This window comes from Carassius carassius, chromosome 3 (genome assembly GCF_963082965.1).
Source record: "Carassius carassius chromosome 3, fCarCar2.1, whole genome shotgun sequence".
Lineage (NCBI taxonomy): Eukaryota > Metazoa > Chordata > Actinopteri > Cypriniformes > Cyprinidae > Carassius > Carassius carassius.
Genome location: NC_081757.1, coordinates 23147530 through 23271006, shown reverse-complemented (window position 1 = coordinate 23271006; position 123477 = coordinate 23147530). Strand labels below are relative to the sequence as shown.

Here is a 123477-nt window from a genome sequence, read left to right as displayed (position 1 = left end):
AGGGGTGATGATTTGTGGTTTCATCCTTTTGCACACTTACATGTGGCCTATCCAAATGAGCAAAAGCCTATCTGAATTTCTGAAGATCTGGAGAAAACTGCATAACTGAATAGAGAATGTATGATACATCTCACACAGGACAGAGTGGCAGCTCCTTTCATGAAAAAAAAAATAAAAAAACATTACATAATAAGTATTTTTTAATTGCATTTTGATTAAAAAAATATGATTTGTAAAATGAGAGAAATGGTCCTGCAGAGCTCTGTGGTGGTTCTTGGTTTGTTGAATGTGATTTTTAAAGGATATAGCCACCTAAGGACCACAAGGCTGCAGCCACAAAGACCACAATCTGTCAACCAAAAGACTCCATAGTGAGAAACGTTGTGTCATCATAATGTTTGGGTCCTTCCTTCACAATGAGCATTCACAAGGGTGTAATAGGTTTTAAAATGTATGAAAGATTTAAGCCCTGCATAGTGCTTAAAAAGTTAAAGAGGGCCAGAGTTCCAGGAATGGAGGACGTATACCTTCTCACCCCTCCGCTCAGTGTGCCCTTCACTGTGTACGTGGAAACTGCCACCAGGCTAAGAATACACATCAGTGCAGCTGCAAACAACGAGCTGAACACATCCTGTGAGAGCAAAACGACATTACCAATAGTTATGTTTGCAAAGCTGCAGTTGCTGGTATTGGTGGTGTTATAGTTCTATGAGAAATAGTGTATTAATTTAGTCAAGCACATTACATTAATGGTCTTACAATAAGCGGCCAGAAGAAGAAAGTTAATATCTTGTTGAGTTTCAGTATGTAGAGTAGAAAAAAAACAAGTGTGATGAAAAACTCTGTGCATGTTGTTGCAGTGTAGGTCAGTCTATGCCACTGTATAACACACAAAATCCACAAAAACACACACCTGAAATAAAAATAAATAAATAAAGATAGTTTTTTAAGGGATTTTAATAAGAATTTTATTAAGATGACCAGATGTTATCAAAACACAGCTTGTGGATCTCAACACATTACTTCCTGAGTAAGTGTTTCTTTTTAGTCTCAGGAAATGACTTTATGCACTTTTTTTGGCAGTTGAACTCAACACAGTTTTAGGCAGTGCAGTCTGATTCTCTGTTCATAGAAGCCTTTACATTCAGCCATTTAACTTGTTAAGAACTCAAATCTGAGGATAATATTTCTGCCTTGCATTGATCATTGAATTGACGACAAATTATAAAGTGATAAACAATAAAATACTTTCTTTAGCATAGCTATGTATATAATGATGATAATAATAATAATGATAGGTAAAAATTGATAGCCTGAATGCACTGTAAGTCGCTTTGGATAAAAGCATCTGCTAAATGCATAAATTTAATTTTAATTTAATTTAATTTGATGTAATATAATACTCTCTTTAGCATAGCTATGTATATTACAGTAGCTGGTATCTGAAGAGCATGATTCTGAATCAGGCTGGTCATGGCCAAAGAGAGCTACTTCGTGAAAATAGTCATGTCAATCAAAATAAAAGTCATTGTCGTGTTTAACTCTTTCACAAAATATTTTACAGTCGATGTAATCTATTATGTTGTGCCAAACAAACAATATGAAGCAATTACACTTCTTGTTTTATTTCGCGCCATTTCATTAATTTGGCCTTTCAAATGAGTTTTGTTATTTGGAGGTCTGAGATCATCATGTTTCGATGAAGAACAAAATACAAACAAACAAGGTCAACTATTAATATAAATATTGCAAGGGAGCCACGTACATGCCTACATCAACAGACGTGTACGTGACTCCCTTATTGCAATATTTACCTTAAAAACGATATAAATTCCACATAGTACAATGAAAAAGCCTTAAGCTGCAATATTTAATACTAATACTTCCCACATTTCTGCATAATAATTAACACGTCTGCAAAATGTTTAAATGTAAATAATAATAATAATAATAATAATAATACAGTCTTATTTTGAAATAATAACATCATTATACATCTTACCAATATTTGAATGACGAGTTAAAAATTGTGGCTTTTATTTTGACATGTTTTTGTCGGTCATTGGTGTTGCACGTAACACTGAAAGCTTTGCGCATTATGATGAGTTCATCACACTTGTATATTTGTATATGTAGAGACTAGACGTCGATGAAACACGCGAGATGGTTATTAACTTCTTAAAAGTGTTTTGTCGTGTTGTCGTACCTCTGTATTCACACAAAGCTTTGTCAACACATGTACTTGTCCGACGACGAGCGCCTTCACTGGGAAAGCGTTTCATCGGACTTTCGCGGAGCAGCACATCTGTGAATCACAGTAAGACATGCACCAGCTTCCGTTCTACACAATAAAACATCGACCACAGCTCTCATTCTTACTTATTTTATTTAAAATGAGCTCAATCAGGTTTACAGTAACAGTTCTGACACGAGTTTAAGCTTGTTGTCCTAGAGATCTGCTGCTGAATCTGAGAAAGGTTTCATGATGCTGTCTTCTTCTTCTCAAGGGAAACTGGTTAGAAACGGCGAGGAGAAGAATTCAGCGGTGAGTTGAACACTACAGCATGTTTTTGGATGAATTACATGGCTGAGAAGACCGTGAACATAATATTGTTAAATATGTGCATGGGTTGTCTTGTTGTTTTGAAATTTGCATTCAATTTTGTTCAGATTTGGATAGAGGGAAATATTGCAAGTGGAAAGACGACATGTCTGGAATACTTCAGCAAAACCAGTGACATTGAGGTAATACAGTAAATATGTAATAAATAATAATATTTCTCACGGTACCTGATATTTCACTCCCACAATTCATATTCATGTATTTAATAGACAGCTGTCTTGTGTTGTAGGTGCTAACAGAGCCTGTGTCTAAATGGAGAAATGTACAAGGATGCAATCCATTGGTAGGGAACAAGTAGCTCATTATTATGGATATATGTTTTTTTCTTTCTGATCCTTCTGAATGTTGTGCATTTTATTTAATATTTGATTATATAAATGTATTTTATTCTTCCACAGGGATTGATGTACCAGGACCCATCCAGATGGGGACTCACTCTTCAGACATATGTCCAACTGACCATGCTGGATCGCCATGTCTTGCCAATGGCATGTATACGTCCTACGGAGCCCCTAAAGGGACATGGTGGTGGAACAAATTGTGGTGGGAGGAAAAAAATATTTTTTTGATTTTTGCGTTCCCTTGCAAAGATATTTGTGTTTTCTCACAAAACCAGTTGAGTTTTGACAAACACTTCCTGTTTACTTTACAGATTGTAGTGGTTCATACAGCTCCATACATTCACAATGGAGCATTTCATAGAGTTGAATTCAGTATACAGTTTATTAATAAATTATACATGAAAGCATGTAAGCCCAGATATGCTATAGAAATTATTACAAATATGTGTACATGCAAGCAGATGAGCCCATATGAGCTGAATTGCATGATGATATTGTTCTTCCCCATAGAAAACCGCACTTAACGTGGCTTAATTTAAGAAGGCAGTGATATAAAAAGCCCAAATTTTATATTTTATTAAAAATATACTACAGGCAATGAACGCAGTAATCCATTAACCTTTTGTGGTGTTCATATTTTTGTTACTGAGCCAGTGTTCGTGGGTCTGGTGGACCCACCACAGTTTAGATTTTTTGATTCAACACAATCAAAAATTATATGTTAAAATACTCAACAAATGTTTACTTCATCTCAATTACAAGCAATATAAACCGCACATACAGTCAAAAATTGCCCTTTACCTTTTTAACAGCATACAAGGGTTAAGCCAGTGGTTCTCGAATCTTTTACAGTTGCGCACCCCTGGGGCATTTAGCCTAACATTCCTACAGTTAGACCACAGTCACACCTTTTCCACTGAGACAATATACAAGAATCAAAAGTGATACTTATAGATTCAAAACTAAAATCGCCAGTAGGTGGCACCAAGTCACTGTCTAATGAACAGAGCATTCATTCATTCATTCAGTTACGAAGCAAATGTTTGCAGTTATGAAAGGGTTGTTAATCAATACTGACTCACCAAACCATTCAAAGTTGCTTGGAGACAGACCAGTTTTGTTGCGGATTTCCTTGGAACTATTATTTCGTTGTAAAATACAAACTATTTACAGTATTATGTTTAAAATGTAGGCTACATTTATACACATATTCAATGCAAACAGTGTGACATGTTCATTATTAAAATTTGACATATAATCACCAATACAGATAAATTTAAATAATCTGTATTATAGTCTGTGCCGCACAGCATGAGCCATGGATTATTGCTATTTTTTTTGTACACAGTCCAGTTTATTTAATAAATAAATGGTTTAGCTTCAAATACATTGCGAACATGGAAACATTTGGATTTGTGCTGAATGAGAGCGGTGCATGAGCCCATACTTTGTTTCGCTTTCAATGTTGTTTGTAGCTATTCTGGGCTTATCTGCTTTCCTGTGCATAATAGGCCATATTTCATTTAATAAACTGTGTACCATATTTTGGTTTTATACCATCTTCATCCATTAGCCTCAAGCATTTTCTATGGGGGAGAAATGTAGCATTATTATCTGCTTTACTGATAGTAATACTTTTAATAAGGTTATTAATATTACAATTTTTATTAGTATTAAAAGCATTTATAAGGTCTAATACCGAATTGGGCCTCAATAAGCATTTGAGAATATCCCAAAACCGTGACTTAAACTATAATCAGCTGAATGTATTTGAACTTGAGTCAGTTTAAAATGAAACTCTATGAGCGCTCCAATACAAACTTACAAGCTGTAAACAGGAAGTGTTTGTCCAAACTCAACTGGTTTTGATAGAGAACGCAAACATTTTTGTAAAATATTCCTCCCACCCTGAATTTTTTCAGTCCTTTTTCACGTCCCTATAGTCAGTTTTATTGAGTTGTTTACATGTATCTGTTTTTGTTCTGCGATACAGAGATGATCTGCCTTCTGTGTACACTGAACAGAGGAAATGTAATGTGAATCATGACTGCAATAACCTGTTGTTTTTCTTTCCGTCGCCACAGTCAGCACCAATCAGAATGATGGAAAGATCTATTTACAGTGCAAAGTACATTTTTGTGGAAAATCTTTATAAAAGGTACATTTTCTTATAAAGCTGAAAGCTCTTTACCTGCCTACTATTGGACATAAAGGGACCCTTTATTTCAGTGTCCTTCTTACACATTAGATGCACTTACTATAGCAATAACAGTAAATTATGCATAATTACATGCAACTAACCCTACAGGTTAATTAATATTGCTCAGTATTGTTTTATTGCACTATATCAAAGAAACCATTAAATAAAGTGTAACCTCAAAGTTTACTGATCATTAAATGTGTACTAATATTAAATGAATATTATTCTATTTGGTTGACAGCGGAAAGATGCCCGAGGTGGACTTTGCTGTTTTAAGTGAATGGTTTGAGTGGATCATAAAGAATATTGCTATTCCTGTGGATCTTATTGGTATGGCAAATGTTTCTATATTGCATTGCAACAATGCACATTGCTTGTTAAAGGTAATAATGTCAAGTAAGTGTTGTTGTGTAATGTTACTAACCCATTTCCTGCATCTGCTCATTGGGTTTTATAGTTTACCTGCAGACTTCTCCACAGACCTGTTACGAGAGACTAAAGCAGAGGTGCAGAGAGGAAGAGAAGGTTATTCCACTGGTGAGCTGTTGTTGAGTTATAGTGAACCTCTGTGCATGGAAAACTACTGAAATGCAACAAATCTGAAACAACCCAAAATAGATTCTGTAACTCTGCTGAGCAAATGGCAGCCACAACCTACGTTTTAGCTTAGAGATGACTTCACTTTTCATATTATCAGAAGGCTAGATTACAATCATTACTTATTTTTGTTGTATATTTTGAAAGAGGTTACATTTTTCGTGATGTTTACCCTTTAGAAATACCTAGAATCAATCCATAACCTCTATGAGGACTGGCTCATTCATCACAAGTCGTTTGAGGTTCCTGCTCCAGTTTTGGTGAGTTTCTGCCAATAGTCATGGGTTTTAAAAGCCTGCATCATATGATATCTATTGTGATGTTCTATAATCACCCAAGCACTATCTGTGAGTAATTTGTGCCTTCACTTGGTGGGCAGGTAATCCCAGCAGATCATGATCTTAAGAAGATGCTGCATCAGTATGAGGAGAACAGAGAGAAGATACTTATGGCACATTGTTGAGTAAATGATCAGAGACAACGATGATCATATCAAGCCATAAATATCTCAGCACTCAAAACAAAACAATTCGAAACTGGGTTTACAAACATTCCTCCTGCACTGGACAGTTGATTTACATAGTAGGATTGGTATATTAGTTCATATGAAAGGTATTTTATTGTATTTTATTGAAATAATTTTTTTATTTGTATTTGCAGTCTTTGTAAATTTGTTTGAGCACTTAACAAGAGAAATAGTCTTTTTATTTTTAGTCTTGTTTATGGAATCATTCCATATCAGCTAAAACTACTGCACTTTGAAACATTTCCATTTTTTCTTTCCATTTTGTTTTGTCTGTAGACATTTTAAATTCATAATGTCAATTCCAGACCGTGCGAATATACTGGATGTGATTGTCTTGTTTTTTACAGTGAAGTCATCATTCTAGGGTCTCCGTGCGATTCTTGTCAGACAGTGTCACGATCAAATACAGGTACTGTGGTCAGTTTGTGTTACTGAAGGTGTTACTGTGACCAGTGTAATTTATAATGCATAAGGCATTGTTTTAAATAAACTGAAAAAATGATTAAAAAATAGTGATTTTATTACATTGTAATTTACAGTCACATAACACTGTAACATCAGTAATATGGCACGAAAAGACTGAAAAAAGATTTTTAAAAATTGTTTGCACCATATTCCTTTAAATTAACTGGCAGTATAATCTAGATGCACCAGGGGGCTCATTTATAAAATGTGTAAAAACCTACATTTGATCTAAGATTATTTCTCAAATGTGCGTACATGTGATTCATAGAACTGACTGTACACACAAAAAGCATGCGCACACCTCTCACAGATGTGAACCTATAAATAATATAAGATCTTGAATTTAGTTCTCTGTATTGTAAACGACCCTTAATGTCATTCGCATATTAAAGTGCACCAATCAACGTCCAAATTCTTTACTTGAGGATGATCAGCGACGACCATTTTTTGATTTCCAAATATCTGCATTACTCAGTACACCTTCTTATAACCTGGCATGGCACAAAGCACTTTTCCACATCAAAGACCATTTTTATAAATCTTAACGTTGGCATGAATTTTGGCTCTAAGATCAAATCACGTTGACCAAATCTGTGCATATGCACATTTTATAAATGAAGCCCGCAACACTATTTTGTAGCACTTGTATAACCCCATTAATCCTAGGTTAGACACCCCAGCAGAACAAATGGTCCATTAAGACGGGTGCACATTTATCTGTCTCTACATTTCATAAGGCACAGTACCTAGAAAATCAAGCTCTAATAATCATTTTGACCCAAGCAGATTCATGAAAATTATAGCAGCAAGAAACCTTCCTTCACTTAAAAAAAACAAAACAATAATAATAAAAAGACAAAGAGCACAGACATTCCTCCTGTCACCTTCATAATCACTCTTTACATACCAAAGCTCATCCATTAACAAGAAACTCTCTATCAATGAAAATGCTTTGCACATAATGACTGGCACAAAGACATTTTGGTGCACTACCACACTTTAGAACACTTTAAAATCTCTGCCAGGGATAAGGAAGAAACAGGAATGCTTCATGTCTCTAAATCACCACATATGTTTGGACTAGGTCGTCTTCTGGTTGCGGAGGTGTGGGACTCTTGCATCTATTTGAGCCCTCATCGGCAGTCTGACTGTGGTCAGTCGGTGGTCCAAACACTGGTGTACACGCGCTCAGTGGACTATGGACGTAGACTGACTGAGGAGGCTCTCTAACATGGTTGTCCTGTGCATGAATGCCATCAGACCCAGGACAGCTCCCACAACCTGTGATGTTGCAGACAGGCTCCTGGGATGGGCTGCACAGGATGGGCAGGCTCATGCCATCTGGTGATTTTGTGGGTGGAGCTGTGATGACGTCACTGGGTCCACTGCATGGCTGGGCCTGTGTGGTCTCCTCAATGGGGTATTTAAGAGGTCCATCTGCACTGAGTCCCTTCATGTGCATTTTCCCCATTTGCTCAGTGAGCTCAGCCAGGCAGTCTTCTGTCGAGCCTTCACGGCTGCGTCCTTGCAGCAGCTTCCCGACTTGAAGAACCAATGGTTTGTCATCTGAGGGCTGGGCTTCTACAGGAGCATTTGCGATGTGTAGTTTTCTTTGGCCTGGCAAGGTCTCAGTATGTATGGCTATCGATTGGGGGCCACTCATGTCAGCACTGGCCTCGTGGAACAGGCCCGCATTGTGGCCCCGGGATCCAGCCCACTCCTGGGCCTTGAGAGGCTGCACAGATCTTTGAGACTTTCGGAAAATGGGCTTTTGTCGGATGGCCAGGTCTGGGTAGTTCTCCCGCATCTCTAAGATAGACTTGTCATCAGTCATAAATGAGTTGGACGGCCTTTCGACGTCAGAGATGGAAGCATCTTGAGACTTGTCGACTTCCTGATCAAGAGGGTCATGACTTTTAAGTGACTCCTGTTGCTCCTCTTCCTCTGGGTTTACCAGAGAGCCACCTTCAACGTGCCCATCATCCTTAAAGACATCCTCGTTTAGATTACAGGTGCCATTGATCGGTTCTGAAACGACTTCTCCACCGCTGAAGGTCAGAGGAGCAGCTCTCATTCGGATGATCTCCAGACATTCCACATGTGATCTCTGGTTCATGAGCTCCAGAAGATAATCGCACTCTAACCTGGCAAGGAAAAGGTCGAATCCCATGCTCTTGGCCTGGTCAGGATCAAAACTGTCTGACAGTCTATACTCAGTGTCTGTTTCCATGCTGTATCCAATCATCTGAAGAATACTTCTGGCAAAAGGCAATACTGGCTTGATGTAATATACAAAGTGTCCTGTAAATGTCTGAGAGAACAGGAGAAAAAACGGTCCTGATTAATTGTTTATTAGATTAAACTGTATAGTATTTTAGAATATGTCAGGTTTCTTTTTTCACTTTTGAAATAATGAAACCTTGTGCCCTATTAATGTGGTACTATACTGCAACCAGTTATTACAGCATTCACACTCTGCTGAGCTTAAAGAATCTTAGCAAAGTTATATATATTGAACTAGCTGATGTCAAATCTGGTCTAAACAATTGATAATTACTCAAAATCCTTCAAAAAAAAAAAAAAAAAAAACAGATCAGGCTAAACCGCTTACACTTTTTTAGCATAATCAGCTCATCAAAATCGTTTTGTATTAACTTTATAGTTGTTAAAAATTATGTGGTCATCAAAGTGCCCAGGGTCTCTCAAACCTCAAACAGAATATGATAATTCAAGGAAATCCGTGATAATTAATTAACATAAATGAGTTTGCTGTTTTTATTATGCCTTCCAGTGTCTTGTTGATGCTCTAATTCTCACAGCTGGTCTGAACAAATGAAAAGTTCCCCAAACTCTTCTGAAACCATAAAACAGAGCGGTCTGACCAGGGCAGGAGACCAAATGAGGCCGGTTTAACTTCTCATCAATTATCATCAGCTGGACAGACCTATTGACAGCGGCTTTTATTTACCTTTAAGGTTTTAATCTCTTTCTTCCATGGAAACAAAAAGAGGTTGACACAGAACATCTCCAGTAACTCGGCAGCTTTTTTGAAGTCGTGGACCCGTCTGTGGCCGTCTCTGTACTGCGCGCACTTGTAGAGAGTCTCGTAGAAGCGCTGCGCGTCGAGTCTCTTCCGTGGCTCGTCCTCCGCCAGCAGCAGCACGCGCCTGGCTTCATCCGTCACACGCGTCTCCGAGCACACGCTCACACTGCCTTCACAACTTACTTCGTCGTAGTATTGTAGATACTTAACCAACACGTCTTTTCGCGAAACAGGTGTTTGATCGTCGACGCTGTTGGTCATGGTTGTGACAGAAAGTGATCAAGTTGATCAACTCCCGTATGAGGAAGCGAAAGTAGACAGTATGCAAATGGAGAGCGATGATGATGATGAATATGCAGGTATCGCAAACGACGCAAATACGGAAGAACATCGAATATACACTTATTCTTATCGTAGTTTAATAACTGACTGGGATTACGTTAATAAAAGGCTTACATTTCCATAGATGTCCATGACCAACAAGCGAAACGGTCCTGTAGGCATCAGCGACGTAATATCGATATCATTATCATTCATCTCAGCCTCAAGAGACACCTGAAATATATATACATTTATAAGTACACTACATTATACCATGGGTATTTGTCAATGATTTGTCTGATAAACGGTTGCTGGCTACCTATATTTCACCATTGTTATTCTTCCTTTGAAAGAAGGAAACGTTACTGACCTCTAGCGCTGAAAATAAGTATGTTAATGATCATAAGTGTCCAGAAGAGGGCGACGTAATCACAAAAAAAATGATGCTTATGCACGTCAAACACGTTTTGGAGTGATGTCAGAAAGGGAAATACCTCTAGGGAAATATCTCTGAATTGCGTATCCCTAAGGGAAATCCAGCTTTTAAACTAGAAAATGTTTGTTGTGGAATATTTTAAGTATTATTGTGTAAATACGTGGCATATGAAATTGTAAACATTATGTTCAATAATATCAAAATATCTTACAATCTGATAACAGATTATATTAAACCGTACAACTCTTTTCAGCACTGAGCATTATTAGAAATTTTTCTTGAGCACCAAATCAGCATTAGAATGATTTCTGAAGGATCATGTGACACTAAGACTGGAGCTATAGCTGCTGAAAATCAAGCTGTGCCATCATGAACATGACATTTATAAACCAGTGCCAGTAACATTATGTTCGGAACAGGGATGGATTGGGAGTGAAAATTTGGCCCTGGATTTTCTCCCATATAGGCCCACCACCTACAAACAGTCGCTACTATTTCACAATATTACAGCATTCCTGTCACATTTATGGCAGATAACATCACAAAATCTATGGTGACCCTGCTGACAAAAACAATAGAAACCATCACAGAAATTCTAATGATTTCCACTACAAATACCACTACAAACCATCAACCATTAAAACTATTAAATAATGGTTTCCTGTAGTGCGTTTTGGGACATATTACATTACGATTTAGTGGTTTTAACAAAAGCCACCAACAGAAGGCGACCAATTAACAGTAGAGACCAACAGGCACCATTACAGTTACCATTAAAACAAATACAATTTCATTATAACTAGTAAAACCATTACAAATAATATTTTTTTTCAGTAGGGGATTGAAATAAATGTATTATTGTATGAACTAAAATACTTGAAATCTATAGAAAGAGCAGAACGCAAAATGTATAATATGACAATAATAAGCATATAATAATAAGCCTATAATCTAGAAACCTGAAACAACAGAATTCTTCAATTGAGTATTCACATCTCTCTCTCTCTCTCTCTCTCTCTCTCTCTCTCTCTCTGCGTGTGTGTGTGTGTAATATTAATCAGACTTATCACCTTATAGGCAATTTCATGAACTCTTCAAACTCAATAGGCCTAGATCATAAAACTATATCGAATCGCTGCTGTCTCTTTATGAATGAATGGAATATTCATGTCAGAGAATGCCAGGTATAGCAGTGAATGTTTGGACTAGGGTTGTCCTGGGGTTTTAATATAGTGCTCATAGGCTGCATGCTCTATAGCAGGGATGGGCAACTTTGATAGTGACGAGGGCCTTTATATAAGGGGGCAGATTACTAATCCACGTTCACGCACTTTTAACATTGTCTTACTCAATTTCTTTTTTATTGAAGGAAATTAAAGTAGGCTATATTTAATGTAATTTGTTTTTAAAGATTGTATTAACTATAGAACGTGTGCAGTTAAGATAATTGCTATAGCGACCTCTCCTGGTTGGAGATAGTATTAACATTATAAACTGAAAGCAATCTTTACGTGACATTTTAAATATTTAAAAATTGATCACCCGAGTGTAAAATGATCCAGCGGGACGTCCTAAAGACATTGCGGGCCGTATACAGCAGTTTCGGTTTCTTATAAACAAAAATAGATTGCATTAGCTCCCGGTTTTATCGACTTTAAACGTCACTTTATCTGACACTTTCTCTTTGATGATGAACCAGCAGGCCGACGGCCAGTCCGCTCCTGGGCAGGAACAGAACAATATCAACATTGAACTCAGTGTAACATGACACATGGCAATTAACCTAATGTATCCAAATGTATCCTACAAACTATACAGTAGGCTATATATATATTCATATTACAGGTTCATAAAATACACAAAATTTAATAAGCACTTAGGTCACAAAATAAAGAGTTGCTGGTTCTAGAAAATAACAGGAACTATTCAATGTAAAATCGGAGGAATCTCTTTTCACTTATTTTACCTTATCTGACCTGAAAATAGTCAGATGGTGAAATTCACATTAATAAGAAGTGTCTCATTCATGTGTAAACTAACCTTAAATGGTTTCAAATTGTTGGACTTGTACTTCTGTAAGGTATTTAGTGTGTGTATCAGCATGCGTGTCAGCTCTGGATGAAATGAGCATTCCTCTGGTATAGTTTAATAGAAGAGGAGCTCTGGGATAAGAGGCTAATTAAGGGCAGAGCTATGGCACAGGCCATCTGTTCAGGATGCTTTCTTTGAGCCCACCATGTAAACAGACAGGAGAGAGATGAATATCCATATCAGTGTTAGCGAAAGGCTCACAATGCATTATGAATGACAGGAGTCAATGAGCAAAATGGTTCAGGAAATATTCTGTCCATCTGGAAGCCTTTACTGTACAATTAACATCTGTTACTAGCAGCACAACATTCTCTGCAACTTGGCAGCAGTAAAACAAAATCTGCTATCAGTCTGTTTTTCGAAACGTATTATTTAAGAATTCTCCCAGAAAGGATTAAAAGATGGACATCTTGATAGATAGAAGCCTTGTGTTATTTATTATTTATTCAGAGGATACAGTGGTAAAGGAATAAAGACTCTAATACAAAACATACATCAGTATCTGCAGCTATATGAAACAGCATTATCACTTTGGACAACCGACCACAACAATTGAACAGAGATTTCAGACACATTTGCCATGTTTTCATTAAGTGTAAGTCAACATATACAATGGGCTTCAATGCTATGGTGCTGTTCTCTTGCGAGAGACATATCCGTGTGGTTTAAAGAAACTGGCGAAATAGTTTAGCACACAAATGTAAGCCAGTTAAAAGTGAATTTCCTGAATATCAACTCACTAGATGCAGCTAAAATTCACAAAACCCAGAAAAATAAATATTATGTGACCAATGGGAAAAAGATCTTCTTTGAGAATTTGGCAATATTCCTCTAAATCTGTAATGCATGTGTTTATTTTAACTTTATTTTATCTTTACGAACAAAGAGTGGTGACAGTCTTGCTAGCAAGTGTGAATAAGAGAAATAGTTTATCCTAAAATGAAAAACTACTGAAAATATTCTCAAATTCACCTAGGATGGCCTGAGGATGTTACTGTATCAGAAAAGATTTGAAGAAATTCAGCATCAACACAACTCCAGTTGATCAACCCTGTGAAGCAAAAAGCTGCGCTTGTAATAAACAAATCCTTATAAAAAAAATTTTTTTCTTTACTTCAGACTCTTGCTTCTGACTAAAATATGACTCCTCTATCTATAATATTGCTTTCAGTGAAAAAAGAAGTCATGTCTGTAAATGAACCAAAACAGTTTTTAACAAGTATGTCAGTGGATTTTGATGTAAAATGACTTTTTCAGTATTATTATGGAATCTAAATTGTTTTGGACAGATGCGACAGTTTAAAGTTACAATGCCTTGATGAAATTCCTACAATTGCGCAGCTTTTTACATCACAATACAGTTATTTTATGGACTGGAGTCATGTTGATTACTTGTGGATTATTGTGATGTTTTAATCAGCTGTTTGGACTCTGATTCTGACGGCACCCATTCATTGGTAAGCAAGTGATGTAATGCTAAATTTCTCCATATCTGTTCCGATGAAGAAACAAACTCTATCTACATCTTGGATGGTGTAAGGGTACATTCTCTGCAAATGTTCATATTTGGGTGAACTACTCCATTAGACTCAAGGGTTTACAGATACGGTATTATTATTATTATTATTATTAGAGTGTGGTGGCAGCAGCTAACACACCTCTACTCATTACATCATAGAACATCTGGACCATTTCTTCATCTAAGGTGTTGACCGATACAGCTCACATCTTTACAGAGCTATATGAGCAGAACGAGACAGACTCAACATCTACAAAATGACCTTGTAATGCTACTTCAGATGTGTTATTACAGGAAAAGTAACCTTTCTTCCTAATGTGATGAGTATAATCTTTTTAACTAAACATTGGTGGAAGTCAAAAATACTGTAATATGAGAGTCCAAAGTTGACATCCATTCAAAGTACAATAAATAAATAATAGTTGGCCATTAAATATTCATTTCTGCTTTGTGCTGCTTTTCACTACAAAAGAAACACATTCATGCATCAAATTCAATTTAAAAATCCCTTATAGACCCTCTTTTCTGTAAGTATGTACTTTCGTGCTGAGAGAAAGTGGCGAATAGAATAGAGGTGAGGAGTCATGCAGTGTCACTTCTGGGCAGCTTTTAAATATATAAATAAATATACACTCACCTAAAGGATTATTAGGAACACCATACTAATACTGTGTTTGACCCCCTTTCGCCTTCAGAACTGCCTTAATTCTACGTGGCATTGATTCAACAAGGTGCTGAAAGCATTCTTTAGAAATGTTGGCCCATATTGATAGGATAGCATCTTGCAGTTGATGGAGATTTTCTGGAATGAACATCCAGGGCATGAAGCTCCTGTTCCAGCACATCCCAAACATGCTCTATTGGGTTGAGATCTGGTGACTGTGGGGGCCATTTTAGTACAGTGAACTCATTGTCATGTTCAAGAAACCAATTTGAAATGATTCGAGCTTTGTGACATGGTGCATTATCCTGCTGGAAGTAGCCCTCAGAGGATGGGTACACAGTGGTCATAAAGGGATGGACATGGTCAAAAACAATGCTCAGGTTGGCCGTGGCATTAAAACAATGCCCAATTGGCACTAAGGGGCCTAAAGTGTGCCAAGAAAACATCCCCCACATCATTACACCACCACCACCAGCCTGAACAGTGGTAACAAGACATAATGGATCCATGTTCTCATTCTGTTTACACCCAAATTCTGACTCTACCATCTGAATGTCTCAACAGAAATTGAGACTCATCAGACCAGGCAACATTTTTCCAGTCTTCAACTGTCCAATTTTGGTGAGCTCGTGCAAATTGTAGCCTCTTTTTCCTATTTGTAGTGGAGATGATTGGTACCTGGTGGGATTTTCTGCTGTTGTAGCCCATCTGCCTCAAGGTTGTGCGTGTTGTGGCTTTACAAATGCTTTGCTGAATACCTCGGTTGTAACGAGTGGTTATTTCAGTCAAATTTGCTCTTCTATCAGCTTGAATCAGTCGGCCCATTCTCCTCTGACTTCTAGCATCAGCAAGGCATTTTCGCCCACAGGACTGCCGCATACTGGATGCTTTTCCCTTTTCACACCATTCTTTGTAAAGAAAAGGTTGTGTGTGAAAATCCCAGTAACTGAGCAGATTGTGAAATACTCAGACCGGCCCGTCTGGCACCAACAACCATGCCACGCTCAAAATTGCTTAAATCACCTTTCTTTCCCATTCTGACATTCAGTTTGGAGTTCAGGAGATTGTCTTGACCAGGACCACACCCTCAAATGCATTGAAGCAATTGCCATGTGATTGGTTGATTAGATAATCGCATTAATGAGAAATTGAACAGGTGTTCCTAATAATCCTTTAGTTGAGTGTATGTATATATGTGTTTTGGAATGAAATTTTCTTCACTTTAGCATGTTAATCTAACAGTCATGGATTAATAGGCACATTATATATTAGAAACATGCATGTGGCGAAGCCATTGTGTTACAATGAATAAAGTGGGCAATGTTCGACCAAAAACAGAAACAAATCTAATACATAAATGTTTTGGAAGCACAGCATGTGTCCAGCAAGAACTATCTTATGTTTTATTTCATATTGACGTCAATGCTACAATGGCTTTGCAGTTGAGCTACTTGGTTACCAGTCTCAGCTCTTATGTTCTAATGTACACAGCATCAATGCAGTTTAGGAGAACAGTTGTTTTACACCCTTTGGCGAAATGTTCCCTAAAGCCCTTTCTAACTATAGTTTGTATTGTCGATTCTATTAAGCTTGATATCACTTATTATCACACATCTACTGTTCTCCTAATAAGATTTTCAGGTGCATTTGAGACTTGAGGAAAACAGTAGTCTCTGCAAACAGAAGGAAATCCAAATAAATCACAGTGATCTATGAAATAGATGTAAAACAGTGGTTCTCAACCTTTTTGGCTCTCCTTTGTCCAAGACAATATTTACAAGATGTTAACTGATGGCCTGGAGTCACATTGATTACTTGTGGATTATTGTGATGTTTTTATCAGCTGTTTGGACTCTCATTCTGGCGGCACCCATTCACTGTAGAGGATCCTTGGTGAACAAGTGATGTGATGCTAAATTTCTCAAAACCGTTCAGATGAAGACAAAAACTCATCTACATTTTGGATGTTCTGAGGGTTTGTCATTTTTAAGCAAATTTATTTTTTTTGAGAAATATTCCTTCAAGATGATGTTAATATAACAAAATTTAAATCATATTAAGACATATCATGAAGGTTGGTGTGGGCCCTGGCCCTCTGGTTGAGAACCACTGATGTGAAGGAGAAAATAAATGAAAAGTATGGATTAAAAGCATATTGATTTTCTGATGACATTCAAATTTCTATTAAAGGTAATAATTTCTCCTCTTTGCTAGTTATTCTAGTTATTAAATTTACAAAATATCATCTTAAAAAAACGTTCAGTTTACAAAACGTAAATATAGTAGTCAACATTTGAAGTGGATCGAAAAGTTTAATCAAAGCTATTCTAAGACAAGAAAGCATTTTGGTTTTAGGTTTTAAGACAACTTTGACAAAAGGTTTTGATCCACTTCAAATGTTTACTAGTGTAGTTAAAACCAACCCAAAGTTTGAAAGAAAGAAAACAGAAAAAAAAAACAGGAAAGTTGTAACAGAAATACTGTTGGAAATACACAGTCACTCATGCAGGAACACACATTTTAACACTAAAAAGAAAGACAAATGTCTATTACTATGTAAATATTAGCGCTGTCAAATGATTAATCACGATTAGTCGCATCCAAAATAAAAGTTTTTGTTTACATAATATATGCATGTGTACTGTGTATATTTATTATGTATATACTGTATAAATACACACACATTCATGTTTATATTTCAGAAAAATATGTTTTGTTTAAAAATTAAATATTTTTATAATATAAATAATATAAATATATAGACATGTAAATATTTTTCTAAATATATACTGTATGTGTGTGTATTATATATATATATATATATATATATATATATATATATATATATATATATATATATATATATATATACATAATAAATATACACAGAACACACACATATATTATGCAAACAAAAATGTTTATTTTGGATGCGATGAATCATTTGACAGCACTAGTAGATTTCTCTGTTACGGCCCCAGGTTTACTGAGAGGCTTTCTGTTCTTTTCTGACATCCAGAAGGGCACACTTCAATGGATGCTGAAATTGGCGCTTGTGAAATTGAAATCATCTATCAGTCTACCAGTAAAAGAAGACACATATTGACATCTAATTACACTATAAGCAAAAGACAAGGTGAGGTTTCACACAAAAAAGTGGTCGATAGCCCTGTGCTCTCATGGCAGCTCCCTCTGTGTCACAGAAAACATGAGGTGCAGTGTCTGTGTCGGCCGAAGTGAGAGGTAATTGTGGGCTCCTGCAGGTGTCAGTTTCAGCTCTCGATTCAGAAGGCCCCAGCCACACAACAGAGTCCCTCATGTAGCTGGTTTGGTACCGTGACATATGAGTGTACAGGAGAGTCCCGCATTACAGGATCGTGTGGGAAACACTGTCCTGTGGACTGCTGTCTGCTGTAGTGTGTTTGAGCAGATCCAGGGGCATCAGAGGAAGATGGTGGTTTTGTTCACTCACTACTGCCTCGTATGGGGGCGCCTCATCTAAAGGTAAGGCTGACAAAGAGATGGAGGTGATTGGCTGGAGCCTGAAGACCTGTGGTCTGCTTGGGTAATGGGAAGAGCCACTTGCTGACACCCAGGATGCACCAGCGAGCAGATCCACCATCTCTCTGTGACGGTGTGTGGCAGGATGCTCCAGGCACGGGTCTGTGAGGGAGTAGGGGGGCGGATCGTCCGCAGGAACATATATCTGTGTCCCTTGTCCCACACACTCATCATAACTGAAAGAAAAGACAGTTGTGAAATATATATTTATTATATATGCATCTGATTTCAAATAACATTTCAACAATATTATGCAATTGATGCATTTATCAATATTCTATACTACAGTTTAAAATTTGCAGGTCTTCCTTTAGGGTAGCACATACGTCATGGTATGTCATGGTAGGTTACATTTTATAGCCACTAGAGGGCAGAATATTTATTTATGCTAAGAACCCTTAAATATGATTATCTCCTTACTAAATATCTATATTCTGTATGGGAAAACAATATAGTTAGATATTATAAAGAACGTGGTGTTTCCAGAATTAAATAATTGACTTTTATACTGTCATTATAAAACATACACAAAAATTATTAAAATATTATAAGAAAAATATTAAATGTAAAATATACTGTAGTATATTTTATTCATATATATATATATATATATATATATATATATATATATATATACAAGATTAAATCATCATGTTGTACATATTTAATATTTAACACCTTTGAAAGCTTAAGTAAAATATTTAGATTTTCTTGGACCCCAGCCACCCAGTCTCAAGGGGGTTAGGGGTCTCTATTAAAAAAATCCCTTTTAAAGTTGCTTAAGTTGAGAAAAAACAAATGTAGCTAAGACAAATAATAATTTGAAGCCATTTTAGACTTCACTTCTACAATGTTACACTTCAAGTTCCCAAGATTTTACCAGAAGTGTCAGATTTATGATAGTATTGTAATTTTTAATGACTATTATGAATGAGGTTTCTAAATCCAGTATATTTACATAGTTAGAATATTTTTGGTATGCTGTTATCACAGCTGAATGCCAGACCCCCAGTATTACTGACATTTGATTCTCTTTTTGTTCCTTCCCACAACACTAAATTGCCAATTTCAGTTTCTCTGTGCGATATCCTGCTGCACGGCAAACAAAGCTCCAGTGAGGCACATCAGATTTAAAGCCTGATGTGTCCATCCAAGAGAAAAGCAAACAAAAAGAGAGACAAAGAGACTGAAATGGCCTCCTTGTTTGTGTGAAGGTGAGTTTTGTGTGTGTGTGTGTGAGGTGAACTACATCATGGGCACTTCCAGTAAAGTGAGTTTTGTGTGTGTGTATGTGTGTGTGTGTGTGTGTGTGTGTGTGTGTGTGAGGTGAACTACATTAACCAGGTTCATGGGCACTTCCAGTAAAGTGAAGCAGTCTTATGTCTCTGACCTCAGTGTGTGAAGAGCACAGAGTGTAAGAGCCAATAGCAGCAGGGTAATTGGATCTGGGTCTGGTTAACCATATCAGGCTGTCAGTGAGAGCGGAAACGAAACTAGAATTAGTTTTAGGCTGCCACCTTAGGCTTACACAAGAGAGATGGGCACGGTGGGCACAAAGATCTCTATTATAGACACATCTATTTTTTTGTCTACATAGTGCAGATAAGTAAGATGAAAAAAAAATCAATACTGTTATTTAGCAAGGATGGATCAAATGGATTTAAATGGATCAAAACATACAGTAAATACATTTGTAATGATAAAAAAGATTTAGGTTTCAAATAAATGCGATTTCATTGATTCATTCATTAAAGAATCCTGAAAAAGCTGTTTTCTAAATCATGGTTTCGCAGTGAAGTAGTGTGAATTAGACTAATGAACTGCTATAAAATAATTTTGAATTGTAGTTTGTAGTATATATATTATAATAAACTGATCTATCAGCAGCAGCTGCATCAAAAGGTCTTCCATATACTCAGAGATCCACTCCCTCTGCTCCTCCGTCAGGCTTCAGTGAGGTGATGAGGGCTAATTAACACACCACCTGCTCAACTGGAAGAGGTGATGATACCAGGGAAAATGGCTAAGCATGACTAAGAGCCATTAAAGGAGAGAGTAAACACCAAAAAAGTGGTTCAGATGAAATCAATGTAGTTTCATTCTCCTAAAACTTCTCTGTCTTCTCTTGTCATGATGGTAATCATACCACATCATGAACACGAGAAACGCCTCTTCATGTGGACTCTGAATAACATCTGTGGTGCTTGAGGGTCATTCTTTATTTTTGCCTCTGCATCTCTAGTTGGCTGAGATTAGAGACTGCTGATACATCAAGCAGCTGAAGTTATCAACCAAAAATAGATTTAAAAAGATACATTTGTGTAAATGTTACATTTATTATTGGTGCATAATAGCAAAATAATAATAATAATAATAATAATAAAAGTCAAGGGTAATTTCTTTTTAATAATATATAAAGTAAATAAAAGTAAATGCATGTCAGTGTAGCAGATTGCAATTAATCTAGTTAATTTAGAGTCACAAAATGTTTGAAAATTGAAATTATATTTTGGAATTGTTTTATATACAGTAAGATTTAAAGGTTTTTTTTTTTTTTTTTTTTTTTTTTTAAGAATTCTCTTCTGCTCACCAAGTCTGTATTTATTTGATCCAAAATAAAGCAAAAGCAGTAACACTGTGAACTATTTTTTTATTTTAAATTTTCAGCCTTATTTCTCCAGTCTTCAGTGTCACATGATCCTTCAGAAATCATTCCAATATGCTAAATTGCTGTTCAATAAACATTAATTATTAATTATTATTATTATTATCAATATTTAAAACAGCTGAGTAATTGTTTTTGTGATTTTGAGTTGTTTTCAACCAGGTATCATTGTTTCTTTCACAGAAAAACAAACTGGACAATAACCAGTCCGGTTAAACTGAGACTGCGCTACTGTCAGTCATGGAATTCAACATCCAGTTAAATTTTTCTATAATTACCTCATCAACTTCAGTCAGAAATCTTGGTGTAACCTTTGATGACCAGCTGACCTTCAAAAACCACATTGCAAAGACTGCTCGCTCTTGCAGGTTAGCATTGCACAACATCAGAAAGATTAGGCCCTTTCTACCGGAGCATGCTGCACAGCTTCATGTCCAGGCCCTTGTCATTTCTAGGCTGGAGTGGACAACTGCAATGCTCTTCTGGCTGGACTTCCATCAAGCACAATCGAACCTCTACAAATGATTCAGAATGCAACAGCACGACTGTTCATCAACGAGCCCAAAAGCCTATAGCCTATGTTATACCTCTCTTTATCTTCTTGCACTGGCTACCGGTTGCAGCTCGCATCAAGTTCAAGACATTGATGCTTGCATATAGAACAGCCACAGGCTCAGCACCCACCTATTTCCACTCAATATTACGAATCTACATCCCCTCCAGAAGTCGGAGATCTGCTAGTGAGCGACGCGCATGTGTTACCATCACAGAGAGGCTCAAAATCTCTTTCCAGAACATTCTCTTTCACCATTCCTGGCTGGTGGAATGGTGGAAGCGACAGCTGAAAACTCATTTCTTTTGACGCTAATTGACTTCTTTCTCTTTGTTTATTCCTTCCCTTTCTAGCTTGTACTTATTTGAACAAATGCCTAAAACTTGTTAAAATGAGCACTTCCTGTGTCTGTTTGCCTCTTTGAGAAAAATTGCAGTATGTATTTCCCAACTGTAAGCTTTAGTATTTTTATATTTCTATACTTAAAATGATTTGAGGTTTTAAACAACTTCTGACATTTAAATTAGTATTAAGAATATTAATTTTCATAATGTTTTGTGAGTGCAAGAACATGTACCTGTTAACAAACACTCAACATACCAACATAACTCAACATACCAATCCAGATATTAGCACAGGTGGAGACCACAGCAAACAGGACTCCATGCCTGGACACTTCACACCGCCACCACAAGCAGGTCAACCTGTATTGACAGCTTGGCTGAATGCTCATAACCCCACAATGCTCCAGCACACATCCCTGAGAATACTGCACTCAGATATACTGTGGCGCCACTATGTCTAAGAATTACACACTTCAGCACTCTGTGCTTGTAAACTTGGCAATGATGGACAATGACTACATCCTTTGTACTGTATACAAATGCATTATGCCTACGTTTACTTTACTATATTACAATCAAATCTAATCTAATTGGAAAGGTTGGAAAGGTCTAAGACTCCCAAATATATATTTTACCAATGTTTTTGGTAAAAAAATATGTAGGAAAAGTAATAGATCAATTTATGACAAGAGTGCACCCTCAAAAAGCTACATTATAACAGGAGTTCTGACCTTTGTTTAAAAAGAAGACTTCTTCGTTGCCTTTTTCTCTATCACATTTTAGAAAAAGTTATATATCAACTGAAAACTTAAAATCTCAAAATTCATCCTTTAAAACCCATTTTAAAATCAGACATTGCATTACCATGTAAATCAAAATGTTTTCAGTCATGAATTATAAAAATTTAGGTTTGTATCATGCACATTCAAGTCTATCTTCAAAAACGTGACAGTTAAGAGGTTAAAGATAAAGTCTATTTGAAAATTTGCTTCGCATTTTCAGAGATGTGAGCTCCAGGGTGTCAGCGGCCATTCAGCGATCATAAACCCCCGGAGAGAGCTCCTTACTTCGGCCAGATCTTCTGGAATTTGCCGCTGGCTCTGATGTCTCTATGGTGGTTAAGCATGAGATATTTTTTCGTTTTGGGTTAATTTCGCAGGTAGTCTTTGGTCTCATTAATCTATTATTCGTTCCAGAGCAAATAGTTTTGGCTGATGACAAAACCTCATCACGTTTGTGTAACTTCAATGCTGTATATCAGAGTGCCACCTTTGTACTTTTGACTGAACTGCATAGCAACCTTTATGATGGATGCGGTTGTTGTTTATTAAATATTATTATTCAATAAATAATATTATATATAAATAATAGTAGTACTTAATATTAGTATTTAGTTTTGGGAAACGGTGTGTGTGTTTGTAATGGTGATTTTTGTTACATTTTTCCACCATTAGATGGCTACAAGAGACAGTTTTTATGAGCAAGTCAGCACTAGACTTTTACAGTTGCAATAAATTAGAATGTTGTGAAAAAGTTCATTTGTTTCAGTAATTCAACTCAACTTGTGAAACTTGTGTATAAATTCAGTACACTCACACTGAAGTAGTTTAAGTCTTTCTTTCTTTTAATTGTGATGATTTTGGCTCACATTTAACAAAACCCCTCTAATTCACTATCTCAACAAATTAGAATACTTCATAAGACCAATTAAAAAAAAGTATGTTCATTTACTGTACATGTACTCAATACTTGGTAGGGGCCCCTTTTGCTTTAATTACTGCCTCAATTCGACGTGGCATGGATGTGATCAGTTTGTGGCACTGCTGAGGTGGTATGGAAGCCCAGGTTTCTTTGACAGTGGCCTTCAGCTCATCTGCATTTTTGGGTCTCTTGTTTCTTATTTTTCTCTTGACAATACCCCATAGATTCTCTCTGGGGTTCAGGTCTGGTGAGTTTGCTGGCCAGTCAAGAACACCAAACATCATGGTCATTTAACCAACTTTTGGTGTTTTTGTCAGTGTGGGCAGGTGCCAAATCCTGCTGTAAAATTAAATCAGCATCTTCAAACAGCTGGTCAGCAGAAGGAAGCATGACTTACTCCAAAATTTCTTTGATAAACGGGTACAGTGACTTTGGTTTTCAAAAAAACACAATGGACCAAAACCAGCAGATGACATTGCACCCTAAATCATCACAGACTGTGGAAACTTAACACTGGACTTCAAGCAACTAGGGCTATGAACTTCTCCACCCTTCCTCCAGACTCTAAGACCTTGGTTTCCAAATAAAATACAAAACTTGCTCTCATCTGAAAAGAGGACTTTGGACCACTGGGCAACAGTCCAGTTCTTCTTCTCCTTTGCCCAGGTAAGATGCCCCTGACGTTGCCTGTGGTTCAGGAGTCGCATAACAAGAGGAATACAACAACTGTAGCCAAATTCCTTGACACGTCTGTATGCCTTGACCCCAGCCTCAGTCCATTCCTTGTGAAGTTCACTCAAATTCTTGAATCGATTTTGTTTGACAATCATCATTAGGTTGCCGTTCTCTTGGTTGGTTGTGCACCTTTTTCTTCCACACTTTTTCATTCCACTCAACTTTCTGTAAACATGCTTAGATACAGCACTCTGTGAACAGCCAGCTTCTTTGGCAATGAATGTTTTTTGCTTACCCTCCTTGTGAAGGGTGTCAATGATTGTCTTCTGGACAACTGTCAGATCAGAAGTCTTCCCAATGATTGTGTAGCCTAGTGAACCAAACTGAGAGACCATTTTGAAGGCTCAGGAAACCTTTGCCGGTGTTTTGAGCTGATTAGCTGATTGGCATGTCACTATATTCTAATTTGTTGAGATTAAATGTGAGCCAAAATCATCACAATTAAAAGAACCAAAGACTTAAACTACTTCAGTCTATGTGCAATTAATTTAATACACAAGTTTCACAATCTGAGTTGAATTACTGAAATGAATAAACTTTTCCATGGCATTCTAATTTTTACTTTCAACAACATCTTGTAAAATGCTGCCAAAATATTAAACTAATGTTTTATTGTGAATTGGAGTTTAAAGCCCAGCTCACACTGCATTTTTGGCCATGATTTGATAGTCTGAGACAAATTCTGAAAATCCTATAATATGATCCTAGGCTAAAATGAGAAGTCTTTGATCGCTGGTTTGATGTTCACCAACAGCTGATTAATGGCTGTTGCGATCAAATTTTACATCCAATGAAATTCTGGCAGTCAGAAGATTTGGCGCACAGTCTTGTAGTGTTACTTCTTCCATGATGAACATCAAACTGTCTCCGTTTTTCAAGACAAGCCATTAACAAAAACGGTAGAGAATTCTTTTAACCACCATAAACTGTCCATAAACCCCTGTCCTCCACTTACGGAATTGTTTTAATGTGGGTGTATTGTGCTGCTTACACTATTCTTCTTAAATACGCCGCTATTGCCACTATTCATATACTTTTCATAATAAAGTTTCAGCACCACGTGAAATGCAGCTCAGAATTTGTATGGGTTGATAATGTAAAACTCTGGACAAGTGTTCTTGCAGGGACCCATTTTTAATGCGTCTTGACTGTTGTACAGTCTGACATTAATGACAACTGAGATCCCACAGTGTGACATGATCATCATGTTTGTACAGTCTAACAAGCATAAATCGTAAAGTAATACTGAAAATCGCACTGAAAAGCCCGAAGCCCGAAGAATTATGCACGTTTTATTTATTAACTATCTAATGTTTGTTACATAGCTCAGATTGGGGTTTTTAATAAGTGAAATATAATATTTATTAAAATTTATTTTTAACATTTTAGTTCTACTTTGTTTTTGGTTGTTTTTTGCACTACTTCATCTTTTAATTAAATCACAGCAACATAAAACTACATACTGTGCACCAGGAAGATTTCTTAATCTTACAATTGTGATTTAATAAAGCTAGCAGAGCTTGGCTCTATGCATCAGCTGTTGATTGGATGGAGGCAGATCTGAATGTAGCTAAGCTTGCACTCTCGACTGTAAGAAAACATGCAGTGTTTTAGAAAACTAAATGATTGAAAAAAGTCTTAAGATGTTACCAGAGAGAAATCTTTTTTAAATTTGACAAAAACCAATGCACGGGTGAACTGTTCACAATAAGATCAATAACAAGCATTTAAAAAGAAAAACAGGACAAGGTGGATTTTACCTCAATGCTGACTTGAAAAAGGACTGTTTGATTTTGACAGGTCATGCTGGATCAGGTCTAAGGGTTTGATTTATAGACCAGGTTCAGGGATTCAGCTTTCATTTCCATATAGACCTTTACTCTACAGCCTGATACAGTTGAGCTCATTTAAAGGTTCACAACACCTGCTGTGTCACCTGTAATCAATATGAATAAGACCTTTGTTGTTACCCTGGTTACCCTCAGCGGTGTGTTCCCCTGCTCCTCATACATAAATAATGACTCTCATCGAGAATCCTCCATGTGTGAGTGTGTGCATGAGGTGCTATCAAGATAAAAGAACATTCAAAATGTCGACGCCTGCCTTGCGCTGAATCACAGGAAAAGGTATGAAAGCTAATTTGGCTTTTTCTGGATGATAAGAATGTATAGCAAAGAGATCTGTTAGGGCTTTCTATATCCATCCCTGTGAGTGTTACATAAAGCTGTTCTCTCTCTACAGAACAAGGTGAGAACTGTTTTGCACCATCCTGCTTCCTCTGTTAAGGAGCCAGGCTCCTCAGGGACCCCTCCACACACACTTACTGATATGCCACCTCAACTGACAATTATTCACTAATTAGGCTATGCAAATGTCACAGCCCAGTCATGACTGTGACTCTCATCTCATCTATTCATATCCATAAATAATAAACAGCCTGCATTTGCTTTAATGGGTTTTTGTTGTTCCCAAGAACAAATATGAGCATCAGTTGTTTTTTGCACCTTGGGATAATGAAGACAGCTCCCACTTCCCCAGAGAGTATGAAGAACAACACCTGCAGAAGACAGGAATACAGTGTACAGTATCTGTCATTCCACACCCGATCTTTAAAATAAATTTGTATAAAAAAAATGCTAAAATTTAAATGCAAAAATAATATTATGCGTTATATTAACACTAATAAATGCAATGAATTAATTATATTTACTAATAAAATTATATTATTTTAAATTATATTTAAATGTAATTTAAAAATTTAACTTATTCCTTTGATGCCATTTCTTTAAGCGTCAGTGTCCCAAGATCCTTCAGATATCATTTTAATATGCTGATTTGGTGCTCAATAATAATCCATTATAATTGGTTGCCAATTATTAATAATGGTTCTTATTATTAATGTTGAAAACTACTTTTAAAAAATTGTCTGCTTAAAACATTCAATTTTTCATTATACTTGATCAACCGAAAGATCAATTAACAAGATTTATTTGAAATATATTTGAAATATGTAACATTATAAATTACTTTATTGTCACTTTTGATCAAATTTCTGCATCGTTATATGTTTAACTTTTTTTTTCTTATATCTTACTCATAATAAACTTTTGAATGACTGTATCATGGTTTCTGAAAAATTATTATGCAGCAGAACTGTTTTCAATATTGAACATAATAAATTTGTCTTTAGCACCAAATCATCATCATATTAGAATGACTTCTGAAGAATAAAGTGACTGAAGTCTGGAGTAACAGCTGCTGAAAATTCAGCTTTGTCATCATAGGAATAAATTACAACCATTTAAAATATATTAAAATACAAAACAGTTATTTTAAATTGTAATAACGTTTCACAATACTAGTTTTTTTTTTTTTACTGTATTTTTGATCAAATAAATGCAGCCTTGGCCATTTAGGACTTCTTTCAAAATAATTTTTGAAAACAGTACACACAACATATGCATATTTGGCTGTAACGGTACACACATTCGTATGGAAAAAGTTTGGTATGGGTCTAGGTTTGAAATGCATGTGAACCGGACAAATCGTTCCATTTCTACAGGAAATTCAGACAATAAATGCCGTTTTTGACACTTTTTGAAGTGGCATGACAGATCACTGTATACTAACGCCTCAGTTCTAACAGCATCACCCCTTCCTTTTTATTACTAGTTTTAACTTTTAATGCAAAATATACAATATCTATATTTGTCTACCGTGCTGCTGAGTAGTTTGTTATTGTAACTCTGTATATCTTTAACATTCATTAGCTGGTCAGCTTCTCATTAGCATTTCCATCTTTGTTTCTATTCAGGTCTATTACCGTTTAAATTTTTCTCTCACTCTGTTTCTTTTCAATTCTATTGTATGGAATGTGAAAATAGAGACACCAGCCACCGTAGTCCAATGTTTACTGGAAGCCAGAGCACCTGCTATCTTTTAAAAGTGCTGGCTTATGCTAAACATAAAATCAGATCAAGATTGTTATCCATGCTGGCACTTTTTGTAAATTATATGATCACTGATCATAACCTAGATGTGCTCTGTTTGACCAAAACCTGATAATTACGTTATTTTAAATAAGTCTTCCCACCAAGATTACTATTATAAACATGAGCCAAGTCCAAAAGGTAAATGGAGAGGTGTTGCTACAATTTATAACAATATTTTCAATATTTCTCAGATGGTGGGCTTCAAGCATAATTCGTTTGATGTAATGGTGCTTTGTATAACATTATCCAGAGAAACAAGCGTTAATGATACATTCCCTATAATGTTTGTTCTGGCTACTGTATACAGGCCACCAGGGCACCATACAGACTTTATTTTAAAAAATTGCTGATTTTCTATCTGGTTTTCTATCTACTGCTGGCTGCACATAAAGTTTTAATTGTTGGTGATTTTAATATCCATGTTGATAATGAGACAGATGAAATGGGATCAGCATTCATGGATATTCTGAACTCTTTTGGGGTTAGACAACACGTGTCAGGACCTACTCATTGTCAAACTCATACTCTAGATTTAATACTGTCACATGGAATTGATGTTAATGGTGTTGAAATACTGAAGCAAATCAATGATATCTCAGATTATTATCTAGTCTTGTACAAACTACATACAGCGAAAAGTGTAAATTCTACTCCTTGTTACAAGTATGTCACAAAAGATTGCTTTGTAACTAATCTTCATGATCAATTTTAATTCCTCAGCATATCCAATAGCTCAGAACAACATGATGATGTAACACAAACTATGGACTCTCTCTTTTATAGAATTTTAGATACAGTTGCTCCTTTACGCTTAAGGAAGTGACATTGTGGTATAATGAGCACACTTGCACCATAAAAAGATTAGGCTGGAAAATGGAGCACAGCCGGAAGAAAACAAAACTAGAGGTATTTCGTACTGCATGGCGGGAAAGTACCCTATCCTACAGAAATGCATTAAAAACTGCTAGATATGATTACTTTTCGTTTCCTTTAGAAGAAGAAAAACATAACCCAATGTTCAAAACAGTAGCTAAAATAATGAAAAATAATGCATCAACAAGTGTTGGCATTTCCCAACAGCACAGCAGTAATGAATTTATGAACTACTTTACATTCAAGCTCAATACTATTAAAGGATAAAATTGTAACCATGCAGCTATCAGCTACAGTATCGCACCAGATAGTGTGCTATAGATCCACTGAGGAACAATTCCACTCATTCTTTACTATAGGAGGGGAAGAATTGTATAAACTTGTTAAATAATCTAAACCAACAATATGTATGTTAGACACTATTCCATCTAAGTGCCTAAAAGAGGTGCTTCCAGAAGTCATAGATCCTCTTGTGACTATTATTAATTTGTTATTGTCATTAGGATATGTCCCCAAAACCTTCAAACTGGCTGTTATTAAGCCTCTCATTAAAAAACCACAACTTGACCCCAAAGAACTAGTTAATTACTGACTGATCAATTCACAGCAGTGAATGAAGAGGTATCCTATCGATCACAAGTGCAGTATGGAGTACCTCAAGGCTCAGTATTAGGGTCATTACTTTTCACTTTACATGTTACCCTTGGGAGATATCATCAGGAAACATGGTGTTATCTTTCACTGTTATGCTGATGACACTCAAGTCTTTATTTATTTGCTGCCCTGTGAAACATACCAATTTGAACAACTAACAGAATGCACGTAGTTAATATAGAAAACTGAATGACAAGTAATTTCTTTACCTACTAAATGCTGAAAAAAACAAGAAAAAACAAACAAACAGAGGTGTTAATTATTGGACATAAATCCCCTGCATGTAATGACCTAGAACACCATCTAACGCTTGATGGCTGTTCTGTCAATTCTTCATCATCAGTTAGAAACGTAGGTATGCTATTTGATAGCGATCTTTCCTTTAAAAGCCACATATCTAGCATTTGTAAAACTGCATTTTTCCATCCCAAAAATATATCTAAATTATGACCTATGCTCTCAATGTCAAATGCAGAAACGTTAATTCATGCATTCATGACCTCAAGGTAGACTATTGTAATGCTTTATTGCATGGTTGTTCTGCACGCTTAATAAACAAACTCCAGCTAGTGCAGAGTTCCAGCAGCAGCTAGAGTTCTTACTTAATGCAGCAGCTCTTTCTTACTAGAAATAGGAGGTATGCACTGGCTCCCAATTAAACATCCTACATATTTTAAAATCTTAATAATTACTTATAAAGCCCTGAATGGTTTAGCACCTCAGTATTTGAGTAAGCTCGTATTGCATTACAGTCCTCCACGTCTGCTGTGTTCTCAAAACTCTGGCAATTTGATAATACCGAGAATATCAAAATCAACTGTGGGCAACAGATCCTTTTCCTATTTAGCACCCGAAATCTGGAATAATCTCTCGAACATTGTTTGGGAGGCAGACACAATTTGTCAGTTTAAATCTACATTAAAGACCCATCTCTTTAACCTGGCTTACACATAACACAGTAACACATTTTTAATATTCAAATCTATTAAAGGATTGTTCGGATGCATTAATTAGGTCAGCCGGAACCGGGAACACTTCCCATAACACACGATGTACTTATTACATCGATAGAAGAATGGCATCTACACTAATATTAGTCTGTTTCTTTCTTATTCCAGGATCAGATGGTTACTGCAGTCACCAGGATCCAGAACGTATCCAAGCCAGATGGTGGATCAGTACCTAGAGATGACCTCGACAGCCCTGAATGTCAGCGGAGTCCAGGACAACTAGATGAGCCCCAGGGACACATCCCCAGTGAAGACCTTGTCTCCTAGACAGCCATCGGGACAAGACATCCAGATAAGTCCTCCACACAATCTGACTTTGTTGGAACAACCTGCTGGTTCAACTGGCCAAAGGAAAACTTGAAAACAGCTTGTAAACAAAATATTACATAGCATTTACCTCAGACAAGTCATCAGTGTCCACAGCTCGTTATTTGCTAGAGAAATAAAGTATAGTGAAGAGCATTTTGCTAAATATTATACTATACTTAATTTTACTTTACCTGTTAGTGATGTCTCAATTATGTAATGAATGTTTAAAATAAACATTTTATGAAACAACTTATGACTCTGTAAATTGTTATTTCAACAACAAATAGAAATTGTATAGTTTAGAAATTGATTTAAAAATAATTTACATGTTTGCATACAATTTTTTTAATTTGAGTTTTAATTACCATAGTTACTATTATTATACTATTATTACTATTATTATTAAACTATCATTGTAGTTTAGGCTCTGTTGTTAATTTTAACCCTATAGTAAAATAAAAGAGCTCACTATAGTTTAGAGCAGAAGCTGAGGTAGATTATTATCCGTAAGAAAACTATAATAATAATTATAAAATTATAATTATTGTTAAATAAAAATAAAAAAAGCTATTTATGTTAAGTTTTTTTTCCTCCTGCTGTACCGAAACCATACTGAACCATGACGTCAAACCATCATGTTTGTGTACCCTTACACCCCTAATACACACACACACATTGCAGAGTGTGTGTGTTTCTGGGATCTGCCTAGCTTTCTCCCGCTCTGCGGAAGTGGCACTTCACAGGCTCCACAGGTGAACAGCTCATATACATGCCCTGAGCACTAAGTTCCCAGGTGCCATCTGTGGCCATAGCAGCCCTGGCATGAGTCACATGCCACAGCCCCTCCCTGCCAGTCCCACAGAGACACAAGCACAGCCATACAAGCACACAGCCATTCTGTAGCAATGGGCTTGCACTTACACCCACTGCGCTGATAACTCCTCATTCCAAAGTCCTGAAGACATCAAAGAACAGCATAGCAGTGGACTCCATGTTAGTGTCCACATATGTGCATGTAGAATAAAGTGGCAGGTTCCCAAACGTGGCATGTGGAAATGCCTAGGTAGCCCAGTGCCTCCACAGCATAATGGACCTATGCCAGTCCACCAATACACACAGACAATTTGTTCCTCTATGCACATACATATATATATATTTAGCTCTGTTGCTTTAACTGTGACGACAAAAAATAACTGAGTTTGTAATAGGGCGGGTTGCAATGTGCCAGTGGTGATAAATGCACATTATGATGTGACTGGAGCCTCGTCTCCTCTGATCTGAAGAGTGATTCCGCTCCTGCTCATTTTTGGCACAGATGAATGAAGGCCAGCAGAGAGGCAGGCAGTGATGGAGAGCTCCGTTCAGCTTCACTGCCTTAGCAGCTGCAACACCTCTTCTCTCAAAACACTTCACAAGATAACATACAAAACACTGAAGAACATAAAACACGGGAACTGAGGTCTTATAATGAAAGAAGCCACCTTCATAAAAGTAGCTAAATAATATTTTTAAGCAAAGAAATATCACACAAGGATGCTGTTGTTCCAAATATCAGTGTGGCTGTAATTCAGACACAGGTAATCACATCCATGTTAAAGAGATACTCCACCCCAAAATGAAAATTTTGTCATTAATCACTTACCCCCATGTTGTTCCAAACCCGTAAAAGCTTTGTTCATCATCGGAACACAATTTAAGATTTTTTGGATGAAAACTGGGAGGCTTGAGACTGTCCCATAGACTGCCAAGTAAAATACACTGTCAAGGTCCAGAAAAGTTTGAAAAGCATCATCAGAATAGTCCATCTTCCATCAGTGATTCAACCGCAACGTTATGAAGGGACAATAATACTTTTTGTACACAAAAAAATAAAAATAACTTTATTCAACAATTTCTTTGTCAACAGTCTCCTCTGTGTCTCTACATATCACAGTACTGTATGCTGCATATGCTCTTCTGTTTCAGACGCGTATTTGTAAAGGTATTCTCGTCGCGAACAACATGGGTATAAGTGATTATTGACAAAATGTTCATTTTGGGGTGGAGTCACCCTTTAATGTGTGATAAATTGTATAACAATTTATCAATAAACAAGTTCAATAAATCATCATGCCATTTCAAATGTATATGACTTTCTTGTTCAGTTGAAGACTAACAAAGATTTTTTTTTTTAAATAATCAATTTCTGTGAGTTTATAGAGTGCAAGTAGATGGAACCCTGAAAGTTGATGCTTTAAAAACCAAATGAAGCAGACCACAGTAATCTATACAAACCCAGTTCATGAATCAGTGTCTTCTGAAGTCAGTGGCAGGTGCAAAGATTATGCCTTTATGATGTTATGTTGTTTCTACATTATTTGAAGATTGCGGGATTGGGAAATTAGGTGGGATTAATCATGGAATTAATAAAAAAAAAAAATCTGATTAATTAGTTAATGGGTCAACATGAGGGTGAGTTAATGATGAGTGTATTTTTCAGTGGAGTATCCCTTTAACCACTTTTCTCTGTGAGCAACACACAGTAGCTGTGTATCTGAATGAATTGTTGTTGAACTAATGAGCTGAACGGCTGATTCAATGACTCATTCATTTAGGGTCCCTTGTTTCAATCATGAATGAATCAGTGTTGTTAAACAAACTCATTGAATGAATGATTATTTACTCACTTATATAAGATGACATTTTTTTTCTGAAAGAATCAGCATCGATTAACTAATCAGTTGAACAATTGATTCAATGACTTGGTCAACAAAATGGCTAAATGAATGATTTAATGGCGTTACTAGTGAGAGTTACTGAAAAATCCCCAATGCTAACACATAAACTGACACAGCATCTGGAATGTACAAATACAGACAAACAAACAAATTATAATCCTGAAACACTGCATGGCCAATCAGATTGGAGGACTGGAACTTACTGCATAACAGGGTCACAGGAAGATGTTTTGGTTGTGGGTACTAAAGTGGCTTATGTACGACATTACATACAATGTCAAAAGTGTATAGAATAGTGATAAATCTGATATACTTTGTACTTTCATACTTCGAGACTGCTGGTCTCAAATTAAATTGAGTATCTGGACTGAGGGTCATCTCTCTCAAACAGAATTACACACTATTCAGTAATTCTTAATAAGCCTCCAGGCCAGCACTAATATTCTATATCAGTCATAATTAGCTTTTTAATAGGAGGAGGCACTGCTCTTTCAGGTAGCTCTTGCTCCAGGGGAGACATAATTTCACCCTATTCAAAAGCCCCTTTACAGAGCTTCACCAGAGGGCTCTGCCAGTCTAATGGAACTGTCATAGAGATGTAAATAAAATTGGCACTCTGTGAAACAAGCCATGAAGGGCAGGCAAGCTGAGCACAAACATGACCCTAACTAAACCTCTCCTCTCTGATATTAAACACACATAGGATATGCACACACACACACACACACACACACACACAAACTGACAGCAACGTGCTTAACAATTTAGATATTTGTTATGCAACCAAGGAAACACTTGATTATTGAGAAAGTGATAAATAACTTAACTAGACAGAGTCACATTGAGAGAAGATTAACTGACTCAACTGCCAATCACAGGTCAATCAGAAGTGACTGTTCTGCACAAAGTCACAAGTCAACATCTTTGACAGCAGCATGAAACATGCACTGCATTCAGCAAAGTTTAAAGGATATATCCGGGCAGTGTTTTAAATTTAAAGGCGGATAAGAGTGCAAGATGGGTGGGTTAATGAATATTAATGAGCTCATGCTTACATCACAAGGAAGTGTTCAGTCATATAACCTAATATTCATGAGCTGAGCCTTCACCTTGTTACCATTCATAATTGGTTCATATATGCTTGATTTGAATGAACTTGTAGCTGTCCCACATGTCAAACAGATCACCTTTACTGTACCTTTGCTCAGATATTTCAACACAAACTTAACTGATTTTGATAAATCGTCAATCGTCATGATGGGCTAATCTGGTCTGTAGCTCATATATGATACTTACAGTATAAAAAATGAAATGTAGACTTTAAATCCAGTCTCCTTACATTTGTGTAAGCATTGATTCTTTTCTCTCACCTATTGCTCTTTCCAGAAACCTGAACTCAAATGAAAGGTTTCTTTGGCATGTTAAATGAATGTAGGTGTAGCAGTGCATGTTTTTACTAAATTTCCCATCTACTAAACACTGCCAGTGTGCACTGTCATGTGTGAACACTTTCATTCAGATCATAAATGAAGACAGACTAAATCCAGATGAACTGCGGCAATGTATCCAAGATGCTTCAAGAGACATACCTGCAAAGCTATAGTACTGTTCAAAGTTTTAGAAACTTGAGTAAAAATGCTGTAAAATGAGGATGCTTTCAAAAATAGACTGATGATAAAGAGATCAGATCTCTGTGTGGACCACTGGCTGCTGTCAAACATAAATGTCCCTGGATTATTAGAATTAATGACAAAATGTATGTTTGGAAATGTAAACCAATATTTCCTACTGACACACTACAGCAAAAGATAGAAATAACTGACTTAAAAAAAATAGCTAGTGAAAATACTAGTGTTCTAATAATTTTGGCCACCACTGTATCTTTGGTTGAGCAGGCTAAAGGTGAGAGTTCACGCAATACATCCCACAATCACAATAACCTCATAAGGGGTATTTGATTTCTAATATAATTGACTTTATTAAGAAATTCATTACTTCTCCATCAGAAGCTACACATTCCAAAATCACTATGCCCACATCATTTAAGAATGTTCCTAATATGGTCATAATAATTTTAGCTTATACACTTCTATTATGAAGTCATAAACATATCAGCATATAAAGCCTATCCCCAAGGAGGTTATAACGGTTTTGAAGTTTGCTTAAAATAAGATAATAGAATTCATAAATCCCAAATGGCTAGATTATAGTTATTTGATACAGAGGATAGTTATAATGACTCCAGGATGCACAGATATCCCTGAGGTCATAATCATTTTGAAATGTATCGCCTCAGCTAATGATTTGGTATTGATTTTGTAATGCATTACAAGGTTATGAAGTTCCTTAGTTTATGCAATCAAATTGCTTTTGCAGTGCTCTTATGAGTAATAAATGCTTAAAACAGCAATGGCCATTTGAGCTGCTTCCAAAATGTTAGAATCTGGTTTTGACACCAACCCTAAAATCATAATGTTGGAATGAGATCTTATAAACAATAAGCCTTTCTTGCTCTGAGACATGTCCTCTACCTGAGGAGTATTTTATGGGTCGCTGTGTGAAGGCAGGCAGGCTAAATGGCAAGGAAGGGAACTGACAGATTCTTTGAAGATGCCAATTAGACAAGCTGCCATTTAGATCAAACACACCAAGCCTTTTTCAGTGCAAAGCCATGGCATTTATCAGCAATTCCTGCTTGTTAGGAGAACTGAAAAGTTAAAGGTGTCCAACCTTCCTATCAGGATAAGGGAGGACTGCGAAAGGTGAAAACGTCTGAGCAGTGACAGAAGAAAAGGACTGAGAGCTGAGAAGAGTGAATACAACTGGTCAATCTGTTTCCCTGCAAACACTTTCTATTTTTGACCATTTATTTCTCTTATTCCTAATTTTTCCCACAATAGAAAAAAATAACAGAGTCAAACTCTGGTTTTAGCTAACAAATATACATAAAGTTTGCGTCAACAAAGAGTAATTCTGGTTTTCCCAGACCCCAGAACTAATCTAACTAGAACAGGTTTCATTATTTTCAAACAGACCCTTCAAGAATGAATGTCTGAATCTGATAAGAGTTACACTTCATGTCAGGTTGAGAGAGAAACGAGTTAAATATAGTTGAAATATGGCAAATTATTCTAGACTATTTCTATTTTTAGCATCTCTAACTGGCTTTTAACATGGTTATCAGCTCATGCTACGCTGAGGCCTTTGAAGACTGTAAGAAGGACGACGGAATGGAATCTTTTAAAGAGGAAGTGTGCCTTCTCTGTCACAGTGATCTCATTACTTATTACACACGCACATGTTCCCACCTCTACCCCACACTGTACATACAATATATATTAACACAGACTCAATCCAGAGGTAAAATATGACTCACTGAGGTGGGGAGTCTGGGTACGCGACGTTGACTTGTGATACTGTCTCCACGTAAGAGTCAAAATCAAACGCAGGGGGAAAGTCCTCAACACAAGTGGACCTCAGCTCTCCAATGGAGCCACCATATGAGAGGCCATCTGGAGCTGTAGAAACAACAGCAACAAAACGTGATCATTTCTGTTTCTTCTATCATTTCATGTTCTGAGAATGTTATTGAGAGTGGTACTTTCATATATTGCATATTATTTTAGTTCATAAATGGATTTTAATTAACAAAAATTCGAATTCTGTGATCATTTACTCATGTCTTCAAACCCTTTAAGACTTTTGTTTCTTCACAACACAGATTTAATGATGAAAAATATATTTTTAATGAAACCTAAGATATTTTGGTCCATCCACTGGAGATTCATTTGCTTGCTTGACACATAAGAACACCGTATGTTTCGCACATTTGATCTTCTGTATACCATATTTAAAGAGTTCTATGAATGTGCGTTGATCATTAATAAAATTGGTTCATCGTATAAAGTTATCATGTCTCTTTATAAGGCCTAAACCACTATGGATTACCTTTATTCCTATAATCTGCTCTCATACCTCTTTCTGAACTTTCTGAACCTTGGAACTTCATTTGTGTTTCAAATATGAACTCTTGTGTTTGGAACAACATGTGCATGAGTAAATTATGACAGAGTGAACTATTCCTTCAAATTGTTGTGCTAATACAATTAAATGTGTTTAAAAGTTTTATTATGACATAAAAAAAATATTATTTGCTTAAAATACAATAAAATGTGTTTAAAAGCTTGATTACATTACATTACAAGTTTGATGACATTAAAAAAAAATCCTTAATGCCCAATACATGTAAATACATAAATGATCTGATCTGTAAAGATCAGACTGAAATGATCAGGGATAAAAAAATAAATATAAAGAAGATACATTGTTTTCATAGTACAATGCCCTAAATGTAAAAAAACAAAAAAAAAACAAATTCATTATATGACCTCATTACAAATGTATAAATGTCACTGCATAAAACAAAAAAAAGAAAATCAAACTAAGTGACATTTAAAGAAAGATGGCACAAACTGAACAAAAAAGGTTCAAAACTATAAAACACAGTTAAACATGACCATGGTTCATGATAAAAAAAAACTCCAGTGGTTACTCTGCAAGGACACACAAAGTTCAAAGTAAACCTAAAACTTCATATTTTTGCAATTTATAATACATTTAATGCCATATTGTAGAGAGAGGGTCATGTTGACCATATCACTAACTACAAGGCTACCTTGGACCAGGCTTACAGATAGAAGCAGTAGGGCTGTGCAAGGATTGGCCTTCATTCCCTGAACTCCCAAACAAAGGCTTAATGCGTGGAAGGGCTGATTCCTCTCAACTTTTTGAAAACGAAACAACTTCATTATGGCACACAGAAACTACAAACAAAGCCATGGTGAGTTTTGTGGAGCCCATGAAGTTAGACCACTGACCGTAGCTGGCATGCAGGTGGGGGTTGCGCAGGCGGCTGTCTTTGCGCAGACTGCCCACAATGATGGTGACGCAGGAGAGGAAGAGCACCAGGCCGATGACGATGCCAGCCACCACCAGAGGGGACACCAGCAGGCTGGTTTCATTACCCCCTTCTTGGCAGTCTGGGTACTCATGAGCATGACTGCTCAGGTTTGAGCTCGCTGTATGGAGGAGATGGTAGATGTGTTGAAGTTTGATAGAAGATAGGAAGATGGAAAGATAAGAAGGGAAATAGGAGACAAAGATGAGACGGATGGTCAGTTTTTAAAGCACTTTCAATAATTTACAGAAGAAGGTGTTACATAATACACAAAAGAGACATTTTCTTCTTTCCCACACAGACAGAGAGATCATACTGGTGTGGGATTATGTCATTTAATATATAATAGCCCTGCTCTGAGGACTACCTCTCTGAGGACCGCAGATCAGGAATGCTCCCCAGACTTTCATCCCTCAGTGGATTAGATTTTCAAGTCTGCGGTGTTTCAATTTTAAACCTGACCTGTTTGAATTTTTTTTATATTTAGGGTGGAAGACTTTAGTGTCAGCTTGCGAGAAGCCCAACTCCAGCCATTAGCTCCTCTCTGGTTTCTTCCACCCTTTCCATTAGGACCAGAGAAAAAAACAAAATCAGCCGCACATACTCTCACACATACGTGCATAGGCCACAGAGACACAGACAGATTCAATAAAGCCTATTCGTTCCCTTGGAATTATAAGGTTCTATCTGACATTTTTGTCAAAATTGAGTTATTCACATATTCTAATTCTGTGTCAACGTATTTAAATTATGTGATAGATTTTTTAATGTTGTATACATTATGGGACTTTTTATTTAAAAAACAATAAGCTTCTATCTGCACAGTCGACTGGAACACAAAACTTTTGAAGCTCATTATCTCAAAACTACTTGGAATGCAGATAGAACCTTATAATTCCAAGGGGACGTATTGGGAAAGATGATGATATTAACACTCTGTGGGCTTGATGCCTTCAGCCCTTCCTGGAGTTAAACAAGATAGAAATCAAATCAGTGTATCTCAAGAACGTGCTTCAATTGTATCCATGTTAATTCTGAGGACAAATGAAACATCAGGAAGTGTTTAATGTGATGTGATAATTTTCTTAAAGGGGTCATATGATGCGATTTAAAATTCTCCTTTCTCTTTGGAGTGTTACAAGCTCTTGGTGAATAAAGAAGATCTGTAAAGTTGCAAAGACTAAAGTCTCAAATCCAAAGAGATATTCTTTATAAGAGTTAATAGTCAACCACGCCCCCCTAAAACGGCTCGTTCTAACACACTCCCACATGTCTATGTAACTATGTGGGAAGTTTAGCATAATCCTGCCCAAATGTACAGTACATGCAAAGAAAGAAGGCGTACCTTTTATTCTCACTGTTAACTCCATGTCGTAGAATCTCTGTGTTTCGTTGTGAAAGCAAAACTACTTTGTTTGGCCTACCAAAAGAGGACACAACTAGAAATCAGTGGTTAAGTTGTATTTCAACCCTCTTCCAGAACAGTCCAACCCAAATATTCAGATGTGTGCTGCGCATTTTATGGGGGATGAGGACTGTTTCCTTAACCAGTACCCTGCAATGCATCTGTGGCACATCGGCTGTTTCTATAATGCTGGGCAGTTCAGACATTGCAAGGACAGTCTGGCACTTCTGACTCACAGCCTGTAAGTACATGATTTATATTTAAAAAATTTGCCAATGATGATTCAAACGTGAGTTTTGAGCAGTGTAGAGTAGGCTTGTTTGTTGTTTATCAGATCACAAATGCAGACATAGTTTTATGTTTACGCTGCGTGAAACGCAACGCAACGCGTAAAAAAAACAGTATAAGTCATTATAATCAGTAATTATGTCCCCACTGGATGCAACAAATGCCTCGTTTGTAATGGGTTTTATTGGTTTTGTTTTTCTATTCAACCGGATCTTCTTAGTGAACCGGTCGAACCAGTTAACCAAATCAAACTGAATCGTTTGAAAAGGTTTGCGTCTCCAGTATGCTCTAATCCACAAATTACTTACATTACATTTACATTTATTCATTTAACAGATGCTTTTATCCAAAGCGACTTACAAATGAGGACAGTGGAAGCAATCAAAAATCAGCTGCATTGACGCTGCTGATGTACGACGCTGCAGACATGTTATCTTTGTTATTGGGTGCACCAGAAAACACGTCAGCAGCATCTTACGTCAGCAGGGTCGTGAACACATGGACTATTTTGAAGATGTTTTTATTACCTTTCTGGACATCGACAGTATACTGTAGGGCTGCACGATATTGGGAAAAAATGACATTGCGATATTTTATTTTTCTGCGATAAATATTGCGATATGAAATCTAATCAAATTCTTTCTTACAAACAAAAATGGGGTGAGCACACTTACATTCTCATTTTAAATGATTTAAAACATCGACACCATCGTGTCAATTGATTAATATGCGCGAGGGAGAGAGAGCAAGACAGCGCTCGTGTTGTTTGAAGACGGTGAGCCAATTTTTGTGAAAATCGGACTAACCGTCTAGGACGAGTTCGAAAAAGTATGTTTTACGAACAATAAAATATAGCAAAAAAACTAAACCTTGCGATTTTTGAATTTTGGTGTTCATTCGACATAAGCCAAGGATTCAGAGGAAAAATAATTGTACTTTTGTGGCTTACGGTTCAAAAGTTATTAGCATAGAAACTTTTAATCTTTGGACAAGTGATGGCGCTAGAGAGTTGGAGTCAGAGTCTCTAAACATGCTGTGGTTAATGTTGATATTGTCCTCTATCAGTGTGCCAAATTGCACAACTTTCCCACAAGCGGTTCTATGGGCTGCCATAGACTTGCGGCGGAAGAAGAAGCAGAATAATAATAAGAATCCTAACGGATACAATAGGTGCCTACGCACCTTCTGTGCTTTTGCATACCACAGCGACGAATTTGAGGCACAATGCCAAAATGACACTTGAGGCTGTATCTCTGCAATGCTTTGGCATATTGACACCAAACTTTGTGTGTGTCATTGACAATTCACACAGAGTACACCAAATTGATTTGATAACAGCGCTCCTATTGGTCAAACTTGATAAGCCAAGTAATCATGCTAGTAGTGATTGTATTTATGTTTTTTTAGCCATTTCAATTACAATCATCCTTAAATTGCTTTAATTGCTCATTTTTGCACTTCGTGTGATGCTCCATGCCATGCTTAGCTCCTCAATTTTCTGCTGGAGTGCTTGGCCCCGTAATTGCTGCTTGCAGCTATATTTATTATTATTATCTTTTATATATACATATTTTTTATTGCACTCAGAGAATATCAGCTGTGCTGTGAAGCACATATTTGGCAACAAAACTGAGGTGCTAAATGTTGGCCTGTTGTTAAGCTTTGAAGGTGGAATATAGAAATACACTGTTGTTAAAATACCTCAATGCTCTTGTGACTCTTTAGAAATATGCCATGAAAAACCTGTTTGTGTAACAGACTCCATTAATTATTATCAGTTCACAAACCTCACAATTAATTAAGCAAAGGAATACAGAAATTAATTAGTGCTGTCAGTCAAGTAGTCATTAAAATGCAAAATCAAAGACGTATTAAGAAAATTACACAACCATTAAAAAGTTTGAGGTCAGTAAGAATATACAAAATATTTTCAAGCAAGGTTGCTCAATGTTGGTCAAAACTGATAATTTAAAAATAATAATTATAATAATAAGTTTAAACATTTAAAACATTTGTAATGTTACAAAAGATTTATGTTTCAAATAACTGCTGTTATTTTTAACTGTTCATCAAAGAATGCAGTTTTTCACAAGAATATTAAGCAGTTTTCAACACTGAGAATAAACATTTCTTGAGCATATTAAAATGACTTCTGAAGGACACTGAAGAATGATGCCGAAATTTCGTCCATCACAGGAATACATTACATTTTAAAACATATTAAAATAGAAAACAGTTATTTTAAATTGTAAAAAAATATTCATAGTGAATATTGAAAGTGAAAGTGATTGTGACGTGGCCAAGTTTTGGTAACCCATATTTGGAATTAGTGCTTTGCATTTATCCCATCCTACGTGCACACAGACAGCAGTGAACACACACCTGGTAATAATATTTCACAATATTATTTTTTTAATGCATTTTTGATCAAATAAATGCAGCCTTGTTAAGCATAAAATAAATCTTAACTCATTACAGGGGTCATATGATGTTGCTAAAAAGAACATCATTTTGTGTATTTGGTGTAATGCGATGTGTTTATGTGGTTTAAGGTTCAAAAAACATTTTATTTTCCACATGATGTACATTATTGTTGCTCCTCTATGCTCCACCTTTCTGAAATGCATTGATTTTTACAAAGCTCATCGGTCTGTAAAGCTAGGTGTGTGCTGATTGGCCAGCTATCCAGTGCGTTGTGATTGGCTGAATGCCTAAATCGTGTGACGGAAATGTTACGCCCCTTACCACAGCGGTTCCCAATCCCAGTCCCTGTATCCCCCTGCTCTGCATGCTTTGCACCTCTCTCTTAGTTAACACACCTGATTCATATAACCAGCTCGTTACAAGAGAGCTATGTACATGAACTGCGTTCTGATTGATATGATCCCTGCACAGAGTTCATTGTTCCCTACATACGTTGAAGTTTACTTCACTTCCAAACATTCATTAATGGATTTGCGCCAGGTGTGACAAGACAAAAACAATATAACCCATTATAAACAAAGCATTTGTTGCATCCAGTGGGGACATAATTACTGATTATGACTCATACTGTTATTTTACTTGTTGTGTCGCGTATCGCGCTGTGTAAACATAAAACCATGTTTGCATTTGTGATCGGAGAAACGACCAACAACAAGCGTTATTCTACACTGCTTAAAACTGGCGTTTAAATCATCAGTGGCAAATTCTTTAAGCATGTAAACATACTTACAGGCTGTGAGTCAGAAGCGCCAGACTGTCCTTACAAAGTTGGAACTGACCCACTCTATAGAAACAAAAACCGGCATTGTATGCTACTGTCAGAGGAAACAGTCCTCATCCTCCGTAAAATGCGCTGCATACATCTGAATATTTGGGTTAAATACAACAGTGTTATAAATACAACTTAACCACTGATTTCTAGTTGTGTCCACTCTTGGAAAGCCAAACAAAGTAGTTTTGCTTTCACAATGAAACACAGCGTCTCCACAACAATTCGCTGGCGGCAACAGTGAGAATAAAAGTTATGCCTTCTTTCTTTGCGTGACCATTTGAGCGGTGTTATGCAAATCTTCCCACATAGTGATGTAGACAAGTGGGGGCGTGTTAAAATAAGGTGTTTTAGAAGGACATGGACAAGTCTGAACTTTTATAAAAATATCTCTTTGGATTTGAGACTTTAGTCTTTTCAACTTTTACAGATCATTTTTTTTATGCACCAAGAGCTTGTAACACTCCAAAGAGAAAGGAAAATTTGAAATCGCATCATATGACCCCTTTAAAAAGGTTTATTAACCCCTCCAACTTTTGAATGGTAATGTGCATTCATTACAGACTTAAACCTAACCCTAAAAGTATGTTTGTAGAAGTGAATATATAATTAATTTTGTGTGTTATAAATTTTTTTAAGAACAAGCCCAACACCCCCCCCCCCATGTTTAGCATTTGCATTCAACTCATTATTTCATCTATGCATTTAGATCTGATTTATTAGCATTACTGTATTAGCATTCAGTGCTGGGGTTGGCAGTGAGGTCTCTAAAAACCGCATCTCCAGGACTACGGCAGCATGGTAACCTCCAGGCATCCAGATGGAGTATGCTAACATGTCCGCTGTGCCCTCTCCCTCGAAATGTGTGATATTATGAGCTGAATGCAACTGAGATTGCATTTGGGAGATCAGTTCACTCCAGTTAGACTGAATTCAGCAACTTGCTTGTGCAAGTTGTCATGTCCTTCTACTCTCCTTCCCTCTAGCCCTTGCATCCTTTCCTGTCTAAGAAAAAAAAAAAAACACATGGCTTTGTGCTGAAGGTCACAGCAGACCAACATACAACTCTATTGCATAATCATAACAACTTATGCTTTTTCTGCCCTCCTTCAGCCTCTGCTTCACACACACACACACACACACACACACACACACACACACACACACACACACACACACACACACACAACATTCATAAATTCACCATTAATCTTCTCTCCTTTCTCTTGTCATTCAATCCAATTCTGTGCCACAGATTACTATAAGCCCACGTTTTGTGTTCAACATTAGACACTTTTCACTCCCATTTTCAGTTTTACACTGACAAAATACTACTATTAAACTGTACTGCATGTTTGTTTTTTTGCATGTTTAAAGTACATTCAGCAACACTTTAGCAACTATTTAGTATAAGGATCAATCCTCACTATTTACTGGTTGCTTTTTAGCATGCCTATATTAACACATTGTTCTAAAATTATTTTATTCTGATATCAGAAACACATATTTGCATCCTGATGGCAAAGCTTCTGTGTATTAATCTAAGCCTACATGAATAAAAACAGAAACCCCAGACTAGCTATAAACTGCCCAAATAATCCAGCATTATATGGGAGTCTTCATTGCAAAATACAACAGGCTCTTCTAGCAGTTACAATAATACGCTCAGTGCTGAAACTGTACTTGGACCTGCTCTCCTGCTACTCAGCACCACTTTGCTCATGTGGGCAGTGTGAATAACCTGTTCATATGGACACAGAAATAAATACACACTGCTTAATGTATGTGCAGCTTTTCAGTGCAGTGTGAAAAATGTTAAAGGGTCAAAGAGCGGGTGGAAAATGTTTATATAAAAAAAGCTTTTTATACAGGTCAATACTGTATTCACAATACAGCAAGCCTTGAGTACTTGGTTACCGCACAATACAAATATTAAAAGCAATATAAGCCTAGAACCAAACAAAAATGTTCCCTTTACTCAAACACATACAGTATCTATAAACAGTAAAACCAGAGAAAGTGATAATTTTGGAGTGGTCTCTTCATTTTTTCCAGAGCTGTAGAAACCGAGACTCAGTATGAGAAAATGTTTGTTTTCCATCTTTTAAACCAGACCAAATTCAAAATGCCTACTAAGAATAAAGTGTGGGCTTCTACACATGCCCACATCAATGTATCCCCCATAAGAGAAGACTTCTCTAAAGATTTTTCTGTCATTTAGACATATCACATAACAAGAAACCAATGATCATATTTCAGATCATCAGACAAAATTTCAACAATTTACTCTGTGTGAACAAGGTAAATTATAAATAAAGTACACCAGCTAGAAGATTTTTCTAGTGGGCATTTCAGTACTAGGCTCATCTGCACTGGGAGCTCCAGAGACAAAGACAGCAGGAATAGAATAATACAGGGATGGTGCTCTGTTCACAGTAGAATGTCTGGGATATGACTGTATTTATGTAACATTATGGTCCTTTCAAAAGACTTGCATTAGAACACAAACCCTGCTTTGGGCACCACATAAAAGACAGCACTGCAGACAGCATCATGTTAGGGTAAAATGAGGTTGCTAGGAATCAAGAAAGAAATAGGTATACACAGTTACACAAGTATTTGAGATTGGCTGATTATTGGAGTCTCAAAATCTTGCTCTTGCTGAATTAATATTAGTTTAGGAATTTCTCAACTTCTTCTCAGTGTGATTACTGTACACATTTATAAACAGCATTTGCAGCAGCATTTACAGAAACACAAGAACTTCATTTAGATCTCTCAGCAACAAGGATGAAAAGTGTGTGAAGAGAAGGTCATTCCTACCCACACATCCAGCAGCACGCAAGACACACACACACACAAATACACAGAGAAGCACTTCTAGGGAGCTGATTCTAATAATCACAAGCCCTGATTTGTTTTACTGAATATTTCATGACTTCCAAGAAGAGCACAAATGGTTCTATGAATCAAGTGTGATGAATCTAAATTTGACTTTCTAATGATTCTCTGATGATTCTCACAACCACAGCTCAATATTAGAATAAGAAAATATACAGTACATACAGTGGGGTTCAAAAGTCTGTTCTAGGTTTATCCATTTAACCAATGTTTATGTTTATGAAAAAAAGAAAGTTATAATGTACAATGAATAAGGGATTCTACATACTGTATCTGCTGACAGTGAGCATGTGAACTCTTTGTACAGACGGTCAGATGTTCTCGCTTCCATTAAAGCTCAAGACACTCTTTGGATCATCTTAAATCAAGATGAACACGATCATCAGGATTAACACAAACTTGTGAAGTTCATGCAGTTTGAGTTCTGCTGTCATTACACTAAAATGAAGACAAACCGAATACTAACACATCCTGATTATTTTCTTTCAATTCAACTTGATTCATAATGTAGATAATACACTTTTTAATTAAAAACGTTCTATTAAGTTACATTTTTCAGACTTTGTACCCCTAATACAAATATTCTGTAATCTGTAACTTAGTGTTATTGCTTCAAATACATGGATTACATATACTTGCAGGAAGAATATAAGTTTAATAGATAATGCAGTCCTGTATATGTAATGCTACTGTTATGGAGCAAAACACAGAGAAACTGTCAGGATATCTTGGTCAAAACATCTGCAAATTTCATTGTGATAATTTGGCCTTCTAACAGTATATGTTTCTGTTATAATATGACTTGCTGGGTTGCCACTCTCTGCAATGATGTGAGGGGACAGATTTTAGAGACTAAAAATATCAGAGAAATGAGTAAGCAATCTCATACGCTAGCTGTCTATCCATCAAAGAATCCTAATAAATGATTATGGTTTCCAATATAAACCTATATTATGCAGTACAAATGTTACACTGAGGACTGCTGCTGAAAATTCAGCTTTGAAATCATAGGAATAAATTACATTTTGAAATATAGCTGCAAGCAGCAATCACACATCTGACCAACTACAGCAAAGAGTAATTGAAGCCAAGTGAAGATGATTTTAGTGAAAAATGGCTAAGAAATCATAAAAACAGTTACTAATAATATGATTTAATGGCATATGACTTTTGACCAAATTGATGTGGCGTGGTCAGGTGGAGGTGACAATGGCAATATGTCAATGTCAAAGCTTTGCAGAGATATAGCCTCAGATGCAGTTTGGCATTATTCCAGCAAGTTTGTTGATGTGTTAAAGGAAAACTAATTTTAAAGTCAAATTAAAGTCAAACCGAAAAAATTAGGTTTTCAAAATAAATTAAAATGACGGACAAAAAAGTTTGACTGACTATGGCAAAATTGGTATCTATGTTCTCGGCATGACCCAAATAATATATTTTAAATATAATATAATCCTAATATATTTTAGTTACAATACGTAGACATTGAATCTTTAGCATTTCTCAACTTTTAGCCACAAGATGGTGCTGCCCCCTGTCAGTCCTGAGTCCTGTCAGGACATGGGGCCGAAGACACATACCAAGATTCATAATGATACAGTAATGCGTTCGTAAAATATTGCATTTTATGTCAAAATTCAAAATGGCCAATGCCCAAAATGGCTAACATGGGAAAACTGGGTATGGTTCGACTCGGTATGCTGCACCGAATCTTAAGAAACCAATGATTTTTGGGCAAACCATTCAGAAGTTATAAGCAAAAATAGCAATTTTTCTCCTAAACCAGTAGGTGGGCGCTGTGCAGTAGTCTCAGGTCACAGTTGTTATAACACACACTAAGTTTGCTCTCAATATGCCAAACCACTGCGGAGATATAGTGTCACATCCGTTTTTGCGTCCTCTTCATCAAATTCGTTCACACGATATTCGAGAATGTTTTGAATAGTCAACTTGAATTTGCCAGCATGGTCTACAGATGATCTGAGATAATATTGGTTAAAATGAGACAAACCTTCTCTGACGAGTTAAAAAAGTAGGGTTTTGAACTATTAAAAAATGTGAATTAGTGAAATATCAGAATTTTCCTTCTATATCTTATGGTTCAAAAGTTATACGCATAAACATGAGTGAAATTTTGTACTAGTGATGGTGCTAGATAGTTTGAGTTAGAGTTGAGTTAAAACTTTTTGGTTTTGGTTAATGTTGAGAGTGTCCTCTATCTGTGTGCCAAATTTCATAACTTTCCAGCAAGTGGTTCTATGTGTTGCCATAGACTCAAGAGCGGAAGAAGAAACAATGATCACTCAAATGTGGTGATCAAACACTTATAATGACGTGAAAAAGGTAGTGGAGGCAGGGAACATTGAGAAACATAGTGGTAAGAGAAACACAAAATGTGCAGAGTGGGGGGTTATGAGGAACAGGATTAAGAACATCTTATTAATAGCATTGGGTTACACCAACTATGTGACAATGTAGCGCTAAATTACCATTCAACACACTTTAAGCCACCAACCCAAATTAGTTAGCAACATTAAAATAGTATTCCATACACCTAAATGGTTAGCTCACCCAAAAATTAGTCCATAAATTACTCACACTCAAGTCATCCTTGGAATATATGACTTTTTTCTTTCATATAAATCCAGTTGGCAGTTATATTAAAAATTGTCTGATGGTCAACGTTGCACCTCATACATCATCCACCTGGAAGTGCTTCCGTTTACAACAGTGAGCGCAAGTTAGATTAAATTGATTATTACGTTTTGAAATAAGTTTTTTTATTTATTTTTTTACAAAAATACATTGATTCACAGGACGCCTTTGTTCACCCCTCGGAGCCGTGTGAGAAACTTTTTTAATGGATGGGCGCTTTTTTATTTAACTTAAAATTTTGGACTGATGCACTGCAACAGCTGCTGAGTGCCATTAAAAAGCTTGAAAAATCTAAGACAATTTTTTAAAAAATAACTCTGACTGGATTAATCTGAAAGAAGAAAGGATGAAGAAAGGACACCTAGGATGACTTGAAGGTGAGTAATTTATGGGCTAATTTAAATTTTGGGGTGAACTAACCCTTTAAGCTTTAGAGCATTTCATCCAGATTCCCAGTAGCAAACTATGGAGTGCACTCTGCTAGACAAACGTAATTACACAATTTACAAGCATTTACAAGCAACTACTAAATATACTGTAGAAACTTAATTTCTGTGAAGCCGCTTTGCAATTATTTGTATTGTGAAAAATGCTATAAAAATAAACTTGAATTGAAAAATCGATCTTATCTGCATTTTATGCTTTGTTAAAAAATGTTCATATCAATGTCATGGCCGATACCGATATATCTGCGACAGGCTCTTATTGCCTGATAAAATCATCAAAACAGTATATCGGTCGGGCTCTACTATTTTGATAAAACAAATGCAATCTTTTTTACCTATAAAATGTTTTAATGATTTAAAAAAAACAGAAGCATATACCAATCCAGAGGAAGCTAACCCCTGTGAAATGCCATCTATATATGGACAAGTACCTCATAAGTAGGGATGGGAACCGAAACCCGGTTCTTATTCAGAACCAGTTTTGTTCTTTGAAAACGACCGGAACCTTGAGCAATTTTTGCAATCGTTTCGGTTCCGAAAACGGTTCTGGTGCAACACGTGACCAAGCGCTGTGAGCAGCCCTGCGCCGGTGTTCTGAATATTCGGCGTTTCCCGTAAACGCAGCGGTTCTCAATTCCAGTCCTCGCACCCCACTGCTCTGCATATTTTGCATGTTTTTCTTTGTTAATACACCTGATTCAGATAATCATAAATAATCATAAATAAATTAACTCCGTGCATGAACTGTGTTCCAATTGTTCATTGCTCCCTACTCCCTGAGCAGGGGAAATCTGTTGAAGTTTACCTCACATCGAAACATTCATTCACTGATTTGTGCTGTGCAGCATCTTTAAACATGGACAACTGTGACATCATATACCTCTGTAAATCAATACAATTTAAATTCATGTCTTGCACACTTCAATGCACTTTGATTGAAACAGCTACGTTCGTTTCGAACTGGAATCATGGCTGAATATCCTGTGATGTCCACTTCGCAGGGCACTTATGTTCGAATAGAACAAATGTCTGAAGCGCTAAGAGAAACGTTCAAAATGTGCAGAGCATTGTGGCAATTGAGAACTGCTGCGGCGTAAAGGATGTCACGAACCGAATAACAGACACGCCTCCCTGCCTCTTTAATTACTGAGCACATTGATTCCAATGACGCACATTCCACAGACTCGTTGCACTGTCCCGTCTTTAATTGCCGAACACATTGTTTCCCACGACTGTATGTGCACTTGCGCCTTTGATAACTGCACATCGTTTTGTCTGACTGTACATCTAATGTCAGCGCGCTGCACCTGCCGCCACTAAATTACATTATATTTGTCCCATATTGTCATTTATATACATACTGGCTTCAACTTGGACCACTAAATAAATAGACTGCTATTGTTATACAAGTATGAGGGTTAGATTATTTAGTGTACAGGTCATTTCAAGAGTGATAAACAAAGTGATAGAAAATATTTATTTTAATGCATTTTAAATGTTTAAAAATGTGGAAACCATTCATTGCATCACACCATCTCCTGACTGCATTATTATTTGTAAAATAGGGACTTTATGGAGAGTGTGTATACATGTTTAAGTTTAACCGTTAATATTCCATTAATTAAGGGAAATTAACAAGTGTCTCAGCCCTCAAGGGACTATTTGTCCTACAAGCTTATTCCTGCTTGAAAAGCAAAACGTTATTGATAGTGTAAAAAACATCAACTTTGAAACACATGCTGATTGATGGACTAGCATTACTCAACATTACTTACTACCTTCCTGCAATGCTACATTCAGTGAAGGTAAAATAGTAAAAAACATAGTTCATTTAAATGAAACCAGAAGCCGAACCAGAACATTTCTAAAAATACCCCACACTACTTATGAAGATCTGTACACTGTAATATATGTTGCAATTTGACATTGCCAACCTTTAAATTAAGTTGACAGTAATTAATAAACAGTATTGAGCATTGAGTAGTTGAGTATTGTGCAGTTTTCCTTACCACTATTTCTTAATAATTGTTTAATGATTTTAATGGAACCGGAATCAGAACCGGAACCATTAGGTGGAACCGGAACCGGAATCGGAACCGGAAATTTTCTAACGATTCCCAACCCTACTCATAAGTATACTTGTAAATGTGCTTCACACCTACAAGACAAACTTTGCCTCATACAAGCTTCTCCTGAGCCTCATGAGAAATGCCATCTGTTAGAGTCGTTAAAAGTTGACATAACCTTTTACTCATTTCCACTTCTAGTTCCTGGGAGATCCAGCTGGGAAGGACGTGACAGATCCTTCAATCTCTCCAGTTGACCCAGATAACACAGACCACGAGTTGCACTGATTCTAAATGATAGTAATGTAAAGTAATGTGAAAAAAAAACAAAGAAAAAAACTATTAGATAATTATAGCTCACTTCTGCACTCTAGCCAGTTACTTTCAGCTAGCTTGGGTAGAAATACTATTTATTATTGTCACATTTACTAAAACATTTAGTGGAAATGCAGTATAGAATTAGTTTATAATTAGAATAGTAGAATAGTCAAGCTTTTAGGGAATGAAATGGCAAGAAAGGAGTTCAAAAATGTCTTTCTAACATCACAGATCTTCTCCACAGCAGGCAAAGGTCTGATGTGATAAGACACAGAAAAGAGCCCTTAGTGACAAGGTCACATCATGGACAGATGTGTTGTCAAGAGCACACAATCCATTCTCATAAAGCTGGAGAGGACTGCTCCAATGAACAGCTATTGATCCAGGATTTTGGCATTTTGTTTCCTTTTAAATAAAGAGGACTTAGTGCTTTCTTCTTTCTAGCAACCCATTTAAAATGAGACAAGCACTTGTACTTAAATAATCAAGGATTAAAATAATAAAGATTATTCACCCTAACTGTTGATATTACTGCTGTAATTAATATATGGGATGATAATTATCATGATGCTTATGAAGTGCACTGAAATAACCAACTGAGAAATCAAATCAAGCTGTAATAATAATAATAAAATAAAATAAATTAGTGCTGGGTAATGATTGATCGCGATTAATCGCATCCAAAATAAAAGTTTTTGTTCAAATAATGTTTGTGTGTACTGTGTATATTTATTATGTATATATGAAGACGCTCTAATGCATTATATATTTTGAAAATATTAACATATTTCCATTACATAAAATAAAAATATTACACCAAATATATTTAATATATAAAAATGTTTTTAAATATATACATGCATTTGTGTGTATTTATATATATATATATATATTTATGAACAGACATATATTATGTACACAAAAACTTTTAATTTGGATGTGATTAAGTACAATTAATCCTTTCAAACCCATCACTATATATATTTTGTCACAGTTACTGTTCTGCTGTTCTTTTTGAGTTTCCTTATTTGGTCATGTTCCTTTTCTTGTTTAGTTAATTGATTACTCCCCACCTGTTTCTATTCTCTCTGATTACATTCCATGTGTTTATAAACCCTGTCTGTTTAGTCCTTGTTTGTCGGTCATTAAAGTTATGTATGTGTTTGTTCTTTGCTGTTGTTATAATTAAAACCTAACTTCTTTTGGTTTTTCGTGTTGGTACCCTCTCCTTGAATACATGTACTGTTACAGAAGGACCGACCCAAGTAAGTAAGTTTCCACAAGTATTTTTGGTGGGGGGGCAGTAGGGATCCAGCCGTAGAGGCCGAGGCGGGGGCCAGGGCTGCGGCCTCGGAGGCTGCTCCGCCATGGGCCCCTGAGTCTCCAGATCCGCCAGGGCAGTGCCAAAGCTTCATGATTTGCCCTGGAGATCCTCCTTGACTCCTCCCTGTTCCTGTCCTGCACCAACCTCCAGAGTGCCCGCCATTATTCATATATGTATATACATATATATATATATATATATATATATATAATAAATTAGTAAAAATGCACCCAATTATGTGATAATGGTATAATGAGGCAAACATTTTAGGGCAAATTAACGCAATGGATAAGTTAGTCTCTCGTGCATATTAATGTCTTTTTGTTCTCTATATATCTGAATAAATCGCATTAACAACAAGTTTATTTCCCCCACAAGGACAGTAACCTCTAACCCCAACTGTTCAGAGGCCTTTGGGACGTTTGCAGAAGCAGCAGTGCTGAACTGTCACTCTGCTTAATTCAGGACGTCACAGTGTTGATTTAGCTGGGCAGTGCAGCTTCCGAATATTGAGCAAATGTCAGCTCTGATCCAAGATCAGCACTGTGGAAAGCATTAAGCAGTCATGTCAAATGAGCAACTGAGCGAGGGGAAGCAAGGAAAGCCATCAACACAAAAACCTCCTGTTCCCTTATGCCAAGGACAAGTCTGGACACAGACTTGAGAATTAAGGAAAACGAAAATTTGTTCATTATTGGTTCATAATTTTGTCAAAATCTAAAAAAAAAGTTAAGAAAATTCTCTTAAATACTACTTTCATTTACAAAAATACACCATAAACTATAAGTGAAGTCATATAATAGCTTTGTGTGATGGATCAGAATTGTGTCGTCATTAACATGAAAATAAATTCCCTCTCTTGGTGTTTTCAAATGCTATTTTCCTTCAAACTGGAACCATACGCTTAGCTGTGACACATAAACCATTGGGATTTTGAATTAATGGAAAACCTGCTGCCTAGACTGCGGGCTGATTTGTGAAATGCAGTTGAGAGAAAAATGCTCCCTTCATAAAGCGATGTGGTTTCAGAAGACTTGTAATACAGTACATCAGTCGTATTCCCCATGCATGCATACTATTTTGTTCATGCTTAATATATTTTCTCAAAACTTTCTGACCCTAATGTCATTCTAATACTGTATAACTTTCCTCTGCATAAAATTCTGACCTTTTAATATTAAAAATGTTATGCTCTACAAACATCTTAAAACAACATTTAGATAATCATGATTAATTGCATATTAATATGAGGTTTAATTACAGAAAAAAGTGTGATTTTAATTGGTTAACATTTTTAATCGATTGACCACACTAATAACAACCAATCATAGCTATCGGTGTCTAAGTTTATGTAGCCGATCTGACCCGAATCAGACAAATTAAAGAGTCGATCAGAACTGTGGTTGAAACACGAGCCGAATTTCCTCAGGAAGGCAAACGTAGGTCATAAATCAGTTCTAGTGCCACAAGTCAGAAACAAGTTAACCAACCAACCAACTCTTTCACAGAACAGCTTTCAACATTAACACCACTAGAACAATTATTGACAATTTCAATTCGGAGAAGAGATTGTCAAATTTGGGGCAAGTAATTGAGAGGCAACGCCGGACATCACATGTAAACCCATGAGAGTTCTACACAATATCCTTAAACACGTCCCCCACCAAGCAGAACCCGACTGAAATTCCTAAGGGGGGGCCTTTTAACCTCTGGTCTCCACAGAAATCTTTGTCAGATAATGACATAGAAACTGTCTTTTTTTTACATATATATGGACCAAAATTAACTCAAAAAGACTTATAAATGAATATCAGTCCATCGCTTCGCTCCATATTCATTTATATGTAACCCACACATTTGACTATCATGTTATAATTACTTATTGTGTATGTATTCTAATAACTATTGGATAGCTTGTTTCATATGTATTTGCATGAATCTGCTTGCTTGAAACAGTCCTGACCATCAGTTATTTGTCAAATGTATCATATTCTTGTTATAGGAATCATGTCCAAAATTAGACCCTGCAAGAGCGGGAAAATTCGGACCACATGCTTGATAAGATAACATGATTTATGATACCCCCGAGCCAAGACAATATCTGATTGGTCAAGACAACATTTGAGGTGTGGCCAACAGGCCAGTTTAAATACTTAGGACACCATTAAATATGGCTTTTAGTTTTAGCTTTGCTTTTGCTATCAGTCATGCCAGCTTTTAGTATGCTTTTAGTTTGCTTTTAGCTTGTAGCTTTGCTTCCTAGCTTTAGCTTTTAGCCATGCTTTTAGTCATCACTGTTAGCTGTTCTTTGAGCGCGGTTCCAGCGTGCTTCGGCCTGCAAGCCTGCACGCCTGCTGCTACTTAGTCACGATGAGAAGAAACACCACCTAGTCTCATCAAACTTTACTTTTCTTTTCCGTTTGAGAGTTTCGTGTTCTGAGTTAAGTTTTGTAACGCCGTGTGTGACCTCGAGTGCCCGTTCAACTTCAACCAGCACACACAACTCTGCATCGTCAGCCAACGCCCAACCACGGGCTTCCCAAGACGTCACTTCAGCAACTACTGAACTTCCAGCCAATCAGCGACATCTGGAAACCCCTTTCAACGACAACAAAGGGGACACCCTTTTCACAGGAGACGCAAGTAACTTTACCTCCAGACTCTGACCTTTACTGGTGTATCTAATATAATTTTAACCTCATTGAGGAACTCAATGCGAGGGCTAATTAAGTGATTGATGGTTGTTCATGTCTATGCAATTTAACATATTGCTGTAAACTTGGGATTCCACATTTCCATTCTCTTGAACTCATCTTTCCCTAACTTTTGATCTTCCTGCAACTTGTATGAATGTGTGAATGCATGCGTTCATGTGTTAGATTAGTTTATATGTCTTAGATTTATCTAATAAAGCCTTATTCATATTGAAAAGAGAAGTATCTTGTGTTTTGTGCTTACAAGTTAATGCCTTAAACTGCCGATCTTTTTACTGTGCTAATTGATAGTGTTTTCACTATACTTTGGATATTAATATCCAGCGCAGATTTGATGTTAAACGGCTCATTCAGTGAATCGCAGGGTGTCTCAGTGATCAGCCGTGAAACAGTGATTCTGTTCAAATTCCCTTTAAAATTTTAAATGATTCCCTTTGAGCTAAATTGACCTGTTTCCCTTACATTTACATACAACCAAATAATCAATTTGTAATAGGACTGATGGCTCAGACTGAAAAGCCATCATGTAAACCCCTTAATTGATCAGATTGAGCTCTATTGGAATGAAACTTCGATAGGATTAAAAGGAGTGGTTTATTCCTCTTCTAATACGATTGAGATTGCGTGTAAACACTCGGTCAGACTGAACCATAAAACTGAAAGGACTGCGCATGTGCAATGACACAGAAACACCGTAATGATGCATGAGGGAAGAGCAGCTCTTCCTTTTGAATAAAGTGATGTATAAATGCATGTCCTGTCATTATAAAACTCTCCTTTCACTCGGCAACTGTGAAGTGGAGCAGGACAACCTTGTTTTGGATACTCATCCACAAAGATTTCTGACCTTGGCCGTTGGTCTACTGTACAAGCATATAAAAAAAATAGGCTTAAACTGCGACATGAAAAACTAGAAATCGTACAAAAAGTAGGATATTAACTTGGAATGTTTAGATTACATTTAAGGATGTGTGCATTATGACATGAAAAATAACACTATTGAAAAGGTGGCGTATTGTTGAGTGTTATAGGCTAGGCCTAGTTCTAACACATATTTTGGCATTATAATTACATTAATGTCACGAATTATGAAAGGCTTGAAACTTACATTTAATAATTTGCTTATTTCAGCAGGTCACACATTTATTCGTTATCTTGACTTTTTTTTAACACATTTTATTCCCATATACAGAACCTATGACATTCGAAAATCATGTCCATGAATTAAGAAATGTATCACTTTTTATCGTTTCTTTATATTAATTATAACGTGTTTAAATAATAAATAATCTGTATAAAATAAATAAATAATACGGTTTCGTATATAGAGTTGGGCCATGCGGGAGATTGGGGGAAGGCATAAAATGTAAATAATAAAATGTATAATAATAAATAAATTAGTCAACACAACACAACATAAGAATTTTGTCATTTAATTACAAAACAATCGCTGATTCACAACATTCGTTTTCAAACACAGAAATCATGTAGAGCCATGAACGGGCCTCAAACCTATAGCAGCCCTCAGACTTATCAGTATCCTCGGCCCGAGTCCAATTGGAGCCTGTGTTTCTTTTCTGTCTCGCCATTAAAATAGTTCAAAATAGTTTTTGTTTTTAATTGAAATGTTATATATCTTATTGTTTCATTATTAATTAATCTAGGAAAATGTTTGGAACTTTTTTTTTTTTTTTTGTTTGTTTTGTTAAATTATTATTATTTGTAAGAGATGACCAAGCGGATAGCGTCAGACAGCAGAGTTGATGACGCTTGATCAATTTAACCTTCTCAAATCATCAAGACTTGTTTAAAATAAAGTCTGTAGATATGTAACACTTACAATGTTAGTTTAAACATTTAAAAGTGGACTATTAGGCTTATATCTATATATATATATATATATATATATATATATATTGCAGAGAGTGTAAGTTAAAAGGTGCAATAGGAGATTGTCTTCAGAAACATTTTTTTATGCTGGTTGAAAGTCTCTTCACATCCCTATAAAAATCATTAAGTTAAGTGGTTTAAATGTATTTATATATTCTGTGGAAGGCGTAGGACCAAGAAATATACATCCAATCAAAACGCTTGCACCGAGTGTTTTAAATGGCTTTCCTACCTGCCTGTCATTGTATGTCTCTGCATTCCTCTGCACACCCTGTTTGCGCAGACAGGATATGTAATCTGCGCATTCACACATGCTGTGCAGACAAGAGCTAGAATGGCAGACAAACTCAGTCTTCATTCTTGGAATTGTAGTACTTAAGTTTTCTTGCTGGTTAATGACACATGATGTAGCCGAGTGGTTCCCAATTCCAGTGCTCGTGCACATATTTTGCATGTCTCGCTTAGTTAACAACTGATTCAGATGACAAACTCGTTAGAAGTGAGTTATGTGAATGAACTGTTTTCCGATCAATATGATCCCTACACCGTGTTCATTGCTCCCTACTCCCTGAGCAGGGGTTTACTTCAGCTTTGGAACAAAGGCTGGAATTGGGAACCGCTGATGTAGCCTATTGTAGTAATGTTATCTCTGGTATTCTGGTCTGTGAGCATGAATGCGTTCAGTGGCCGTGGCTTTGGACGGCGATTGCAAGGAGTTTGGGACGTTCGCTTTCAGTGCTATCAGGCTAATTTTAGCATTTTCCAAGATCTCCTATTGCACCTATAATGCACAGAGGAGCCAGTGTGATCACTTCATTCTGTTCTTCATAACAGTGGAAACAAGTTGAAGTACGCCATCATTTTTGATCATACAGATAAGACAATTTCATTCGGAACTGTAAATGGTGTACACCCTTATTTTTGTGTAGACTCACATGAATATAAAAAAAACAGTGCTTCTGTAAAATATAGACAATAAACCGGACGCGCTTTCTGCCATCTCTATCTGAGTGAACATGTCGAGCTCGGGCTGAAATGCAAAGCTTCAAAAGCAGGTGCAGTTTAGCTTTGCCGTGTCCAAAACTGATGTTTATATTCACAATATGCTACATATAATACATATAAGATGTATTAATAATGAATTATTATTACAGCAAAAATTAGTTTTTGTTCCAACAATCATTTTTAAGGTTTTGCTGGCTATTCATCAAAAGCAGCATCAAAAAGCAGAGTGCCCACTGGCAATCCAATTCATACAAAATATAAAATAAATAATAATGATTATATATATATATATATATATATATAAAGAAATTATTTGGCCCGCCTCAGCCCACCCCGCAAATAAAGTAAAATTTCTTTACCCGCCCCGCCCCGACCTGCAGGGACATCACGCAAGTAACTTTGCTACATCGACCTTTGTACTGTAACCTTATCAAAGAACCTAATAAAATATTTGTGACGAGTGGGGCGGGGCCGAGAGCCGTGGGAACGAGGCGAAGCCGGTGGAGTGATTTGAGATGAGTGACACCTGCTCGACCCACCGGTCTCGAGTCCCAGGGAGGAGATGGAAGGATATAAAACTGGAGCGACGACATTGAAGGACGAGAGAGGACCAGTCCTGGGTTTTAGTTGTGTTTTGTTTTTATTTTGTCATTAAAATGTTATTTGATTGTCCGCCGGTTCCCGCATCCTTCTTCCCGATGGATATGAAGTTTGTACTCCTTTACAGTAGTGCCGAAGCCCGGGAGAAGGAGGGACGCGCTGCTGAAGAACCCTTGCCGCTGTGGTGAATCCGCGGGCCATCGAGCAGGCGAGGGTGTGTGCTGCCATGGACGCTCAAGGCGGTGGGCTGGAGTGAGTTGCCGGGGACGGGCGAGCTCGCTGCCGGCCGCCCGTGATGTGGAGAGGTGGCTGCCGTCCGTGAGGGAGCGGAGGAGTCGGCGCCGTTCGCCAGGGGGCCGGAGCCTGCTGCCATCCGCCAAGAATGGGGAGGAGCACGGGTAAGTCCGCGGGTTATGAGACGAATCGCGCATCACTAGCGCACATCAACCCGATCACTTTATTTAACGTTCATGTAAACACTACTAATCAGATTCATCAATTTGAATTTATTCAGTCTGATTGAACCAAACTTTTTGCATGTAAACGTAGCCACTGTTGTTCCTACTTGTATGAATCATATAATTTACAATGCTGAATTAATAGTATTTATATGGTATTAGCATCCTAACAAGCATATTATTCATACTCAACAACACCTAGCAAAACCTAAAATAACCAACATTACAACTTCACAATCTTTTGATCGATGTTCATAACACTGCTGTATTTCCTCTAAACTGTGCACACACCCACACAATGGTTTGGATGAGCTGTTCAAGCACAGCTGGCATAATGCATTCATAATATTTCCCCTGCAGGGCCTTTAATGTGAGTGTGTGTGCATGTGTGCGGCTAAACAGAAGAGTCAGCGGTGATCCTGCGGGCCTGTAACGGATGCTGACTGTTTGTTCTGTGACGGATGGGGGATAATGGATCTGATTGTGGCAATGATGTTTGCTCCCATCTGCAGCCTGTGCTGAAGGCGGTCTCTGGGAACACTGTGTCACTGTCAGGCCCTGTTTGATGAGGTTTGTTACTGGGCAGTCTGTCTGTCAGCACACTGAGCTCACTCTAACCACCCCAAATTGACCAAACAGAATTGTGGGCTTCATCAGCTCAGGGTCAATCTGTACCCAGTGCCATCTGACTCGGACTGGACAACAGCTGCTGACCGGGAAGCAAGAAACTATACAGCAGAGGGGCAGCAAACACGCACACATAAATACAGTACTGCAAAATATGAATCACATTGATGCAATGCATGAACACATTAGGATAAAAACAAGTGGGAGGAGACTGGGGTATCGCTGCAACACTTGAGTCTGACTGTTGACATCTCTAGGAGTTCTGGTCATAAATCTGTAAAAATAAAACTTTAAAAGCAGATTTCAGGAAATGCTGTTAAATAAAATTCTTTTAATACCAGAGATTTCACCAGAGACAATTTTTACACTGCACTGTGAAACTGTGAAGAAGAGACTGTTTTATCTTTACCTTCATAGTCCAAAAAGTGCATTCAGAAAAATTTGATAATACAATACATAATATACAATATAATTGGCAAAATATAATGCAGTGCTAGAGCATTTATGTAAACAAATTGAATTTTGCATTCATAATCCAGTGGTTCTAGGGGTGTAACAGTACGTGTATTCGTACCGGACTGTTTCGGTACAGGGCTTTCGGTACGGTGCACGTGTGTACCGAATGACGGAATGCAATATTTTGTCTGCGGAACATAATTACATTTTCGTGTTTCCAAACGAACATATTAAGCGGCAGAAGTCTCCGCATTCAGCGCAAATCCCGCCCTGCAGCTGATTCTAAGGCCGGTGACACACTGTCTGCGTGGCGTGAGCGTGGCGTTTCTGTGTCAGTTTCGTGAAGGCTGCTTCGCGTTTTCTGTGTCTTTACACACCAGAATCGTGCCTGACGCGGTGTTGGCGCACTGCTCCTTTTGTAGGTGACATAGAGGGAGGCCGCCAACAGACCAGGATCTTGTCTTCACTACAACAATATCTATACTTCATGTTGAGCATAAATATAAAGCCTACTGATAAAGGACACCGTCAACAGTATTGACGGCAAAATAGACTATGTTTGACAGGTGCAATATGCCAGTGTGTCACCGGCCTAAGGTTTTCAAAAGGCATCACGCGAGTGTGAACATCACTACAACTAGAAAAAAAAATGATTGTAATTCAAACGCAGCTCCCGTCAGCATTTAAACAGACCTTTGCTCTTAATTCCGATCGGTCCAACGCAATAAAGAAATCTGAGCAGGTCTAAAAACTGAAACTGTTGATGATGCACTTTACACTTTGGAAAAGTTATATATATATTTTAAATATGAGCAGGCCTACAAGCTGGGATTGGTAATGCTGCACTGTAACAAACTGTCTAATAACTAATAACTTATTTATTTATATTTTTCATTATATTTTATTATATGATATTGGTTTGAGACTGAGAGTATTTTATTTAGTGGAGAACTTTGCAGTAGTATTTTATTTCTTATTCTTTTTTTATTTTATATATATTTTATTAAAAAGTATGTAAAAAAAGTTTAAACAAATTGTTAAAAAAAGTTTATAGTAATAAACAACCTGCAGTTTAACGTTTGCATTTCTTTTCCTTACTGTACCGAAAATGAACCGAACCGTGACTTTAAAACCGAGGTACGTAACGAACCGTGATTTTTTGCGTACCGTTACACCCCTAAGTGGTTCCCAACCTTTTTATCCACTACGTTAATATATGACAATCTGAGCACTCCCGTTTTACTAACAATATTAGAGGTTTTAGAAATGCACATTTGACAGGAGCTTGAGCTGAGAGTAGCAGGAGCTAGAGTTAGGATGCTGATGCAGTTCATTAAATGGGTCATATGATGCTTTTTAAAGATCATTATTTTGTGTATTTGTTGTAACAGAATATGTTGACATTCTTCAATGTTCAAAAAACACATTATTTTTCAAATACTGTACATTATTGTAGGTCCTCTATGCCCCGCCTCTCTCAGACTTGTCGTTTTCTACAAAGTCCCTCCTTCTGACAAGTGCAGTCTACTCTGATTGCCCAGCTGACCCAGTGCATTGTGATTGGCCAAACACTGCAAGCATTTGTCAGAAAAGTATTGTCCCTTTCCATAATCGTGAGCTTCATCTTTAAAAATAAATGTAAAGACAGTTAATAATGTCCTTAGTTTTATCATCAGTTCAAGCTCTAAAGGGGAACAGAGTCATGTGAGAGACACAGTGATGAAGCTCGTATGTGTTTGCAGTACACAAGGTTGTCCATAAAATGCATTGCTGTTCTTTTGTAACCTGTAAGTAATCTTCAATATTCCTGAATGCATCTACTTTCTGAAGGCCAAATAAAGTGCTTTTGCTTTCACCTAGATACGAACAGCAATTCCCTGACATGGCTGCTTCAACACTAACTGCGATTACTTAAACCACATTTTCATTCTTTGCGTGAACATTTGGGCGGCATTACGCAAATATTACCACATCGTGACGTAGACATGTGGAGACTTGTTTGAATGAGCTGTTTTTTTTTTTTGGGGGGGGGGGGTGGCTTAACTTTGATAAAGAATATCTCTTTGATTTTGAGACTTTAGTCCTTGCAACTTCAGGGATCTTATCTATGCAGAATCAGCTTCTAACACTTCAAAAAGTAAGGAACACTTGAAATTGCATCATATGACCCCTTTAACAAAAACAGTGCCTGTTTCTGTGAGTATCTGTGAAAATTATAACAGTCTCATGTTTCATACATTTGTAGATCATGATAACCACAGCTACACCACCTCACTACCATGGTAACAAGTAGCCTAACTATATGGTTTCTATAATATTTGCTATGAAAAACAGTAAACCTGAAGACATTCAGTATAAATACAAATGCACAACAAACAACTGACATGACTTAATAACAAAAATACTGTGATTATATTCCACTACTCCTTTAATATATTTAGTAAATTATTAATATAATAAAATTCAATATGAAAATTCTACTTTTCTGCTACAATACCATGGTTAGTGTCAATGTTACTACAGTAAACCCATGGTAAATGCTGTTGATTTGTAGATTGAAACACCTTCTAACTGGATCATTGCACAGGTGTTTCAGTATCAGTTGCTGAGAATGATCCAGCTCTGATTTATTTGGCTTTAAACTAGTTTAAATCGCATACCAGTGTTGTTTGTACTAGAGAAGTCGAGCGTGATCACTAGATCTCAAAGCGCTGTTTAGTAGTCTTGTGATTGTGACTGGTCAGTGTAACACTGCAGTCATAAATAAATATAAATTAAATAAAAAGCTTTAGACTATTTCAAGCACCGATTTTCAAAAGCAACCTATTTAACACGAAATACGTTTCTTACATTTTCACAAGAGAAATATTAAGGGTACAAATGAAAACAGTTAGCTTTTGGCTATACCATTATCAACATATGTTGATGTAGATTTGTCTTTCATCGTCTCTGAGAGGATATGCGGCGTCATATGCCAAAAGCTCCATCATTACTCTGTCATTCTGTTTTGGCTTTTACTTTCAGCATAGTGAATTGACTTGAGATTAAGATGTTCACCGGCATGAATCTTGCACAAAGTTTGCACGTTGCTTATGTGATATCCATTGGCTCACCTTCATGGTTTAAAACAGAAATATTTCCTACATTATGACGTAAGCAATTAGAAGCCCCCTCCACCACCACCCATATAGAAAACATACCGAGCAGTGACACCAATGTTGTATTGGACTAAACCATGAATTTTGTGAACAATTACAACCCTAATAAATACATATAAATACATTTAGACCACCTAACTTAATGATTGCTATCGGGATGTGAAGAGACAGCTTAACAAAAAAAAATTCTGAAGACAATCACCTATTGCATCTTTAACTCTTAACCCACCCTTAAACCTACCCATTACCACTAAATCTGTGTCTAACCATACCCGTATCCCACCTAAATAGCAGCAAAAGTGTTTTGCGATACAATATGAAAACAATTCCAAGTATAACTCTTTTTCTGTGGTAAGTATCATTGCACCTATACTCATGTTTATTATTAATATGTTGTCAATTATATCATCACAATTAGGGGTGCACTGAAATTTCGGCAGCCGAAAATTTTCGGCCGAAATGGCATTATCGGTTTCGGGCCGAAATAAAAAAAACAGCCGAAAACGTAAACCGAAAATGAATGTCACCCGCCCCTCCCATCCGTGCACAAGCGCTAAGGTTTCACTCACGGTCGAGCTGTTATCACGCGTCTGCCTATCAAAGATTAAGCATGTCAAAGGGCTGTCACAATAAAAAAAGCTTGTCACAAAAGCTGCACAATCGATCGGACCAACCAACACAAGTTTCGAAAACGAAAATAGGGAATCGATTTTAACGGCCTTCTCTCGGAGCGCGTCCAGCTCGCCACTATACGCTCGCAGCGAACGCGCGTCACACAGCAACTGCAGGTTCTGACACATACACACAGCCTATTAGTGCATAATATCAATGTAGTCTTCAGTAATGTTTTTCATTGATGTTATGGCAGTCCACATTGCTGACTTGTGCGCGTCTCAAGCGCCCTCTTTACGTTCGCCCTAATGCCTGTTTAGTTGTCGGTGGATTTACTAACGATTCAATGAACACTTTGCCTATGTCTCAAAAATCGAACAGGATTTTTTTTTCACAAAAGTGACAGCCCTATACGAGAGGACACCAAAGTTGCAATATGTAGCATTTGTTCTGCAAAATCTCCAAAATTGTGGATTTTTTTTGCACAATTTTTAAAAAACTATTTTATTTGATGGAACATAAAACTTGAAGAATAATTATTATTTATATTTATTGTTAAAAAATATTTTATGTTTTGTTATGTAACTGTTAATAAAAGTTTGATTATTATATTGTGATTTTTCAATTCAGATCCATTAAATCCAAGCAATATATATATATATATACGTTTTTAAAAGAAGCAATTTTCGGCTTCAGTTTCGGTTTTCGGCCAAGTGCATCCTAAATTTTCGGTTTCGGTTTCGGCGCAGAATTTTCATTTCGGTGCATCACTAATCACAATCATGCCAAGCAATTCCTCCATACTATCAAAGACCAGTCTAAAGCATTGCTTATGGTTTGCATGTCTAGTCCAAAGGGGGAGAAAAATGCAGCATGCCACAGTGAGTTTTTCTAATGAAGATTCAGAGCCATTAATTTTTGGTATAATGGAAGAGAAAGAGCCTGCTGTACAGTGCACAGTAGAGCCTGTAGTGAATTGGATGTGGGTCAGAGAAATTCAGAATATCTAGGTCATACCGAATCGTACAAAGGCTTAAGCCTTCTCTCATTCTGGTTCACCTATTAATAAAGCCCGTAGGGGAGACACAGATTACAATTCTGCCTGTGACGCTCCATATTCACAAATCACAATCTCATTATTTAGCCGGACAACAAAGCTCAACTGTGCATTGAGGAGGTAAATCATAGGGAATAGCTACAGTATTATACACTGTAGGGGAATTTACAGTTAAAACCCAAGGACCAGCTGTGTCACAATTAAGACCAGGAGTCAGAGATGAGTTCAATTAATAATAATAATTTTACTTGAAGAAAATAGTTTGCAATTTCATCAGCAGAAGTCAGCTTCAATACTCTGGACGGAGTTCGTAGGCCGCCCCCCGTACAACTCAGAATCAACCACAGTTATACCCTGACAGAGGATACTCATTGCGTCAATACATAAGTCAACAAAATTCTGATTGGTTCCAAAACCTAGATAAACTCTCCAAAGACGTATATCTGATACGCTGGACACTGGCAGTTGATCGTTTGTCCTGGGACTGTCTGAGCTTCTCCCTGTACAGACAGATACTAACACACATACACAGAGAACTTATCTAAAATTCAAGGCTTTCTAGCACTGGCGAGTGTCTTATCATTACGGTTGGATACACACACATAATATGTGGACATTAATCTTGGGGAAAAGAAATATAGGGTAGAACAGGATTCTTTAATATCTCATAAACGCACATAAGGTTACACATTTCACTCTTGCCATAACTTGATTAATAGTCAAACAAGAAATCATGTAATAATATAATTAATATCAGTATGAAGGATATGGCAACTCGGCATCCACTCCTTCAACACTGTCTACTCCCCAAGTGTTTTTCATCTGATGCTGATGAGAGCTGAAATAAAAGTCTGCTCTGAGTCTTGAACTTAAAGGGATAGTTCACACCGAAACAAAAATTATGTCATCATTTATTTACCCTCAGATTATTCCAAACATGTATGACTTTCTTTCTTCTGCATAAACACAAAATAAGATATTTTAAAGAAGGCCGGTAACAGTTTTGGTGAACACTGACTTCCACTGCATGGACAAATATATACAGCTGCATCTCAATGAATTAGAATGTTGTGGAAAAGTTCATTTATTTCAGTAATTCAACTCAAATTGCGAAACTCGTGTACTCGTGTGAACTTCGTGTATTATGCTCACAGACTGAAGTAGTTTAAGTCTTTGGTTCTTTTAATTGTGATGATTTTGGCTCACATTTAACAAAAACCCACCAATTCACTGTCAACGAATTAGAATATGGTGACATGCCAGTCAGAACTCAAAACACCTGAAAAGGTTTCCTGAGCCTTCAAAATGGTCTCTCAGTTTGGTTCACTAGGCTACACAATCATGGGGAAGACTGCTGATCTGACAGTTGTTAAAAGACAATCATTGACACCCTTCAAAATGAGGGTAAGCTACAAACATTCATTGCCAAAGAAGCTGGTTGTTCACAGAGTACTGTATCCAAGCATGTTAACAGAAAGTTGAGTGGAATTAAAAAGTGTGGAAGAAAAAGATGCACAACGAACCGAGAGAACCGCAGCCTTATGAGGACTGTCAAGTAAAACTGATTCAAGAATTTGAGTGAACTTCACAAGGAATCGACTGAGGCTGGGGTCAAGGCATCAAGAGCCACCACACACAGACGTGTCAAGGAATTTGCTGAACCACAGACAACGTCAGAGTCATCTTACCTGGGCTAAGGAGAAGAAGAACCGGACTGTTGCCCAGTGGTCCAAAGTCCTTTTTTCAGATGAGAGCAAGTTTTGTATTTCATTTGGAAAACCAAGGTCTTAGAGTCTGGAGGAAGGGTGGAGAAGTTCATAGCCCAAGTTGCTTGAAGTCCAGTGTTAAGTTTCCACATTCTGGGATGATTTTGGGTGTAATGTCATCTGCTGGTGTTGGTCCATTGTGTTTTTTGAAAACCAAAGTCACTGCACCCATTTACCAAGACATTTTGGAGCACTTCATGCTTCCTTCTGCTGACCAGCTTTTTGAAGATGCTGATTTTATTTTCCAGCAGGATCTGGCACCTTTTTTTTAAATTTTTTTATTGATCTTATGAAGTATTCTAATTTGTTGAGATAGTGAATTGATGGGTTTTTGTTAAATGTGAGCCAAAATCATCACAATTAAAAGCTTAAACTACTTTAGTCTGTGTGCATTGAATTTATTTAATACACGAGTTGAAATGCTAAAATAAATGAACTTCCCACGACATTCCAATTTATTGAGATACACTTATATATATATGTATATATATATATATATATATATATATATATATATATATATATATATATATATATATATATATATATGCCAGCCAACCCCAACTCCCTTTCTGTGACAAAACATGTAGTCGTTATGGGAAACGCTGTAGATTTTCACAACTGTTACTGCTATGAAAGTTCCCTTGGTTACCAGGGAACTCTGAAAAGCAGGACAGAATGAGGTTATAATATATCCTCTGGAGAGATACATTTTAAATGTACAGTGGAGAAAATATTTATTTGATCCCCTGATGATTTTGTAAGTTTGCCCACTCACAAAGAAATGATGGGTCTGTAATTTTCATGGTAGATTTATTTTAACATATAGAATATAAACCAAAAAATCTACAAAAAAACACATTATATAAAGGTTAGAAACTGATTTGCATTTCATTGAGTGAAATAAATATTTGACTCCCTACCAACCAGCAAGAATTCTAGCTCCAACAGATTGGTTATGTGCCCATGTGGAACACAGATTAGTTCTGCCACTTTAAAAAGTTACTCCTTATGTCAGCTCATTAGGTGTATAAGATTGTGTGTATCTGTCCACACAATCTGTATCTTCCATTCCAACCTCTCCCACCACACTGGGCAAAGCCATCTGATCTCTCAAAGGATGTCAGAGACAACATTTTAGATCTGCACAAGGCTTGAATGGGCTACAAGAACATCAGCAAGAAGCTTGGTGCAAAGGAGACAACTTTCGGTGCGATTATTCGGAAATAGAAGAAATACCAAACAACCATCACAACACAAGATCTCGCCTCATGGGGTATGATGAGACCAAAATTGAGCTCTTTGGCATTAACTCGACCCCTAGAACACCATCCCTACAATCAAGCACGGAGGTGGAAACATTATGCTTTGGGGCTGTTTTTCTGCTAAAAACACAGGATGACTTCATCGTATTTAGGGGCAAATAGACGGGGCCATGTACTGTAAAATCTTGGACAAGAACCTCCTTCCCTCAGCCAGAACACTGAAGATGGGTCATGGACGGGTCTTCCAGCATGACAATGACTCAAAACATACCGCCAAGGCAACTAAGGAGTGACTCAAGTAGAAGCACATTAAGTTCATAGAGTGGCCTATCCAGTCTCCAGACCTCAATCCAATAGAAAATCTATGGATGGAACTGTAACCTTGAGTTTCCAAATGACAGCCAAGAAACCTTAAGGATTTAGAGAGGATCTGTAAAGAGGAGTGCATCAAAATCCCTCCTGAGATGTGTGCAAACCTGGTAACCAACTACAAAATATGTCTTACCTCTGTGCTTGCCAACAAGGGTTTCTGCACCAATTACTAAGTCATGCTTTGCTTGGGGATCTAATACTTATTTCACTCACTGAAATGCAAATCAATTTCTAACTTTTATACTGTATGTGTTTTTTCTGAATTTTGGTAGATATTCTGTGACCCTTTATTTCTTTGTAAGTGGGCAAACTTACAAAATCAGCAAGGGATCAAATAAATATTTTCCCCATAGTAGGTGATATAAATGGTGTGATAACAATGTCAAAATAATGAACCAGTCATGAGCAGTATCCCAAATTTGCTGACATTGAAGCCACACATTTAACCCTCTGAGGTCTAAGGGTATTTTTGGGGCCTGGAGAAGTTTTGTCATGCCCAGACATTTGTGTTTTTTTCAGTTTCTTATGAACATATAAATGGGTAAAGTCTAATCTCACTGTAATCAGCACAAACTGGGCTATAATAATATGTGAGCAGCATGTATGTACATGATTGTGTTTTTGAGAAAACAATGTTTATGTGTGGTTAGTGAAAAACTAAAAATGTTAAATCACTTAAATAAGGCCATAAAACACAAAGAACATTGGTTACCGGGATTTTTGAGAACTGGAGCTTGTAGCCTAGAATTTTTCTTTCTAAATTATGTGAAAATCATCTTGTTTACTCGCTTACAGAAAATAATATATTGATTTAAATTTTCTAAGACACTTTTTGTTTGTAAAAGTCATATGCAAGTAGGCGTCAGCTATCATGAATATCATTGTGATTTACACTTGAGAAGACAAAGACCCGCTTAATGAGCTGCATAATGAGCCTTTCAGTCAGGTGTGTAAACAGTAAAATAAAAAAACTTTTAGAACAGTCTCGCTGCTTTGTTTTCGGTGTGGGCGTTTACAAGCTGCAAGCTTCAGTGAAACATTATAATCTCAATTGGGTGCACCAGAAAAAACGTCAGCAGCGTCATATGTCAGCAGCATCGTGAACGCACTCACAACAGACTCGGAAGAGATGACAATGCTGAATAAATTATTTTCGATGCTTCAACAAATTCTAAGTGACCCTCTGATGTCACATGGACTACTTTGATTTTGTTTTTATTACCTTTCTGGACATGGACAGTATACCGTACACACAGTTTCAATGGAGGTACTGAGAGCTCTTGGACTAAATCTAAAATATCTTACACTGTGTTCCGAAGATGATCTTATGGGTTTGGAACGAACACTCGACTACTCGTTGTTCATGCTACTGTAAATGAAAAGAAATAGTTCTTAACAATAAACGCTTATTAATTCATATCCTACTTACATATGTAAATAATAAAAATAATAATAATAAAAACTCATAATTATGATATTATATGTAAAATTTTCATGTAACAGCCAGTATTTTTATCTGTATTTGCATCTGTAACAATTACAAAATTATTCGTATCTGCATTCGGATAGAACGTCGTACATCTTTTTTTTCATAGTTATCACCGTTAAAATAAAATAATTATTCATTTCAATTCAATGCGCACATTTTCATTACGCAGAACTCTTTAAGCGAGTCTTTTTGGGAACTTCACTAAACAAATGTGCGTGTGCCAGGCAAACCAGCAAAATATAAAGATGCAAACATGTAGTCCAAATAGAAAATGAATCCGCATCTAAGTTGATTATTAGCCGAGCTCTTGAGAGAGAACTGGTTTGGTTTTTGAGAGACTGACACGAGCAACATGGCTGTATGATTGGTGAGCGCGCTGCTTGTTCCATTCATTTGTATCATATCGTAGCCTGAGGTTTAAATCATTGCTTTTTAAATATATATAAATGATAGAACATGTATGATGTATTATTATAGGGGATATTACTCTTGCCAAGCGCTGATTTCTGAGAGATGCAAAGAGAGGCAACAGCAATGCTGTGTTTGATTTGCGCTCTTTTCATTCATAAAGCTTGCATTCATTCACTTCACACACTTATTACGTGACTTTAGTGGTCTGTGTATAATATTAAGACATTAAGACATTAAGCATTTAAAACATTTAACATTTATAATTACATAATCTTTAACAGCTGAACAAAAACATAATAAATTAATAATTTGATAGAGGAGAGAATTATTACTTTATCCAAAATAGATTGCTGTAGTTTTCTCCAGCTATTGTATGAATATAATTTAGTGGATTTTGCATAGCCAGTGTGTATGAGGCAAAGACAGCTGTTACAGTCTGATATGCTGTCAAGGGAGCTGTCAGATGGATTTGGTAAATAGCAAAAGAGTACAGCAAGTCATTGTCAAAATTCTGCTTGACTATCTAATCCAAGAAGACTTTAAGTGAGGGTGCAACTATCTGCTTTCATGTTTACTGCTACTGAAACTTATAATGAATCTGTGAGATGTTTGTACAACCCCAACCTCTCAAAATATCAGAAGACATGAAAAATAGTTCTGCACTACACCATAGGGTGCCTATTGTTTTTGCTATGTTTACAATAGCATACTTCCATAAGACTCTGCTGTATGCACTATGCACACTGTATGTGATATGTAAATGTTCCACATGTATGTCCTAGTGAAAAATCAATATACTAAAATGTATTTGAAATACTACAGTATACTACAAATACACGTTTAGTTTAGTTTAGTAAACTGGTATACTTAAAGGGGTCATATGATGCGATTGGAATTTTTTTTATTTCTCGTTGGAGTGTTATAAGCTCTTGGAGCATGAAGAAGATCTGTAAAGTTGCAAAGACTAAAGTCTCAAATCCAAAGAGATATTCTTTATCAAAGTTAAGACTGCCATTCCCTCCTAAAACAGCTCATTGAATCCCGCCCCAGCACTACTTCAACCTTTAGATATAACTTTAGTAAATAAAGAATCAAATATATAAGTATATTTGATTGTGATAATGTAGAATTATCCCAAGTATACTTCAGGTACACTTTAAATATCTTGCATTTAAATACCGATATCAGGGGCTTCGCTAGGCCCTTTTTAGGGGGGCTTCCCCTAAACTATTGCCCAACCCCCCTAAAAAATAATTTGATTAATTAATTTGTGATCGCTTCAGTCCCCTTTAAAAACTCATTTGAAACGGCGGCAAGCTGCGTCAAGTCTCGGCTCCTCCCCTGATCTGAGTCTGCGTGGATTCAGCGCGTTTTTCAATCCGCAGGGGCGCCAAGCAGAGCAAACATCAGAGAGTACAAGGTGTGTGTGTGTGTGTGTGTGTGTGTGTGTGTGTGTGTGTGTGTGCGCACACATCCAATACCGATACGTCTTCGCTGTGTTCACCTTTCAGCCCTTATCACAGTGTGACAGTTGTTTTTTCTTCCAATAAAAATGAAGCGACTAACACCCATGAAAACATGCTTTAGAAAACGATCATGATTTATTTTAATTTACTTTTTAAAGTTTAAAACATATTATTGTGTATTTCGACATTACATTATGCAGCCATGCACAGAAATAATTAACGACACACATCATTGTCTGAAAGCACTAAATGTCACAAATAGAGAAACATCATGTGGAGTTATTTTGTTTTGTATTATTAAATATAATTTTGTATTAAGTAATAATAAATCATTAGTGTATCATATATATATATATATATATATATATATATATATATATATATATATATATATTAAGAGTAAAGGGATCTGTGATTTTTTTTTTAAGTAGTTGATTTATAGAAGTGGCAAATTCATGATAATTCATGTTGTTATTTTTAATAAATAGAAATGAATATAGAACAGATTAAGCATTTTGCCAATAGACAATTACATTAATACATGTTTTGTCTATATTCTTAATGAATATTAGCTGGTTAGTTAAATGATTTGAAATTAAATACATTTTCAGGGGATGACTTGATGTATAACCAACCGTATTGTTGATTATAAAGGCTAAAAAACAAAAAATAATCATTTATATTTCATTGTAGATGGAGGGCCGTTGCCGGAGTCATCGTCCGGCAACGGCCCTACTGTGTCCCAGAGGCTCGTCGGCAGGCTATTGAAGAGGAAATTCAACAAATGCTGAAGTTAGGGGTAATTGAGCCATGGAACAGCCCTTGGTCCAGCCCTATCGTCATGGTCCCCAAGCCCGACGGTACCCTCCGGCTTTGCAATGACTTCCACCGCCTGAACGAGGTCTCGACGTTCGACGGCTACCCCATGCCTCGAGTGGATGAGCTTCTCGATCGCCTGGGAAGGGACCGCTATATCTCCACCCTGGACCTCACCAAGGGATACTGGCAGGTCCCCCTATCTGAAGCCGCCAAGTCCAAGACCGCCTTCAGTACCCCTGGTGGGCATTGGCAATACCGGACCCTCCCGTTCGACCTACACGGGGCCCCAGCCACGCTCCAACGGATGATGGACATCTTACTGTGGCCTCACCAGGCCTACGCCGCGGCATACCTGGATGACGTGGTCATCCACTCCGAGCGCTGGGAAGACCACCTGGACCGTCTGCAGAGGGTGCTGATGGAGCTACGTAGGGCTGGGCTCACTGCCAACCCCCGGAAGTGCCACCTGGGCTTGGCGGAGGCAAAGTACCTGGGGTTTCAAGTCGGACGGGGACTCATCCGACCACAGGAGAAGAAGGTCGTGGCGATATGGTCTGCCCCCAGACCCAGCACAAAGACCCAGGTACGAGCGTTTTTGGGGTTGGCAGGATACTACCGCTGTTTTATCCCTAACTTCTCCTCCTTAGCCGCCAACGCCATCACTTGAGTTTGCTTCTGCCTATTCCTTCCACCCCGCCACACAGCCGACAAGAAAACATTTGTTTATTAATGCAGGGTTTAATCAGTGAAATTTAAGACTTTTTAAGACCTTTGTATGACTATTAGGATTTGAATTAATGACCTACATGTATTACAATAAATAACTTCAGTCATTGAAATTCCTTTCCAAAGTCTTTTTTTATTATTGACTTTCACTGAAAGTAACAAGTTTTATTATTTAAGTTATTCTATTATTTCTTAAGATTAAGAAACTGAAGCCTTCGCCTTCTTTTTCTTGAGTATCAGGAACAATAAACAATTGTAACATTGTAAAGTAACATTGTAAATTAACAATTATTTTATGGCATTACTTTCCAAAATAACAAGTGTTATTGGTGTTTGGTCACAGTATTCAACACCCACAGGCAGGGCCGTAGCTGGGGTTTGCGGGGCTCCGCTGAAGGTTGTACCAGTGGGCCCTGTTTGAAATTGTTTAATTTGTATGTTCGTTCATTTTTATTTATTTTTGCTATTTACACAATGTTTACGTTTTTTTTTCAAGTTTGTAGGTGTCCAGATACAGAAACCGAATAATTAAATGTAAAATAGCACTGGATAGTCTTCAATGTAAAAATTAAATATACAAACCAAAAGTTATTCAGACACCTTCAACATTTCTCACATTATTACAGTTTATTTGCTATTGCTTCTAAAATGGTTATAAAATATGACAAGAATTTAGAGTTAAACTCTGTCAGAACAAATTCGTCTTGATAATGTCATAACTTTGATAGAAATGTACGTAATGGATTAAAATCAACCAAAACTACAGACAACTGTTATTATGACAATATTTACACTACTATCAATTCTTTGTTGACCAATTACCAAGCAATGCTTCATTTTGTTCAGACTGTGGTGTGACAAGGTTTCATTAGCAATTCAGGAAAAAAAAACATAAGCAATGCATGGTGCTTTATAAGGTGCTGAATAATTTTTGTTCCCAATTTTATATATATAGATAGATAAAACCTTTATATCTATCTATTTCACTAGTAGTTCACTGTATGAAGATTTTTTTGGGTATAATATGTCACAGTTTGCTTATACTCCCATAAATGTATTAGTGTCCTGTACCTACTAGTAAAATATGTATATCAAAAATTATATCTGGAGTCTGGATAATTTTTGGTTTGAATAAATTCTTCTTAAAACTAAGTAATGCAGTCAAGAGCAGTGAGTGATTATTCTTTCATGTTCTTGGATTAACATTACAGCAGCTAGTAGCTAAATTAATAGCGGTCACTTTAAGAGACGATCAACGCATCTTTTTCCTCAACTGTTTACTTTCACTTAAGAAATAACTGACAAATAACTGAAAAAAAAGTTTTTTCGAGCATACTTTCCAAGTCGGGTATTTTGACATATTTTGTATGTATTTGTCAGCCCAAGAGCAAAAAGAAGCAAATTCGGTGTATAAGCGTTTTAAGACGCCTTTCTCTGCGTGAGCCCTGAACACCTGAACACCGTGGTACTGAATTGGGCTCTTTCACATCCTTTTGTTTGTTCAAAACTGCGATTAGTATTTTTTCATTCATATGCAGGAGGGACTGTCCGCTTTTCCGCATCTTGTGTTTGGATGCTTGATACCGATTGTTAGCGACGGGCTTCAGCCAGCTACTAAACGCACCGTCTTCGAGCCATATAGATTGTTAAAGGTACATTTTCCCATTGTGATAGCCAGGATGATTTCAATTAAGCTAAGCAGTGACTCAGTATGATACAGTATGTTCGGAGTTTGCACGGGTTTCTGTGAAAGTCCTTCTGACAAGTCTGTATGCTGCCGCATGGACCTTGTAGTTCTGGAACGCTGTGATACCAGTGTGATACCACCCAGATTCCTCATACAGAACTACAACAGGCGAAACAAATGAATGCCATTGCCGCTGCAAGCGCATTTTGACGGAAGAACAAATTAATGGACTAGCATATCAATTTAAGACGTGGCTAAATGTTTTTTTTTACCTTGTATGGAAAATCCAGACATTTTTATGACTTTTTATGGCCTTAAATTTTTATTGTTAGATTTATGACTTTTTATTACTTTTTATGGCCCCGCGGAAAACCCTGTAATAAATAAATAAAATTTCTAATTTTTCACAATTATTAGGCTACTTCTGCATGTGCTTTGTGCCAAATTTAATGCATGTGCTTGAGCACGGAATATATTAAGACTTGATTATGTAAATTTAATATAAACCTCTGATTAGTTGAATATAACAAATGAACGACTAGAACTAGAAAAATCTTACATGGGGGCAGACCATTTTTTTGTCTATAACCAAAACAACAGTCCTATATAAACCAGTTCAACAAGTGAAAGCCTCATAAGACACTGTCCATATGAAAGAGCAAGAGATTCACACCTTTATCTCGACCCCCACAAGTCATACATAACTACCCCCAAAAACCTAACCCCCTCCAGCTGAACTGAACTCAGTCTGTAGTTTGGTTTTGAGGAACGGTGTGTTACTGGGCTGAAACATGCCTGCACTCAACAGCACTACTCTTTGTATTCATTATTTTCTCGAAGCCCATATTATTATTTTCACAAGACCATAATGATAATAACAAATTATCAATAAATAATTATTTTACGAAAATCATTGTTATTTGTGATAGTGGGTGTTTGCGGAAGGCTTTAAGACCAAGCGGAATCTTCTGCTCCCGCCTCACAGAGCGCTGGACTCCGCTCAGTGATGCAGCTTCACAGTCAGCGGTTTGACTTTACTAAATCAAAATGTCACAGTGCATGTTAAATAGCCTAAATGAACTTGTTTTAACAATATAATTAGAACTAAGAATATAATTCGATTTTTTTTAAATGAACAACTCCTGTATAAAATGGGACAGCAACCTTTATATCAAACATTTTTAAATCGTCCACAGCTGAGCATCGCGGGAGGCTGATCTGCGCCAGAGCACGTGAAGTGAATGTGATGAGTCATTTTCAGATGCAATGAAAAAAAAAAATCCTGGATAGCCTAGATTAAGCCCATGCAGGCTCTGTTCTGAAGTATCTAATAATTATATTTTCTGTCAACCCAGAGTAACAAATTTTAATGGATTAATCGCCTATTTTCATTTGCTGCATGTTTTCTTTATTTATTTATTTTAAACATGCTAAAAAATTAAGTTTGTGAGAGGAAAAAATATGAGTCATGTATAGGTTGCATTTTAATGTATTAATCACCTATTTTCGTTTGCTGCATGTTTTTTTATTTTTGATATTATATAATTCATGTATAATTTGCATTTTATTACATTTAGAAATAATAACGACTGGCCTAATAATGTTATAATGTACCAACAGGATATTTTTAGTTCCCTTCACTTTACAACAAATCCTTTAAATTTAACAATACATCAGAACAAAACAAGAATTAAAAATATATAATTCTAATGGATAAATATATAATAATATAATAATATAAGCAGTATATAATAATATAGGCTAATCTATAAATAAACAAATAATAATAATTTAAAGCTAAGCATAAGGTTGGGCTTTCTCATTCTCTCACTCAGGAGAAATCCGTTTCCATATTTGTGATGTTGCCCATTTGAAGCTTAACTAATATTCATGAGATAAAATAGGCTTTGTCGTTCACGCGTGTTTCAGTATCGATGGAAAAAAATCATAATTAACAATATGTGGAGTAAGTGGACCGCTGCTAACACAGAATGTCTGGTGAACGACTGCTGTTTCCAATGAATATGTGCGTGAGGCACCAGCGCGATCAAACAGCTGAAACAGAAAATACTCAATTTTTGGTCATGCATAAGGCATATTTTAAAAATGCAAAGTGTTAGTAGTTTGAAAAAAATCAAGAATAATAACAGAGTTAATAATAATTATTGCTACATGCTGGACCATTCTCATTTCGATCCACATATGGAACCTGAAGATTTAACCAAGAATGAATTGAAATGAAAATGAAATGAAAACATTTAGCTTTTTATCCGTGTGTGTATATATATATATATATATATATATATATATATATATATATATATATATATATATATAAGCCTTATATTTATTTACTGTTTAATGATAATAGCTTGCATATGATCCTTTGTGTAAAGGTCTTCTTTTAATTTTTGATGAGTAGACTGTAGCCTACGATTATCCTACATTTTGAAATTAACTCACTGTAAATGTTTTAATATTTTTTAAAGATGTTAAAATGTAATAACATAATGTTATTGTTGTTTTACTTCCCCCTTTTATCTCATTTTACAATTACATTCATTTCGCAATCCGTCCCTTTGCGCCACCTGGCGATAGTTTCACGAATGATTTTAACACGCGACTGAATTACAGTTAAAGCGGCGGCGTTACACGCGGCGGTAATGCCCATTTAGCTTTTCCACCTACTGTATATGGCTCAGTCAGTACTCCTACTCCCATCTATGAAATACAGGGTATACAATGGAATAGTGGATTGCAATAAGGTTAGTAGTATACAACCCGAATTCCGGAAAAGTTGGGACGTTTTTTAAATTTTAATAAAATGAAAACTAAAGGAATTTCAAATCACATGAGCCAATATTTTATTCACAATAGAACATAGATAACGTAGCAAATGTTTAAACTGAGAAATTTTACACTTTTATCCACTTAATTAGCTCATTTAAAATTTAATGCCTGCTACAGGTCTCAAAAAAGTTGGCACGGGGGCAACAAATGGCTAAAAAAGCAAGCAGTTTTGAAAAGATTCAGCTGGGAGAACATCTAGTGATTAATTGAAGTGAAAGTTAATTGATATCAGGTCTGTAACATGATTAGCTATAAAAGCTTTGTCTTAGAGAAGCAGAGTCTCTCAGAAGTAAAGATGGGCAGAGGCTCTCCAATCTGTGAAAGACTGCGTAAAAAAATTGTGGAAAACTTTAAAAACAATGTTCCTCAACGTCAAATTGCAAAGGCTTTGCAAATCTCATCATCTACAGTGCATAACATCATCAAAAGATTCAGAGAAACTGGAGAAATCTCTGTGCGTAAGGGACAAGGCCGGAGACCTTTATTGGATGCCCGTGGTCTTCGGGCTCTCAGACGACACTGCATCACTCATCGGCATGATTGTGTCAATGACATTACTAAATGGGCCCAGGAATACTTTAAGAAACCACTGTCGGTAAACACAATCCGCCGTGCCATCAGCAGATGCCAACTAAAGCTCTATCATGCAAAAAGGAAGCCATATGTGAACATGGTCCAGAAGCGCCGTCGTGTCCTGTGGGCCAAGGCGCATTTAAAATGGACTATTTCAAAGTGGAATAGTGTTTTATGGTCAGACGAGTCCAAATTTGACATTCTTGTTGGAAATCACGGACGCCGTGTCCTCCGGGCTAAAGAGGAGGGAGACTTCCAGCATGTTATCAGCGTTCAGTTCAAAAGCCAGCATCTCTGATGGTATGGGGGTGCATAAGTACATATGGTATGGGCAGCTTGCATGTTTTGGAAGGCTCTGTGAATGCTGAAAGGTATATAAAGGTTTTAGAGCAACATATGCTTCCCTCCAAACAACGTCTATTTCAGGGAAGGCCTTGTTTATTTCAGCAGGACAATGCAAAACCACATACTGCAGCTATAACAACAGCATGGCTTCGTCGTAGAAGAGTCCGGGTGCTAACCTGGCCTGCCTGCAGTCCAGATCTTTCACCTATAGAGAACATTTGGCGCATCATTAAACGAAAAATACGTCAAAGACGACCACGAACTCTTCAGCAGCTGGAAATCTATATAAGGCAAGAATGGGACCAAATTCCAACAGCGCAACTCATAGCCTCAATGCCCAGACGTCTTCAAACTGTTTTGAAAAGAAAAGGAGATGCTACACCATGGTAAACATGCCCCGTCCCAACTATTTTGAGACCTGTAGCAGAAATCAAAATTGAAATGAGCTCATTTTGTGCATAAAATTGTAAACTTTCTCAGTTTAAACATTTGCTATGTTATCTATGTTCTATTGTGAATAAAATATTGGCTCATGTGATTTGAAAGTCTTTTAGTTTTCATTTTATTAAAATTTAAAAAACGTCCCAACTTTTCCGGAATTCGGGTTGTACAACCCTAATAGTCAAATAATATTTTTTAATCATACCCTTATAGGGAGCTGAGCCCCCCCTAAAATTAAACTCTTAGAATCGCCCCTGACCGATATTATTCAAATATCACACAATCCTAATCAATAGTGAGATTAAACCACGTTTGGCTTAATATTATGTGCATTGATATGCACAAGCAGCACTCCAAATAATGTTAAATTATAATTTTTTACATCAGTAAGTTTCAAGTAATGTGTCAGTAAATATGTTAGTAGATTTGAACTACTTAGTTTGAAATAAATGTATTTTAAATATATTGCTTTTTTACTAGGATGAAATACGTGGCTGAATGCTAAACTAAATGGCAATATATACAAAAGGCTTTTCCAATAAGTTTCAGTTGTCAGAGAGCCTAAAATTCCAGCACGTCTCAACTCAAATTAAAAAAATTCGGGTTTCAAATAGGGAAGATTGACTCACTGGGGTTGAGTTTAAAAAAAAGAAAAGAAAAGAAAAAAAGATGATACTGGTTCCCTGGATTCTCATCTCTAAGACAGTTTCCTGTCATGGAAGGGCAACCATTTAAAGACACCACTGCCATGTCATTTAACCCAGATTAAAGGGCACAGTGGCGATAAACCTGGGTGCTTTGGATACCATATATCCCAAGTCAGTTAAGCTAAGGGGGGATTAACAGTGGAGATCCGTATTATCTAGACCTTGAGGGTTTTAGTGGGTCCGGGGATGCAATAGCAGGACCCATTTTCACAGGATTTGGCAGCTTTGATTCCACTCTAGCTGTTATGGCTGGCAGGTTGAGCCCATGGGATGCGGCACTGGCCATGTGGCTTACATTTTACATTTACATTTATTCATTTAGCAGACGCTTTTATCCAAATCTAGTTTAAGTGGCACCCCTGAACCACTTCTGCATGTCTCACTCAATCAGAAAGAATCAACCCATCTCCCTTTTCAAATTTGAATAGAGATCACCTAAAAACACAGGCAAAGATTCTCACTTTAGGATAATAATATGGACTGCCAGGCACAGATGGAAAGCGCTGCAGGCTGGATTCATTGTGCTGTTGTTGAGTAATGCTGGATGCTGGAACTGCAGCTGTCGCTGAGATGCTCCTCAAAGAGCACAACTAAAAATGGGGCATCTTTTTTTATTTTTGCACCTTTTGTACGGTCCAATAAACTAAATATATATGAGAATATCTGATGTTTAAAATTACATGAACAATTATAAAAAGCACATTTAATTTAGGGATGCACAGTATATCATATCAGAGATTTTTAAATCATTTTTTTTCGGTAATTTATTTTTTTATTTATTATTTATTTTATTATTTTACGTGTTTTATTTAAGTGGCCATGATTTGCTAAACAAGGGATCAAACTCTTAATTCATGGCCACAATACATATATTTTTGTATGTATGTCTTTTATGGGGCTAACATAATTTTCTTTTCTTTTGGAAACATTATAAACATGAAAATAATTATTGGTCAAAATTTCTTACACTGGTGCATTTGCGAACTTGGTGCCAATCTATGCCAGCTTCGTGAATTGCTTTATGAAATAAGAAGTGAATTAGTGCCAAAGCATCCATCCATCCATCTTCTTCCACTTATCCGGGGCCGGGTCGCGGGGGCAGCAGTCTAATCAGAGAACCCCAGACTTCCCTCTCCCTAGACACTTCCTCCAGCTCTTCTGGGGGGACACCGAGGCGTTCCCAGGCCAGCCGGGAGACATAGTCTCTCCAGCGTGTCCTAGGTCTTCCCCGGGGTCTCCTCCCAGTGGGACGCGCCCGGAACACCTTCCCGGGAAGGCGTCCAGGAGGCATCCGGAACAGATGCCCGAGCCACCTCAGCTGACCCCTCTCGATGTGGAGGAGCAGCGGCTCTACTCTGAGCTCCTCCCGGGTGACTGAGCTTCTCACCCTATCTCTAAGGGATCGCCCAGCCACCCTGCGGAGAAAGCTCATTTCGGCCGCCTGTATCCGTGATCTTGTCCTTTCGGTCATGACCCAAAGCTCATGACCATAGGTGAGAGTAGGAACGTAGGTTGACCGGTAAATCGAGAGCTTCGCCTTGCGGCTCAGCTCTTTCTTCACCACGACAGACCGGTACATCAACCGCATTACTGCAGAAGCTGCACCGATCCGTCTGTCAATCTCCCGTTCCATCCTTCCCTCACTCGTGAACAAGACCCCAAGATACTTAAACTCCTCCACTTGAGGCAGGAACTCTCCACCAACCTGAAGTGGGCAAGCCACCCTTTTCCGACTGAGGACCATGGCCTCGGATTTGGAGGTGCTGATTCTCATCCCAGCCGCTTCACACTCGGCTGCAAACCGTCCCAGTGCATGCTGAAGGTCCTGGCTTGATGAGGCCAACACGACAACATCATCCGCAAAGAGCAGAGACGAAATCGTGTTGTCACCAAACCTGACCCCCTCCGGCCCCTGGCTGCGCCTAGAAATTCTGTCCATAAAAATCATGAACAGAACCGGCGACAAAGGGCAGCCCTGCCGGAATCCAACACGCACCGGGAACAAGTCTGACTTACTGCTGGCAATACGAACCAAGCTCCTGCTCCGGTCGTACAGGGACCGGATAGCCCTTAGCAAAGGGCCCCGGACCCCATACTCCCGCAGCACCCTCCACAGGCCGCCGCGAGGGACACAGTCGAATGCCTTCTCCAAATCCACAAAGCACATGTGGACTGGTTGGGCAAACTCCCATGAACCCTCCAGCACCCTGTAGAGGGTATAGAGCTGGTCCAGTGTTCCACGGCCTGGACGAAAACCACACTGTTCCTCCTGAATCCGAGGTTCTACTATCGGCCGGATTCTCCTCTCCAGTACCCTGGCATAGACTTTCCCAGGGAGGCTGAGAAGTGTGATCCCCCTGTAGTTGGAACACACCCTCTGGTCCCCCTTCTTAAAAAGAGGGACCACCACCCCAGTCTGCCATCCCAGAGGCACCGTCCCCGACTGCCACGCGATGCTGCAGAGGCGTGTCAGCCAAGACAGCCCCACAACATCCAGAGACTTGAGGTACTCAGGGCGGATCTCATCCACCCCCGGTGCCTTGCCACCGAGGAGTTTCTTGACTACCTCGGTGACTTCAGCTTGGGTGATGGACGAGTCCACATCTGAGCCCTCAGCCTCTGCTTCCTCAATGGAAGACGTGACAGCGGGATTGAGGAGATCCTCGAAGTATTCCTTCCACCGTCCAACGACACCCCCAGTTGAGGTCAACAGCTCCCCACCTCTACTGTAAACAGCGTTGGTAGGGCACTGCTTCCCTCTCCTGAGGCGCCGGACGGTTTGCCAGAATCTCTTCGAGGCCGACCGATAGTCCTTCTCCATGGCCTCACCGAACTGCTCCCAGGCCCGAGTTTTTGCCTCCACAACCACCCGGGCTGTAGTCCGCTTGGCCTGCCGGTACCTGTCAGCTGCCTCAGGAGTCCCACAAGCCAACCAGGCCCGATAGGACTCCTTCTTCAGCTTGACGGCATCCCTTACTTCCGGTGTCCACCACCGGGTTCGGGGATAGCCGCCTCGACAGGCACCGGAAACCTTACGGCCACAGCTCCGAGCGGCCGCTTCGACAATGGAGGTGGAGAACATGGTCCACTTGGACTCAATATCTCCAGCCTCCCTCGGGATCCGGTCGAAGCTCTGCCGGAGGTGGGAGTTGAAGATATCTCTGACAGGAGACTCGGCCAAACGTTCCCAGCAGACCCTCACAGTACGTTTGGGTCTGCCGAGTCTGTCCAGCTTCCTCCCCCACCATCGGATCCAACTCACCACCAGGTGGTGATCGGTTGACAGCTCCGCCCCTCTCTTCACCCGAGTGTCCAAGACATACGGCCGGAGGTCGGATGAAATGACCACAAAGTCGATCATCGACCTACGGCCTAGGGTGTTCTGGTGCCACGTGTACTGATGGACACCCTTATGCTTGAACATGGTGTTCGTTATGGACAAGCTGTAACTAGCACAGAAGTCCAATAACTGAACACCGCTCGGGTTCAGATCAGGGGGGCCGTTCCTCCCAATCACGCCCCTCCAGGTGTCACTTTCGTTGCCCACGTGGGCGTTGAAGTCCCCCAGTAAAACGACGGAGTCCCCAGTCGGAGCACTTTCCAGCACCCCTCCCAGAGACTCCAAGAAGGCTGGGTACTCTGCACTGCCGTTCGGCCCGTAGGCACAAACGACAGTGAGAGACCTATCCCTGACCCGAAGGCGCAGGGAAGCGACCCTCTCGTTCACCGGGGTAAACTCCAACACATGGCAGCTGAGCTGGGGGGCTATAAGCAAACCCACACCAGCCCGCCGCCTCTCACCATGGGCAACTCCAGAGTGGTGAAGAGTCCATCCTCTCTCGAGGTGCCAAAGCAGTAGAGGATTTTTCAGCAATAACAATCTAAGGATCCAGCTGCAATGGTAAAATAAAAATTACCATCATGCTAACTCCCACTTCTTTCCTCACTCTAGTATAAAGCTCATATGCATAAATATTCAGGGCTCTTGCAAGGTTGCTTCTTTTGAAGAGTGAAATTGTTAGTTATGCCAGCATAAGGATGCAATCTTGCATCAATTTCTCAAAATTCATGCAGAAAATGGCTCGATTTTGCCTGGTGGCTTGAGCTGGAGGATATTGTTTGATAAAATTGATGTGCCCTAAAATATGAGCAGGCCACTTGAGTATTTAGAATAGTGCCAGCCTCATTTTCCATGCAAAGTGATATTTATCTAATATTCACAATTTTGTAGGAATAAACAGACAACAGTCGCCACAGACAAAAGATAATATTTCAGACAGAGCAAGATGATATTTTTAATAGGAACAGAATTCATAGCTTGTGCTAAGAAAATATACAGTAAAATGCTCCTATGGATCACAAGTGATTTAACTTTGACTGCACATCAATGTCAGTAGAGGAGGAGAGAGCTGTGATGGAGTAATACTGTTTTAATGTGGACCACTGCCATTGACAGCTGTGCAAAAGCAAGGATGTATGTCAGCGTGGGTACTCTTCCTCAGGGAGGGCTTTAATAAAGCTCATTCTGATAACCCAAAACTCAGAGCCGCCCGTTGCTCATTTAATTGGAAGCATTTATGTGAGCAGCAGCAGGAGAGGCCTTCGCTCTTGCTCTGGAATTAAAATGCTAATGCACTCGAAACAAACAAAACAAAGCATTTCTACATCTGGGATTTGCATGAACTTGAAAGTAGCCATGAAAGTCAATACCAGAGGACAGCAAGTTTGAAGAAGGAACATTTAGCCAGCATACGATATATGACTGGAATAGAAGCAACCATGCGTGAATCCAGGGACTGATGCAACAACAAAGGCAACATTTTCTCCCACTTTGAATCTTGCTTTTTCCTTGTCTTCTTTTTAGCCTCCCTCTGAGATGAGTGTAGGAGGGTGAGTGTTTATGAGTGGGCTGTAGTAGAAATAATGGTGGATGTTGTCTGTGCCAATGATGCAGGGAGAGGTATGATGGGTGTGCTATTCTACACTCACAGCAGGGGCATCCCCAGTGGGCTAGAGCCAGTGTCACCAACCTGGCTGCAACACAAAGATCTAACCAGCTGAGACAGTGCCTGACTGAAGGTCACATCAGGAAGAGAGGAAATGGCAGCACAGCAGGCAACCTGCTGATCAATACTAACACATTAATTGGTCAAAGTAGTATGAAAAATTACAGAATATATGGACCTGGAGTGCTTTCTGATTGAGATGCACAAAATCAGCTGTGATTATGTGTTAAAGCGATAGTTCACCCAAAATGAAGATTTGATGTTTATCTGCTGTGAAGAGTCTTCTTCTTCTTGTTTTACTGCGGATCACAGACTTATAAGTGAATTACCACCACCTATCTCTAAAATGGACCATTGACACTCTATCTACAATCTCAGTTAGGAGTGTCAATGGTACATTTGGTGATCCTCCGTAAAGCAAGAAGAAGAAGATGCCTCACGCACAGGCTGTGTTTTTAGAAGGCGCTCATACAGTTCAGAGTTCAAGCACTGCAGTGTTTCAGAGGTAAAAAACTATATAAATACTGTTCAATTTCTTGATGTATCATCACTAGCCATAGGGTATAATTTGGTTTTGTTTGTGTATTTTTGTTAGTTTTTTTTTTAGTTTTATTGTATGTTTTAACCTTGATTCCCCTCAACTTGCATTATATGGCTAACAGACTGCAACGGTGGGTTTTAAAAATCTCAGTTTGTGTTCGAATGAAGAAACAAAGTCACCTACATCTTGGATGCCATGGTGATAAGCAGATAAACATCAAATGTACATTTTTGGGTAAACTATCTCTTTAACAAAATTCTTCAAACACACAACATGAGCTAAAAGGGATCATAGGAAATCAAATTGTTTAATGTTCTTCCAAACCTATACTGTATGATTACTTTCATGAAAAATCACCTTCACAAAAGGTGTATAATATATTATATAATATAATATATATATATATATATATATATATTTTTTTTTTTTTCAGCATGTATTACACTGATCAAAAGTGACAGAAAAGATATTTATAATGTTATACTGTATAAGATTTCTATTTAAAATAAATAAAGTGATAATATATTTGGTAAATCGTGGCCTTGTGGTTAAAGAGCTTGACTCCTAACCCTAGGGTTGTGGGTTCGAGTCTCGGGCCGGCAATACCACGACTTAGGTGCCCTTGAGCAAGGCACTGAACCCCCAACTGCTCCCCGGGCGCTGCAGCATAACTGGCTGCCCACTGCTCCGGGTGTGTGTTCACAGAGTGTGTGTGTGTTCACTGCTGTGTGTGTGCTCTTTGGATGGGTTAAATGCAGAGCATGAATTCTGAGTATGGGTCACCATACTTGGCTGTATGTCATGTCACTTTCACTTTTGACAGCAATAACATTGATAATAATAATAAACATTTTTAACACTAAATCAGCATATTAGAATGATTTCTGAAGGATCATGTTGCACTGAAGACTGGAGTAATGATGCTGAAAATTCAGCTATCCAAGGAATGAATAATATTTTTTAAATATATTAAAATAGATATTATTTTTATTTGAAATTGTAATACTAGATTAAAATATTACTGTTGTACTTTATCTTTGATAAAATAAATGAAGTCTTGGTTAGCATCCAATACTTCTTTCGAAAACATTAACAATTCTTAAGAACGCCAAACTTTTAAACGATAGTGTAGGTGAATGAGAACTGAGGTAGTCATGCTACAAGAAGGAGAAAAGGCACTATAAAAAAAATCTCATAAAAGTGGTCCATAAGATTTGATGATGAGGCTTTTCAGTGAATAACACCCTGCATAAAGTCAGTTCTTCATACATATCTTTTGTTTGACTTTGACTGATGAAGCTGCATGGGTTACTTTTATGATCTTTTAAAGTGCTTCTTTGTCCTTTGCTCATTGACAGCCAAAACGATGTGGCCTTTTATCAGTATTTATTTCTTGTTATTTTCTTCCGCTGCATGGGCTGGGAGCCAGGGATAAAGCTGGCTGCAGGGACCACAGGGCTACCGTGACATTTAAAGTGTGGATAGATGAGCAATGTATCATGTATCAGAGTGAATTGAGGGGAGTGACTAGAAAGCCCTACTTTATGGGAGTGCATTTTTAAGGACACAGAGTCCTGCTACCAGCAGGCTTCTGCATTGTACATCAGATTTAAATATCTGGAGAATGCAGCAGGGCACATACATACAGGACATTTCAATATTTTAAGTGATCTAACTGTAATGTACAACAGGTTCTCTTCAGGTACCACACACCATCATGAAAACCATTAAGAGTCTGACAATACTAATGATGAAAAATATTCATGTTAATGAATTCATGCAGTTCAATGAATACATGCATTCATACATTAAAATAGAAATTTCTTATAGTTCGATACAATCTTATCCACTGCCGTACACGGTTTTTCACAGAGCATCATTCCCTACTTATTTCTGGGCATATTTCCAAACAAACACAACAAAAAACAAGACGCAACAATTTCCAAAGAAAGACCATTTTCATTAAGTGCATTAGTGCCTGCCCATTCCACAGGAACAATCAGCTATGAGAAGATTTATATCACAATTTCATATATTTTAAGCAAAAAAAAGTAGGTTTGGAGATTGGATACAATTACAAAGGTACAAGACTGTATTTAACTCAGATTGTGTGCAGGAAAAAATACCATGAATTATATAATCAAATGAAAAATGATGGAGAAATATAAAACTATTCAATTAAAGCTGTTGATTATATCTATATAAACAATATACAGTATTTTTAAATATAGTTATTTTTGCATGTATATATATAGAGAGAGAGAGAGAGAGAGAGAGAGAGTAGTTTGTCACAAAAAAATCCAGCTTTTAAACAAGATTATTTAAAGAAATATTGAATAATGTGAAATGTACAGCATATACGATTGATTAACAACATCTTAAATTCTCCATTTACAATAGGTTTGTATTTATAGGTTTATTTAAGGTTGTTTAATTCTGTGAGGCAAAACATAATGCAGTCGCCATGTTATTTTGCCATGACTTGTGACATCATAAGTTTAAGTGGATACAATTTTTCTCTGTCTGTAAACAGTTTAGTCAAAGGTCAGTCTGAATTAGCAATGCCCTAAATGTGCTATGGCTGAGGGGCCTGCCTGTCTTACAAAGGTGTTTAAAAGAGGACGGTGGCCTCTTAGCGAACAAGATTATACGTCAGTGAAAGAACAATAACATATTCACAAGCTCTGCCTCAGGTTTCACAGTACTGGTCTTGTATAATAATTACAGCAATAACAAAAGGTGAGATTCTGATTAAAAATTTGCAAGGAAAAGAAGTAACTGCAGTCCCCTGGGCACGTATTAGCATTCAGATGCCATTTTACTCATATTGAATGGATCAGCAAAACTAATTTCTTATTGGATCTGTTTGCACAGGGTAGGGTAGAGAACTGTCCCTGGTGGCTGATAACCTGCCTTTATGTAATTTGGCGAGGAGATGTATCTCAGTCAAATGTAAGTATGAAAACATTTAAATTCTTATTCTTAGATGACATTTCTGGCACTCCCTGAGTGGTAGTTTACATGCTTTATAGTTTGTTGTGCTGTGAGCTCTGAGCTCATTTAGGCTGCCAGGCAAAGCGAGGAGAAAAAGGGCTCCCTTTAAAACAACACTGCTTAATCAACTCCGTGTCAAGATAGCCCAGTTGAATCACAACTTGGAGCCGCGTTGCCATGGTTTCTGTCTCGACCCCCAACTAGCTGCCTACAGTTTGGTTTGTTTGTTTATTCCTCAGGATAAAACTGCTATCAACATTACAAGTGTGTGAAACCTCTGTTCTATAAAACTGTGTAAAAATTGTGGTCTATTACTCCATGATGTGTTTGTAACGCACCAGCAATAGATGATATACAATTCACGGACTGGAAGAGACAGTAAAGGATGACATACATCTCCGCTCTCTGAAAACAGTGTACATTTACAGAATACTGAAAATGGGACATTTGGCTTACCTGAACAAATCAGTTTCATCAACATGTACTCCCTGCCACAGTCTTTCCTATAGTAACATCTTAAACGATCCACCAAACAGGTTCCAATTCTGACCTTCTCCTTTTTGCAAAGAAGGATGATGTTCTCATCTGCAGGAATGAGAGCGAGATCAAAGGAGAGAAAGAGTGAGTAAAAAGCCACAGCCACACAGATGTTTAAAAGCCCTGTGGATACATCTCACCCAGTGACTAGCCACCTTATTTCAATCATATGACCACAGACTCTTCATATTATTTATAGCAAGTTCATCATTCCAAGCCAAAACATATCAAGTCAGTTTTGAGGACATTCGTCCAAAATTGTAGACTAATTAACCATCTTTGACACTTCAGCTTGTGTACTAAAGTGCCTCTAAAGTCGTCTTTACTACTGGGAAACTCTTGAGATAATTTTGATACCAGAGTTTCCGAGTTGGGCGAGCCATAAACTTTAAACATGGTGGAGGGGACGACCACTGCTGCTGCGATTGCTATTCTTTATTGGTTTCTTTTTTTTTCACACAACAATTACATCACTTTGTCTTGTTGCTAAAGTACAGTAGTGTTTATAGGCTATATATGAACAATTTTGAAGCATATGTTTAATAAACAGTAAAATAAGCATGCATCTATATGATTGCCAACCGATGTGATGCTACATTTTATTATTTATGACAGCAATGCACTTGAATGCGACAATCTCGTAATCACAAAAGGGGGGAATAGCAATTTTTCGATAGCATGTGAGGGGAACATTACTCTGACTACAAGACAAATGCATAATTTCATATTTACAAGATTACAAATCTTGTTTTTATATCTTCTGTAAGTCCAGTTAACTTCGATAACAATCTGAATTGAGTTAACTTGTGAAGGGTTTGATTGATCTGCTTGATTACGAAAAGCGTTATTTAACAAGTGCAAAGAACAGCATCTGTACCATCTACAACTTGATGACTTCAAAGTCAATACTCTGGGTTATTTATTTTACGTAATGTAGCATAACTTACCAGGGCCCATTAGCCAGGCTACTGGCGATTTACTTTTTGCATTTGACCATATATATTTGAAAAACAAATAAACCCACCTGTATTATGAAAATGGAATTTAAACTTATTCTTGTTTTCTTGTTCTGACTAATTCTAACATTAACTAGCATTTTCATAAACATAACATGCGGATTAAAATGGAACAGCATCTAATAATTGAATGGCATAAAGTGCACTTACCTCCAGAAGACCTAAAGAAACTGCCTAATTATTCAGGACTCACAAGTACATTTGTGAAAACATGCATAAAACACTCAAATAAAAAGTACTCACATGTCTTGGTGTAATTCTTGCCAGTATTGATTATATCTGAAGTAGTGAAAACAAGATGACAGTGCAGGAGTAGAACTACAATTGAAAAAAGAGAGAAAGCAAGGGTAAAATAGATTTATATCATTATAAGGTATTGTTTTATTTTAAGGTTGATGCTGACAGTGTTACATCTCATGGGGTCTCAGGTGTGTGTGCAGGTGCAATCATTCAGAATCAAGGGAGACCAACTGACTAGAGCAACAAGCTACAGTCTAACTAATAATAAAACAAACTATGAGTGGGACACAGTGACCTTAATGTTCCTATTACATTATTAAGTTATGAAAATTCACAACTCAGACAGACAGACAGATGCACAAAAGCACTACACACAATAATTTTAACTTTTAATTTCAAATACTTACAAAGATCTATTATCTGATTTGTTTTTTTATATGATAAACAAGTTATAAAGCTATTAAAATCCGTTTGTGCATTTTAAGTGAAAAACAATAGACGAAGATTTACTAAACACATAACTTAAAACATGAACCTGTGAAACAAGGTAAAACGAGAACATTGTGTGGAGGCTCTATGACTTTAAGGTAAGGAACAGGTGAAGTAACCCACTTACCCGCTCGCAGATGAGAAAATAGCCCCATGCAACTGAACGTCGGTGTTTCTCGGATAGCTCTAAAAAGCCCATATGGACTCAGCTGCAGATGAATTTTACTCTTCTAACCTCCTCAGTTACGTTTAAGCACAATCCTGCAAATTCAGCTCCTCGCCATGTCTAAATATCTCGCGCGGTCGTGTTGTCTATGCACGCATGTGCCACCGATCACAGACTAGGCTACATCAAATCACCTGACAGAGATGCGCGAACGCCGCTTTACTCCGAATCCAAAACGATTTCTTACTTGATCACGGCACTTTCATTACAGTGACTGTAAAAAAATCATAGTAAACAACTGATGTATCTGTATCCTCGCCACATCATGGCTGAGTCTCCCGGCACTTCATAAGGCTTTCTGAATAAAGAAATGAGGGCAGATGATGCTGTGCCATTATACAGAGAGAGAAAGAGAGAGAACACTGCACTCACGACAGACAGACGAATAGTAGCCTACTGGGAGAGTAAATCATATATTTCAGCAGAAATAGATATAAAAAAGAAACAGATAAAAATCATAACATTGTAGTTAATGCTTTGTTAAATGCCATTAAATAAATGGAGCAACTATCATCATTAGCCTACAAGGTCAATTATTCTCCCTATAGTAAATCTCAAAACTTCACTGCAATGGATCTTTTTAAATTCCAACATAACAGAACATTAAACACATTCCTATCATTATTATTTTATCCCCTGCCCATAATGGTAATAAAACCTATTCATGTAATTTCAACAACACAAATAAATGAACATGGGCACAAATTAATATGTTGCGGACACATATAGCCAAACTGTCTAGGCCTATTATTTATTTTTTCCATGTGTCATGTGCAGGACTCCATAAAACACAACTTGTGAATAAACACATTAATATTGAAGCTTATTTCCAAGCAAACTGCACACAATGATATTGTGAAAAAATTTTCAAGACTTGTGCAGCTTATTTCAGTTACATAATTTGAAAAAAAAGAAGAAAAAAATATAACACGATGATTGTTATATGATTATATATATATATATATATATATATATATATATATATATATAGATAGATAGATAGATAGATAGATAGATAGATAGATAGATAGATATTGTCATTAAGTAAAAATCCATGAATACATAACACCTGAAAATTCAGTTTTACATTAACCAACTATTTGTTTCTTCAGAAAACAATAATGTATAAATAGAGATGGATGGTCATAACTGGCACTTGTTGGTGGATGAATATTAAAGAGATTCAGAATATAATCTGGTATTAGCTGACATTTGTAAAGAGATGAACAGTAGAATGTGTTTATGAAAGTGGCATATATATTGGCATTTAAAAATGTCTTGGGACTTTAGTACCCAGAATAAATTTTAGTCCCCAGAGGAAAGAGGAAAGACAACATACTGTGATCTGATAATAGTGGCTGTATAGCTGTCAGTGTTCCTTTACTGTGGCTTACATGAAACTCAGGAAAGTCCCTTCTCTTTACTTGTCTTTTTGCAGCTGTTACATCTCAGAGGAGGTATAGTACAGCAGGTCAGCATTTTTTAAGTGCAAGTGACTTTCTCACTTTCTCACACGAGTACAAGATCACACCTTTGGGATTTGAGAATGCAACAGCTCAGCAGATATAAATGGGAACAGAATGGCCATAAGCCATTAGATGAATTGCCATTGCTTGTTTCAAATCTCAACAGCCCCTCGCTCTTGGCATGAGCCGTGCTGCGCCATACATCACGCTTCGCATAATTTACTGAAAAGACATCTGTTATTATTATCATACGTAAAATGTAGAAGCATTTTATAAAGTTCTGCATATTTGTATTTCAGAGCTGTCTATGTATTTGTGGTCACCTCGGCCACACACACAGTCCAAAAAAAAACAAATAACAGAATATATGGAAGAAAAAGATCCACAACCAACCGAGAGAACCACAACCTTATGAGGACTGTCAAGCAAAACTGATTCAAGAATTTGAGTGAACTTCACAAGGAATGGACTGAGGCTGGAGTCAAGGCATCAAGAGCCACCACACACAGACATGTCAAGGAATTTGCTGAACCACAGACAACGTCAGAGTCATCTTACCTGGGCTAAGGAGAAGAAGAACCAGACTGTTGCCCAGTGGTCCAAAGTCCTCTTTTCAGATGAGAGCAAGTTTTTGCAAGAGTGGAGAAGCTCATAGCCCAAGTTGCCTTAAGTCCAGTGTTTAGTTTCCACAGTCTGTGATGATTTTGGGTGTAATGTCATCTGCTGGTGTTGGTCCATTGTGTTTTTTGAAAACCAAAGTCACTGTACCAGTTTACCAAGACATTTTGGAGCACTTCATGCTTCCTTCTGCTGACCAGCTGTTTGAAGATGCTGTTTTAATTTTACAGCAGGATTTGGCACCTGCCCACACTGACAAAAACACCAAAAGTTGGTTAAATGACCATGGTGTTGGTGTGCTTGACTGGCCAGCAAACTCACCAGACCTGCACCCCAGAGAGAATCTATGGGGTATTGTCAAGAGAAAAATGAGAAACAAGAGAACAAACAATGAGCAGATGAGCTAAAGGCAACTGTCAAAGAAACCTGGGCTTCCATACCACCTCAGCAGTGCCACAAACTGATCACATCCATGCCACGCCGAATTGAGGCAGTAATTAAAGCAAAAGGAGCCCCTACCAAGTATTTAATACATGTACAGCAAATGAATCAACAAATTACTAAAAATGTTTTATTTTCTTTAATTGGTTGAGATTTTTGTTAAATGTGAGCCAAAATCATCACAATGTGTGGGTCCCCAGAATCAGGGTTGAAATTCACTATTTTAGGGCAGCCACTTTCAAATCACATTGGAATAATGGTCTGCCTTGAGTGTGAGAATGGTTCTCAGTTTCAGTAATCCAGCTGTTTAGTTGCTATATGTGACTTCTATTTATCACATGATGAACCACTAGTTCATTTAGAAACTCAGAAGACATGGTTTTGAATTATGCTGAAGAGTTTTTCTGAAGAATCTTTTAAGGCTATTTTACACTGCCACTGGATGTACATCACTTAGGAATACCCAGATCTGACAAAATTAATAACAAAAACAAGCACAGACCAGTGCAACAGATGCTAACAACAAACGTGTCTGTCGATGCAGTGTTCTAACTCTATCTACTAGCTGTTCTTTCCTTTTTCTCTCTCACTATTAGCAATACACTACAAAGGTTCAAAGAAAAAAAAAGTTCAGCAAGGACACATTACATATTACTAACATTTTGGCATTTTATTAGTGTTATAAAGCACATATTAATGCGTTATTCTGCATGACCAACTATTAATAACTATAACTATTAATAAGCAGCAAATTAGGAGTTTTTTTGAGGGAAACCTCCTCGTTAATAGTGAATATTTTCCCGATTCTAAAGTGGTAGCAAAAAACCCTGACCTTCTAACACAAGCACTCTCTGCTCAGTTTCTGTTCTATCGGCTTGTTTTCTTTTTACATATTAAAAAACAACATCAACAAAAAATGTACACTTTAACACTAACGTTTTCTATTTTTTTCTATTCTACAGATGTTTTCTTTTTATTTATTATAAAATAAATAACTAATAATAATAATAATAATAACTTGCTATGTGTACTGCACTAGACAATCAGGGACTTGTCACAGCTGTTACATTATTGCTCTTCTGAGAAAGTCAAAAGTGCCCCACTTTGCCCTAATTCACTCTAATAGGCTACAGTGACAAGGACATTAAAATGTTGCCTTATGTGCTCATTTACACTTTCTTTCTTTCTTTTTTCCCCTACGTTTCTGGTTGCTGAGGGTTGTATAATACATGAAGTATGACTCAATATGGTACAAAGGGCTTGGAGAGGGTGACGAGATCTCAGTGACTACTTTTTAAAAACAAGTTTTTTATCAATCTTTCCTTTAACATCCATGGAACCTTTCAAATGCACAAAAGTTCCTTCATAATTATTATTTTGAGAACTATTCACTGAAACGTTCTTTGGGGAACCCCAAATGGTTCCTACAGTATATGTTGCTGTGACAACCTTCTTTTGGAACCTTTATTTTTAAGTGTGCAGTTGAGAAGTGTATAATTCTGCTTCAAATTCCCAATATTGCTGCTACGGCTACTAAAAACACATGCACATGTACACAAGAGACCGATAGACACATATGCAGGTGTCCCCCGGTGTGTCTGTGCGAAAGAGTGTGTGAGTGTGCAACATGTACATGACATTAGCCAAGGAAGACATCTGATTGAACTCTCTGTGAGGGCATTAGAGTGGAAGGTACATCGTGGCTTGCTGAGAGAGCGAGAGGGAGGGAGAGAGCGGGTATGTGACAGGGACAAGTGTTTCTGGATGAGATTATATAACATTCTTGTGCTGGAATCTTTAGTGGAGCCAATCTACATTTTTTCATTATTGTAAGAAGAGGTGTGGTCATTAAAAATGTTCACATTCTGAGTGAGAGAGAAGATATGTGACAAAGGTTAAAAAGGTGAAGGGATTTCCTTGGATTTGCTGACCTTTCCAAATCCTCACTTCTCCTTCTCATTTCTCTGCTTCTTGGAGGCATTAAACAGAATCCATTTCTATTTCAAAAATCATTTACCTGTGTGGATGAAATGGAGGAGACAAGGGCAGATGAAACAGACATGCTTAAATATTGCACTGATCTCAGATGAGTCTAACTGCCGAGTTTATTGTAAAGGAGAGATTAGCTGCAGCATTTATTTGAAATAGGAATCTTTTGTCACGATATATATGTTTTTGTCATGTTTGATCAATCTGCTGCATAGTAATAAAAATATAAATTCTTAAAAAAAAAAAAACTGAGTAAAAAAGTAAAAAAGTAAAAAAGTAAAACTGTAAGAAGCAAAAGAAAATAGTTGATGCCTTAATGTATTATCAGATTTTTTTGTTTCACTGAAATCTAAATGGCTGCAGATTACAAATCTGCACCAAATAAATTAATTAATAAATGAAAAAATATATAATGTAAGAAGACTCCTGATGCTGTTTTTTTAATTCGAGCTGTTCATAACAGGCCAGACTTCACTGACCCTTCACTGTAATGATATTGTGCTGTCCTCTTGTGTTCACGTTGTCAAATTACAATTGCTTTGAAAGCTTTATTTCTCATTACGAATCCGCGGTTTTTTCCCCGATAAATAATAAAGCGATCGATAAATGATCAAATGTCATAAATATAGCGATCGATAAATGATCAAATATTGTCTTCGTAGATTTGATCGTATCTTGTTTTTTTTTTTTTTTTTTTTTAGAAACTTCCTTTAAAACTACAGTGGAAATGGGGATTTACTGTACTACCATAAACGAGTTTTCTTGGAGTCTCTCCTAATACATTGAGGTGAGCAAGCAAGCAAACAAACAAGAAAACAAATAAAATAATGATTGAGCCTACTTTTTATTCAGCAAGGCAACATTAATAATAAAAAAAACAGTAAAGACATTTATATTGTTACAGAATAATTATATTTCAATTAAAATTTTATTTGAAACTTTATTTATTAAAGAATCCTGAAAATAAATGTATCATGGTTTTCACTAAAATATTAAGCAGCACAAGTGGTTTTAAAATTTATGATGAGGAAAAATTTTCTTGACATAGGCTAGATAGATTTAGATAAGTTTCTTCCATCTGTATATGATCGTGGAGCTCAACTAGACTGACCATCAGCTTCTTGGTCACCAGTTTAGACTGGTCCTTCTCCATCAATTGGGTGACTGCAATGCTGCAGACATTTTTCTGTACCCTTCCCCAGATCTGTGCCTTGATACAATCCTGTCCCGGTGGTTTACAAACAAGTTGTAGCTTGTGCTCTGACATGCACTGTTAACTGTGGGACCCTATAGACAGGTGTGTGCCTTTCCAAATCATGTCCAATCAACTGAATTAACCACAGTTTGACCCAATCAAGGTGCAGAAACAGCTCAAGGATGATCAGTGGAAACATGATGCACCTGAGCTCAATTTTAAGAGTCATGGCAAAGGCTGTGAATACCTATTTACTTACTTTTTTATGTTTATAAATTTGCAAAGATAGATAGATAGATAGATAGATAGATAGATAGATAGATAGATAGATAGATAGATAGAATCAGTCAATCAATCACTCGATCAGCAGAATGTGTTCTGAAAGATTGTGTGAAACTAAAGATTGGAGTAAAGCTGAAAATTCAGCTTTGCCATCAGAGGAATAAATTACATTTTAAATGTATTAAAATGGAAAACAGTTATTACATTTTTTATTTATTTTTACTGTAGGCCTATATGTTAGCAAATAAATTCAGCCTTGCTAGCATAAAATATTTCTTTCAAAACATTAAAACATACTGTCTACCAACATTTAAACTGTTTTGTTTATATATATATATATATATATATATATATATATATATATATATATATATATATATATATATATATATATATATATATATATATATATATATATGTGTGTGTGTGTGTGTGTGTGGGTTTAATATGACTGATACGTAAAGGTGCACTGTGTAATTTTTAGCGGCATCTAGCGGTGAACTTGCGAACTGCAACCAATGGCTCAGTTCCCCGCTCAAGCAACGGTGACAGCAGAGAGCAATGAGATTTCTTTACAAAGGTAAATCAAGGATTTATATTTACTTAATTATTCAATAAAACAATGTTATTGCGAATGTCTATGTAGAGCCTACTTGTTCATCATTGTGTCAGTGTTTTATTCGCAAAAACAACAAAGTGACGAAACGCGTTTTTTAGAGCAGTTTGGCTGTTTAGGGCTACTGTACAAACATGGTGGCGACTTCCATGTAAGGGGACACGCAGTGTATGTATATAGAAATAGCTCAATCTAAGGTGATAAAAACATAACGGTTCATTTAGAAAGGTCTTTATACACCTCTGAAAATATAGTTATATATATTATATTAAATTTCTGTAAATAGATTGTTGTAATTAATACACATGGCACCTTTAATCTAGAATAATGCTCTGAACAAAATTATAAAAACAAGACTTTTGTTTTTGCCCCCATTTTTCATGAGCTGAACTCAATAAGACTTTTTCTGTGTTTTCTATCTTTTTCTTTTTCTACACAAAAGGGTTCTCAAATATTGTTCACAAATCTGTCTAAATCTGTGTTAGTGAGCACTTTTCCTTTGCCTAGATAATTCATCCACCTCACAGGTGTGGCATATCAAGATGCTGATTAGACAGGATGATTAGACAGCTGTGCCAACTGCCAAGTTGCTAGATATTGGCAAAAACTGGAACACGCTGTCGTATACGCTGATCCAGAGCATCTCAAACATGCTCAATGGGTGACATGTCCGGTGAGTATGCTGGCCATGCAATAACTGGGATGTTTTCAGCTTCCAGGAATTGTGTACAGATCCTTGCAACATGGGGCCGTGCATTATCGGCCCCAATGAAGACAAGGAGCATGCAGGTGAGCTTCCCTGAGATGGTTTCTGACAGTTGGTGCAGAAATTCTTTGGTTATGGAAACCGATTGTTGCAGCAGGTGTCTGGGTGGCTTTTCACAGACGATCTTGGAGGTGAAGATCCTGGATGTGCAGGTCTTGGGCTGGTGTGGTTACATGTGGTTTACAGCTGTGAGGCCGGTTGGATGTACTGCCAAATTCTCTGAAACACCTTTGGAGACAGCTTATGGTAGAGAAATGAACATTCAATTCATGGGCAACAGTTCTGGTGGACATTCCTGCAGTGAGCATGCCAATTGCACGCTCCCTAAAAATTGCGAGATCTGTGGCATTGTGCTGTTTGATAAAACTGCACATTTTAGAGTGGCCTTTTATCGTGGCCAGCCTAAGGCACACCTGTGCAATAATCATGCTGTCTAATCAGCATCTTAATATGCCACACCTGTGAGGTGGATGAATTATCTCAGCAAAGGAGAAGTGCTCACTAACACAGATTTAGACAGATTTGTGAACAATATTTGAGAGAAATAGGCCTTTTGTGTACATAGAAGAAGTCTTAGATCTTTGAGTTCAGCTCATGAAAAATAGGGGCAAAAACAAAAGTGTTGCATTTATAATTTTGTTCAGTGTATATGCTGTAATATAAGCCTATGCACATTATTAGTGCATGATATCCAACACATTAAATAATGTCAATGAATTGAACGTCATTGAAGTATTACCATTTTTTTTGTAAAAAAGAAAAGAAAAAAAGAGTAATTTGTTGAATGACGTGTTAAACAAATAAATGAACACTTGGCGAACATAAAATAATTTTTCCAAAGAAGAACTATTGAACGGCAGTGTAACTGAATCTAGAAATAGGTACTGGATTAAACAAGACAGCATGGGTTATACAAAAACCAAAAAAAAAAAAAAAATGATCTGTTCATTGTAAACAAGCCATTAAATTGTATACACAACGAATGAGTCTACAGCCTCAGGAAGTCCCAGCTGGGTGTTAGGGCGTGACATCACTGTGGAATTTCCGCTAACGTGCCACTATCTGTTTGATCTGTTTGTCTGTGCGATAAACAACATACATTGTGAACTTCACCTAAAGGTACCCTGTGCTACCCACACAGCATCCGTTTAATAAGACACAAACACTCTTCTGTCTTCACACACACACACACACACACACACACACACACACACACACACACACACACACACACACACACACACACACACACACACAGACACACAAACACACACACACATTTGTTTTTGTGAAAAGTGGGGAGATCCCATAGGCGTAATGGTTTTTATACTGTACAATTGTATATTCTATGGCCCTACACCAACCCTACACCTAACCCTAACCCTCACAGGAAACTTCGTGCATTTTTATTTTCTCAAAAAAACTAATTCTGTATTGTTTATAAACGTTTTGAAAAACAGGAACATGGGTTATGTCCTCATAAGGCACCCTCTCCTTGTAATACCTGTGTCATACCCATGTCATTATACAGAGTGGAGTCCTGATATGTCACACACACACACACACACACACACACACACACACACACACACACACACACACACACACACACTTTTCTACAATTTATTTTATGTTAAGGACACTAACTATTTTATGGAAGTTTATTATTCAAATACAAAATTGGCAGTTTCAAAACACACACAAACAAAAATGGAAACAATAGAAAAAAGGCACATTTTTTGTCCATCTTAACACCAGACTGTAACACACACAGGTGAACCACATAGTGAAATGTTTAGTCTGACTGCCCAACACTGACAGCTACTGGACCTTCCCAATAAATCTCAGACACTTTTATGCATTAAAACAAATGATCATTAAACACACTATACACTTTAAACTGGCCATAATGTCAATTTTTGCTAATTCAAAGCATACATGAAATATGATAACAATAATGAAAAATCACATAAGCTATCAACTGAAGGCCATTTTAGTTACGATTCCAGTTTTTCTTCAACTTTCTGTACATTTGTTTTATTTGAGATACATGATGGTCATTTCCATCATGAGGAGATTTGCAGTCTGATTTTCATTTGCTGTAATAGTCTTTGCCCAGTAGATGCATACTCTAGTAAATGAACATCTAATTCTACAACCAGAATAACGCATGAGAATTATAAGAAATTTCTCTAAAAAGATTGTATGGTGAAAAAAAAGGAACATTCAAGAGCAGCATCGTTTGTCTTGAAGGACAATGCCTTTGTGACCAAGACAGCTTGACTTATATTGTTCTTAAACATTTTCCTGCTATCCTTTCTTTATCCCTCCAAGACGAGAAAACAGGAAAACGGTTTCAATCTGTTCCTTCACTTAAAAGATAAGGGAGCCGGAAGTGTGTTCCCTTGTGCTCACACAGACAGGAAGTCTGAGAGAAGTTTGACTGAGCTGCTCATGTTGAACGAGACGGGAGAAGAGTGCTAGCCTTGTAATTCCCTACAGGAAAGGGAGAAGGTGGCTTCCTTGTATTGTGCCCATGGTTAATGGGGGAACAGGGTACAGTTTGTGCACAGAAGTAAATATTTAAGGAATAAAGATGGTTTACAAAATTTTCAATGAAAGGAGATCCTCTTGTCTATTTACAGTAGTCTTGAATGAAAGACAAACAATATTGTCAAGACACTGACTGGCCTGCTACATATTTTGGTTGGAACTATCATTAGAATATTTAAAAAGCTACATGTCTTTGTTAAATATATAGCCACACTTTTGATTCACTTGGTAATACAGTTATTCACTTCTCACATTTCAACAGACATTAAACTCACTGCATGTTTCCTGAGACGTCTGCAATTGCCTTATAATGGTGGACCTTTGAGGTTTGGGCTTTACTCATTACAATAGATGTGCTGATGATTCCTGTCAAATAAACTTGGAGTAGCCTTTAATTCTTTCAAAGTACAGTTATCACCACTTCCTCTGTTGCTCCCATGGCAATACAGTAGTTTTCCTGATGAGAAGAGTCTGCTGAACAATGCTGGCTCTGCCATTACACTGACTTTGAATCCAGTAAACACTTGTATACATTAAAAAGAAAATAATCATAAGCTGAGTATTTTTTATAGGAAAACAATATGTGAAAACCAATGTAAAAATATTAAGAACAACACAGTCTCATTGTTACTTGTAACTTTTAAGCCTGGTTGCAAATTCATATCATTTGTATTATCTCAGTTTTAGGTTACTGGCTAGATTCAGGGATGGATGACATTTTCATATGAATCTAATTGTACAAATGAATAAGAATTTACCACCAAGTTGCCGAAACTTAAAATAATTATGTTTTCTCATGAGACTGTGTTGAGTAAAACAATATACACTAAAAGAAGAAGAAAAAAATCCTTCACAAATAAACAAAGATTAAATCAGATTTGCTGTAAGGATAAACCAGAGAGTTTGTCCAACCAGTGTCCAATGCTGTTTTATACAAAACCCACCTGGACAAAACCAGTCTGAAAAACCCAAGACAGTTTTTCTACTAACATACACTTGTTCTACGAAAATTACAAATACAGTAGTGCTCATCATAAACAAGTAACAAGTATTGGCACTTGTTAATCCCTTTCTTAAAGGGACCCTTACAAAAAGTCCCATGAAGAGGAGACAGCAGTCTCCTGATGTGTCCTCCTAGGACGATGGCTACCTGATAACCCAGGCCTTCAGTAGGATCAATCGGAGCTATCAGAGTCCGAGCCGTCTACTCCATAGAGCTGAGCCAGGGTCCTGAAACGAGGTCCCCACTCATGCAAGAAGTCGTAGTCCAGATTGGACCCACTGGAAGATGAGTCCAAAGAGCTGAGGGAACCGGCCAGGGATTCAGATCCCTCAAAGCCATAGATGTATAAAGTATCGTAAGGAATCCCATCACGGTCTTGGTCAGCCTCATCTTTCTTCACCTCGATCATCATAGCCATGTCACCTTTACAAGCAGAGGGTTTCTTCACCACGGCGTACAGCGAAGGCCCCGTGCCAGGCCGAAAGCTGCTGTCGTGACAAGCAGAAGACAGGATGGAGACGTCATAACCGTTTGTGTCCATTTCTCCACCGCCTTCCTCATCATATCTCACCAGCTGCTCGTGGATCTCGCCAGCAGACTTGGCAACCAAAACTTCCTTCTGATAGCGCTTCCGCAACACAATGAGGATGACGATGACTGAGAGGATGAAAGAAACAGACACTATCAACATTCTAATATCAACATCTTTTGAAACATCTTCCTGGTTTATTTCTGTAATGTAAACTCATGCTAAATTTTAATTGGAAACACAAGTTTCAAACATCCTTTTTTTTTCTAGAAATCAACAAATGAACGAAGTGAACGAGTGGAAGAGAATATAAGGTGGTGTTGAAAAGAAAGTCTCTTATTATCACAGGGGTCTGCGAATTTTTCTCGTCTGTGTATGATGCTGTGACTGCAGATCAGTGGCTTGTCTAAATTGTCATCACTTTTGCCTTGTTTCTCACCTCTAGAAATGCAAGCACAAACCTCAACTTTGGAAAAGGTGTAGAGATGCAAGCAAAATGTAATCTCACACTTGTCTGTCTCAGTCTGTCACTGAGGTGGTACCTTTTTAAATTTTACTAGTAAGTGCTTTTACTAATAATACTTTAAGGTTCTAAAATGCGTGGTAAAGACATGATAAACATATGTACTGGGTACTGCCCCAGTGATAGCTTTTGGATATTTTTTCCTCATTATATATACAGTAGTACACTAACTAACAATGATAACGCAAATATGGAGCTAAGCGACTCCCTTACATGCTCTTATTTACAGTGTTCAGTACCTGGGCTATTTATACAACCAGACCACTTAAAGGATCTTAAGATGGTGAATAAAATATACAGAGTCTCCACTTGGGAAATTATGGAGAAAAGTCTTTCCTCAAAGAAAGGATTTAAAATGTTCACATGTATCATTAATATAACCACGCTCCTGTCAAGTCATGAATCCTGCATAATCTGTTTCGCTTGGCTTGATTAAACGATGCATTTGCTTTTTAAAAGCGTGTTTCTTTTTTATTTCGTAAACAAGGAAAACACTGAAGAATGAGTCACTGGCCTTGCATGGATATCTTTGTAATAGAAAGAAGAAAAACAAGTGAGATAAGAGATGTGTGTGAATGTACCCAGGATGGTGACGATGCAGAGAAGAATAGCTAAGAGGGCACTGAAGCTCATTCCAGTCTGGGCGTAGGCCTTACAGTACTCCACACGTCTACCCGTCTGGCATGTGCACACTTTAATCTGGAGGTGCTCAGTTCTCTTCTGTTCTGGTTTCCCTCCATCAGTGATTACGATTTCCAGCACATGTTCCACTGAGTGCTTTGTACTCAAACCACCTTGCTTCAGCTTTATGGTCGCAGTGTTATCTACAACAAAATTTTAATAATTGAAGAGATGCATTCATTAATTTCACTTTTATTCAAGGGAAATAACCGACTGTGTATGCCACAGCTGCAAGCTAACAATTTTCATCAGGAATGCTATTGTTGTAATTGGACTCTTCTTTTGTTTTCTGTAGATGCTTGGAGGGAAATGTTGCTGAGATTCTTGTGACAATTCAATGCAACCAGGCCTAAGAATATCCCATTTCACACAATGGTAGGAAGAGTAAATCTTCACCTTGACATTCGTGTGGCATTCTGAGCAAAGCCAGTTGCAGTTGTGAAAAGCAACATTGTTGTCACTTGAATACATGGCTAGAAATAAAAATAAATGTAATTATTTTATAAATTACACTTATGGATTAAAACATGTTTGGGGACTTGTTGGTGTGTTTTTGAAAGAGCTCACCAAGACTGCATTTATATATCAGAAACACAATGAACAGTAACATTGTGAAATTACTATTATAATTAACTAAAATAACCGTTTTCCATTTTATAAACCACAGTGTTCTGAAAATGTTCCTCAGTCTGGCACATTTAGAACATGGAGTGTCAGATCACAGATTCACTGTGCATGGCTGCTGCTTTTAGAAAGCTTGTACCTAATGCATTCTACAGTATTTTGGTGGGTTTTGTCCTATTCCTTTTATGCCTGACTACTCTAGGAATAAGCAGTGGTTAGTCTGCTTTGGAGTAGACAGAGAACTAAGGATAAAACAGTCTTAATATCATTCATGTAATTGAATACCTGCGCTGAAACCAGATCTTTTATTTTCAACGTTACAAACATTATCCTAATGGTAGAGTGGCTGATTAAAGTTGATCAGAACCACTCTGTTGACCAACTAACTGTAGATAACATGAATTTACTCACTTTCATTATCAATAAGGGAAAAGTTCAAGCTCCATTTTGCCAGAGTGAAACGGAACCTGCCTGAATTTTCATCTTTGTCAGTGGCACCAACAATCCCAATAACCTGCAAGAGGGTAATAAATGAAGGATTACGCAAATATATTGCTAAAGGAAAATCATTATAAATTTGTTCATGTGAAATGTATTCAAGTGACTCCTTACTGTGTTAGGTCCATCACTCTCACAAACATACACGGAGCTCCGATTAGTTAGTTCTGGTAAGTTGTCATTAATGTCAAGAATCTTCAGATTAACCATCGCAGAGGACTTTAGACCTGAGGATTCAGAGATAACAAATTTACTAATGATCTCGATCATAATGACGATGATGCTTATTATATTTAATCAAATTTTGTCAAACAAACAATAATCAAATCAAATTTTGTCAAACCTACTACTACTTATAAAGATTTGTCTGTGAATATTGTTGTTATTTGGCTGGGGTTATTTGGTAAATATGTAAAGACTTTTTTTTACTAAAAACTTTTGCTGCAATACTAATTTCTAATTAAAGTGCTCTTGCAAATGCAAATACTTAGCACAGCAAAACAAAACAGTTCCCAGAAGTCACATTCTGTTGGATTTGTTGAACCAAATTTTTGATTAACAGATAATTTATCCAGAGCTAATTCAGTGATCTTGTGATCCCCCAGAATATAAATAAGAATGAAATCAAATATTTTGGAAACACAAGTACTAAAAGGTTTAGACACACTTAATTATTATTTAGGAATTAATGATCCTCATGGTGGTAAAAGCAAAAGCTTATGTTAAAATTATTATTTTTTTTACAATAATAATAATTATTTACAATTATTTATAAATATATAGTGCTTAATATGAATAAAAAACACTACTTATGCCCTGAAAAATAATTCACATTTGCATAGTTCACACATTTTTTTTTCATCTCACAGCTTTTAAAACTTCAGCATTTTTGTAAAATGAGAAAAAATGAAGGTGTGTGCAAACTTTTGACTGGAAGTGTAAATGATTAAGCTGTGAAGCTTGTTTATATCTTACCATTTGGGACATCCTCCTGTGCTGTAACCTGGAATGTGTATAAGGATTTGTCCTCTCTGTCCAGTTCCTTCTTTAAAGACAAATGTCCTTGTACAGGATCCACAGCTACAGGACAGTTCGAGTCTTCTATAGAGTAGCTAGAGTGATCAAATATCAACATTAGATGAAACCATTTTGATTTGTTTACACTATGACTTTTATGACAGTACAGCAAAACACAAATAGCATTTTTTATTTTTTATGAATAAAAATACATTAAGTTTATACCGTATTTTGTAACTGTTTTTATCTGGATCCTTTGCTGAAACAGTTCCAATGAATGGATTTTTGAATGGGCCCTCGTACATACTGTAGTTGTATTCAGATTGGCTGAAAACAGGTGGTTCGTCCACATCGATTACATTGATGAAAACTTGGGCTCTCGTCTGCAGGTTGGGTCCTTGGTTATCTGGTGATTTAGACACTGTGCGCTCTACCACGTTTACAGTAAACTTGTGCATCTTCTCCGTTTCATAGTCGAGAGTCTGTGAGCGATTAGGGAAAAAATTTAAATTGCTAAAACTAAAGCTAAGAGATAAAATGTCAACTTTAATTGAAATCATTAAAAGCATTGCTCAGTCTTAAAAATTCAAGTTGTCTTGAAGCTTGTTTAGTAGTGAAGTTTGAAATGCTTACCCGTTTAAGGCTTAGAATTCCATCTTTCACATTACTTATATTAATGCCAAAAATTTCAACAAATTTTTGTTGTATAGTAAAAGATGGATCTTTGTTTTGTATCTCGTCTTTGTCCTCCACTTCTAACTTGCCAATTTCATATCCAGGTTCGCTGTCTTCTTTTACATTAAAATGGTATTCTCCTAAGGAGAAAAAGACTTTCTGTTGACACCAATTTGATAAATAGTCTAGTCTAGCATGCAGTGTGTCTTTGAAAAATTTAGTTACAGGTTTTACAGTCAACTTACCTTTTTTGAAGGTGGCAATGTTGTCATTTACATCATCAATGTTGATAGTCACAACAGTAGTAGCAGAATTCCCAGAATTACTAACTTCTGGCATGTCTTTGGCTTGTATAGAAATTAGATACTGACTCTGTTTCTCTCGATCAAGCATGCTTGTCACTGTTCTGATTTTACCTAAAAACAAAACAAACAAAGACATTCATAAAGTAACAAAATATTTCCATTTCAAATAAATACTGCTGAACATTCTGCGTTTGAATGGGTTTTCAATTAATCAGAGAATACTGGAATAATGTATCATGGTTTCCACTAAAATATTGGTTTTCGACACTCATAATAATATGAAAATAAATTCTTGAGCATCAAATCAGGACATTAAAATGATTGCTGAAGGACCATGTCACACTGAAGACTAAAGTATGGCTGCTGAAAATTAAGCTAGAGCAGAAAAAAGGACTTTAAATTATAAGAATATTTGCTTATTTAAGATGGTGGTCTGGTTAGATAGATAGATAGATAGATAGATAGATAGATAGATAGATAGATAGATAGATAGATAGATAGATAGATAGATAGATAGATAGATAGATAGATAGATAGATAGATAGATAGATAGGATCCCAAAGTTTCTAATTGCAAACCTTCATTGTTGATGGAGAAGAGATCTGTCCCATTCAGAAGTTTGTACCCAATCATTCCATTTTGAGTGCTCTGATCATCAGCATCAGTTGCTGTTACTGTCATTACTATAGATCCTAGAAAAAGAATGTGTACAAAACATTTGAGCATAAAATGAAATAATGTTCTGCTGGCTGTTTTACAGTACTGCAACAAAATCCACATTTCATAAATGAATCAATGTGTACTATATTATAGTTCTTCAGTACTAGTTGTAAAGCTGTCTACATTTGAACATTATGGCCACCCTGTTACCTGCATGAGAAGATTCACTGATGGATCCGGAGATGTCAGGTGGAAACACAGGGCTATTGTCATTAATATCCAAGACCACTACTATAAATGTGACGTCTTTGTCAAGCTGTTTTTTGGTTGTACTGTGGATGACTGAAGCTGACAGATTGTAGACACTTTTCTTCTCCCGGTCCACCTTTGCATTGACCATGATATCCCCAATGTCATTTACAGTAAAAATGCTATCAGCACCTTCTCCTGAGAGAATATATCTTGCAGATGCATCAAAAAATGTGTTATCTAACTAAAAAGAGAAAGGAATGGGGGAAAGAAAGTTTAGAAATAAAAGCAAGCATTACAACAAACATTACAATAACCCAAAGATTTTGTTAATTATATCTAACTTTAAATAGTAATTCCTCATATGACTACTTGAAGTACTTGAGTTTACTTTAAGCAGTATATTCAAAGTAGCACTATATACATACATTTACCATTGTTTAGACCCTTTACCTTTCCAATTTTTTCAGGCGGGTTTTTTGGAGGATTCTCCTCAGTAACATAAAGTTTATCCCATTTCCAGTCTCTCTTATGTCTTTGAAGCACTCTACTTGACATGGATGGCATTTTCAGAGCTTGGTGGACATCAGCTCCTCCGCTGAGGGCACATAAAACGACCAGGACACCTGCCCAGAAGACAGGCTCAGTCATCTGTCTGCAGGGAGTCTGTTTCATCATCTGTACACCATGTGATTGGAACAAAAGAAGAAAAATATATACATTAATTCATGCCTTTCAAAATGGTTTCTTCAGCCTCAAAGACCTCAGTATGTTTAATTTTTTGAAAAGAAAGAAAGAAAGAAAGTCCTTCATTATCTCTGACTTTGAAATCCCTTCATTATATTGTCTATCTCATTAGGGTTCCTCCTGTGGCACAAACTTTCGACTGTGTTCTACTGAATGATGGGAAACAGCACACTAACTGTGTGACACTGTTAAAGCCTACTAATACATTCCCTAGCCTACTACATTTGCATCCCAGATAACACGCTTTAGCTTGATGGACCATTCTTATGCTAGACTCATTTAGATGATGATATTAAGATGAGGTGGATTATGCTTCTTAAGTGTTCCCAAATTGCTAAATCTCTGCTATAGGGCCTCATGAAGTCTTCCACTCAAAATGATTGCTTTCACATACGCTATAAAACAATGGATTCAGAAATGTATGGGCAGCACATAGGATATTATGCTAGCTATGCTTTCTACTCTGATGTTTTGCCAGTTTTCTTCTTCCTCTTTTTTTTCTCCAATCAGATTAAGGGCAAAAGGAAAATGCTGCACATTATCCACTCTTTGTTAAGACTTGAAAGAGTTATTCTACAAATTCTCTCTTACAAAAGAGTTAAATATAAATAACAGTATGGTAACCCCTTCTTTCAGTTATGTTAAGTTAACATATCCACAAAAACTTTATTTCTTGTGATGTTTTAGCTGAAAAGTAGTAAGCCTTTTGATTCTGCTTGGCGTCTTTTTGCTTTTGATGCAGAGTACCCATATCAAATTTGAATTGGTTACTAAACATTAACTTCTTTATAATTCAGTCACTACTCATGTTAAATTGAAAAATAAAACAATAAGTCATTTTAGTTCTAAAGTCCTCTTTCCTCTCTCTTTTGTCCTTTCTATTATATTTTTATAGAAAACAATGAGATCAGATAATTTCCATTTAAACAAGTCTAATGTAAACCATTGACATACTTCTCTTAAATTTCCCAACCACCTCTCTCAGCATAAAATATGTTATTTATTTATTTATTTATTAATCTTTTATTATTATTCACTGAATTGCTGAGGCTCATTGTAATTTCAGCACATTGAAACTGAAGCTATCAATACAAATTGTTTTCAACATTTGACATTATTGGAAAGCACACCAGCAATTGTTGTTTAAACCAGTCATTTGAAAGGCTTTGCGTGTATGTGTGTATGTCTATGTTTGGGCTTCAGATTAAAATAGGTTTAATCACGGAGCAGCTTTCAGCAATCTGCAGTCTGCCTACTCTCTCCTCTAGGAAATTCAGCCTGACATACATCAACTCTCCCCTCCTTTCTATCACACATCTTCAGTGTCTCAAGTTCCAGCAACCTGTTAAAGGTTTCACTGTCTGAAGTGTGTGTACTGCACCTGTTCTCACCACTGACTCCTCTGGTACACCTCTCTTCATTTAGATTCTAAGTATATGGTCACATAATGTCAAGCTCACGGCTGGCATGATTTATATTATTTATAGCCTGAACTGTGATGTTTTACATGACCTTTAATAATTAACAGCACAACTTTCAATCTTTGTATGACAGATAGTCCTGCATCTGCTAAAACATTATTTCTACAGTGGCATATGGGATGAGACATTAAGAATAACCTGTAACTGCTGTTTCAAGAAAAAAGCAGGACAGATGGTGCACAGATTTATAATAGTTTCTTTGTTCCTAAGTAAAATGTTACATCCAGATAAGTCTTCCCATGGGTAGTCAGTGTTCCTTGGGAGTTTTTTTTTTTTTTTCTTATTAAGTTTTATTTCAAGCAAAAATATATGTTAATATACTTACATAGAACAGTTTATCGAACACACACACACACTCTCTCTCTCTCACACACAGACACACACACACACACACACACACACACACACACACACACACACACACACACACACACACAATTTCCTTCCTATTAGTCCAGGAAGCATCATTCAAATCAGACTTTAGATTTTTTTTTTGGTGAGAAATATTACAATACACATTCAACTTGAATAAAACCAAATAGAACATACACAGATACAGTACTTATTATACAGATGTACAAAATATGTAATTATTTCAACTGAACTTCATACACTCAACTTAAAAAAAAAACTAAAAGACAAACATATATACATAAATATATTTGACATACATAAATAATAAAAAAAAAATCACCTACCTGAGGTGTTTTGGTCCCTTTAGCAGTCTTCCTCGATTCGAAAAACCCTTCAGTAAATGAGTGGTATTATATCCTCCTCAGTCTCAGGTCAGTGGTGTCTGTTTCCAGCTGCATGTGAACTGGTCTGAGCTCCCACTGAGCTGTTCACTGGACAATCAGCCCACTCCAGTGGCAAAAGTGATCAGCCCAGCAGTTCCTCTGGCCGCTTCCTGTTATTGCCCCTGCCTCTTCAGTCCAGCTCCAAACCCCTCTCTGGAAAATCAGATAAGATTCACAGCCCCCTGACCACCGGCAGCTCTGAGAGGCAAGTGGAGCATTACACCGCTGAATGAGAGAGAGAGAGAGAGAGAGAGAGAGAGAGAGAGAGAGAGAGAAAAACACGGGGAGTGATAGAGGGGGCTAGAGGTGGGAGATCATTAATTCCAACTCGCTCCCTTAAAGAGGAGAGGAAAGCAAAAGTGATTTATTATTCAAAGCTATAGAATAAAGAGCATGATAAACAGGTTAACGGAGTTAAAGTAATCCTGAGAGATTTTCCCGAGAGAGTGGTATTAAATTTTACAGAGGTTGTGACTGTCATATCTGCCTCTGATCTTGTCTAAACTATAAGTGAGAAAGGGGCGGGTGGAGGGGTCTAGTCGTGCGTTCAGAGGAGGGTTGAGTTTAGGGACTGGGACTTGCGGTGGATGTATGTATCTGTCAGAAGTGCTTAGTGTTGTGCCCCATTGATCTAAGTGGAGAGAGTCAGTTTAGTAGGATTAGTTGCATGGAATGACTGAGCCGTTTTGACAGGGGACCTAAGATAAATACCCCTGGGTGCTAAGACTGAGAAGCAATTGCTGAAGTGCAGACCTGCTTGACATTTGCTTTTGTTTGTTTGCCTGCTCCTTGTCTTTTGTGAGGATATTCTTATTTCTTTGAATATGTCTACTGGCCTTCACTTTGAAAGACATGGCTGACAGACTCCTACGACAGGCCTCTGGTATGAAAAAAAAACAAAAAAAACAAAACCTGCTCTGACCTTTGATCCTATTTTAGCTCTACCGCAGAACGCCCTGAAGAACTTTTGTTCAAATTTTGACTTTAAATCTGCTTCCTCTCCTTGAAGGGTATTACTTGACCTTATTTTTAACTGTAACATACTAACACACAGGAAAAAAGAAATCAGATTGTGATAAGGGGAAGAAATGTTGACGTTCCATATTGTGGTCTTGAAACATCATTGGTATCAAAAATATTCACATTCATTACTCAGGTAGAAGTATAGATACTAGGGTTTAAAAAGACCTTTGTAGAAGTTGAAGTATCAACTCAAGTAAAATTGTAAAAGTACTGGTTTCCAAACTACTTAAAGTATAAAAGTAAAAGTAATGTAAGGAATAAAAATGCCATTAAGAACAAAAGCTTAGGACGTGCCACAGGGGCCTATTGTGCACTACCCAACCTCCTCAAAAAATTTTTTTTCTAAAGGCCATAGGCCATAATGACAATGTTACTGTATATTAAAATGTTCATGTTCAAAAATTTGGGATGCAATACGCTACCTGTTTCAGCCGCACGCCCATTGAAAATGAACGCACTTTAGTACAATGCAAATACATTAAAGGACTAGAGATATGATGACCAGTTGCCTATAAGTATTGTTATGGTGCAAAAAGTCAAACTTCAGAGGCATGTCATCAATAGCCTTTAATGGAATGTAAATGTACATCCAAGCTTAGCTGCAGGTATCTGCGAGGGCAATGGACAAGAAAATTGGTGCAGGCTTAGTAACAATTACTCTTGTATGGTTGTCCATTTACAATAAACATTAGTGCTGTCAAAATGAAGTGATTAATCAAAAAATAAAAATGAAAAATAACCCATAATCCTGATACTTGATTGATACCTTCCTGTATTTGCCACATACGTCTGCAATGTCCAGTGTTGGGGGGTAACGAGTTACAAAGTTGGTATAGCCTACTTATCACAACATTGTCAATCGCGTTGTCAATCACAAACACTAATTTATTCAAACGTCTCGCGACCAAACTACCTACAGTATCTTAATTTGCAGAGGAAGAAAAGAAAGCACTCATTTGATAACTGAGCCTGTAGTTGAGAAATAATAACTTTTAAGAAATATATTTTTTGATAAACTAACCCAACACAGGCTATGTCCTTGCTGGAGTGTGATGTGATTTGTGTCATGTGCAGGTGCGATGGTTCACGTACAAACCAATAGGGTGTCGGAATGGTATATGTTTATACTTCTCATCCAACCACAATCCAACTCCATCCGGATGGCGCGATTTATCTGGATATATATTTTTTTTTCTTGAATGATGACAAGCCAGAATGAAAATAAGCCGAAATGAAATAGCAGTAACAAACCTATTTTTCAAATGTAAGGAGTAGAAGTAAAAAGTCAGATAAAAAAGAAATACTCCAGTAAAGTATAGATACCCAAAATGTCTACTTAAGTAAGGTAATGAAGTATTTGTACTTCGTTACTTGACACCTCATTTTACACAACTAATTCTGTGATACCTGTCCAGTTCAGATTCTACTTATGAAAGGGATGGATGTCTCACACACACACACACACACACACACACACACACACACACACACACACACACACACACACACACACACATTTATTTATTTGGTGGTAAAACACATTGGGCAACCTGGGTTGTAATTAATCATGCTCTACAAATGAAATTGCCATTGCCATTAAATGGCTTCCCGAGGCAATTACAAATCTTGTGTATCTTTGGGCAGAAACAAAATTTGACTTAAATAGGCAAACTTAAAAACTGTTTCTTTGAATTCCTTATTTTAGTATCAATGTACTTTACGTTCCTCATCGTCATCTGAGACCTTTCCTTATGCCTCCTACAGGCACGACCGTGGTGTTAAACCCAGCCACTGTCCAGCAGACATTATCTGCACCATCACCCACCAGACCGCATGAGGCAGCGGATGCCTTGTGAAGTGTGTGCTTTAAAAATAGCAGGGTTCTTGTCTTCTCTCATTTGCCCTGGGTGAGCAGCCAAGCGCATGGAGGCCCTACGAGAAAGCTAATGTATGTCATGTTTGAGGTGTTAGGACTGATCTTAACGAGACATTTATGATCATTTAACGTGATCCTATTCCTAAATCCACCCGGGGGCATAGTCTGGATGGAATAACATCAATAGCAACACAACACAACAATCGCCCTCCTTCCTCTTTCGTCTTACTGAAAATGGACCCTTTTACCCTTTGATGCACAAGCTATGCTAACCCCCTTCTAATGCACAACATGGGTCTAAAATGACCCGTATTCATTTCCTATGTTATTTCATGCATGGCTGGGCATTTACTTGTTTAATTTTTTTGAAATCAGTTTATTTCAGCATTTAATATTCATTGATCTATGAATGCCATTATCCAAGAATATTCTAAATATTCTTGTCTTCAATGACCCTCAATTATTATTAAAATCTTTCTTAGGTTTCGTGTTATTATGTCAGGTTTACAAATATGGGCCAAAAAGGACCCATCTACAATATGCAAGCTTGATAAAACAAAAGAATAAAGACAACATTTTGTTAAAATAATCAGTTTTTTTTAGTCAACACATTTAACACTTTGCCACACACAACATACTGTACACATATCACTGATAGTCAATAATGCTGAAATTGAACAGTACTGTATCTGTAGTGCAACTGTAGTAAACTGTAGTGTATGTGACTGAATAAAAGAAAAAAACAGGTACAGCGACAGCTCAAATTGCCATTTTAGTGCTTACAAGCCTCACACATGACAACTCCACATTTGGGCTCTTTGCATACAGGCCTGTTGCACTGTGAACACCAGCTGCTGATTTGTCTTCCCTTGGCCAGGTGGTGGCTACATTTTTTTTTTAAATTTTATCCCACGTCTTCCGATTGCTTCTGTAATAGGGTTTTGAACGTTGGGCCTTCAAGCACCTCTTCATATGACACACGACAAGCTCTTTGACCAGATTCTTGATGAATAGCTATTCAATAGTTCACGCTTACATATAATTAGCTGAGGTATGGAATGCGTATTTGGCGTGCTGTCCGGGGAAGGGCTCCGAGCTCGGGAATGGCCCGAACCTAGAGTACCCCCCCCTTCCCCGTCTATTTATAAAGTGAACTTGAAGTGAGGAGATGGGGTGGAGGAGGGATGCTGATAAACCGTCAATGGATAGAGGTAAGTCAGCGATATTTATACTATGGGATTGATTACTTGATTATGGTCCACCTGTGTTGATTAGGCTAAGTATCTGACGCGCTCCTCCCGAATCTTATTAATAAAATTACATTTCAATAGTTCACGCTTACATATCATTAGCTGAGGTATGGAATGCGTATTTGGCGTGCTGTCCGGGGAAGGGCTCGGGAATGGCCCGAACCTAGAGTACCCCCCAAAAAGCAAATATACAGGAGGACAGCCGCCAGTTTAGAGAATGCCCCCCCAAAAGCATAGAGTACTGGCGGGGGCTGATTTGGTTTCTGAGAAGTCGTCTCGAGCGACTTGGGTGTTGGGAGAGTAGGCCCTACCGGCTGCAGCTAGTGAACTACTTGGTTGTTGGCGCCCGGTCGGTAGGGCTCGAGCCGATGCTCAACTGGAGCTTTTTGGCGTTGGAACGGTGAGCCCTTCCGGCCGATGAGGAGGAGCAGCATGGTTGTGGTGCCCGACCAGGAGGACCCGAGTTGCCTCGACCGGAATAGGTCACGGTGTCGGCGTACGGGCCCTACTGGCTGATAGCCCCTGCTATTCAGTGGGTGAAGGGCCTAGTGCTGACCGAGAGGGCCCATGAAGCCTCCGACAGGAGATTGAGACTCAGAATGACGGACGTCTGGGTCCTCTCGGTTTGGCAGATAAAAAGCTTTGGGCTGGCCGACAAGGAGGACTCTGGCGACATCTGATGGGAGATCCCGACTCACGGCATTAGATGGATGAGACTCACTTGCGGCCGGCAAGCATAGGCCCGCCCGGGAGAACTCTCGCCAGACGTCTGAAGGGAGCGCACGCATCAGACGGGTAAGCCTCGCCGGACGGGGAGAGTGGAAAGGAAAACCCGACTGGGAGGTCTCTCGCAGCATCCGATGGGGCATTAGACTCAGAACATCGAACGGGTAAGCCTCGCCAGGCGGGGTTAAAAGATGTGAGGGTAGCTGAGGGTAGCTGAGTTATTATTATTATTTTTTTTATTTTTTTTTTTATTTTTATTTTTATTTTTTTTTATTTATTTATTTATTTGCAGGATTTGGCGAGAGGACGAGACTCGTAGCGTCGGACGGTTAAGCCTCGCCTACCGTCAAAAGTTGCGTGGCCGAGAGACTGTTACCGACGTCCGAAGGGAGCACACGCATCGAACGGGTAAGCCTCGCCGACCGTAGAGTGGAAACGTAAAGCCAGTCTGTCCAGGAGGCTCTCGCCAGCGTCCGAAGGGAGCACGCGCATCGAACGGGTAAGCCTCGCTGACCATAGAAAAGGAAAAGGTAAGGTTGTCTAACCGGGAGGCTCTCGCCGGCGTCCGAAGGGAGCACACGCATCGAACGGGTAAGCCTCTCCGGATGTGTGACAGAAAAGGTAACGATAGGTGGCCAGGAGGCATTTGTCCGCATCCAACGGGGACTTCAAGTTCCCCAAAAACAACTGGGTGAGCCTCGCAGGCCGTAGAATGGAAAAGGTAAGTTTGTGTGGTCGTTAGGCTGTCGTCAGCGTCTTATGGGAGTTTGCTACTCACGGCAAGAGACGGGTAAGCCTTGGCGACCGTAGGGAGGAGGGAGGGTTTATTTGTGTGTTTGGTGCCTGCGGCATCGAACGGCTTGCTTGTAGGTTTTGTAACCTAGACCACGCGGAATGGTCGTGATTGGCTGGCCAGGAGGCTCTCGCCAGCGTCCGATGGGAGCACTCTCATCGAACGGGTGAGCCTCGCTGGCCAAGGATGGAAAAGGTCAGGTTGTCTAGCCAGGAGGCTCTGACCGACGTCCGATAGGAGCTTAGCTCCAGGAATCGAACGGGTAAACCTCTCTGGCTGAAGGACGGAAAAGGTTGTCCGGCCGGGAGGCTCTTACCTTCGGCCGACAGGAGCTTAGCTCCCGGAATCGAACGGTTAAGCCTCGCTGGCCAAAGGACGAAAAGGTAAGGTTGTCTAGCCGGGAAGCTCTCACCTACATTCAATGGGAGCCCTGACTCCGTGCATTGGATGGGTAAACCTCTCCGTACGTAAGACAGAATGGCAAAACAGGTAGCCAGGGGCTTTTACCTACGTCCGAAGGGAGTGTGAGCTCCAGGCAACGAACGGGTAAGCCTTGTTGGCCGCAGATTGGAAAAGGTGAGGTTGTCTGGCCGGGAGGCTCTCGTCGGCATCCGATGGGAGCTCGAGCTCCTGTCATCGAAGAGAGAAGCCTCGCTGGTCATAGGATCGAAAAGGTAAGGTTATCTGGCCGGGAGGCTATGGCCGGCATCCGGTGTTTTTTTTTTTTTTTTTTTTTTTTTTTGGGGGTTAATCTAGCTTTTTAATCGGGTAAACTTCGCTGGTGGTCGGATGGAAAGTCCAAGATTGCTTAAGCGGGAAAGCGTCTGACAGGAGTTTAATACTCACGATGTCATACGAGTAAGCTTTGCTGATAGTTGAACGAAGAAGGCAAAGGTTGGCTCAACCGGGAGCACTCTTGCAGCGCCTGACAGGGAGTTCGATACTGAGGAGGATTTGGTTGTCTACGAGGGTAGACGCTGTGAGGCTTACTTGAATAATTGTTTAGCAAATCCAATAAACTGCTTCCGATAATGAGTCCGAAAAATCTTGTTGTAGTCATTGTATTCGAAATTAAGCGTGCAAAAATAAATAGGATTTCCTGTGCCAGTGTACCCCAAATAGGTGCCGTGTATCGGCGATGTGGTCGTTGTCGTATTGTCATATTGTCAGCACATGAGATCGATGGTACATATCGACGATGTAATCGTGCATGGGTGGAGTAAGAGAAAGATTCTTTATACTTGTCTGAGCTTACTATTTGCCATTTTAACCATGCAGGTGCACGAAAAAGCCTATGGAATCACCAATAATCGAAAAAAATATATATATTTTTTTTTGGACGTACTGATAAACTGGCATTAAATATAAAATACTATATTTAAAACTGCTAGTTCATGTAGTCGGCACTATTGTCATCTCGCTTGTCCAGTGAAATTATTTTTCATAAGTATTTATTTTATTTTTTATTTTTATTTTTATTTTTTTTTTAAACTATAGTAGATTTTATTTAAAGTCCAACGATTTAACCCTAATATGGACGTAAACAACTGCCTTAAATGTAAGGTATTCAAAAACCGGTAAGTTCATATATTTGGAGTGAGTTCGGTTGAAATGATGCCTTGGTCATACGCGCTCCGGACCACATGCCTCATGATGGGACCGACGCGCCGCCCCTGAGACCAGAATGAGATGCATTCTAATGTAACTGTGGCATTAAACTCCGTTAGTGAGAGCTCCTTTAAAATGTGGCACGTATCGGATTTACCTGTTAAAGTACGATGGAATACCTTATATCTGCAAACGATGCATGTCTATTTGTGGATGGAGACTTCTTTGCCACCTGCAGGCTCACGTCATCCTTTGAGAGCACGGGCGAGCGTGAAGTGCAGTGCTGAGATGGGATAACGGAGCGGTTTGATAGCCGAATTATGGTAGGCCGCCTGATAATTATAATTAAAAAAAATAATAAAAAACGTTGATTGGAGAATGGGCCTAATATAGTCTTGGCTATTGTCGATACATGATGCTGTCACCGCAACCTAGGATGCCTGGCATACCTAGAAGCGGAAATTATTATTAGTATTATTATTTTTTTTTTATTTTTTTTTTTTTGCGTGTGAACAGACGCTGCTGTGGCAGTGGGGAGATACAGGAAAGGCTCCTGCAGGAGCAGATACTGCTGCGGCAGTGAGGAGGTATAGGAAAGGCTCCTGCGGGAGCAGACACTGCTGCGGCAGTGGGGAGGTATAGGAAAGGCTCCTGCGGGAGCAGACACTGCTGCGGCAGTGGGGAGGTATAGGAAAGGCTCCTGCGGGAGCAGACACTGCTGCGGCAGTGAGGAGGTATAGGAAAGGCTCCTGCGGGAGCAGACACTACTGCGGCAGTGAGGAGGTATAGGAAAGGCTCCTGCGGGAGCAGACACTGCTGCGGCAGTGGGGAGATACGGGAAAGGCTCCTGCGGGAGCAGACGCTGCTGCGGCAGTGATGAGGTACAGGTAAGGCTCCTGCGGGAGCAGTAACTGCTGCGGCAGTGAGGAGGTATAGGAAAGGCCCCTGCGGGAGCAGACACTGCTGCGGCAGTGAGGAGGTACGTGCAAGGCTACTTGCTTCGGCTGCTGTAGATGTTGGCTGTGGGAAGAGTAAAAAAAAAAAAAAAAGGTTAGTAACATTTGATGGGGCAAGCTAAAAATGAATGGGTAGCCTACTGTGTCACCAGCTCAGCAATTGGTTGCCTGATTTGACAATTCCTCGAGCCTTGTCCACATTATTAGGTTCCTGTTGGAAAAGCATCTTTCCTCTCGTTTGGCCTCCGGGCTCTTTAGACGGTTTCCTGAGCGGATACGTTTGGAACGCTGTTTTCACGTTGTAGTATGGACTGTGGAAACAGAGGCTTTTGGAAACGATGAAGCATGTTTAGTCTTGTAAGACGTTGTACCGAAAGACATGATTACAGCAATAACATTAACCCCTTACCAGTCACCCCCCATTTTTGACATGGAGACAGAAATTACATACCCAAAATAAAGATGTTTCTGCTCATGATTCTTTCTGACTAGATCCATGATCAACATTTGTCCACGAGCTAACACTTCGACGTTTACCGTTCAGGAATAGGAATCGTTTTCCTGACATAATTACTTAATAACTGTCACTGAAATGATGTTTTATCAAAATATTGGTCAATTGGCTTTCAATTGATGCCGGGTTTATCCAGATCAAGTAAGGGAGTGATGTTTAACGTGCTGTGAAAATGAACGATAATAAACTGGGGCGGTTGGCGATGCTTGCAAGCAAATGGGTTAATGGCAGTTATGTGCTATTCGCTTCCAAGTGGTTTCTAAAGATGTTTACTTGCCAGTTTTTTTCGTATTACGGTCCTTAAAGTCCCCGTGAAACGGAAGTTGCAAACGACTTTTCTCCAGTGTTGTGACGTATTTCCGAGAGAAACGGAATAATAAATGAGGAAAGTAGTGGGCGTGGCTTATTTTCCAACTAGCACCTGATTGGATCTAGATAAGTAGGTGTTTAATTCGAAAAATAGAGACAGATCTAAATGCAAGTTTACAATCGGTTATTGAGGATTACTCGCCACCTGAATCACCACAATTTAGTTTCAGCAGGAAAAGGAAGATGAGAACAGGAACACACCGAGGATCATTTACAAAAATGCACCTCCTTGCCATCTCTCCTTTCACACGCTGTCAATGCTCGCTACACACAGGCAGCCTGTCAGTGTCAGTTTGAGGGGCGTGGTTATGGATTAAGCAGACACCAAATTCCTCAAGCCTACATCATCAGTGAAGGTCCTCCAATGCAGAGGGGGGGGGGCATTTTCAGATTTTGATTAAAGATTAAGGCAGAAATTTTTTTTTTTTTTTTTTGTGTGTGTGGATTGGCTCGCATGGATGAATTGTTCAGCACAAAACGATCAATTTAGGCAAACAAAGTAAATATAGTCAATTTTTGATTTCATGTGGACTTAAAAGGCGACAGTTATTTTACTCACACTTGCGTTGAAACACTATAGCGGATGCGTTTTAGATGCATTTTGAGTGATCACACCTGTGAATGGTGAAATAGGTCCCTAAATGATTTGGTCCTACCAGAAAACTTGCATAGAAATTAAAATTTAAAATTAAATTAAGCATTTAGCAGAGACTCTTTTATCCAGAGACTTACGAGCTTTTTTTTTTTTTTTTTTTTTTTTTTTTTTTTCCTTTCTCCTTCATGGAACTTATGTCTGTATCATTTCCGTGAGGTTTAAACGTGCGCGGTAAGGCGAATGTAATGCCTTTGCTTCGTGGTTAAGTGGCACCTTCGTCCGACGGAACGTTTGTATCTGTAGTCCAAATCTATGCGCAATCCACACTCCAGATCAGCAGGTGGTGGTAATGCACCTTTACGCTGGTTTGCCAAAACCGCCACTAGCAGAAGAAGACGGAACTGCGTCATGACGTCGTTTAACAAACTTTGCCGCGAACCTGCTTTTAGATGCAACACTTTGGATGCCAACTGCCGTAAAAATCCAATGAAGAAAAAGAAGAACCTGTTTTTAGCGTCTTCGCCTGAAAATGTATTGGTTAACGTCGCGCGGTCTGCGCTGCTAGGAAAGCGGCCTCAAACTGCCACTCGGCCGGTACGCCGGGGTGAAAGGCTGAGCCGCGGTGAGAACTGGGGTTCGACCCGTGCTGGTTGGGTTCTTTCTGCTGCAATCCAGCGCTCGGGGAGGGCTCGGTCTCGGGCGGCACGATTGTTGTGTCGAGCAAGGCGAGCTCGGAGCTTGCACGGTCTATTGGCCACGACGTGTGGCTTGGCGAGGAGAGCAGCTGTCACGATGACGCTTAATGCTGCTCAACGGCCGTGTTTGGCTGGGTAGAAATGATCTCGGGTCCGAGAAAAGCAGCAGCAGGTCTTATAAATCCCCTGTGTAGCTCACTTCGTTGGTACGAAAATTGGGTCTGTGGTAAGATGACGGACGAAGCGAACCATCATGCTGATAAACCGTCAATGGATAGAGGTAAGTCAGCGATATTTATACTATGGGATTGATTACTTGATTATGGTCCACCTGTGTTGATTAGGCTAAGTATCTGACGCGCTCCTCCCGAATCTTATTAATAAAATTACATTTATGCATTGGTCACACCAGCAATGTAATCAAGGTGTTGCTCAATGAAGTTGATGTGGGCCAGGGATATTCAGTCCCGTTCGCCAATCCCGCTCGCCAAATATATATAAAAATATAAATTATCAAAAGTTTATATATGGGTTGTTTTTGATCCATGTGTGTAAATGTGATGTATAAATAGAAAAACTCTATAATATTTTATTAAATATATTATATTTAATTATAATATAATATAGTATAATATATAATATAACTTATAATATAGACTTCATCAAAATTTTATATATATATATATATATATAAATATATATATATATATATATATATATATATATATAGGCTATATATATATATATATATATATATATATATATATATATATATATATATATAGTACAGACCAAAAGTTTGGACACACCTTCTCATTCAAAGAGTTTTCTTTATTTTCATGACTATGAAATATATGAAAAAATATGAAATGAAGGCAAAAGGGCCAACAAGTGCTAAGCATCTCTCGGGGAACTCCTTCAAGAATGTTGGAAGACCATTTCAGGTGACTACCTCTTGAAGCTCATCAAGAGAATGCCAAGAGTGTGCAAAGCAGTAATCAAAGCAAAAGGTGGCTACTTTGAAGAACCTAGAATATGACATGTTTTCATTTTTGTTATGTATATAATTCCATATATAATTCCACATGTGTTAATTCAAAAAAAGTTAAAGTTTTGATGCCTTCAGTGTGAATCTACAATTTTCATAGTCATGAAAATAAAGAAAACTCTTTGAATGAGAAGGTGTTCAAACTTTTGGTCTGTACTGTATATATATATAATGTATATAATTATTGTATATAAATAAACATATAAATAAACA

The 123477-nt window shown here is 37.7% G+C and overlaps 4 protein-coding genes across 5 annotated transcripts; 1 reads left to right on the top strand and 3 right to left on the bottom strand.

The window, feature by feature from the left end:
* Positions 1-2058: 2058 nt before the first annotated feature.
* On the top strand, positions 2059-6955 carry LOC132123423 (thymidine kinase 2, mitochondrial-like). 2 transcript variants are annotated; one of them, XM_059534026.1, is made up of 11 exons: positions 2059-2317; positions 2508-2545; positions 2671-2745; positions 2853-2906; positions 3022-3111; positions 5049-5122; positions 5406-5494; positions 5622-5701; positions 5941-6021; positions 6141-6373; positions 6635-6955. In XM_059534026.1, the coding sequence occupies exons 1-10, from the start codon at positions 2164-2166 to the stop codon at positions 6222-6224; spliced, it is 819 nt and encodes a 272-aa protein (XP_059390009.1). In that variant the 5' UTR covers positions 2059-2163; the 3' UTR covers positions 6225-6373; positions 6635-6955. The 2 variants fall into 2 exon arrangements, with proteins under 2 accessions (XP_059390009.1, XP_059390019.1); XM_059534036.1 differs by having other exon boundaries at positions 3022-3115; positions 5053-5122.
* On the bottom strand, positions 6790-10371 carry LOC132123419 (uncharacterized). The gene is made up of 2 exons (XM_059534013.1): positions 9721-10371; positions 6790-9063 (listed from the first exon to the last, which is right to left on the bottom strand). The coding sequence occupies exons 1-2, from the start codon at positions 10054-10056 to the stop codon at positions 7810-7812; spliced, it is 1590 nt and encodes a 529-aa protein (XP_059389996.1). The 5' UTR covers positions 10057-10371; the 3' UTR covers positions 6790-7809.
* Positions 10372-17729: 7358 nt separating this feature from the next.
* On the bottom strand, positions 17730-92423 carry LOC132123410 (protein BEAN1-like). Its single transcript, XM_059534000.1, has 6 exons — positions 91998-92423; positions 91385-91459; positions 90045-90173; positions 38818-39018; positions 37317-37458; positions 17730-18563 (listed from the first exon to the last, which is right to left on the bottom strand). Exons 1-6 carry the CDS (start codon positions 92023-92025, stop codon positions 18194-18196), a joined length of 945 nt encoding a protein of 314 aa, XP_059389983.1. The 5' UTR covers positions 92026-92423; the 3' UTR covers positions 17730-18193.
* Positions 92424-103071: 10648 nt separating this feature from the next.
* On the bottom strand, positions 103072-112010 carry cdh5 (cadherin 5). The gene is made up of 12 exons (XM_059533991.1): positions 111713-112010; positions 109240-109464; positions 108748-109030; positions 108456-108569; positions 107818-107988; positions 107531-107712; positions 107123-107379; positions 106856-106992; positions 105995-106107; positions 105794-105896; positions 104659-104901; positions 103072-103682 (listed from the first exon to the last, which is right to left on the bottom strand). The coding sequence occupies exons 2-12, from the start codon at positions 109462-109464 to the stop codon at positions 103198-103200; spliced, it is 2313 nt and encodes a 770-aa protein (XP_059389974.1). The 5' UTR covers positions 111713-112010; the 3' UTR covers positions 103072-103197.
* Between the last annotated feature and the right edge of the window lie 11467 nt (positions 112011-123477).

Coding starts and splice junctions, on each gene's coding strand:
- cdh5 (XM_059533991.1), bottom strand. CDS start 109,464: ATGATGAAACAGACTCCCTGCAGACAGATGACTGAGCCTGTCTTCTGG. Junction 107,380..107,530: donor GAATTCTAAGCCTTAAACGG/GTAAGCATTTCA, acceptor AATCGCTCACAG/ACTCTCGACTATGAAACGGA. Junction 105,897..105,994: donor AGAGTGATGGACCTAACACA/GTAAGGAGTCAC, acceptor ACCCTCTTGCAG/GTTATTGGGATTGTTGGTGC.
- LOC132123419 (XM_059534013.1), bottom strand. CDS start 10,056: ATGACCAACAGCGTCGACGATCAAACACCTGTTTCGCGAAAAGACGTG. Junction 9,064..9,720: donor AAGAGATTAAAACCTTAAAG/GTAAATAAAAGC, acceptor CTGTTCTCTCAG/ACATTTACAGGACACTTTGT.
- LOC132123423 (XM_059534026.1), top strand. CDS start 2,164: ATGGTTATTAACTTCTTAAAAGTGTTTTGTCGTGTTGTCGTACCTCTG. Junction 2,907..3,021: donor TACAAGGATGCAATCCATTG/GTAGGGAACAAG, acceptor ATTCTTCCACAG/GGATTGATGTACCAGGACCC. Junction 5,702..5,940: donor AAGAGAAGGTTATTCCACTG/GTGAGCTGTTGT, acceptor TTTACCCTTTAG/AAATACCTAGAATCAATCCA.
- LOC132123410 (XM_059534000.1), bottom strand. CDS start 92,025: ATGGGGCTATTTTCTCATCTGCGAGCGG. Junction 90,174..91,384: donor CAAGAATTACACCAAGACAT/GTGAGTACTTTT, acceptor TCATTCCTGCAG/ATGAGAACATCATCCTTCTT. Junction 18,564..37,316: donor TACCCAGACTCCCCACCTCA/GTGAGTCATATT, acceptor CTTTTCTTTCAG/TTATGATGAGTGTGTGGGAC.